At 54.6% G+C, this 115,707-nt stretch overlaps 5 protein-coding genes and 1 long non-coding RNA gene across 7 annotated transcripts; 3 read left to right on the top strand and 3 right to left on the bottom strand.

The window, feature by feature from the left end:
• Positions 1-623: 623 nt before the first annotated feature.
• On the bottom strand, positions 624-2,613 carry LOC308664749. Its single transcript, XR_014025733.1, has 3 exons — positions 2,582-2,613; positions 2,340-2,384; positions 624-1,879 (listed from the first exon to the last, which is right to left on the bottom strand). It is a non-coding gene; the product is annotated as an uncharacterized lncRNA (long non-coding RNA).
• Positions 2,614-7,679: 5,066 nt separating this feature from the next.
• On the bottom strand, positions 7,680-11,071 carry LOC308666986 (riboflavin transporter 2-like; the record flags this gene model as incomplete). Its single annotated transcript, XM_081326023.1, has 3 exons — positions 7,680-7,892; positions 8,717-8,840; positions 10,128-11,071. The coding sequence occupies 3 exons, from the start codon at positions 11,069-11,071 to the stop codon at positions 7,680-7,682; spliced, it is 1,281 nt and encodes a 426-aa protein (XP_081182149.1).
• A 13,733-nt stretch (positions 11,072-24,804) lies between these two features.
• SLC52A2 (solute carrier family 52 member 2) lies at positions 24,805-42,469 on the bottom strand. Of its 2 annotated transcripts, none has more exons than XM_081323336.1 (6): positions 42,416-42,469; positions 30,402-30,502; positions 28,879-29,020; positions 26,976-27,840; positions 25,855-25,978; positions 24,805-25,038 (listed from the first exon to the last, which is right to left on the bottom strand). In XM_081323336.1, exons 3-6 carry the CDS (start codon positions 29,009-29,011, stop codon positions 24,826-24,828), a joined length of 1,335 nt encoding a protein of 444 aa, XP_081179462.1. In that variant the 5' UTR covers positions 29,012-29,020; positions 30,402-30,502; positions 42,416-42,469; the 3' UTR covers positions 24,805-24,825. The 2 variants fall into 2 exon arrangements, with proteins under 2 accessions (XP_081179462.1, XP_081179463.1); XM_081323337.1 differs by lacking the exon at positions 42,416-42,469 and adding an exon at positions 42,137-42,299.
• FBXL6 (F-box and leucine rich repeat protein 6) lies at positions 41,975-48,706 on the top strand (the record flags this gene model as incomplete). The annotated part of the gene is made up of 9 exons (XM_081325642.1): positions 41,975-42,900; positions 42,987-43,145; positions 43,233-43,296; positions 43,395-43,526; positions 43,619-43,726; positions 45,486-45,599; positions 45,791-46,022; positions 47,165-47,414; positions 48,300-48,706. 9 exons carry the CDS (start codon positions 41,975-41,977, stop codon positions 48,463-48,465), a joined length of 2,151 nt encoding a protein of 716 aa, XP_081181768.1. The 3' UTR covers positions 48,466-48,706.
• A 6,189-nt stretch (positions 48,707-54,895) lies between these two features.
• Positions 54,896-62,589, top strand: TMEM249 (transmembrane protein 249). The gene is made up of 5 exons (XM_081323545.1): positions 54,896-55,245; positions 55,903-56,000; positions 57,205-57,397; positions 58,946-59,031; positions 62,156-62,589. Exons 1-5 carry the CDS (start codon positions 55,116-55,118, stop codon positions 62,297-62,299), a joined length of 651 nt encoding a protein of 216 aa, XP_081179671.1. The 5' UTR covers positions 54,896-55,115; the 3' UTR covers positions 62,300-62,589.
• Positions 62,590-107,556: 44,967 nt separating this feature from the next.
• SCRT1 (scratch family transcriptional repressor 1) lies at positions 107,557-109,737 on the top strand (the record flags this gene model as incomplete). Its single annotated transcript, XM_081326022.1, has 2 exons — positions 107,557-107,671; positions 108,941-109,737. 2 exons carry the CDS (start codon positions 107,557-107,559, stop codon positions 109,735-109,737), a joined length of 912 nt encoding a protein of 303 aa, XP_081182148.1.
• Between the last annotated feature and the right edge of the window lie 5,970 nt (positions 109,738-115,707).

The following is a 115,707-nucleotide window of genomic DNA, read 5'->3' as shown; positions in this document are numbered from 1 at the left end:
CTTCTCGGGCCTGGACCGCCTCGGGGCCCCTGGGGGAGCTGGGCTTGTGGGAGCAGCGGGAGGGCCCAGGGCACCTTCGGGGCCGGTCTGAAGGGGGAGGCAGGAGGGTCCGGCTGCCCAATGGAGCCACAGCAGTTGGGAAGGGATGTTGGTGAGCCTCCTCACTCGAGGCCCACCACGGAACCTCTTGGGATGAGGAGATCCGTGTGGCTATTCCTCAGCCGCCACCCCCCACTCAACCCCCCTCCCCCTCTTGCAGTTGGAGCTTGGCCTGGCCTGCCCTGCCCCACATGTTGCAGGTCCCGCCTGGCTTGGCCGGGATTCCCGGCCCTTTTTGAACTCGCGGGGCAGGTTTGTGGCCGCCACGTGGGCGAACCTGGAGAGCGTGTGATGCAAGAGGACGGCAGAACGCGGAGGGCCCCCTTCCCTGCATGGCGGGCCACGGGGCGGGCATGAGTTCCACATGCTTGGGATCTGAGGGCAAGTTCTCGGATCAGGACGTGCCCCTATCCCCCTCCCAAGCTCTGTTAGGTGGGTCTTGCCGAGCTGTGGGGAGGGCGGCATGCAAGATAGCACCTTCCTGGCTGGGGAGGGGCCACACTGAGACTGACCGTGGTTTGTACATCTTTATTGGTTACAAAGGCTGTTCGTCTTACAGAAAGGGAGGGGCTGAACAAGCAGCCAGCAAGAGCAAAGGCAGAGCCCACCACCACCACCGCTACAGGGGTCAAGGGAAAACCTAGAGCACATGCACACACACGCACAACCGGGTCAGCTTCCATAGTCCACAAACCATACATAGTTCACAAATTCAAAGCCCCAAAGCTTGCCACTGAACTGCAGGTTTCCCAGCCTGGGTGGCTCTAGACGGATGGGGGGGGAGAATGGGGGGGCAATAAAGCGAGTTCTGCTTGGCATCCATTCCGTAGAATCCTAAGGGAGTCACTTGTCAATTCTGGGGGGAAGACCCCTCTGTAGCCAAGGGGGGGGGCGGTCTCATCTGCATCCTGGAAGTTGAGCCGTTAAGCCTCTGTGCCAGATTGCCTCGGGCCCCTCCTCCCCTCTGCAGGCCTGGGCCCCCCATTTCCTGGCCCGTTTCCTTCCGTCCCACCCCCAGGTGGTCCAGCCAGGGACGTGGGCAGCAGAGAAATCAAGTGGGGAGAGTGGATTAGTTGCTCTCTGGGCACTGATTTCCTCCCAAAGGCCCATTGTGGTACCGCTGCCCCCAAGTGTTGATGGGGATGGGACTGGGGCACATAGATGTTTATGCTTTAGAGCGGGGGTGGGGGATGGGGATGATGCCCCTCTTATGATTTGTGGACTTCAGCTCCCAGAATTCCTGAGCCAGCCATGCTCAGAATTTCATACTGGCTCAGGGATTCTGGGAGTCGAAGTCCACAAGTCATAAAAGGGGCATCGTTCCCCCACCTCTGCTTTAGAGCGAGGGCTGGCCAAGCCCCCTTCAATTCCTTCCCCTGAAAAGCAGCTGCAGCCTGGCTCCTCTGGCCAGGGGGCCTTTTAGAGCAGGGGTCCCCAACCGTGGCCACTTTATGACTTGCTGGCTGAGGAATTCTGGGAGTTGAAGTGCACACGTAAAGCAGTTGGGAACCCCTGTGTTAGAAGACACGAGGATGCCAAGGTGTCAGATGAAAGCCTGGTGCCGTTGTCTTCTCTCCCATATTGTATGCACGCGCGCGCACACACACACACACACACACACACAAACATCCCTCTTCTGTGCCTAGCTGGGGCAGGAACCCGGGAGAGGCCGAGTGGCGGATCAGATAGCGCAAGAGCAGGCAAGTCCTTGCGGTCAGCTGGGGCATCGCAGGATCCTCAGGAAGGGCGGGAAGAGGTGGCAGCAGCCCTCCTCACATGCCTGTGGAGGAGAGGAGACCCTCGTTACCTCTCAGAGGAAGGGCTCCGGGGGGATCCCCCTCCTGGAGGGTTCAGGACAGAGCTGGCTTTCGCCCCCAGAGCCCCCCCCCCGCAACCGCAGCTCTGCTTGGCGGACCTGCCAAACCAAGCCCTGACGAGCTTTCCTGTCGGTGGAAGCAGGGCCCCGTGCTCTGCCTCCAAAGCAAAGGCACTAATGCTGTGCCACCGACTGGGGCGTGCCCGGGTGCCAGGGCCCCTGGTGGAAAGTCCCTCAGCAGCCGCAGAGACAACGGAAGGGATGCGATGCGAGGCCCGGCCTTCGCACGCCTCGCGAACCCAAAGCCTCTTTCCCCCACCTGGTGGGAAGGTGACGACCCTGGGAGGGTTTGGTCAACCCCCGATTGGCAGCCTGCTCTTTCAAGGGGGCAAGAGGCGGGCAGAGCGCTGCCAGGGACACTTACCTGGGGATGTCAGGGACTCTTCCGAATCGCCTTCATGGTCCAAGCCTGGAAAGGGAAGAGGGCATGATGCAAACACAGGACCCCTGGCTCTACACCCCTCCCCTACCCCCGGCCAGCCCTAACCCATAGCTAGGTGTGCCCCCCCCTCCCTTGAGAGCCTGGACCCAGAACCGGTGCCGGAGTGTAAGAAGAAGGACGCTGCCCCATCAAGGGCTGTGATTCCCAACCCAGGAAGGACTTACTTTCCTGGGACTCCTGCGAGTGGGCCGGCTCCATAGCTGGGCCTGTGGAAACAAAGACCCCGTCTCTTCTCTGCCCGAGCATCAAAGCGTGGCCGAGGCAGGTGGCAGGGGAGGATGGAGCCCGGTTTGTGGCCTCGCAGGCCGGACAGCCCCAGGAAGCCCTGGGCAGCTTGGTCTGGCCCAACTGGGGCTTCCCTCCTAGCTGTGGGACACGGGGCCGGTCCCCCTCCCCCACCTCCCCTGCAGCAGCTCCATAGGGGGAGCCCTTTCCGCCCACCCACCGCTCTGTGTGTCTCCGGGGAGAAGGTCCAGGCTGAGGGAGCCAAAGTTGGAGGCGTCGCTGTGCAGCAGGTCCCCATTGATCTCCTCGGTGTGGGATCGATCCGCCTGCGCAAAGCTCACGGGGGCCACACCTGCCCAGAAAGGGGGGAGGAAGGCCAGGCTGGGGGGCGGTTTCCAGGGCAGGCACCGGCAGAAAGAGGCCGAGCTGCGAAGAGCCCGAATGGGGGCGGAGAGGGAGGGAGGCGCCCAGACTGCCCTCCAACTTACCTGTCGCTGCCTGCTCCCCAGGACTGGCGCTCTCACCTGTGCAGAGAAAGACAGAGGTGTCAAAGGACGTCTGGCAGGAGGAGGAGAGGAAGCTTGGAGAAGGGAGCAGACGCGCATCTGCCCCCCAAGCACCCCCTCCCCAAATTCCCCACCCAAAGCACCCCCTCCAGGAGAGATCGAAAAAGGGGACACACACACACACACCAGTCAGGTCCTGCCTTTCAAGACTGATGGAAACAGCTTCTGCGCTGCTGCTGGGGGCTGAAGACCCCTTCATGGAGATCAACTGAGATCCACCATGGGCAGCTTCCCCCCCCCCCCGATCTCGATAGCTTTGGCCCCAAGGGAACTGCCCTTCCTGCGGAGTCTCTTACTTTCTCCAGAGGCCTCCGATTTGCCCGCGATGGGGGGCTCAGAATTTGCCACAGGCTCTGAAGAAGGGGAGAGAAAAAGGCTGGGGTCCCCCGCTGGACATTTCCCCCTTAACTGTTGCAGTGGGTCAGGAGGTCCGGAGCTGCTTTTTGCTTCTTGCCTCCCCCCCCCACGACTCCCCCCGCCCCAGCGACTGGCAGGTTTCAGCAACCATCAGCTGCCCACGGGGGGGGGACCCTCCAGATTCCACGAAGAGCGGGATCCCCACAATATACCTGGGGTCTGACTGCCGGCTGGGGAGGTGGGCTCTGGCGAGCTCAGGGGCTCTGCAAACAGAGGGATAAGGGAGACAGGTGGACCAAACGCCTAGGACAGGGAGGAAGAAGTAGTGGGGCTTGGGAATCCCCTGTGGGGTGAGAATGGGGGGGAACCTCTCTGCTTCCCTTAAGGGGGGCTGCACAGCTAAGCTGGGACCCAGCGAAGCGACTGCCCCGGGGGGGGCTCAGGGGCCCCTGGAGACGGAGCTGCCCTCTAGGCGACGGCAGCCTTTCCAGCGCGGTCTCCCACGCAGGACACAGTCTCCCCGCGCCCGTGGGACGCTGCCAGGGGGAGCAGCGCCTGCCCCGCGGGAGTCTCGGGGAGGCCGCCGGAGCCGCTTCCAGGCGGGACTGGCGCATCTCACCATCCGCGGCCACCACGGCCAGGAGCAGAAGCGCGGCTGCCGCCAGGGCCCGGAACCTGCAGCGGAGGGAGGGAGGGAAGGAGAAGCGGCCGCGCGTCAGGGCAGCCGGGCGGAGCGCAGCACAGCCGCCCGGCCCGGCCTCCGGGCTCCCTCCCGGGCGGAGGAGCCACACCGGCGGCTCGGGGGCCTCCCGAAGGCGCCGGTCGAAGCTTCCCCGAGGATCCCGCGGGGAGCCCCGCAGCCCTCTCTCGCTCTCCGGACTAGCCCGAGGCGGCTTTGCGAGCGCTGCCCCTGTCGGTCTCTTCGCTGCCCCCCCCCCCAAAACGCCCACCTGTGCTGCGCCCGCATGATGCCGGTGGGCGGAAAGGCCGGCGGAGATCCCTATATGGATCTCGGGGCCAGGGAGGAGCCAGGCCGGGGGAGGGGGGCAGCCAATCCCTGGCTGGCAGGGGGGGGGGGCCTCCCCAAAGCGTGGGGCGGTCGGGCGCCGAGCCGGCTTTCCCCCAGCGCCGGTCCCCCGGGTGGCCTTCTCGGACGGCGAGTCCGGGCGAGGATCGCAAAGAGGAACCGTCGCTACGAAATCTGGTGGTCCCCAGTTAGCCGGAGGGTCCTTTGCGGGACTCGGGGAAGCCCCATACTCCCCAGCCAGCGCGAGCGACGCCTGGCTGATAGGGCGAATGTCCTCCGCCTCCTTCGGAGCAGCTGGGCCCGTGGAAGGGTCGCCGGGGGGGGGAGAGGGGTCCCCAGGGTTTGCCTACCAAGACCGGGCCTCTGGACCTCGGCTCGCCCCCCCCACCCCCTGCAGCCGAAGCATCCCCCAGTTGTTTGGTGTCTTGTATTTGTAAACCATGGTTTACACTTCGGACGCCTCCTCAAACCATAGTCAAGCAATCGGGGCCGTGCTGGGTGGTGCCCCCCCCCGAAAGTCGGCCGGGAGGAGGAAGCGGGAGAACAAAGCGCCCTCTGTGTCGGTCCGGCTCTCAAGCGGCTTCAGTCCAGGCGGGGGTCACGGGCGGGGCGGCCTCTCCTACCCCGCCGGCCCACCTGCGCGCGGGTCCCAGGCCAGGGGGCAGCAGCAGCGAGGAAGGAGCGGGGCGCGCGGGGGGGCGGCGGTGGGGGTGGCTGGGCATCCGTTCTGGCCCCGCTGGACGGGCGTGTCGCCTCGTTCTCTCTTCCGTGCCCAGGTCTTCCTCCGGGGCCGCTCACCAGCCCAGCCAAGCCCCTAACCCCGACCCGGTTTTTGGCCTGGCCTCTTAGCCCGCCCGGCCCCGGCTAGGCTCCTGCTCTGGCCCGGGCGGGTCGGCCGGTCTCAGGGGATCTTTGGACACCTCAAGGAGGCACCGAGGAGGCTGATCGGCGCCCCCGCCGGGGCACCCGCCCCGGACCGGGCGGCTCTGGAAGGAGCCGTGTCTCCCCGGGACCCTTGGGGGGTGGGCTTCTGGGGTCCCGGGGCCAGGCCAAAGGGCGGCCCACTTCGTGCCAGCTCTGTCCCGAGCGGCGCCGGGGCGGCGGCCGACGTGCCAGCGGCCCCAGGGCGCGGCAGGCGGGGGCGGGGCGGGGGTCAGCCAAGCGGCAGGGGGGGCGAGGCGGGAAGCCTCCCCCGCTCCGCCCCACCGGCCCTGCAGAACAAGGAGGCCTTTGCCGAGCTCAATGCGCCTTTGTCTGACTTGAAAGGCTCCCTCGGGGCGGAGGGGGACTCACCTGCCCGAGTCGGCCGCCGTAATGAGGGAGGGGCCAGGCAGGCACCTGCCGCCTCCCCGAGCCCAGGCGCCGCGGGCCGCTTCTCTCCGCTGGCCTGGATGCGAGGGCGGCGCCCGGAAAGGGGAGGGGGACCACGCGAGGGCAGCCCTCCCCCCGCTCTGCTCTCTTCGCCTGAGCTCTGCCCGGCAGGTGAAGGGGGAAGCCGGGCCTGGCTGGGGGCTGATTGGAGGGCAGTACGCGGGGGATCCGGCGAGTCCCCCCGCAGACTGCGACGAAGCTGCCTGGGACCTTCCCTCCGAACTGCCCGCTGGGGTCCCGGGGCAGCCAGCTGGCGAGTTGGCCCTGGAGTGATGTCCGGCCGGCGAGGGTCAGCTGGAGGGGAAGAGTCCGGGGACGCCGAGAAGGAGACGGGGCTCCCGGCTCCCTTTTTCCTTCCGTGGTTTTCGGCTGCCTGATCAGCCGGGCTGATGAGCCCCTTGCCTTAGATGGGCCCGTTGCGCCCCCCCCCCCGGAAGCTGAACCGGCTCCCGGTTCTCTGGCGGGCCCTGCTGCCCTCTGGAGGCCCTGGGCAGCACTGCGGCGCAAGGTCCTGGGCCGATGACGCCTCAACCCCCAAATCCTTGCTAGAGTCGACCCTCCAGACTGCCCCCCCCCTTTGGAAAGCAAATGGGGCTGGGGTGGGATGGGAGGGGGCACTTTTTATTCCTGGAACCCCAAATCTGCCCTGCAAATTTGGACATCTGCTTGAGCTGAATCAGGGTGAAAGTTGTGCTGGCTACCGTTGGACAGAGAACAGATTACCTTTGACGGGGGGGGGGCATCCTTGGCAGCAACGGCAGAGAAATGGGGGTCCCAGCTGTCTTTTGGGAAGGTTTTTGACTTCCCAGCCTGGCCTGTAGCCCCCTGACTCATCAATGAAGGTTTTGCTCATTCTGACTGCTGCACAGAAGTGGGCCCCCCACCCACAAAGGTGTAATTGTAAAACTGATGCAATTCTGTTGCTCTGGGAAAGGGCAAACCCCGCCCCCCCTTGCTCTCCTGAAAGAAGGCAGAGAACACCTGGACATCTTTGGAAAGACCTGCCAAGCTTATATAATTTGCTGCAAAATAAAATCCAGTTTCAGTGCCTCACAGCTGGATATGGAAAAGAAATGGCAATAAAGGGGGTGTGTGTGTGATTGTGTTTGTGTGGCATAGAATCAAAATCACACTAAATATTAGTACCGCTTTATAAAGTCTTAGTAAGGAATGCTGCATCCAGTTTGGTCACCACATTATAGACTTTGGAAAAAATGCAGAGAAGAGCAACTGGGACGATTAAAGGCCTGGGGGCCAAAACATAGGAAGAACGATTGTGGGATTTGGGTTTGGCTAGTCTAGAGAAAAGAAGGACTGGGGGGTGGGGGACGTGATAGCAGTGTGCCAGTATTTGAGGGGCTGCCCCAAAGAAGATGGGGTGAACTTATTTCCCACAGTGGCAGAAGGCAGGATAAGAAGCAACAGATGGAAACTCACCAACAAGAGAAGCAACTTGGAATTAAGGAGAAACTTCCTAACAGTGAGGACAATTAACCAGTGGAACTGCTTGCCACCCAAAGTTGTGGATGCTGGGGGTTTTCAAGAAGAGACTGGACAGCTTCCTATCTGAAAGGGTATAGGATCTCCTGCTTGAGCAAGGGATGGACTGGATGATCTCCAAAGTCCCTTCTAGGATTGGCGGGGGGCCTCTTGGCAGCTTTCATGGCAAGGCCGGGAACAACAGCCCCCATGGTGCTGGGCCCATCCAGGGTGCCCTTAGCTGGGGCAGCTGGAGTTGCAGGTGTCTCCCGAGTGGAAGAAGCCGTAGACGCTGACCAGAGGGAAAATGATGAGAGCCCCCACCATGGAGCCCAGCTGGACCACTGCCCCACACCAGACCAGGGCGCTGCGTCCCTCATCGCGCAGAATCTTCCCAACCATCAGCTTCACGTAAGAGAAGACGCCGATGAAGAGGACCCAGCAGAGGACCTGAACAAAAAGGCAGCGAAGCAGCCAAGTCTTTGGTGTCTACCTGGTACCACAGCCTCCCCCACCGCAGAGGGGCACAAGGGGCCACATTCTGCACCTCCCATGCTAGGAGGGCTGCTGGGACAGTGCTAGGGAGGATGCCAGCTTGGCTCTGCTGGGGGGGGCAGGTTCAGGCACTCCCCCTCTATGCAGCCATGACTCCATGTGCAGAGCTGCAGGCATTCCTGCCTCCTTGGGCTGCCGTCTGAAGGCGGGGACGGCCCCCGGCCTGGCTCCCCCCCAGCCCTTCAGACCCAGCCTGCTCTCCTCAGTCGTCGGGGGTCTCCTCCTGCCCCTTGAATGGCTCTGTGCCGGGTAGAATCCTGGCTCCTGGGGGGGCTGGTCCCAAAATAGACTAAACTCAATTAGAGGTGCCAAGGTCCTCCTCTGTTTCGGACTTGTCGTTGTGAGATGCGGCCTTGTGTGTCGAGCTGGAAGCTGCCTAACAGCATGCCGAAGGAGGTGGGCCCGCCTCTCACTGACTCTTCACTTGACCAAAAAGGTTTTCTGAATAAGCCTCAACTAGCTGAGCTCAACCCACCCACTGTCACACGCCACAGTGGCTGCGTTCACACAACACACCAAAGCAAAAAAGCCGCACTGTAGTTTCAACGGGCCCGGTCACTTTGTCCAGGGCAGGGACAGTGCCCGGTTGGGCAGGCTTGGCTCAGGCAGCGCCACTGAATGGATGCTCCCCGAGACCCTCCCCCTGCTGACACCCCCCCGGCAGCCTTGGGGAATGTTGGACATCCCCTGGGTGGGGTGGGGGCTCCGTTCCTACTTACGATGAGGAAAACACCAAGGGGCGAATGCAGCAGGGGGGGGCAGGGGCTGAAGGAAGCCATGCTGATGATGTAACAGGCCAGGAGGGATCCAGCCAAGGAGAGGAGAGCCAGGAGCATCAGAGACCTGAAAGGGGGAGCAGAGGTGGGAAACGGCGGGACAGGGATGATGCCCACAACTGCACAGCCACCTGCCTGCCTGCCAGCCAGGTGCAGCCCAGGAAAGCCAACTCCTGCCCCCAGCTCAGTAAGGCCAGGACCCCCTGCGCTCCGAGAGCTATTGGGACACATCTGTCCAGGGCAGAAAGGCCTGGCATCTGGGGGGGGGGAGGTTTCCATCCTCCAGGGCTGCCACCTCTCCCCAGTGCAAAACGGAACAAGGCCATCATCATCCAGACCTACATTTCCCTCTAGGTGCATAAGCCAGGCCCTCCATCAGCTTCACCCTCCCCCCTGCATAGCTACCCACCTCGGCCTGCTCTGCTGAGACCCACATTCCTCTTCCAGGCGAGAACCCAGAGGGAGGGAGAGAAGAGAGAGAGAGGCGAGATGAAGGGAGGGAGGGAGAGAAAAGAGGGAGGGAGAGAGAGTGGGGGAGAGGGAGGGAAGGAGAGAAAGGGGGAGAGGGAGGAAGAGAAAGAGGGAGGGAGAGAGAGAAGAAGGAGAGGAGAGGGAGAAAAGAGAGAGAGAGGGGGCAGACAGAGAGGGGGGAGGGAGGGGGAGAGAAGGAGGGGGAGAGAGCGCCAGAGAACATTAAAGGATCTGAGAAGCTCCAGAGAGACTCTCGCTGCTGAGATTGGAGGGGTGAGGGCGGCTCTTGGCTGGGGAGGCTCCCATTGAGCTGGGGGCAGGGAGGGCACTGCCCGAGGGAGGGGGGCTCCTCCTTCAGGGTCTGGGAGGAGGCTGGGCAGAATGCCACTGAAAACGGGAAGCTGCTTGATTAGGAGCTCCTTCCCTCAAACCGGGACACCCCCCCCAGGAGATTCTCTGGCCACGCAGGGGGGTTGCCCACCCTGAGTTGCACAGCTGTCCTGAGGGTGCAGCCTCGGCCTTTGGGCATCCAGGTGTCTGGGCTGGATCTAGCTCAACAAGGGTCTCTGGAGCCGGGCCAGGCTCGGTCAGGGAGGACGTCCTTCTAAGCCATCTCCCGGCTGTCACTCCTGCCTTCCAGCGGGCTGGTTGGAGACGAGGGCTTTGGGTAAGGGGTGCCCAGCGCAGCTATGCAGGAGGGCAGTGCCAGCTGTGCCAGCGGAAGGGGGGCTTTGGATGCACCTCCCTCTTCACTGCTGCAGGGCCCCCGAGTGAACCGTCCCCCATCAATTCTCAGGGGCCTGATGGGTTGCCTGTGTGGGGCCAGTTCCCACCCTGGGGCTGGGGTCTCTCTAACATGGCTCCCCCCTCCCCCCCGGCTCACCTGCTGACCAGGAACATCCCGAGGAGGCAGGCGAGTGGGTTGGCCAGGCTGCTCAAGGTGGCCGAGAGGTGGTAGGTGGGGCGGCCGTGGGGCAGGCAAGAGTAGGACTGCAGTGGGGGGAGGAGGCCGTTGGTCAGCGCATTGGCCCAGGCCATCAGCCCAAAGATGCAGGCCTTCTGGGCACGGGAGTAGCCGGTGCCACAACTGGAGTCGATGGCCTTGAGCATAGGTTGTCCCGTCCCCGTGGCCGGGGCGCCATCCGGGCTCTCCCGCCAGGCACGGTTCCCCTTTGCCCGCTCGGGCAGGTGGTTGAGGGCGAGGAAGGCTGCCAGGCTCAAGGCCATCATGCCGCTCAGCAGGAGGAAGAAGGTCCGGACGGAGAAGCGGGCTTCCTGGTACTCCACCAGCAGCTCCGAGGTGCCGTTGCCCACCAGGCTGCTGTTGATGCAGCGAGCCGCGCCGGCCCCCTGCCCCAGCGCCAGCAGCCCCGGGAGGAGCCCGCTCAGCCCCTCACCCACAAAGTAGCTGGTGAGGTGCCAAGGCTGCAGCCGGCGCATGTAGGGCAGGAAGGTGACGGAGGAGGTGCAGTCCACCAGGGCCAGGAAGAAGAGCAGCACCATCAGCGCCACGCTGTAGCGGGCGGCACCCAGCGGCCGGCTCTCCTGCCAGAAGAAGGCCAGCAGCAGGCAGGCCAGGCAGCCCAAGACCAGCAGCCCGTAGATGACGCCCACCTCGTCCGCTCGGCCCCGGAGGATGCGGTGCGCCAGGGTGAAGGCCAGAGGGCCCAGGTTGGCCACCTGGACAATGATGGTCAGGTAGGTGGGCAGGAGCCAGCCCTCGGGCACCTGGGACACGATCAGTGGCAGCTCCACCCACACGCCGTTGATGGCCACCCAGGAGCCCGTCCCCAGCAGGCAGACCAGCAGGTGGACTAAGAGGCCCATGCTCCTGAGCGGGCTGTGCTCAGATTGCTGCAGCTTCTGGAACAATAATATGCGATGCGCGAATCCAGTTGTGCGAAGGCTGCGGGGTGCCAAGGGGTCCCCTCCTCCTTCAGAGGCTCTGCTGCTCCCAGGGCTCTCTCTCACTGCAGAACAGAAAGGAAGGGAGAAGGGGGGGCCGCAAAGGCACCTCGGAGGAAAGGAGGACGCAAATCAGAGAAAGGTGGGGTGTCTTTTTGGAAAACGTGCAGGTAGTTCCCTACTTACCACCCACGACGGAGCCCAAAATTTCTAGTTCTTAAGTGAGTTTTGCCCCATTTCACGACCTTCCTTGCCACAGCTGTTAAGTGAATCACTGCAGTTCACACGGTCGTTAAGTGACTCTGGAGTCCCTCATTGACTTTGCTTATTAAAGAGTTGCAAAAGGGGATTCTGCGACCGTCATAAATACAAGCCGGTTGCCAAACTTTGATCATGTGACCGTGGGGATGCTGCAATGGTCATAAGTGTGAAAAATGGTCATAAGTTACTTCTCAGCATGCTGTAACTTTGAACGGTCACTAAACGAATGGCTGTAGCTTGAGGACCTCCCATACTGGAGCTGCATCTCTGCAGCTCGAAATGGCTGCGCTGATCAAAGGCAGGAAACGTTCCCACCGGAGGAGAAGGCCGTCTTCTTGGCCACGACAGGCTCCCTCCCCAGTTGGCTCTCCGGGAAAGCTCGGCTGTGCCCGTTTGCCTCCTCCTGTCCATGTGGCTTTCAGCCGGTGCCATCTCCAGAATGCCAGACTTCTGGCTTCCCCAGCCAGAGAGGACAATGGAGGTGTTGTTAGCTGCGTGACATATCCAAGGTAGAGTTGTCCAACCTTGGCCACTTCAAGACCAGTGGATTCAACTCCCAGGATTCCCCAACCAGCTGGCTAAGGAATTCTGGGGGCTGAAGTCCATAAGTCTTGAAGTGGCCAAGGTTGGACATCGCTGGTCTAAGGCAACGTTTTGCATGCTGGCTGCAGAATTCTGGGAGTTGAAGTCCACCAGTCTTTTGCATGTAAAGCTCTCCTGTGCTCTTTGGGTGCCATCCAGCGGTTCTCTGACTGCAGGTTTAGCTCTTTTCCGAACTAGCATCCAAGGCACCTTCCATCTGCTGGCCCTTGTAGCTCTTCCTGTTGAATAGCAGGCTGATCAGGAAGAGCTCCTGCCTTGGCTCACCCCCCCCCCAGTCCCTCTGCTATTCAGCTGAGGACTATTTTTAATTTCCAGAAAGAGAAGACTATGCATTAAAAGGCATCCCAAATAGCAGCTGACCGGCACGGGGGAAGCAGTTATGCCCTGAAGCACCAAGAGACAAAAGCTCCATTCCCAGCCCCAGTGGAGTCTCTTTCCAGACAAAATCAATCGCAGAGAGAGAGGGGGGGGGGTACTTAGACAGCAGAATAACCTAGTTGGAAGGGACCTTGGAGGTCTTCTAGTCCAACCCCCTACTCAAGCGGGAGACCCTAGACCATTTCAGACAAATGGCTGTCCAGTCTCTTCTTAAAAACTTCCAGTGTTGGAGCACCCAAAACTTCTGGAGGGAAGCTGCTCCATTGGTTAATTGGTCTCATGTTAGGAAGTTTCTCCTTAGTTCTAGGCTGCTTCTCTCCTTTCTCATCTTCTCTTAAATTTGTCTTTTCCCCTCTACATGCTTCTAGGACAGATCAAAGGGATGCGGTGGCTCAGTGGGTTAGGATGCTGAGCTTGTCGATCAGAAGGTCGGCAGTTTGGCGTGTTGAATCCCGAGTGCCGCGTAGCAGAGTGAGCGCCTGTTACTCGTCCCAGCTTCAGCCAACCTAGCAGTTCGAAAGCACGTAAAAATGCAAGTAGAAAAATAGGGACCACTACGGTGGGAAGGTAACAGCGCTCCGTGTGCCTTTGGCGTCTAGTCATGCCGTCCACATGACCACGGAGACGTCCTCGGACAAGCGCTGGCTCTTCGGCTTTGAAACGGAGATGAGCACCGGCCCCTAGAGTCGGAAACGACTAGCACGCATGTGCAGGGGAACCTTTACCTTTACCTTTTACCTTTAGGACAGATCAGGGTGACTTCCACACCCCTGTGAGCAAATTCCATCCATCAGATGGATGGGCAGCATACACATTTAACAAATTAAATTGTGTTTAGCTCACAATCTTATTTTGCAGGGAGGGAAAAACCCTTGGAGGCGGCAGCCAATCGTCATGGCTCCCGCCCATCCTTCAGGGGTTTAAGATGGGGTGGGGGTATCCATTCCCTGAAGCCACAAGAAGGATTCTTCGGATTGCCTTGCTCTGCTTTGCTGGAAGCCATAAATCACCAAAAGTTAAGTGACCTCAGGAACTTTTCATGTTCTCTGGTTCCTGTCACCAGATTTGAATGGTCGCCTGGCTTTGAAAACATGGCTTATGTTACTGGGTTCCAATAGTGGCAGTTCCAATCCTCCCCCCTCCTTCCCCCCCCCCCAAGCACAGAAAGAAGGTTTGGACCAGAGAGCTTCTCCCTGTCTCCTTCAGGCCAGGCCAGGCAACCAATTCTTTGCCAGGATCCAGTGAACCATTCTCTGAACCGCAAAGGCAGGGGTCTTCAAACGTGGCCCTTTTATGACTCGTGGACTTCAACTCCCAGAATTCCTCAGCCAGGATGCTTTAAGACAGGGGTCTTCAAACTTGGCCCTTTTAGGACTCGTGGACTTCAACTCCCAGAATTCCTCAGCCAGGATGCTTTAAGACAGGGGTCTTCAAACCTGGCCCTTTTAGGACTCGTGGACTTCAACTCCCAGAATTCCTCAGCCAGGATGCTTTAAGACAGGGGTCTTCAAACTTGGCCCTTTTAGGACTCGTGGACTTCAACTCCCAGAATTCCTCAGCCAGGATGCTTTAAGACAGGGGTCTTCAAACTTGGCCCTTTTAGGACTTGTGGATTTCAACTCTTCTTCAGCCAGGCACGCGTACCTGGCTGAGGAATTCTGGGAGTTGAAATCCACAAGTCATAAGAGAGCCATAGTTCCCCCATGCTGGCTGAGGAATTCTGGGAGCTGAAGTGCACAAGTCATAAAGGGGCCAAGTTTGAAGCTACCAAAACATTGTAAAAGCCGAGGGCTGGTTGCCAACTTGACTCCTTGACAATTTGATCTCTTGTGGCTGTGCCATTGGTCTGCCCCCCCCCCCGGTACTTCATAGCCGGGGCACGAGGAGAGCCCACCTTTCAGCTTCCCTGTGCGAAGAAGGGCAAGAAGAGAGCCCACTTGCTGTGCCTATTCGGCATGGCCAGTGATCTACCCTGCTCCCCTTGGAGATCTCCCACGAGGTCCCTGGCTGCCACTGCACCCCCAGGGCGCTGATGTCTGGGCCAGGGCGGAGGGGAAGGCCGGCTACCTGGAAAAACCATCGGAGAAGAGAGGCAGGAGCAGTGGTGGGATTCAGACAGGTGAACAACCGGTTCTCTGTGTGGATGCGGCTTCCGGAAGTCCATTCTGGGCCCCGGCAACAAAAAATTAGCTACCGGTTCTGCCAAAGTGGTGCGAACCGGCTGAATCCCACCCCTGGGCAGGAGCCCCCAGTCACTTGAGGATTGGAGGAAGGAACTTAGGAAGGACCCCTCCCTGCAGAAAAAGCAGTTCAAACTGGCAGGAGGAAGATTTGTACTTCCAGACTTGCAGGATTCTGTTAACGGAGCCTCACAATGAAGTAGAATTAATTCCTCCGGTCCCGTTTCCTGCCTGCTTTACCTGGGAAGTCTGACAGGTGGGAAGTACCGGCCAAGACCAAAGCAGGGGATCCTATATGTGTGCTACATGGGAGGGGGGGCAGCACGGCTCGGCAGTTAAAGACGCTGAGATTGGAAAGCATGCAAATGCGAGTAAGTAAATAAGTACCATGTGGGTGGTAAGGTTACTGCATTCCTTGTGCCTCGGCATGTAGTCCCGCCGGCCACATAGCCACGGAAATGTCTTCAGACCACGCTGGTTCCCTTGGCTAAGAATCGGAGACGAGCGCCAGACTTCAGAGTCGGACAGGACTGGACAGGGGACGCCTTTATGTGCACTCCTGGAGCTCCCAGGGGTAAACTTGAGACAGGCAAACCCAGGAGAAGAAGTCCAGTGTCGCCTTCCCTGAACTCACCCCCCCCCCCGACCCCACAGGAAGGGCAGAAGCCCAGGCCCAGAACTCCCGCGGCAGCCAGGGATTCAGCCCCGCCAGAATCTTGGCAGAAGCCAGGCCAGTTCCCTTTGGGGCATGACCCATGGTGCCAGGGAAGCACCCTCCCTCTGCCACAGGGCTGGCACCCCCAGCTTCAGCAGCCCCCCACTCTCGCCCCTCCCCGGGCTGCCTCTTACCAGATGGAGGGAGCCCCGACTCGCCCCAGTGGCTGCCCTCAGCTGAGGCCGTGCAGGAGGAACCGCCAGGCTTCTCTCCCTATCCGGAGATCTGCTTCCCTGGCTCTGCGGATTCCACCTCGGCTTTGCCCAGAAGGCGTGGTGCTTGAGGGGCAGCGCCGGCCTTTGCCTCCGGGCAAGTCCTTGGAGTGGAACTTCAGCTGGCCGAGCACCACATTCCAGTCCCGGGAGGAGGGCGAGGGCTTTCACTTCTAGGCAGCAACCCAAGAGAGGGTTATCTGGGCTCTGCTTGGACCCCCAACTCTGCCCCCCCTTCCCTGTCCAATCCTTTTAAGCATGTAAGCGCTGACATTGTCAGAAGCCAGTTGTTGGGAGGGGGGGAGTTCTTTATTTTCTATTCCTGCAGGTTCTGCCATACTCCTGGGGGAGCGGGGGGGGGGGAAGCTATGGGCACTATAATGTATCCTCTCCGCTTTCCTCTGTCTGCTTGCTCTTTGATCTGTTTCTCTCGCTGCCAGCCCGGGGTGAGAAGGGAACGTGCCTCTGGCCATCTGCCTTTTGCTTGCTGCGGAAGAAGAGGCACGAAGACCCAGCAGCCTAACAACCTTGGGAATGGCGTCTTATCCACCCCATTCCCACAGCGGGTTCACACCTGGAGATTGGCTTGTTTGAACTGACCGGATGGACTATTGGAGTGGGGTTTGCTAGATGCTCTTTTAACCTATTGATTCGCGCGGGAACCCTCAGATCCTGCCTTCTATGCCTGCTGTCAACTTCTCCTAATAAAAGTTCCTTCTGGAATGAAGCCGTTCCAGGAGTTCTGCTTTCTTGGGAAGATGGAATGAGGCAGGTCCTTACAGATATCCTGCCCGCTTGCTCCCGTTTATAACCCGTATTATTTTGTGTTTCCTATCCTGAGCAAGGAAGTCAGCCTTTATTTCCCTCAACACAGCTAGTCCTCGACTTACAACCACAATTGAGCCCCAAATTTCTGTTGCCAAGTGAAATATTTGTTAAGTGAGTAACACGGTTGTTAAGTGAATCCGGCTGCCCCCACTGACTTTGCTTGTCCGAAGGTTGCAAAAGGGGATCACGTGACCCCCGGGATGTTGCAACGGTCATAAGTACGTTGCCAAGCGTCCGGATTTTGACCACAGGGCATGCTGCAAAGGTTTAACTGTGAAAAACGTTCATCGCTCTCATTTTTTCAGTGCCGTTGTAACTTTGAATGGTCAGTAAGTGAACTGCTGTAAGTTGAGGGCTCCCTGTAGCTTGGAGAGGGCTCTAAACTCCCGCTGGGTCCCTTGGGGGGCCGCTTGGAGCTGCCCTCTCTCAGAAGGGGAGGCTGCTTGCCAGGAGACTGGAGGAAGGAGCGGGGAGGCAGCTGGGGAGGGGATGCTGCTATAGGAGCTCCCTTTTCCCCCTCAACCCCCCCCCCCAAAATGAAGCCAGGATCCAGGCTGTGGAAGGAGCTGGCCAAAGCTGGGCTGCGTCTCTGAAACCCCCGGCGGGAGAAGCCCCGAGGGGCAGAGAAACGTCCCCCCCCATGGCTGGAAAAGGGAAGAGGCAGCCCAGGAATCCACGCATCAGAGAACGGGGGGGGGGGGAGGTCCGTCCTGGGAAGGCAGGCCGGGAAGGGGCGTCCAGCAGCAGAGGAGAGGCAGAGGCTCTCCCCAGGAGCCGGCAGGGCCCTGTCAAGGGCCCCCTCTCCTCTGAGGGCGGAAAGACGGAGGGGGGATGGGCTGGACTTGAGCTCGCTTGCCCCCCCTGCTGGATGAGGTGGGCAGAGGGGGGGAGGTACCTTGCGGGGGGTGGGGTGGGATTTGCAGTTGGTTGCTCAAACACCTGGGAAGTCTGCTTGGGAATGGTTCTGCCTCATCCTGAAGGGGAGACTGGGTGGGGTCCCGCAGGGCTCCCCGCTCTCAGCTCAGTTCTGCTCACCACCTTCCTAAGCCAACCCAAAGAGCGGCTCCAGATGCGAGAAGGCTTGGCGAGGACACCACGCTGAGAGGATCCGGTAATACCGTAGAAGAAGAAAAGCACAAGCCCAAATCAGCCGTCAACCTGAAGAGGGCCAGATCCCACAGGATGGTGCTCAGCTGTGACCAGGCTAGGTTCGTGCACCTGGCGGGGGGAGGGAACTGCACGTGTCAGCACAGGACTGGAGAGGTCAGATACAAGCGGAAGCAGGCAAGTGGACGTCAGCTGAACCTGAGCACGCAGCAGGATGCACCAGCTGAAAAGGTCAAAGCCATGGTGAATTGCACAAACAGGAGCCCTGTGGCCAGATTCACTGGAGGGGACGTGCCAGTTGCACTGCGTTTAGGGTGCTGTGTCTATTGCTTGCACTGCATTTTAAAAAGTGGTGGAGGACCAGGGCCAAAGTAGAGCTACTACGAGTTGGAAGGTCTGCAACCAAGCCCTGTAAGGATGTGAAGAGCTGGGCATATTTCAATTTGGATTTCTTGCCTAGAGCAAAGGGGTTGGACTAGATGACCTCCAGGTACTCTACGCTTCCGTGAGCTGTTTGAACCCTTCATAGAACGTCTATCCTAGAAGTGGACACAGATTTGAGGTGAGAGCAGAACTGTCATTTCCTGTGATTTGGAAATTGTTCTAAATCCGATCTCTTTTTTTAAAGAGAAGAACTTCGCCTTCCTCTCTAGGACTGGAAATGTTATTGTAGAGGTTACACTTCAGACCTCTTCCTTAATGTATCAAGATTGCAATTTTTTTCCCCTAGAGTCCCAGGGGTAGGGAGCCTCGGCTCTTTTATGACTCGTGGACTTGCTGGCTCAGGAATTCTGGGAGTTGAAGTCCGCAAGTCATAAAAGCGCCAAGGTTCCCTACCCCTGTTCTAGACCAGGCATGTCAAACTGCCGGCCTGCAGGCTGGATGCATCACGATGAAAGCGGGCCCTCTCCATTCCCAGCAATGGGGAAAAAGTCACGATATGTCGCACGACATTTATTTATTAAATTTTTATACCGCCCTTCTCCCGAAGGACTCAGGGCGGTGTACAGGGCAATAAATATAAAAACGATGTACAAAAGTTAAAAAACAATTAAATATTATGCCCGAATATAAACAATAATTAAAAACCATATTAAAACCCCAACCCATTAACCCATCAAACCAGGCCGGATTGCTCGAATAAATAAGTTTTTAGATCCCGCCGGAAGGAGCGAAGGTCGGGGGCCATCCGGAGCTCGACCGGCAAGCGGTTCCACAGGTCTGGCGCGCCCACAGAGAACGCCCTCCCCCTGGGGGCCACCAATCAACATTCTTTGATCGGAGGCACCCTGAGGAGGCCCACTCTGTGGGAGCGCACTGGACGGAGGGAAGTTGATGCCGGCCACAGGTGTTGCCGTAGGTAATCCGGACCCATGCCATGTAGGGCTTTGTAAGTCATTACCAACACCTTGAATCTCACCCGGAGGGCAACCGGCAGCCAATGCAGCTCGCGGAGCAGAGGTGTAACATGGGAGTATCGGGAGACTCCCAACACAACTCGCGCGGCTGCATTCTGCAACAGTTGGAGCCTCCGAGTGGTCTTCAAGGGCAGCCCCATGTAGAGAGCATTACAATAGCGTCACGTGGCGTCGCGAGTTTGACATGCCTGTTCTAGACTGTTCATTATCTTGCTCAAGTTTCTGTCATCTGCAGATCTGATCAATATTCGCCCCGCTTCTTCCACCAAACCCCTGATGAAGAATTGAGTATTGGGCGCAAGGCCTCACTTTCTGAAGCCCCCCTCCAGTTCCATAAGGACCCTGGATGCTCACCCTGCAGGAGGCTTCCTAGGTTGGCTGGGCCTCCACCTGTCGCCTAATTCACACTTGGACGCTGCCCCCAGAGCTTCCTTTTGGAGGTGGTGGGGAGAGCCGGCCAGCCGGCAGCAGGCTGTAGCTTAGAAACCAATGTATAGATCAGTTCCGATCAATAATAGACCAGGCGCCTGGAGGTGGTTGGTTCACCGGCTGGGGAGATGCTAGAGCTGATCAGCAAGGGAATTGTGACTGGGGAGTTAATGGTAGCTAGGGAACTTGAGTGTGCTCTCCCTCGGATTATGGGACATTTATATTGATTTAATGATTCTTTTGGTTATTTTGTGTTGTTTTGTGTTTGTAACTTTATATGCTGCTGCTCAGAACCAGAGACAAATTCCTTGTGTGTCCAACCACACTTGGCCAATAAAGAATTCTATTCTATTCTTTTCTGTTACATATTCTATTCTACTCAAATTCTTAATTCTTAATTCTTAATTCTATTCTATTCTATTCTATTCCATTCCATTCCATATTTTCTATTCTATTCTATTCTATTCTATTCTATTCTATTCTATTCTATTCTATTCTATTCTATTCTATTCTATTCTATTCCATTCCATTCCATTCCATTCCATTCCATTCCATTCCATTCCATTCTACTCCATTCTATTCGTGATAGGCAGCTATGTAGACATAATACATACCTAAGAACCCCATGGTGAACTCTATCAATGCTTCGCTGAAATCAAGATATGACTGCAGCCTTCCCGTAATCCCATTACAGAACAGTGGTGTTCAGTGTTTTTCCTTCCTTCCTTCCTTCCTTCCTTCCTTCCTTCCTTCCTTCCTTCCTTCCTTCCTTCCTTCCTTCCTTCCTTCCTTCCTTCCCTCCCTCCCTCCCTCCCTCCCTCCCTCCCTCCCTTATGTCAGCAGCTATGAGCCCAGTGGAGTTCTGTGAGGTAGGATGGGCTGAAAGAGTTGACTGTCCCAAACCTACATCCGTGGCTGAGGTGGACTAGAACCTCGGCTGGATTGACCGGGGTCCAGGACTGACTAGAACCCAGGACCGAGCGACAGAAGTTAAGCTAACAACATCCACACAGGCTTTTAGTAATGGCAACACTGAAGGTGCCAAAAGGTGAATGGCTTTAAGATCTCCTCCAGATCCTCGAATCATCATTTCTTTACATTAAAAAAGTTTTTTTAAAAAAAATAATCCAGTTTTTATTGTATTTTGATTGGCTTTTATGTTCTTCAGTTATGGAATTCTGATTTTTTTTCAGGTCGTGCCAAGCTATTTAATATCTAATTACACTGGACAAGAGATTTTGCTTCCTGAACACATTTGGGTGCACCTTGTAGATTATTGGCTGCTAATCACACAAAACAAAAAAAAAACCCTGTAATTTATCACGTACCGTTTTTAAAGAAATCATCTTTTTACCCAAGGGCCTTCAGTGCCTGCTGGCTCTTTGCCCATATGAAAGAAGCATACAAAAGGTGGAACCGTTGCTGAGGCACTTTCCATACAGCAAGCAAACTGGACTATCCGGGGAGATTTAACGGTGGCGGCTCTCCCGCTTGGCACGCAGCTCGGACACGCCAAGTCCTGTCGTTACGTGTGTGAACGGGAAAGCCGGGGCAGTTTTTTCAGGAAGCAGAATTGTAGAGAAGAACGGTTGCCCAGCGTTAGGTTTGATGGCAAGAGAGGGGAGCCGATTCTACCCAAACTATCTGGCCCTCGGTTTCCCACCTTCAAAGATAACGCTTTGCACTTTGCGTGTGAACTGCAGGCCTCCGCGCCTGCCTTGGCTCAGCTCCAATTGTCTCGAGAAAAGGGGGGAAAATGCAGATCACAGGACTAGATCCTTTTCTTGGCCCATCCTTGTGGGGCTCCAAGAGGCCCGGGGCTCCCCCTCTGCTGCGGGCCCAGCTGAGCTGGCAGCACAGCCCTGGAGCCTAAGACCGGATCGTCCAGGCAAGGGGCAGGCGCAGCGGGCACCGTCCGCCCAGCGCTTCGGCTGCCCTTTGCAGTCCGAGGGGCCGTGCAACGCCAGGGGGCAGTGCCCTCCTTCCTGGGGCAAAACCCACAGTGGGCCGGCGGCCGCTGAAGAGGCCGGCTGTTGGGCAAAGCCTTGGCAGGGCTGCCCAAGCGGCTGCGAAAGGCCAGGCCTCTGGCGGAAGAGGGCAGCAGAGGGCGAGGGATTACCCGTCTTGGCCTGAAGGAAATCTTTTAAAAGCGTTGCCAAAGGGAAGTAGATCTGGAGCCACTAAGTGGAGCAGAACCAAGCAAGAAGAGGAGGGAGGGAGGGAGGGAGGGGCCTGCCCCCTGCGCTCTCCCCCTCCCTTCCGGATTTCTATAGTGAAGCCAGAGTGCCGAAGCCAAAGGCTGCTGCCGAAGCCACGTGGGGCAGGCTCAGTGGGAGCTGAGGAAAGGCCAGCTGGACCCACAATTCCCCCCCTCCTCCCGGGAACGGTGACGAGGCGAAGGGGGGCAGGAGGCGAGCACGGGGTGGGGGGGCTGTTTGCCCCATCCGGCCTGCACAATAGAAGGCTGATCCCAGAGTCTGTGCAGATTCTCCAGGACTTCTGATCTGTGTGTGTGTGTGTTGGTGGGAGTGGGGGGGGGGCAGTGGACTTCCAGAAACCTGACAACTCAGGGAGCCGAGGAGGGCCAATTCCTCCCCCCCCCACAAGACAGGCAAAGGAGCCACTTTGTGGGTCCCAGCAGAGGAATGAGGGCACAATTACTCTCGAAAGTGTTAGAAATGCGTTTAAAACTCTAACAAAATTGGATTGGTAAGAAAAGAGTTTATTCTGCAGAAAATAGAAAAAGCAGTTTGCAAAGTGCGGTGAATCTCAGAGATACTTCAACAGGAAGCATCTAAAAACAGAGACCATCCCCCAATGTTCAAATCCATAGCATCGCGATGCCCCCCCCCTTTCCCCTCCCACTCAGTCCATTTGAAAGACGGAGGCGGTCCGGGTCTGGATGGGAACAGGCTTCGTCTCAACCCTGACAAGACTGAGTGGCTGTTCGTGCCGGCATCCCGGGAAATTCCGATTATCCCATCATTGGCCATGGGGGGTGAGCTATTACCCCCCGTAGATAGGGCCCGCAACTTGGGGGTCCTTCTAGATTCACAGCTCTCCTTGGAAGAGCATATTGGAGCTGTGACTAGGGGGGCCTTTGCCCAGGTTCGCCTGGTGCGCCAGTTGCGGCCCTATCTAGACCGGGATGCCTTGCGCACAGTCACTCATGCGCTCGTGACCTCTCGTCTAGACTACTGTAATGCTCTCTACATGGGGCTGCCCTTGAGGTCCACCCGGAGACTCCAGCTGGTGCAGAATGCAGCCGCGCGAGTCGTCTTGGGAGTTTCCCGATACTCCCATGTTACACCTCTGCTCCGCGAGCTGCATTGGCTACCGGTTGCTCTCCGGGTGAGGTTCAAGGTGTTAGTTATGACGTACAAAGCCCTTCATGGCATGGGTCCGGATTACCTACGGCAACACCTGCGACCGGCGTCAACGTCCCTCCGTCCAGTGCGCTCCCACAGAGAGGGCCTCCTCAGGGTGCCGCCGATCAAAGAATGCCGATTGGTGACCCCCAGGGGGAGAGCGTTCTCTGTGGGCGTGCCAGACCTCTGGAACAGCTTACCGGTTGAGCTCCGGACGGCCCCCGACCTTCGCTCCTTCCGGCGTGATCTTAAAACATTCTTTTTCGAACAAGCTGGCCTGGTCTGACGGGATGGGGTTGGGTTTTTAAAATTAGTTTTTAACTTAATTATGTATTGATTTTATGGGCATGATGTTTAATTGGTTTTTAATGGTTTTTTAATTTTTGTATCTGGTTTTTTATTATGTATTGCCCTGTTCACCGCCCTGAGTCCTTCGGGAGAAGGGCGGTATAGAAATCAAATTATTAAATTAAATTAAATTAAATTCAAAGGTTACATTCTTGTCCGGCTAGGAATAGGAATGGGTTTAAAGAACTATTTTATTTTTAAACTAATGTATTTTTATCAAATGCAATCTTTGGTTTTAATTTAAAAGTTTAATTCTGTTCCCAAAATATACAAAGAAAAGGTACAAAAATATATGTGTGAGAAAAAAATGCTTAAGAAAAACCATTTTTGAAAGGAAAAGGCGCCAGAGGGGGCAGCCCTGACCTCTCTCTGGATCCAGGAGTTCTTGAGACCTCCTGACCTGGCCTGCCGATGCACATGGAGTATAGTGTGGAGTTTGTGAGGCTGCTGTGTCAGCCTCTGTGGGGAGCCCCCAGAACCAGCTCACAAGCACCACATAGTCCTCAACTTACAATTGGTCGCCTAGTGAAGTTCCAACAAACCTACTTATAATAACAATACAAAAGCCAGAAGGTCATCTAGTCCAACCCCCTGCGCAGGCAGGAGACTCTATAGTATACACCTATGGCAGGGGTAGGCAACCTTGGCTCTTTTATGACTTGTGGACTTCAACTCCCAGAATTCCTGAGCCAGCCATGCTGAGGGGGAGAGGTTTCCAAGCTGAGCCATGCCGGCTCAGGGATTCTGGGAGTTGAAGTCCACGAGTGATGAGGGGGCCATAGTTCTCTTGTGCTGGCTCAGGGATTCTGGGAGTTGAAGTCTACGAGTCATAAAAGAGCCAAGGTTGCCTACCCCTGACTATGGCAATGTCATTTTTTTCCTCCTTTTATGTTGACCCAAATGCATTCAAGACGATTTTCTTCATCGTTGTGCTCTATTTCTGTAGAGATGTAGTTATTTCTTATATAGAGAGCAACTCTCCTCTTTCGTTTGGTCTGTTTCTTTTAAATAATTTAAATCCCTCTGGCTGAGTGTTCCGTTTGCGGGTTTCGTCCCACCAGGTTTCCGTAGCGGCAACCATATCCTATCTGCCCTCATTAGCCTGAATTTCTAGTTCACCCTGTTTACTGTTCCTGCTCGCGGGGGCTTGTAACCCGGATCCAAGATCCCGACGGACAGGATCTTGGCAGCTGGTGGCCACACTCCGGGTGCCTGGCAGTGAGGCAGATTCAGAGACCGTCTTGGGCTTGCAAAGATTTGCTTAGTGAGCTCTTGAAGTCACAATGGCACTAGAAAAAGTGGCTGTTTTTCACACTTAGCGACCGTTGCAGTCTCCCCTTTTGGTCACGTGATCAAAATTCAGAGGCTCAGCGACCGGCTCGCATTTATGACGGTCGTGGCATTCCAGAGGGATCACGGCCTCCCCATTGCGACCTTCTGACGAGCAAAGTCAAAGGGGAAGCTGGATTCACTTAACAACTGTGGCAAGGAAGGTCGTAAAATGGCGCAAAACACTTCACAACTGTCTCGCTTAGTAACAGAAATCTGGAGCTCAGTTGGAGTTGTAAGTCAAGGATGACCTGTACAACCATTTGCAGAATCCCACAACATTCGGTTTTGCCAGAAATCAGCATTTAGGCCTATAGTTTTCAGCAAAACCATGCCCACAGCAAACCCTTGCTTCGCATAATCCCCCCAGCTGCACAGAGGGCAGAGGATCCGCTTCCCCAGGAGCGCCACCCTGGGACGGATGCCGAGCGGGCCCCTCTGCCCAGGCGCCGGAGCAAACGGTCCTGGGAGGCAGAGCTCTGCCCGGCCCCAGCCGCCACTCAAGCCCTGCAGTTGTCCACGCAGTCTTCTCCGCGCTGGAAGAGGCGGTAGACGCTGGTCGGGGGGAACATGGCCAAGGCCCCCAGCAGCGAGCCCGCCTGGATGACGGCCCCGCACCAGAGCAGAGCCGCGTGGCCGGCCTCGTGCAGCAGGCTGCCGATGACCACCTTCAGGTAGGAGAAGAGGCCGGAGAAGAAGATCCAGGCCAGCACCTGGAGGGGGGGGGGGGAAAGAGGGCAGACCTTTTTAATAGTCACCATTGACTGAGTTTACACATGCTCGGGAAAAGCACACGCCTGTCATCTGACACACATGCACAAATTCACAGAAAGAGTCGCGGAAGCTGGGAGGTAGTGAAGGTCGGCCAACAGGAACTGAGTTCAAACACATTTGGGATAAACGCAGGTCCAACATACATGCATAAATCATTATTATTTAATTATTATTTTGTCGCCCATCTCACCGCAAGAAATAAACAAGAATTAAAAAATAAAAATAAACTGATTATTGAAAATAATAGCTAAATTAAAAAGAAAACAAAAACAATCGGACCAGTAAACCCAACCCTGGTCTTTCTCTGCCAGGGTTTTCTATATTTCTTGTAAGGGGGGGGGAGCAGCTCTGATTCCTGGGGGGGGGATCCAGGTCTGAGCCTCCCTTCAGCCCCCCCAGAGACTCTTGGGGTGATTTGCACCAGTCAGCATTGTCCAGCCTTCCTTACAGGGTTGTTGTTGTTGGCATGACACAGAAAGGAAGATCCTGAGTGACGTAAACCCCGGGAGCTTCACGGCAGTCCTGCTGGGCTGCCTTCCGTCTTCACAGCAACCCTGCAAGGGAGGCCAGCTGGTTCTGCGGCAGCCCTGTCGGCTTCAGGGTGGAAGGGTACGGGTTAGGGTCCTGCTTTGCGTGGCGTTTTGCCCAAGTGGCTCCTCCTCGCTGGAAAAGGAGGACTCGGAGAGGAAGGGCCTGGGGGGGCAAGAGGAAGACTGTGGGGCTGTTCCCCCACATCCTTGGTGCGCCTCACTCACCACAAGAGCCACCCCCACGTGGCTGTCGTGCAGTGGGGGGCAGGGGCTGAGGGCTGCCAGCACCATCAGGTAGCCCCCAAAGACGCAGCCGGCAGCCGAGATGGCGCTCAGGGCCAGGGATGACCTAGAAGAAAGAGAGAGAAGGGGGGCTGGGGAAGGTCTGTGGCTTGGCCAGCCATGCCCCCCCCAAAAGCGGTGTGCTGACCCCCCCCCGGGCAGAAGGGAGAAGCAGTGGCCAAGCAGGGTTGACCAGAGAAGATCCACCTCCCGCTGCATTGTCCTCACCTGCAAAGCCATCTGCCCCCCCAAGAGCCCCCACATGTGCTGGACGCCTTGGCTAAGGGACCCCCAAACACCCCCCATCCCTGCTTGCGTCTAGTGCAGGGGTAGGCAACCGTGGCTCTTTCATGACTCGGGGACTTCAACTCCCAGAATTCTTGAGCCGACATGGCTCAGCTTGGAAATGTAAAATGTAAATGTAAAAAATGTAAAAATAAATAAACCTCCCCCTTTCCCCAGGGCTGGCTCAGGAATTCTGGGAGTTGAAGTCCACGACTCATAAAAGAGCCAAGGTGGCCTACCCCTGTAATTCTCCCACCAACCCAGTGACAGAGTTGAGTAGGACAGTTGGGGACATTGCCACAGCTAGTCCTCGCCTTACAACAGTTTGTTTAGTGATCGAAGTTACCACGGCACTGGAAAAAAGTGACGACCTTTTCTCACACTTATGGACCGTCGCAGCAGCCTCCCCAGGGTCACGTGATCAAAATCCAGATGCTCGGCAACTGACAGGTACTTACGACGGTCGCAGCATCCCCCTGGGGTCACGTGATCCCCTTTGACGACCTTCCGACAACCAAAGTCAAGGGGGAAGCCGGATTCACTTAGCAACCGTGTTATGGTGTTTATGACTGCAGTGATTCACTTAACGACTGTGGCAAGGAAGGGCATAAGTCGAGCGCTACCTGCGTCCCCCACTGCAGCTGCCTCTCGGATTCCCACCGGACCCCCGCAGCTGCCAGCGATGCCTCAGGGGCTCCTCTAATTCCAGAAGCCCCCGGAGCCAGGAGGGGAGAGACCAGGGAGCCCCTTCCCCACCCGGGACCCCGTCCGGCGCTTACCGACACAGGAGGAACATGGCGATGAAGCAGGCCACGGGGTTGGCAATGTTGCTGAAGACCACCGAGAGATGGAAGGCGGTGCTGCCGTAGGGCAGGCAGGAGTAGGTCTGCACCGAAGGCAGCACCCCGTTGGTCAGGGCATTGGAGACCCCCAGAAGCACCAACAGGTAGATGTTCCTCCTTGTCCAGAAGGTCTGGGGGGAGGCAGAGTCCTTGCCGGCGGAGGCCTCGGCGGCGCCATCGTGCAAGGCGGGGTCACTGTTTTCACGCAAGGGGTAGGCCTCCTCTGTGTCCGTCCGCTCCTCGGGAGGGGCCCTCTCTTCCGGGGTGCCCTGGCAGCTGTGCCAGAGGACCAGGGCCAGGAAGGCGAGGGCCGAGGCCGCCAGCAGGGCCACCAGCAGCCCGAAGTAGGTGCTGGCGGAGAAGTTTTCCTCCAGGTAGCGTGGCCGCGAGGCATTCCGCTGGGTGTCGTTGAGGCACTCCAACTGCCCCACGCCCTGCCCCAGAGCCAGCACGCAGGGCAGGAGGGCGCTCAGCCCCTGGCCGACGAAGAAGGTGCGGATGAAGAGCGGGGGGAACTGGTACATGAAGGGCAGGAAGGAGACGTTGGAGGTGCAGCAGGCCACGGCCAGCAGGAACGCCAGCGCCAAGAAGGCCACGCTGCGGGGCTCCCCGGCCACCACGGCGGTGCGATCCCAAAAGAGGGTGAGGAAGAGCGCAGTGGCCGTGGCCAAGGCCTGGATGGCGTGGATCAGCCACTGCTCCTTCAACCTCTTGGGGGCAAAGCGGTGGACCAGGGTCACGCTCACCGGGCCAATGTTCCCCAGGGCGATGAGGACAGAGAGGTAGGCGGGCAGGTTCCAGCCTGCAGGAAGAGAAGTGGGAACGGTGCCAACCCAGGTGCCCGACAGTTTCTCGCCAAGGGTGGCTCTGCCCATCTGGAAGCCAGGGGCACCAGCTCTGCTGACTGGGGGATTCTGGGAGTTGAAGTCCACAAGTCTTAAAGTTGCCAAGACTGACACTCCTTGTATAGAGGATCTCCTTCTTGAGCAGGGGGTGGACTAGAAGACCTCCAAGACCCCTTCCAACTGTTTGATTTGTTCTGTTCTACTCTACTCTATTTTCTATTCTTTCTCTATCCTCTATTCCAGGTCTCCAACCTTTTTGGTTTGGTGGCCCGGAAAGGGAGGCAGGCACCACCATGTACACGCATGCAAATCGGCTTCATATGTGTGCGTGCAAAAATGAGCCCGGTGTGCGCACGCACAAATGGGCCGCACGTGAGTGCATGTGCACACACAAATGGCTGCACACGAGTGCATGTGCACACACAAACAGCTACAAGCGGATGTGCACACGCACAAATGGCGGCATGTGAGTGCATGTGCACATGCAAACAGGGCTGTGCGGGCGCGAGTGCTGCAAATGGGATGGCGCTAGCGCCGGTGGGACACTCAGGGCGGGGTGGTGCTAGTGCCATCGGGACACTTGGGGTGGTGCTAGCGTGTGTGGGGGGGTAAGTGCACGCATGCATGCGCATGCACTCGCCATCCTTTCCCATGGCCCGGTGGCCAAGCGGCCATGGCCCGGTAGTGGGCCCACGGGTTGGGGACCCCCACTCTGTTCCATTCCCTTCTTCACTGTCCTGTCCTGTCCTAAACAGCCCAGCAGTTCTCCACTCTCTGAGGGGGGGCAGTTGAGAGCAACTGGCCGGGCATTTCCCTCCCAGTTCTCCCCAGCAAAGCCTCTTGCCTCTCGCCCCCCCTCCGGAAGCCATGCTGCTGCATCCCTTTCCCAGCAGACCCTCCCCCTCCTGCTTCCCTGGATGGCAGCCAGGCAGTTGCCCCCCCCATTTCCCCCTGCCAGGCAAACTGGCTCTCCGCCCTGGGAGACCCTCACCCACCTTCTGGCAGCTTCTTCACCACCACGGGAAGCTCCACCCAGAGGGAGTTCACGGAGACCCAGGAGCCCATCCCAAAGAGGGCCACCAGCACGTGGGGAAGGATGGCCGGGCTGCGGAGGGAGCTGGACGACATCTCGGCGGCCTGCAGAGAGAGGACGTCACCAGGGCCAGGCTCTGTCTCCGGCTGCCAAGCGTGCCGGGCCTGTGAATGCCCACCTGCCCGGCCCCACTGGACCCCACTCCGCCTACAGCTCTAACTCTGAAGGGCCAGGACCAGAAGTTGCGTTCCTTAGGCCAAGGGTCTTCTCCAAATGTGACAACTTAAAGACTCGTGGACTTCAACTCCCAGAATTCCCCAGCCAGCATGGAGTCCTGGGAGTCGAAGTCCACGGTGGTTGTGAAGCTTCCGTGGCTGGCTGAGGAATTCTGGGAGTTGAAGTCCACCAGTCTTCCAGCTGCCAAGTCTGGAGAGCCCTGCCTTAGGCAGCCACTTCAGAAAGCACACGCAAGGCTTCCTCAGAGAACAGCCCCACGTCGTGGGGGGGGGGGGAGATGTGGAGGGCGCTGTTGCTGGACCCCCTTCCCATAAGGCTCAGCTTGGAGGCCGAAAGCAGGACTCTGCCACGGGGCACCAGGAGAGGGGCAAATAACGGCTCTTTCCTTCATGCACAAATGAGCAGATAAAGGAGAATCTTTGCAGCTCAAGGTTGAATTGGGAGGTCCTGGGTGCTCTCTGAGCTGGGTGGTTTTCCTGCAGACGTTTCATTACCCAGCTAGGTAACACCATCAGTGCCAGAATAGAGTGAGGTTTCAGCAGAGGAGGAGGACTGTGGGGTCCTCGTTGCTTGTTCCAGCTAGGTGACGTCATCAGTGCTAGGAGGGAGTGGGGTTTGCAGAGAGGAGGAGGATTATGGGGTCCTGGGTGCTCTCTGAGCGTGCTTGTTTTCTTGCAGACGTTTCATTACCCAGCTAGGTAACATCATCAGTGCTAGAAGGTACAAACCCCGCCACCTCCTGGCACTGATGAAGTTACCCACGTGAGTCACAAAATGTCTGCAAGAAAACCACCCAGCTCAGGGAGCGCCAAGGACGCCACACAAATGAGCCGAGGACTCTTTCGTTGGGTCCAGGAGCCGTTTGCCTGCATCTGAGGCCGCAGCCATTTGCTGAACCTGCAGCCCCTTTTGGCAACTGCAAGCGAGGGAAGGCGGCTGGGCCTCTGGCGTCTGCCAGGAAGTTAAGCAATGTGGGGCAGGAGGGTGAGCAGCCCTCCAGCTCTCCTGACTCCGAGCAAGAGCTTGAGAGGAGGAGGAGGAGGAGGTGGAGGAAGGCTTGGCGTGACTCAGAGTGCCTGGGGGGTGAGAGGCGAGGAGGGCTTGGGAGGGGCCTCTATGTTGGGGGAGGGGGGAATAGAGGCTGAACAGAGCAAAGAAACTGCCAAAATGGAGACCAGATAGGAGCAGAGACATAAAGGGGGAGGAGGGGGGCAGGGGGAGGGACTCCCGGAATGACACCCCCCTTACCCAGCCTGAAGGCTGATCCTCTTTCTGGAGTCAATCAGTCGGCAGCTTCCTGAACGGTTGGCATTCCAGGGCAGGAACCGGGCATGGGCTTGCCCGGACAGCTTTGGATAAAAAAAAATGCCAGGTGCTATTTCCTGCGAAGAACCCCCCCACAGCCCCCCCGTCCTAAGCCTTGCGCTCTGCTTGTCTTCTGCTTAGCCCTCTAAGGAGATGAGAGGGGCCTTTAAACCTCGGCTGGCACAGAGGGAGGCCTTCCACGACTCCTGCTGCTTGGGCACCAAAGCTTAAAACCACAGTCTACCTACCTTCCACCGCAACCTCTACTGTTAGGAAGTTGGGAAAAACTCTTTCAGTTACGGAGAGCCCAACGAGCCACAGGGCAGCCGAAACAGGACCCCCGACCTTCTCATTGCTCGTTCTGGGTGTTCAAAAGTCAGCTGAGGAGGCTGATCTGGTGGTTTTTTTTTAAAGTTAACTCTCTTCATGGATTACTGCCTTGTCGTGGCGAAGGGGCTTGCGTAATTCAATGAAGCTATGAGCTATGCCGTGCAGGGCCACCCAAGACGGACAGGTCATAGCAGAGAGTTCTGACAAAACGTGATCCACTGGAGAAGGAAATGGCAACCCACTCCAGTATCTTTGCCATGAAAACCCCATGGACAGTACCAAAAGGCAAAACGATATGACGCTGGAAGATGAGCCCCTCAGGTCGGAAGGCGTCCAATATGCTACTGGGGAAGAGCAGAGGGCTAGTACTAGTAGCGCCAGAAAGAATGAAGCGACTGGGCCAAAGCCGAAAGGACGCTCAGCTGTGGATGTGTCTGGTGGTGAAAGGAAAGTCTGATGCTTAAAGATTTTTTCTCCATAGGAACCTGGAATGTAAGATCCATGAATCAAGGAAAGCTGGACGTGGTCAAACAAGAGATGACAAGACTGAACATCGACATCTTAGGTATCAGCGAACTAAAATGGACAGGAATGGGTGAATTTAATTCAGATGACCATCAGGTATACTACTGCGGGCAAGAATCCCTCAGAAGAAATGGAGTAGCCTTCATAGTCAATAAAAGAGTAGGAAAAGCAATACTGGGATACAATCCTCAAAATGACAGAATGATCTCAGTTCGAATCCAAGGCAAACCATTCAATATTACATTAATCCAAGTCTATGCCCCAACCACCGGTGCTGAAGAGGATGAAATTGACCGGTTCTATGAAGCCCTACAGCACCTTATAGAACTAACACCAAAAAATGATGTCCTTATCATCATGGGGGATTGGAATGCTAGAGTAGGAAGCCAAAAGATAACCGGAATAACAGGCAAGTTTGGCCTTGGAGTACAAAATGAAGCAGGGTACAGGCTGATAGAATTTTGTCAAGAGAATACGATGGTCACAGCAAACACTCTTTTCCAACAACCCAAGAGACGGCTTTACACATGGACATCACCAGACGGTCAACACAGAAATCAGATTGACTATATGCTCTGCAGCCAAAGATGGAGAAGCTCTATACAGTCAGTAAAAACAAGACCAGGAGCTGACTGTGGCTCAGACCATGAGCTTCTCGTTGCAAAGTTTAGGCTTAAACTGAAGAAAGTAGGGAAAAGCACTAGGCCACTCAGGTATGAATTAAATCATATCCCTGTTGAATATACAGTAGAGGTGACAAATAGATTTAAGGAATTAGATCTGATAGACAGAGTGCCTGAAGAACTATGGACAGAGGTTCGTGACATTGTACAACAGGTAGCAACCAAAACCATCCCAAAGAAAAAGAAATGCAAGAAAGCAAAATGGCTGTCTGAGGAAGCTTTGCAAATAGCTGAGGAAAGGAGGGAAGTGAAAGGCAAGGGAGAAAAAGAAAGATACGCCCAATTGAATGCAGAATTCCAGAGAATAGCTAGAAGAGATAAGAATGCCTTCTTAAATGAACAGTGCAAAGAAATAGAAGAAAACAATAGAATAGGGAGGACTAGAGATCTCTTCAAGAAAATTGGAGAGATGAACGTTTCATGCAAAGATGGGCATGATAAAGGACCAAAATGGCAGGGAACTAACAGAGGCAGAAGAGATTAAGAAGAGGTGGCAAAATTACACAGAAGAACTATACAGGAATGAGCTTAACATCCCTGACAATCACAATGAGTTGGTCACTGACCTCAAGCCAGACATCCTAGAATGTGAAGTGAAGTGGGCCTTAGGAAAGCTGAGCAACAACAAAGCTAGTGGAGGTGACAGTATTCCAGCTGAGCCATTCAAATTCTTAAAAGACAATGCAGTAAAAGTGCTACGCTCAATTTGCCAGCAAATTTGGAAAACTCAACAGTGGCCACAGGATTGGAAAAGATCAGTTTACATTCCAATTCCAAAGAAAGGCAGTGCCAAAGAATGTTCAAACTATCGCACCATTGCACTCATTTCACATGCTAGTAAAGTTATGCTTAAAATCCTACAAGCTAGACTCCAGCAGTATGTGGATCGAGAACTACCAGAAGTACAGGCAGGATTTCTAAGAGGCAGAAGAACTAGAGATCAAATTGCCAACATATGCTGGATCATGGAGAAAGCTAGGGAGTTCCAGAAAAACATCTACTTCTGCTTCATTGACTATGCTAAAGCCTTTGATTGTGTGAATCACAACAAACTTTGGCAAGTTCTTAAAGAGATGGGAGTACTGTAGGAAACCTGTGATATTTCCACCTTAGGCTCACATAAAATGGCGCAGGTCTGGCTCAGGGCAGAGACAAGTTTTCAGATGACCTTGCTACGTGCAGACGGACACCCGTTGGAACACGTACAAGAAAGTAACACATACAAGATAGTTACAGGAACAAAGACATTCCATGCAGAAACGTAGCTAATTTATAACCTTAAGATACCTGCTTGATGTATAGTTGAAATGCAACCATTTGTAAACATAAGATAATTCCTTCCTGCATAACTAAAATGTAACCATTTAACTGCTTGTTGCTTGTGCTGACTTTGTAACCTATGTTAACTTGCTGACTTTGTAACCTATGTTTCCAATAAAAGAGAGCTTAGGACTTCGGTCTGGGCCCTCATCCCGAGAACACTCAGAGAGACGTGTCCTCATTCATTGGCAAGTCCATGAGGAGCCCGCCGGGTGTGAAGAACCCGCAACTGGTGACCCCGACGTGATCTGCTGCGAGCGGATACGTCTCTGACGGTCTCCATACTCATCGCCTGGAATAGGCTGTGCACCCGATCTCGCCTCGTGAAGACGACGATCCATTCGTGAGTATGGGGAACAAATTTTCTAGGCAACAGGCAGCGCATCTGAAAGAGCTTGAGGAAATAGTCAGAACTTCTAATATTTTACTTAAAAGTAGTGGCACACAATTGCCAGCAGTTTCAAAAAAGGAGCTGAAAGCTTTACTGAAATATGTTTGGGAAAATACTCCGGCTTATCCGGAAAAGGGCTCGTTGAAAACAGGGACATGGAGAAAAATTGGAGAATGGCTCCATGAACCTCCTCGAGCACCTCCAAAAATGTTAACAACCTGGCGAGTCTTAATGGAATGTTTGTTGATTCACGAAAAGGGACTTAAAGAAGCCTTTTCCGTTTCTCCGGCTCCCCCTCCTTATGAGGAACCTATTCAGCCGGGAGAAACTCAGCAGGGCACCTCAGCTGCGGCTCCCAGTGCCCCTCAGGCTCAGCCAGAAGTAATTAACAATTATCCTAGAGAAGGAATGGTGGCAAATGCTGTTAGACAGGCCGCCCGATCAGGACAGCTAACATTGGAAGATTTGTCTTGCTATCCAGTAAACATCCAGCCAGCTCCGGCAGCTGGAGGAAATGCTGTTCACACATATGAAGGACTGCAATGGAATGTAGTGAAAGATCTTAAAAAAGCCGTTGCTTCATATGGCATTCAATCGCCTTTTGCACAAGGACTCTTCGTTTCCATGGCCTCTACTTATGTGATGGCATTGGTAGACTGGAAGTCCATTGCACATATGATACTGACACCTTCACAATATGTAGTTTGGGAATCTGAGTATAAAAAAGAAATAGAGAAAAAAATTCTTGCTGGATTACCTCAAGGAGTAAATAGGGCTCAATTATTTGGCACAGGACAATTCGTTACAAATGACCAACAGGCTCAAAGCCCAAGGGAGGCTTTTAATTTGATACAGGAAGGGGCTTTAGCAGCTTTCCGCAAGATAGATGATCCTCACGGAAAAGCTAAAATGTCTTTTGCAAAGGTTTATCAAGGTCCCAATCAGGCTTATTCAGACTTTGTGGATAAACTGCAGGAGGAAATAACAAGGCAAATAGACAATGAATATGCCCGAAATGAACTCCTGTTAAAATTGGCTTATGAAAATGCTAATGAAGACTGTAAGAAATTGTTAAAATCAATTATTGCCATGCCAAATGCCACTCTTGCTGATTATTTAAACGCATGTCGCATAGTAGGCACAACGGCATATTCCATGGATGCCCTGGCTATGGCACTAAATAATGGAGGACAAAGAAAACCAATGGGAAATTGCTTTCACTGTGGCAAGCCTGGACATTTCAAATCTCAATGTAGAGCCCCCGGTGGAGGTGCCTCCAAATTTGGCAATCAATTGGCTAAACCAAAAAGGATGTGCCCCCGCTGCAAAAAGGGGTTCCATTGGGCCAATCAATGCCACGCCTCTTCTGGCTCCCAGCAGGGAAACTAGAGGAGGGGCAGTCAGCCAGCCCGACACCAAAGGCTGACATTTCTTTTCCTCTTAACACTTCTAACCCCTCTGAACTTTTCCCTGATTCTCTTTTTCATTCTCCCCCTATTCGCATAGTCGCCTCAGAAGAGGTTGAAATTAATGTTCCTGGCTTAGTCTATTTTCTGCCTACTGAACCCGATCCTAAATGCCCTTTACCTCCTAAAGGCCCACTCCTGGTTTTTCCTGTGCGCGATCTTATTGCTAGGGGAATTCTAGCTTCCCCATTCTTGCGAGACTCTCGTGACTTTTCCTCTGTTGCTATGGCGGTTACCGGAAACTCACCCACAATTTTTCACAAAGGGGACCTTGTGGCATCAGCCATTTTATTGGTCCCAGCCACAGCTCCGCCCTCCTCTGAGGTCACAGATGCGCTTGCAGTTGAGCAGCCAGTCCAAGATGGTCGCCCCATGATGACGTTTACTATCAATGACCAGAGTTTTTCTGGTTTATTGGATACAGGGGCGGACGTAAGTGTCATCCGATCTTCGGAATGGCCACAGGGCTGGGAGACTGAGAGCGCCCCTGCTGTCAGAGGAGTAGGGGGAATTCAACACGCCGTGCGCAGCAAGAGGTGGCTCCCGGTAACTTCTTCCTTTGTTTCTTCAGTCGCTTACTTTCAACCTATCATATTGCCTATTCACACAAATCTGTGGGGTCGTGATTTGATGCAACAGTTCCAAGCTAAATTGACACTTGAATAGATTCACTATGTCTATTTCACCCTTAAAGCTCCAATTGACAACTGATACTCCTGTTTGGATAAACCAATGGCCCCTCACCTTAGAAAAATTACACGCCTTAAAGCAATTAGTTAAGGAGCAATTGGAAAGTGCTCATATCGAGCCATCCAACAGTCCTTACAATACGCCTGTCTTTGTCATTAAAAAGAAATCTGGTAAATGGAGATTCTTACACGACCTCCGAGCGGTAAATTCCATAATTAAACCGATGGGGGCGCTACAACTTGGCCTGCCAAATCCAAATTTGATTCCTCAAAATTACGACCTCATGATCATTGACTTGAAAGATGCTTTCTTTTCTATTCCTTTATGTGAGGAAGATAGACAACTGTTTGCTTTTACTTTGCCTGTTCTCAATAACTCTGAACCTGCCCAAAGATACCAATGGAAGGTTTTACCTCAAGGCATGCTTAATAGCCCCACCATGTGTCAATGGTACGTGGCAAAAGTGTTGAAGCCATATCGTGATAAACATCCACATTTTTTGGTTTATCACTATATGGACGATATTTTAATTGCAGCACCAGGCCCCAAAGGAACTGTTATGGCAACTTTTGAATTTTTAACAAAAATTTTAAATCAGTTTGGATTTTTTGTCAGTCCACAAAAAGTTCAACACATGTCGCCTTATTCCTATTTAGGCCATAAGCTTTTATCTACAGCAGCTTTTCCTCATATTCCAAAATTATTTTTGCCATCAGAACCAACATTGGTACAATTGCAGCAATATCTAGGAACCATTAATTGGGCAAGACCATATCTATCCTTAACAACATCAGATTTGTCTCCTTTGTTTCATGCTTTAACGTTAGGAAAGCATCCAGCAGACAAAATCTGTTTGTCAGAACAACATATTAAAACTTTGCAGTTGGTAAATGTTGCATTAAAAAAGATCTGGGTAGACCGTATGGTTATCAATGTTCCTTTTGCTGCTATTATTTTAAACACACCTGGACTGTTTACTGCTGCTATTGTTCAATGTGCTAACCAATTGAAAATTTTGGAGTGGATTCATTTATCCCATACGCCCAAAGTTTCTGTTTTAACCAGAGAAGCACAATTGGCTCAACTGATTTTTAAAATTCGTCACCGAACGAAAGCCTTGATTGGGCTGGAGATAGATACTCTTTTTGTGCCTATGTCTTTGCGGATTTGGGAATCATTTTTTCAAACCTCCAGTGAATTGCAATTTTCCTTAGCTGATTGGCATGGCAAGGTTTCTTGCCACCCACCACCCGATTATCGTTTGCAAATTGTTCGCACTGTAACCATTGACTGGTTGTCACCCTTGTCTCCTCACCCCCTACATTCGGCTGTTACAGTTTTTGCAGATGGGAGCAAGGAGTGTGGCGCCTGTGCCTGGTTGGAAAATGGTCAATGGATAACCAAGCAAACAACACCCCAGCGGTCAGCTCAAAAAGCTGAATTGGCTGCTTCAATTTTGGCCTGTCAAATTTTTTCATTTCAACCTTTGAATCTTATTGTGGATAGCTTTTATGTTTATCACACAATTCAAGTGATTTATGGATCTTATTTATCCCCATCCATTCAACCAGATTTGTTACACCTTTTTTTAACCTTGCAAAATTTGCTTTTTGAACGCCAACATCCTGTTTTTGTTGCTCACATTCGTAGTCATCAGCCTTTTCCAGGTTTTTTGCAAGAGGGAAACACTGTTGCAGATCAGGCTGCCTTCGGACCTTCGGCCTGTTCCTTGCAACCCCTCACCCCCTGGGAAAGTCATTCATATTTTCATCAAAATTCCAAAGCTTTGCAGAAGCAATTTGGCATTACAGCTGCAGAAGCTATTGCAATTCGCCAACAATGTCCAACCTGCAGCAAACAAGCCACTGCAATCCCTATGGGTGTCAATCCAAGGGGATTGGAGCCTTGCCAAATTTGGCAAATGGATGTCACACAATATGCACCATTTGCCCCATGGAAGTATTTGCATGTTTCAATTGATACTTTTTCAGGATTCATCATGGCTACCCCCCAAAGGGGAGAAGCCACCAAACATGTCATTAATCATTGTATTCGGACCTTTGCAGTGCTGGGATGTCCAAAAGAACTCAAAACAGATAATGGCCCTGCCTATAGCAGTCAAGCCATGGCAGAATTTTGTCATTATTGGCAAATAACACACAAATTTGGAATTCCATATAATAGCCAAGGCCAAGCCTTGGGGGAAAGGGCTAACCAAACCTTGAAACATGCTTTAGATCGCTATAAAAATCAGAACGGGGGAAAACGAAGCCCCAACCTCCCAGCAGTGCAAGAAACTCTTAACCTTTGCCTCTACACTCTAAACTTTTCAAACTTGACTGGCCATCCCTTAACCACAGCTGCAGAGCGGCATTTTTCTTCTTCTTCTTCTTCTTCAGATCTCCCTAAGCCACAGGTTTGGTACCGACAACTTCCAGACCTAACTTGGCAAGGCCCTGCAGACCTTATCACCTGGGGCAGAGGCTACGCTGCAGTTGCTCAACTGCCAGACAAAGTACTGTGGATCCCTGGTCGCTACGTTCATCCGTATCATGCCTCCACAAACACAACAGCAGGACCCATTAACGAAGACAGCATGGTTTGTGACTTTTTTCAGCTTTAACAGCACTGACTGATGCCACTAAAACACAATTCCATCTGAAAGCTTACCCCAGACGTCAAAGTTTTGCCGCCTACTCAGCCTGCAGTATTTCATTGTGCTATCCCATCCCATTCTTTACAATGGCTCACACCTTTGACATTGGTTCCAGTCAAAAATGACTCTTTTCACACTGTTTTTGCCCCATCGCATGGACCCAGAAGGAACAACCTGTTGTCAACAACGAGTCTATGGTCATTTATCATCATCATCCATGTCGAGTTTTGCTTCAACTTATTGTTAGCCCCAGGACCACTGGCTTCTATTATTTATTGTCAAGGTTTCAGTAGAGGACGCCAATTTAAAGACTGGGTAGAACTTGCTTCCATTGATAACTTTGCTAAACCTCCCCTCTCCCAGGACTTGTTTGTTTACACGCATCGTTATAAGACCAAGGCAAGACAGATGAACATGTATAAAGTTTTGTCCCGGCGTCAACGTTCCACTGATACTCAGACTGAGAGACAATGTGAACTCTGTATGGTTACCACCAAGCTAGGTACAACAATAACCAAAACATTTATATTATGCACAATCGCTTGGCCCTGGACTATCTCTTAGCTAAAGAAGGAGGGGTATGTGGAAAATTTAATCTTACGAATTGTTGTATTGAAATTGATGACAGTGGGAAAGTGATTCAGGAGATCACAGACAAAATGATTAAAGTAGCTCATGTTCCTGTTCAAACATGGAATGGTTTTAACTTTCAGGAATTATTTGGCTCCTGGTTTCCCAAATTACCTGGTTTGCAAGCTATTGTAGCTTTAATTAGTATGATTGCTTTAGGATGTATTATATTGCCTTGTGTTTTACCTATTTTTGTTAGAACTATCTCTAATAGCATTTCATTTATAGCAGAGCAACGTGCCATCAAGCATGTAAATGCCTTGTGGGAAAGAAAATATCAGTTATTGCCTCAAGAAGACCTTGAGTCAGATACTACGGACCGCGCCATTGAAAAGGCCTCCTTCGTATTAGACACAGATGGCGAGGAGGGCCAAAAGAAAGCCTTATGCTTAGCAACGGAATGCACCACATCTCTGTCCTCCTGAGCCCTTTGGGTCAAAAAACAAAAAAGGAGGAGATGTAGGAAACCTGTGATATTTCCACCTTAGGCTCACATAAAATGGCGCAGGTCTGGCTCAGGGCAGAGACAAGTTTTCAGATGACCTTGCTACGTGCAGACGGACACCCGTTGGAACACGTACAAGAAAGTAACACATACAAGATAGTTACAGGAACAAAGACATTCCATGCAGAAACGTAGCTAATTTATAACCTTAAGATACCTGCTTGATGTATAGTTGAAATGCAACCATTTGTAAACATAAGATAATTCCTTCCTGCATAACTAAAATGTAACCATTTAACTGCTTGTTGCTTGTGCTGACTTTGTAACCTATGTTAACTTGCTGACTTTGTAACCTATGTTTCCAATAAAAGAGAGCTTAGGACTTCGGTCTGGGCCCTCATCCCGAGAACACTCAGAGAGACGTGTCCTCATTCATTGGCAAGTCCATGAGGAGCCCGCCGGGTGTGAAGAACCCGCAGAGTACCAGACCATCTTGTCTCTTGAGAAACCTATATGCGGGTCAAGAAGCAACAGTGAGAACTGGACACGGAACCACTGATTGGTTCAAAATTGGGAAAGGAGTCCGGCAAGGCTGTATACTGTCGCCCTGCCTATTTAACTTATATGCAGAGCACATCATGAGAAAGGCAGGGCTAGATGAATCAAAAGTTGGAATTAAGATTGCCGGGAGAAATATCAACAACCCAAGATATGCAGATGATACCACTCTAATGGCAGAAAGTGAAGAAGAACTAAAGAGCCTCTTGTTGCAGGTGAAGAAGGAGAGTGCAAAACTTGGGTTGAAACTCAACATTAAGAAAACCAAGATCATGGCATCCGGCCCTCTCAATTCCTGGCAAATAGATGGGGAAGAAATGGAGGTAGTGACAGATTTTATTTTCCTGGGCTCCAAGATCACCGCAGGCAGGGACTGTAGCCAAGAAATTAAAAGACGCTTGCTCCTCGGGAGGAAAGCCACGACAAATCTAGACAGCACACTAAAAAGCAGAGACATCACCCTGCCAACAAAAGTGTGTATAGTCAGGGCTATGGTCTTCCCAGTTGCAATGTATGGCTGTGAAAGTTGGACCATAAGAAAGGCTGAGCGCCAAAGAATTGAGGCCTTTGAACTGTGGTGCTGGAGAAGACTCCTGCGAGTCCGTTGGACTGCAAGGCGATCAAACCGGTCAGTCCTAGAGGAGATCAACCCTGACTGCTCTTTAGAAGGCCAGATCCTGAAGCTAAAACTCAAATCCTTTGGCCACTTAATGAGAAGGAAGGACTCACTGGAGAAGAGCCTCATGCTGGGAAAGATGGAGGGCAATAGAAGAAGGGGCTGACAGAGAATGAGGTGGCTGGATGGAGTCACTGAAGCAGGAGGCGTGAGCTTAAATGGACTCCAGAAGATGGTAGAGGACAGGAAGGCCTGGAGGAACGTGGTCCATGGGGTCACAATGGGTTGGACACGACTTCGCAACTAACAACAACAACAACTCTCTCCTTTATGCCACGTGGGTTGAGTTCAGCAATATCAGGGATAGCTCCGTGAAATTTTCTCGGCAGCCATTCAGAAGCAATTTCCATGCCTGTCTCTAGCTTTGGAACTGGTGATTGCTCTTCCAAGCACAAACAAGCCAGGCTGGGCCCTGCTTAGCTTCTGAGTCTGAAGGAACACACAGACACAGACACAGACACACACACGCCCTGCTTGTGGAGACCATTGCTTGGGTGGCACTGGGAGGAAAAAGAGGAACGTGTTCCCTCCAATGATAATGAGCGGATTCAGGAATTAGGGCCTCAGGGTCACAACAGTGAAGCTTGTGGAGGCATCTGGATGTTAAGCAAATCCTGTCTGTGGTTGCACGATTCTGTTTTTTGAGCAAAGGGGAGAGTGACTTTTTGACACTCAGCAGATATGTTGTAGGATGGCTTGTGACCTTCATTATATTGACTAGGCCTTGTTCTAAACTTCTTTACACGGCCTGTTTCATTTTTACCAGCATTTCATCTTTATGAAATGGGAGCTGTACACATTAAATAAATGAATCAATCTGCTCGCTCTGACGTAGGGCTGTATTTTTCCGACCCCATCCTTATCTCCTCCGCTTAAGGCCGCTGCCTGTCTCCAGTCCAAATTCCACGGAAAGTGCACAGACCGGACTGGATCGACCTCAACCCGCTCTTTCGCATCCAAGGAATCCAGCGCAGCCCCGCCCTACTCCTTGCTCTTTCCCGGGGAGGGGGAGCCATTCAAGGCGCATTTCCCACCCCCACCTTGACCAGCCATTGTCAGGAGAGACACCCCCCCCCCACCGGGGCCACTTGGGAGGCCTCCAGGAATCCCCTCCGACCCCCCCCCCCCTTTCCTCCCTGCCGGCAAATGAAAGGGGCGCGCAGCCCACCTGCTCTGATCCGGCCGCATAGCGGGGTGGGTGGGGGGCAGCCTTTTCCCCATAGCCGGACCCGCCCGCCCGCTTCCCTTTCCTCGGGGAGGGGAGCAGAGGGAGGGGGGGTCTGGGATGCCCTCCTCCTCCCCGCTCACCTGCCGCGCCCGGGAGGGCAAAGCGGGAGCCGGAGAGCCCCGTGCAGCGCCGGCGGCTCCTTCGCGGAGAGCCGGGAGGGCAGCGCTCGGCGCCCCTCCTCGGCTCCCGGGCAGCCCTTCCCAGCGCCCCGCCTTGGGCTGAGCGCGACGCCCGGGCTCAGCATCGCCTCTTCTCCGGCCCCCGGGCGGGCTCCACCCGGCGCCGCAGCCCCGCGCCCCGCCCAGGCCGCCGTCCTCGCCCGCCCTCCCGCCGCGGCTGCTGCCCCGCGCCCCGCTCACCTGGAGGAGCCTGCAGCGGCCGGGGCAGTCTACCGGGGGACCGGCCGGCCCGCCGCGTGCGGGAGGAGGGGCGCCGCCGGGCCCCGCCCCTCGCCGGCCCCTTCCCGGCCTCCTCCGCGCGCCCGCCCCCCCTCCCGGCAGCCCCCGCGCCGCGCCCCTCCCCGGGGATTCTGGGAGGCGGGGCCAGCGGTCATGCGGCGCGGGGTCTGCCCGGCGCGGCCCCGGAGGAGGCGGGGGCGGCGGGGGTCGCGGGCGGGGGGCGCCCCGCGCTTCGTGGTGCGGGAGACGGAGGAGGCGGCGCTGCTGCTGCCGGGGCCGGCGCGGGCGGGGGCGCGGGCGGGGGCGCGGGGGCGGCGGGCGGGCGGGGCGGGGGTCGCCGGGGGGGGCGGGGGCGAGTGGGGCGCGGGGCTGCCGGCCGAGCTGCTGGTGCGCGTCTTCGGGCTGGCGGCGGCGTCGGAGGGCGGCGCGGTGCCCTTCCTCTGCCGGTGAGCCCGGGCGGGGGCGGCGGGGGGGCGGGGGGGCGGCCTGGCGGACCCCGCGCCCGCCTGACCCGCCGCGCGTCTCTCCGCAGGGCTGCCCGCGTGTGCCGCCTCTGGTCTCGAGCCGCCGCCGCGCCGCTCCTCTGGCAGACGGTGGCGCTGGGGCACTGCTGGGCGGCGCCGGGGCAGAAATGGGCGCCGGCGCAGCAGAAGAGGGCGCTGGGCACCCTGGAGTGGCTGGCGACCCACAGGTAAGGACGGGGACCCCCCACCCACGCACGGCGCCCACCCCCCGGTCCGCCCTGGACCCGAACCGAGGACCTTCTGTGCCCCCGCAGGTTCTCCCTCCTGCGCGACTTCTCGCTCGACCACTGGAAGAGCCTCGTCCCGCCGGTGCTACAGGTGAGTCGGGCCGGCGGGTCCGCGGCCGCCCCCTTCCCCCCCTCCGCCTGCCAGGGGGTCGAGGGAGCTAACCCCCCCCGTCCCCCCCCTCTCTGCAGGCTCTGGCCGCCTCCTGCCCGCTCCTGGCTGCGCTGCGCCTCGGCCACTGCAGCGGGGTGACTGCCGAGCCCCTCTGCCTGCTGGCCGCCTCCTGCCCGCGGCTGGTGAGTCTGAACCTGCAGGGGTCCCAGGTGAGCCTTGGCCCGAGGGGAGGGAGGTCCCTGGGCCTCTGGAGGATGGCGGGGCCCACCAGCGGCTCCTCGGCCCTTTCCCGCCTCTCTAGGTTGACCCCTGGGCTGTCACCGGCTTTCTGGAGACGGCCGGTGCTCGGATGCAGCAGCTCTTCCTCACCTACAGCAGCCGCATGAGCGCCATTATTGCTCTCCTGGTGGTAAGCAGACCGCCCCCCCCAAGGCCGGCCCCGATGCCCTGGCTGGAGGAGCCCCTCCCTCCGGGGGGGGGGCTGGCCTGGCGATGGTGGCCTGCCAAGCCGGCCAAGAATGCAACCTCCCCCAGCCACGGGTTGGATCTGAACACAGATACCTGTGTGTGAGATGCCCTACGCACAGTCACTCATGCGCTCGTGACCTCCCGTTTAGACTACTGCAACACTCTCTACATGGGGCTGCCCTTGAGGACCGCTCGGAGGCTTCAGCTGGTGCAGAATGCAGCCGCACGAGTTGTGATGGGGGTTTCCCAATACTCCCATGTAACACCTCTGCTCCGTGAGCTGCATTGGCTTCCGGTTGCCCTCCGGGTGAGATTCAAGGTGCTGGTGATGACCTATAAAGCCCTAAATGGCTTGGGTCCGGGATATCTGAGGGAACACCTGCTGCCGGCATCAAGCTCCCTTCGCCAGTGCGCTCACACAGGGAGGGTCTTCTCAGGGTGCCGCCGGTAAAAGACTGCCGGCGGGTAACACCCAGGGGAGGGCCTTCTCTGTGGGCGCACCTGCCCTTTGGAACCAGCTGCCCGTGGAGCTTAGGACTGCCCCCGACCTTCGTCCATTCCGCCGGGATCTGAAGACCTGGCTCTTTGAGCTCTCCGGCCCAGGCTGAGAATTTTTAACTGGGGTTTTTATTTTTAGGGATAATTTAATCTTTTTAAATTGTTTTAACTTTTGTATTGGTTTGGTTTTAAATACCCTGCAAACCGCCCTGAGTCCTTTGGGAAAGGGCGGTATATAAATCTAATAAAATAAAATAAAATAAATAAATATTGGCAGTTGTTATTAGAGCCATTTTAGCCAGAGTCAAGCGGCCCCCATCTGCGCTGTGGGCAGGTGACCCCTTGGGTGACCCCTTGGCAGCCCGGCTCTTGGGGGTCCCAGGAGGGAACTGCCGCTGCTCAAGTCAGCTGGCTGGTCGTGAGCGGCATCAGCCCCTGCCCGGGTTTAGGTTGCCATCTGGGGCTTCACACGTAGCCCTCAACTTACAACGGTTTGCTTACTGGTCGTTCAAAGTTACAACGGCACTGGAAAAAGCGACTTGTGAACGTTTTTCACACTTGCGACCATTGCACCATTCCCGTGATCAGAATTCAGACGCTTGGAGACTGACTCATATTTATGACGGTCGCAGCGTCCCGGGGTCCCCTTCTGCAACCTTCTAAGCAGCAAAGTCAGTGGGGGAAGCCAGATTCATTTAACAACCGTGTAACTAATTTAACAACTGCAGTGATTCACTTAACAACTGTGGCAAGAAAGGTCGTAAAGTGGGACAAAATTCACTTAACTGTTTCAGCACTAGAAACTTTGGGCTCTGTTGCGGGCGTTTGTGGAGGACTGCCTGTCGTAGGGTGGAACCGCCGGTCGAAGGGGAGGAGGGGCTGATGGGGGCAGGAGACATTCCGGCTTAGGGCCCCCTGCGTGGGAGGAAGCGTTTGGGGTCCAGCCGTTGAGGGGACACCTGTCCATTCCAAGGGGAGGCACGGTAGATTCCGGCACTAGGGTGTTCATCAAGAGATAAACCTCTTGGCGGAAGTTCTAGTTGCTTGCGCCTGGCAGCACACACAGAGGCCAGGCCAGGAGCAGCCAGGGATTGCTGGCCTGTGTTGGGCACAGCCCTCCAGGGAGGTTCTCCTGGCTGGGGGGGGCTTTCTGGGGCTGACCCCACCTGCTCACCTGTCTTTGGTGTCCCCCCACCCTCCAGGGGGGCTGCTGCCCGGACCTGCGGCTGCTGGAGGTGAATGCCGAAATCAAGCAAAGCACCCAGCACTTCCAGCTGCCCATTGAACAGCTCCAGGCGGCCTGTCCACAGCTGCAGGTGCGTGGGGGTCCCTCTTGCCCCCTCCCCAAGTCAGAACTTGACTTCCCGGCTGCTGGTGGGAGGAGTTGGGGGGGCAGGGAGGGGGCTGGCTTAGGAGAGGCAGTGCTGGCTGGCGTCTCGTAGGGGCCTCTGTCCTGTGGCCTCTCGGTAGCCGCTCTATCCTGGCGCCTGTCCACTCCTGCCCACAGGTGCTGCGACTGCTGAACGTCACCTACTACCCCAAGCCCCTCCCCACCTCGTCCCCCCCGTCCCCGGGCTTCCCGCAGCTGGAGGAGCTGTGCCTGGCCACCACGGCCTTCTCCTTCGTGGACAACCACATGCTGTGGCGGATTCTGAGTGCCTCCAGCGGGCTCCGGGTCCTCGACCTGCGTGGCTGCGTCCGAGTGACACCCAAGGGGCTGGAGCAGCTGACCTGCCCAGGTGGGTGCAGAAAAGTGATCCCCTCTCCCCTGTTCCTAGGCAACCAGTTAGCCCTGCCCCTTAGCCTCAAGCCCCACACTTTGGTGGAAGTGGGTGCGAGAAAGCCGCCTCCGTCGGTTACCGTTTTCTGCAAATGCAGGCAGGACAAGAGACGACAGACGGAAACTCGGTTTTCCAGGGATGGTTTGGCCCAGCAAAGGTGGCCCAGCTGGCATGGGGCCTGGCAGGACTGGAGCTCCTGGGTTCTAGCCTGACGCTCTGCCCCTGCCCCAAATGGGTGGCAGTGATTGGCATCCCTGAAGCCCCTCTTTCTCTCCCCTCTTCTGCACTGCGTGGCTGGGTGGGGCTTTAACATCACTGGGGTGGAAGAAGAACCGGGGTATCAGCCCAAAACTTTTAACTGGGGCTTTTTGGAGGGTGGGGGGCTTGAGATTGAGGGACCCCTCCCTGGGATCAGGGAGACTTTCACCCCCCTGCAGGGGAGACGAAAGAGGAGTAGGGGGCTGGAGGCTAAAACATACGAAGAATGGTTGCAGGATTTGGGTACGGCTAGTCTAGGGAAAGGAAGGGCTGGGGGGGGCATGATAGCAGGCTTCCAATACTGGAGGGGCTGCCCCAAAGAAGGGGGGAGTTACCCTCTTCTCCAAAGCACCAGAAGGCAGGACGAGAAGCGATGAGTGGCAACTGACCAGAGAGAGAAGCAACCTGGAATTAAGGAGAAATGTCCCGACAGAACAATTAACCGGTGGAACAGCTTGCCACCAGAAATTGTGGGTGCTTCATCATTGGAGGCTTTTAAGAAGAGACCTGTCTGAAATGGTATAGTGTTCCTTGCTTGAGCAGGGGGTTGGACTAGAAGACCTCCAAAGCCCCTTCAACTCTATCCTGATTGATTGATTGAAAAGCGCCCAGGCGGCATCTTCCGTGCAGGAGGCTGAATTGCAGTTTTCAGGTCTTGAGCAGATGTTTCTGGGCTCTTGTGTGAATCGGCTGGCGCTCCTTGTCCTTCAAGAGGACGGTGTTTGGGTGGGGCGACCAGCTATGGGTCTGAGACCCGCTCCCTGGAGACCCCTGCCTGTCTCCCAAGGGAAGGGGCTCCGGCTGTCCTGCTCCCTACTGACCCCCCGAAGCCTTTGCTGCAGATCTGGAGCAGCTCTACCTGGGCCTGCACTACAGCGCCAGCCACCTGTCCCGGCCCCTGGAAGGCAGCCCCCTCCTCACCTGGAAGTGGCGACACAGCCTGCGGGAGCTGGACCTGACCGCCCAGAGCTTCAGCGAGCAGGACCTGGAGCTGGCCATGGCCGCCTTCACTCAGGGCGGGGGCGAGGGCGGGGCGCCGGTGCTGCGCTCCCTCAGCCTCACGGGGACCAAGATTGCCCTCGGGACCGTCAGGTGAGCCGGGCAGTGCCCGCCGTGTCTTTCCTTCCCGCCTCAGCCCGCAGTCCCAAGAAAGAAGGGAGGAGAGGGTCCCGCTGGGGCACCCGGAGATCCTTTCACCCAGGAAGGCGCTTGGTCCTGGGAAAAGGACCCTCTGCTCGGGTTCTTGCCTCTGGGTTTAATGCCCGTGTGCTCGGCCTTGGCATCACACAGTCGTGCCCTCCAGAAACCGGCATGAATCCCAGCTGCCCTGGGCCTCAGGGCCTGGCAGGCTGGTGGTGGGTGGAGGCTTGGGGGGCCTTGGCCCTCGCAGTCTTGGGAGGCCAGCGGAGGAGGGGGCTCCACAATTGCTAGAGAGCAGGGGCGGGCAACGGTGGCAACTTTACGACCGGTGGGCTTCAACTCTCAGAATTCCCAAGCCGGCTATGCTGTAACGTGGCCACCGTTGCCCGCCCCTGCCACGGGGGCACTTTGCAAGGTGGGAGAGAGCCCTGATAAGTCCTTGACTTGCAAGCATTTGTTTAGTGACCCTTTGAAGTTAGACCGGCACTGGGAAAAATGTTTTTCACCCTGATAACCGCTGCAGCAGCCTCGTGGTCACGTGATCAAAATTCAAACGCTTGGCAGCCGACTCACGTTTATGACGGTTGCAGCGTTTCCCCTTTTTGCGACCTGACAGGCAAAGTCAATGGGGGAAGCCAGATTCACTTAATGACCGTGTTACTAAATAACTGCAGTGATTCACTTAACAACATTGGCAAGAAAGGTCACGAAATGGGGCAAAACTCACTTAACAGCTGTCTCGCTTAGCATCAGAATTTTGGGCCCCGTTGTGGTTGTAATTCGAGGACTGTAACCCTGTGATGGCCCTAACAGAAGTTCCTTCTTCCTTCACGCAAGCACCCTGATTGCCAGCTGTCCTGCCCTCAGCTACCTCAACCTCTCGTCCTGCCGCCATTTGCCCCGGGGCACCAAGAAGGCCTATCGTGGTCCGGATGAAATTCGCCAGTGTTTGCACCAGCTCCTGAGCAGCTCGGAGGCGCCGGGGGGGCAACTTAAGGGCTGAGATTCCTGGCCTCTGGGGCAGCCCAGGCCGAGAGCCTCTTTCCCAAAGTTGCCACGTTGGGCACTGCCCGTTCTCCCCCCCCCCAGGATGGCTGATCCTCTACTCCCAAGTGGGGCCTCCCCACAGCCTCAGGAAGAGAAATATTGGAGCACCTTGACTCTTGACTTTTTGTACGTATTTCTCTTTTCTAACGTTTGTAGATTCGAGTTCTGCCAGATTAAAAGGGTTTTTCTTTCTGTAATTGGTGCAGCGTTTCTTCTTTGGCTGGGTCTGGTGCAGAAATTCTAACTCTTACTCCAGTCGTGGGCCTGGAGGTTTCTTCACTCTTCCTGCCCCTCCCCACACCTCCTGCTTCTTCACTGGGGGGCCAGAGACAGAGAGAGGCTGCCCGGGACCCTGTGCCAAAGGTGCTTTTTCAAAAGGCAACTGGGCTTTATTTTTTCTCACCCGAGAAGCTTCTTCACTTCTGACCGAATGGTGGGGAATGGAAGGATTTATATTCCTTGTAGTTGTCTGGTCGTTAGTACTCTCTCTGAGAATACTTTTTCCAATCCCTCCCCATTCGAGTCAGAACTCAAGAAGCTTCTTGGAGGAGCAGCAAAATGTCTTCAAAGTCCAATCACCCTTTGAAAAAGCACCTTTGGGACAACCTCACCTGGATGCTTGAGAACCTCCCTAGGCATCCAGGACCCGGGTGTCGTTGGATCTTCCAGTGGGCCCAGTTCAACACTCGGGAGGGCCCTGACGCTCTGGGGGCGGGAATTGTCAAAGGACCATTGCAAGCTGCTAAGTTTATAACGTCTGAGGAAAGCCTCCCCCCCCCCCCGCTGTCCTTTGGTAATATTCTGGATAAAAGACATGGCAACTGGATCACGGGCTATGTGACCGTGGTTTACATCTCTGGATGATTCGGCTGGGCTGTCCCTGGCCTTGTCTGATGGCTGCTGGGATACCCTGATTGTGTTTATGCCCTGAAACCTGCTTCTCAACCTGCATTCTGCTCCCTTAAACCAGGCGTCTCCAAACCTGGCCACTTCAAGACTTCTGGACTTCAACTCCCAGCCATAGTGGCTGGGGAATTCTGGGAGTTGAAGTCCACAACTCGTAAAGTTGCCAAGTTTGGAGATCCCTGCCTTAAAGTACTGTCTGCTCCGAGCTGGGTCATCGAATTTGCTAACAGGCAGAGAGCAATTTTCAGACTTGCCCAGAATGGAGAAACTGGAAGTGGGGGACCTTTTTTTCTCCTAGTTTGTATACTGAGTTTTTAATTTTTTAAAATTTCCAGAGTCACTGAAAGCGAACGGGTGGCCATATAAAGTTTCTTAAATAAATAAATCACAAATTTGAAGAACAGCAAAATTTTGTGGTGGTGCATATAAAGGTGAGTTGCATTCAGTATCAAATCTACGAGATTCCCCCCCCCCCGCGCTTTTAAATGTGAACAGCTTAAAGTGCCCCTGTGAGGAAAATATTCACAGCAAGCTGAATTGGAGTTGAATCCAATTTTGTTCACCAGCTTTTCTCAGAGATAGTGTGGCTAGCAAGCTGATCTGGGTGGTTAGGGGTCAAAGGTGGCTTTATCAAAATTCAAAGTCACACATAATTTACACTGTTTGCTTTTTTGGGTGTGTGTGTGTGTGTGGGGGGGGTGTCTGCAATGCAGCAGGCCAAAGTCCGGCGTTCTGCTTTTTGCTCAGGACTGATCAGCAAGCTGCAAATGTTTGGCTGGTGCCTGCCTTGCAGTAAGATTTGATTGTTTGCATGCAAATAATAATAATAATAATAATAATAATAATAATAATAATAATAATAATAATAATAATAATAATAATAATAATAATAATAATAATAATAATAATAATAATAATAATAATAATAATAATAATAATAATAATAATAATAATAATAATAATAATAATAATGAAGAAGTTGGAAGGGACCTTGGAGGTCATCTAGTCCAAGCCCCTGCTAAGGCAGGAAACCCTATACCATTTCAGGCAAATGGCTGTCCAGTCTCTTCTTAAAAACCTCCAGTGTTGGAGCATTCACCACCTCTGGAGGTAGGTTGTTCCACTGGTTAATTGTTCTGACTGGAAGGAAGTTTCTCCTCAGTTCTAGGTTGCTTCTCTCCTTGACTACTTTCCATCCATTGCTTCTTCTCATGCCTTCAGGCACTTTGGAGAATAGCTTGGCTCCCTCTTCTTTGGGGCAGCCCCTGAAATACTGGAACACTGCTATCATGTCACCCCTCACCCTTCTCTTCGTTAAACTAGAGACATACCCAATTCCAGCAACCATACCCTATATGTTTTAGCCTCCAGTCCCCTAATCATCTTTGTTGCTCTTCTCTGTACTCTTTCTAGAGTCTCGACATCTTTTTTTACATAAAGTTATATCTTCAAAGCAATTTGGTTGCTTTAGGCAAGCCAGGTTTTGGCTAGAACAATTTTAAAATACGTGTAAATTGGAAACTAGGTTCCTACTTGCAAAAGTTTGAGGTATTTATTGTAAATAAATATCAGAATAACAGAGTTGTAAGGGGCCTTGAAGGTCTGCTAGTCTAACCCCTGCTCAGGCAAGAAACCCTAGGCCAGGGGTATCAAACTGCCGGCCCGCAGCCCAGAACCATCATAGTGAAACCGCACCCACCCCATTGCCGCCAATTGCCAAAAAGTCGTGACACGTCACGTGATGTTGCGAGTTTGACACCCCTGACCTAGGCTATACCTGCGTATTTGGTTTTTCTGCTCACCCAGAAGTCCTGGAAACCCAGTTGCCATTTGCAAAGATGAACTCACTTTGGTTTGGTGAAAGCCCTTTGGTTAGTGTGGTTAGGCCTATGCAAGTTGTGTTTGAAGACCAAGGCTGTCCTCAATTCTGCCAACTTCAGAGGATCCTGTGTGGGTCGTTGGGGTGCTACTGCTGCAAGGGGTCTTTAGAAGATGGGGGGGGGGGCTGACTGGCTTGTGGGTAAAGGGAGCTTATTGTTTTTACACAACTGTGAGAGGACATGCTGGCCTGTAGAGCAAATACATTGCGTACATTTTACTCTCATGAGCCTAGCTGGAAGCTTGAGAATTGCATCTAGGAAGGTCTCTGCTACGCTGAAAACCCATCCTAACCAGAATCTCCTGATTGGATAGCAACCTTAGAGACAGCCCTAGGAACTAACAAGCATAGAAGGAAATTCGTAAATAAGAGAAGGGGGTGATAAAATTAAGAGGAGTGGGAGATGTAATTGGGGTGGTGGTGGTTGTGACGACAGGATCACAGCATGATTACTAACCCAGTGAAGAAGAGGTGGGAGGTAAATTTGTAATGGCAATGGAGAACATACAGAATGAATATTGTAATTTGGGGGGTGTCCACTGTGTGCTTGCATGCACAAGGAGCACCCCCTTTGCAAAGGGGTACAAATAAATTACCATTGATTTCTCTTGGAAGTTTTGGCTTGTGATTTCATTTTAACTAGACAACGCATCCCACAGGCTTACTGTGACATAAGTGAGCTCAATTAGCAATAATAATAATAATGATGATGATGATGATGATGATGATGATGATGATGATGATGTTGGAAGGGTCCTTGGAGGTCATCTAGTCCAACCCCCTGCTCAGGCAGGAAACCCTATATCACTTCGGACAAATGGCTCTGGCAATCAGTGTATAAGCAAAAACCACGTTTAAGCGCCTGTGTGAATCCAGGCATAGGTTTTAAACATGCATAAGCCACGGTGGCTGGATTCCTGCTTCATGCAGAGCAAGAAGCTGTTGATAAAGGGGAATATTTGTAGCTCAGGGCTGAAATGAGGGGTCCTTGGTGGTCTCTGAGCTGGGTGGTTTTCTTGCAGGCGTTTCATGACCAGCATCGGTGCCAGAAGGAAGTGGGGTCTGAGGAGAGGAGGAGGAGGACTGAGGGTCCTTGGTGTTCTCTCAGCTTGGTGGTTTCCTTGCAGACGTTTCATTACCCAGCTAGGTAACACCATCAGTGCACTGGGGAAGTTATGATGAAACAGCTGCAAGAAAGCAACCAAGCTCAGAGACCACCAGGGACCCCCTCAAGAAATCATTGCTGAGAAGCTACATTAACTAGACTGGGAACTGGGACAATAAACGTGAATGTAGCTAAATGTTTATTCAATAAGCCCTATTGTAACTATGGTTTAGTGCATAACGTGACTATCTGAAGGTGCTGTCAGAGGCAGTGAGGGGTAGTAGTTCCTTTTTCCATCCTAAGCTTCCCTGGGTTTGGAAAAATAAGGGAGAGGATTGTAAATGTGAACTTTGAAACCTGTCCCGAGACTCGGTGGAGCCTCGTTGGCGTCAAGAGGGACGCACACCTGGTCCTGCCACTGCTCTGCTGTGCTTGTAGGCCCGTTCGGCCCCCTCTGGGTCCTTCCTGGCCCTCACAGCAGCGCCTTCTCCCGCTTTGGAGGCAGACCCCATTTCCACCACCGCAGCTCGCCGTAAGGGGGAAGGGCAGTGAGCAGCAGGTGGGGTGGGTGGGGGAGGGTCCTTCTCGTGTGGTCCCGTTCCTTTTTTTTACTTGTTCAGTTTTATTTTATTCAAAGCTTAAAATACAAAAAACAAAAGTAAAAAAAAATTAAATAGAGGCAAAGCTAGATGAAAATCTAAAAATAACAGAAATGGATGTTTTTATTTATTTATTTATTTTAATCCCATTTATATCCCGCCCTTCTCCGAAGACTCAGGGCGGCTTACAATCTAAGCACAAATTAAATGTGCTTAGCAATAGCCTTCATTCTATGTATATGCCTGCTTATTAGGGCTTTCACCCCCCCCAAGAGGCATTATTACAAAGTCAGCTTAATTGCCCCCAACAATCTGGGTCCTCATTTTACCTACCTGGGAAGGATGGAAGGCTGAGTCAACCTTGAGCCTGGTGGGACTCGAACCTGCAATAATTGCAGGCAGCTGGTGTTACTTAGGGAGGCCTTAGCCCACTGCTCCACCAAGGCTCTATTGCAGAGATATTTATAACAGAGACCTTTGAACTTTGGAAACGAGATGCAATTATTGGGAAAGTTCCCAACCTAAGGAAATATTTCATTATTAAAAACCAGACAAGGATACTGGACCCTGGACTCAGAGTTAAGGAGGATTGGGGTGATCTGTGATAAATACAGTAAGAAACCGTGTAGACCACGGCTAGGCGACCTTGCTTCTTTTACGACTCGTGGACTTCAACTTTCAGAATTCCTGAGCCAGCCATTTTTTCAGAGAATTGTCACATCCAAGATTTGATCTCTAATCCGGGGGTCCTCAACCTTAAGACTTGTGGACTCCAACTCCCAAAATTCCTGAGCCAGCTATGCTGACTCAGGAATTCTGGGAGTTGAAGTCCACGAATCATAAAAGAGCCACGGTTGCCTAGCCCTGGACTGTAGACTTTCTAGGAATCAACTACAGTAACAGACTGTTAACAGTGCTTTGAACTTTGACTTTGCTGCTGTTTAACCTGTTAACCATTTTTTCTTTCATACTGTATATGTAATATATGACAGGTAGTCCTTAACTTATAACCGTTCATTTAGTGACCAAGGCTACAACACTACTAAAAAAAGTGACGTGACCAGTTTTCATACTGAGCGACCGTTGCAGCCTCCCCAGGGTCACGGAACCAAAATTCAGACGCTTGGCAACTGACTCGTACTTATGACGGTCCCAGTGTCCCAAGGGGGGGGTCACGTGACCCCCTTTCACAACTTCCAACAAGCCAAGTCAATGGAGGAAGCCAGACTCGTTTGACAACCGGGTTATTAACTCAACAACTGCAGTGATTCACTTTTTACCACGGTGGCAAGAAAGGTTGTAAAATGGGGCAAAATCCAATTAATTGTCTCGCTTAGTGACAGACATTTGGGCTCAATTGCAGTCATAAGTTGAGGACTACTTGTAAATGTACAAATGTATAAATTTCGGACCTGCTTGCAAGGGGGCCAAGCTGTGATTGCTGCAATAGACTTGTCAGGGTTCAACCGGGGGGGGGGGAGGGGATAATGGGTGTATCTGTCCCTGGCGGCCCCTCTTCCTGAAGGCCGGGGACTGCGGGCCTGGTTGCCGTGGAGATGGCATTCTGTTGCTCACCGTTGCCAGGGCGGGGGCTGGTGCATCCCCATGAGAGAGACGGGCAGTGGGCGACCCTTGGTGCCCGTGCAAGCGCCTGAGGGCCACTCACTGTTGAGCCTCTGTTGGCCCAAGGGCTGCCCTCGCCCTCTTTCTGCAGATCACCCAGCGTCCATTTGCAGGTAGGCGGCTGCCAGCCCCCCCACCCATGTTGCTGAGCCTTTGCCGGGTCCTCTGGATCAGAGAGAAAGGCTGCCTACTATTTTCCCTTGCTTTGGGGGGGGGAGAAGGGGGGAAGGGTTCCCTGGACAGCTTCAGGGCCGTGTCGACCTGCAGGGTGGGCTTTCCTGGGGTGTGCCAAGGGGCTCAGGGTCCACGACAGGCCCTCCTGCCCAGGGGCTACTCCCTATCCTGCTGATCTGAGGGCGTTGGGTGGTCCTATCCCTGCCCTGGCAGTGTTGCCCCTCCCTCTGGGCATCTCCTTCCCCGAAGCAGCTCCGCTCAGCTCTTCCTGCCTTCCTTCCGCCCAGGACCCCGCAGCCCTAACCCGGGGGGCTGGCAGGATGATCCTCAGGTCCATTTTGAGGGGCCCCTTGGCCCTCTGGTACTGCTGCTTGGTCAACTCGGAGGAATACCTGCACCAGCAGCTCAAGGAGAACAAGTACTTCCCTTTCCAGCTGCAGCAGCCCAAAGGTAAGGCGTTTCCCGGGGGAGTGGGGGCTGGGCAAGGGCCCCGAGTCAGGCTTGGCTGGGGTTGATTGATACACCTGGAGAGACAGAGATGTGGCAGTTTTTACATCGAAGGAGGCCTGTCTTGCAAAGTTACCCACTGAGTAACTATGTAGTTCAATGTCTATGGAGCCCCTCCATCACTCAGGTCAGGGGTCCCCAATCTCTGGTCCAGTACTGGCTCTCCGTAGCTCCTCGAAGCAGCCGCCCATGGGTGGGCCATCTCCGAGGAAAGAAAGCACCCGACATCAAGAGAGCAGCCAGTTGCACAGAAGGGACGTGGGGGCTTTTTTCCTTTGTGGTCAGATAGGAGAGAGAATTTCAATTGCATCCAGGGGTGGGAAACCTCGGGTCTTTTATGACTGGTGGACTTCAACTCCCAGAATCCCTGAGCCAGCCTGGCTTAGCTGGGAAATCTCTCCCTTCCCCTCATCATGGCTGGCTGAGGAATTCTGGGAGTTGAAGTCCACGAGTCATAAAAGAGCCAAGGTTGCCTACCCCTGGCTGATTTTGTGAGTTTGCAGGTGCTGGCCTGGGGGTGGGAAGGGGGCAGCCCTGGGGCGATGACCACCCCCCCCCGGCAGGAGCCGAGTGCCGCCCTGACGCTGTCTCTTCCCACAGTGTTTGTGATGGAGTATTACAAGGACACGATCGGGAAAGGGCTGCTCTGCTTCGTCATTTCTGTCGTCGCCAGCATCTTCTACTTCAAAACGTCTGCGGTGGGTCATCCTCGTTGCTTTGAGCCCCCCGGGACTCCCATCGGTTCACCTCCAATCCCATCCTTGGGGGGGGCGCCTTGCTCGCCGGGCACGCCAAGTCTTTGGGCCGTTTGGGGCCCAGCCAAGAGGGTCGGAAAGCCTGGGGGTTGCAGGCCCAAACCTCTGGAGGGACCCAGCTGTTGGGGAGCAGGCTGGCTCTGCCTTGGGCTGCAATTCTGCGGCAACCCCCCCTCCGCACGCCCCTCCCTTGAATGCTAACTCTGGGTGCCCCATTTGCGATGCATGCTCAGGGCACGGGGCAGGAGCTGGGAGAAAGAAGGAAAGGTTTGCCCAGGGTTCCAAGTGGTGAATCCCACTGGGTGGGTTTCTTCTGGGGGGGGGAAATTCTCCAACCATGGTGGTTCCCTTGCAGATGTTTCATGACCCAAACCTGGATAACATTGTCAGTGCTGGAAGGGAGGGGGGTTTGTGGAGTGGAGGAGGGGGGCGAGGAGGAGGAAGAGATCTCTGCTCTCTGAGCTTGGTTGTTTTCTAACAGATTTTATTACCCAACTAGGTCATATCAAGGTTTTCTCTCTCCTAGCACTGATGTTACCTAATTTGTGTAATGAAACATCTGCAAGCTGAGGAACCACCAAGAACCCCAGTCCTCCTCCTCCTCCTCCTCCTCCTCCTCCTCCTCTCCCCAAACACCCCTCCCTTCTAGCACTGATGGTGTTCTCTGGTTTGGGTCATGAAATGTGTGCAAGAAAGTGGCCAAGCTCAGAGAGCACCAGGGACCCCACAGTTCTCTTCCTCCTCCTCCTCCTCCTCCTCCTCCTCCTCCTCCTCCTCCTCCTCCTCTCCCCAAACACCCCTCCCTTCTAGCGCTGATGGTGTTCTCTGGTTTGGGTCATGAAATGTGTGCAAGAAAGTGGCCAAGCTCAGAGAGCACCAGGGACCCCACAGTTCTCTTCCTCCTCCTCCTCCTCCTCCTCCTCCTCCTCCTCCTCCTCCTCCTCCTCCTCCTCCTCACCCCCAAGCTCTTTCCCTTCTACCACTGATGGTGTTCTCTGGTTTGGGTCATGAAATGTCTGCAAGAAACCCACCCGGCTCAGAGAGCACCGAGGACCCACCCAGTGGGGAACCCTCCTCCCCCTCCCCCTGCTGGGGGCTCCCGGGGACCCAGAGGGCCAGGGGGCTGACCAGGGCGCTTCCCTTCCAGGCCTACCAGGACCTCTCCGCCTTCTTCATCTTCAGCCTGGTGTCCAGCCTCTGGCTGGTGATCAGCAACCTCTGCAAACGGCGCCTGATCATCAGCCACGCCCGGCAGGTCTACCAGTTCTACATCCGAGACATCCTGTGGCACGAGGGGCCCCTGCACCAGATCTACGTCCGGACGGTTGCCCAGCGAGACGGTACCCCTCCCCCCACGGGGCCCAGCTCCTTTCCCTGTCCCAAAGTGCAGACAGACCTCGACTTACGACCACAAGGGAGCCCAAAACCCCTGTTGCTAAGCGAAACGTTTGTTAAGTGAATTTTTTCTCCGTTTTGCGATGTTCCCGGGCACGGTTCTTTAGGGAATCCTGGCAGTTGTTAACTGAGTAACCCCGTTGTTAAGTGAATCCGGCTTCCCCATGGACTTTGTTGGTCAGAAGGTCGTGAAAGGGGATCACGTGACCTCTTGTGCCCGTCGTAAATAGGAGCCAGTTGCCAAGTGTCCAAAGTTTGATTATGTGACCAGGGGGAGGCTGTGATGGTCGTTAACTGTGAAACTATGGCCATAAGTCACTTTTTCAGGGCTGTTGTAACTTTGAGCGGTCACTAAACGAACTGACTAGCTGTACCTTGCTTGCCCACCAGGCTCAGACCTCAGAGGAGACCTAACACTCCCCCTTGGTCCTCCAAAAGACGGCCCCTCTGGCCATTTCCCCCCCACACCTTGCCTTGCACTCATTTGCACCCCCACTTTTTTCTGACACCCCCCCGGGATGTCGCCCCCCCCGCCCAACCCAGATGCTCCTTCCTCGTCCAACAAACCTTTGCTTTGGGGTGAAGAGTGGCGTGGCTCATGGCAGGAAGTGACCCCTGGCCTCCACGTCGTTTAGCAAACCTCTGGCCAATGCATGCAAGACCCCCTTCCCAAAAGGTCAACACTAGAAAGTAAGTTTTGGGGGGATCTAAGGCACCAAAACCAGGAGGTGAGGGGCCTGCAATACTCGGGACCCCCACATGAGTTTGCCCGTGGCCGGGCTTAACTGGGCAGTGAAAGACCAAGTGCAATGTGCTAAGCGTTGTCAGTTGTCGGTTTCTTGGTTTAGGGGTGGTTTAGCACAGGGGTCTCCAAGCTTGGCAACTTTAAGACTTGTGGACTTCAACTCCCAGAATTCCCCAGCCAGCATGCTGGCTGGGGAATTCTGGGAGTTGAAGTCCACAAGTCTTAAAGTTGCCAAGCTTGGGGACCCCCGGTTTAGCACATTGTGAGAATCCAGGAATTCTAGTTAGCCTATAATGCAATATATCCGCCTATATTAGCCTGTCATGCAGTATATTGTCTAAGCCTGGAAAATGAGTTAACTCGGAAACCAGGTTAAGTCACTAGCATGAATGAAGGAACGGAAGGAACCAAAGCAGTTTGTTGACCAAAGCGTAACAAACCAGGGCCACAAGCTACATTGGGTCATAAATCCCAACCACCCGTGGCTTTGGGGTGGTGTGAATGAGCCCAACCCAGAAGCGTGCAGAAACCATGGTCTACTTTTGGTCTCTTTGCTTGCAACCATGGTTGAAAGTTACTCCAAAGTTACTGCCACTGCTCCTGGTCAGCCTCAGGAAGGAACTTCAAAGCCTCTGGGGGGTCTTGGTGCTCTTGACCAAAGGGAAGCTGCCGAGGCCTTTGGCCGGGCATGAAAGCATCTGTTGAAGGCCCCGGGGCTCAACGTGGCCTTGTCCTCCTCCTCTTCCAGCCTATGGAAAGCTGTTCTACAGCCTCATCATCAACGGCTACCGGCTGGAGGTCCTCACCCTGCTCCGCTTGACCAAGAACTATGAGGTGAGAGCTGGGGAGAAGAGAGCAGGGCTGGGAGGCCGTTCCGTGGGGCAGCAAGAGGGTCAAGGCAGGTGGCTGGAAGTCCAGACCCTCCCCGATCCTCCCAGCAACTGGCGAGCTGGCCTCACCCGTCCTGAAGGCCGCTCCATTTTGAGTGTGGAAATGTAATGTGCCAAGACAATCTTCCTCCATCCGACCGTCCATCCATCCATTCATCATTATCTATCTATCTATCTATCTATCTATCTATCTATCTATCTATCCATCCATCTACCTACCTACCTATCCATTGCTCTCTCTATGTACCTATCATCAATCTATTTCTATCTATATCTATCTGTCATCTGTCTTGTCTCTCTCTCTTGATAAAATTTATTGCCCCCATCTCATACCCAAGGACTCTGGGGGCTTACAACATAAAAAAACGTTACAATCATCCATTGCCAAACACAGCAGATAAAAACATGAATGGATGTTCCTAGCAGGTTGGACCACACCTCCCATGCTCCCCAGCCAGTAGGACCTGGGCAGGCTCCTTGTGGGATGTGAGTGACAGGGAGTGTGTTTAGGAGGGGGCCAAGCAGATTGCCAAGCCTCTCCCCCCACCTTGCCACATCCCGCTGCTCCTCTATCCCGAGGTTTGCTCCCCTCGCCCATCCTTTGCTCCAGTTGGAAAGACCCCCCCCCACCCTGACCCCCGCAGCCCCCTGGGAGAAGCCGGCTTATCATCCCGGGGCCAGCCTGGCCGCGACCATCCCAAGGGCAGAGGAGGGGCGTTAATTTCGCATCCGGTTTTTTAGGGTCTGTCTGTGCAGCCGCTGAGAGAGAGAGACCCCTTCCCTGCCGAGCTGAGGGAGCCCCCCTCCTTCCGTGGGGCTGCGCTATTCAGGAGGGAGGACAGCTCTGTTTGCCCCCTCCCCATTGCCCCTGGCCGCCCCTTTCCCGGGAGACCTTAGCCTAGGGTGGCACAAAGAGGCAGCAGCCCTCAGAGCCTCTGGCCGTTCTGCCACCCTCCCTGAGCACCCCCAAACCTCAGCCCCCCCACCCTCCTGGAAGAGGCCCCTGGTGCTCAGGCACGGCGCCTTTTCTGGGGTTTCTATGCTTCGGAGAAAGATAAGCCAATTTATCCAAGAAACAGTCCTTACAATGTCTGAAGGCAGCTGAGCTTTGCAGCCTCTGCGGATTCGGCCTTGGTCTCCTGGCCTGTTTCGTTTGCCGCCTCTGGACCCCAACACACGCTAGTGACACAGGCTGACATGCTTCAGTTCAGAGGGGGTCTACTGGTCGTTGGAAGGGGAGCCAGAGGGACGGTTTTTGGGGGCCCCAAAAGAGCTGGGGTGGCCACAGCGATTCTTGTGCTCTTACTAGACTTTGGTCTTAAAACCCAAAGCCTGGGCTTAAATACTCCTCTCCAGCTGGCATTCTCCTCCTCATCCTCATCTTGAGGAAACTGGGAACCAGTTTTATCCCATTTTGGATTCTGCTTTTCCAAGAATCCCAGTAACGAAGGAAGCAACACCACCCTGTAAAATCCCCAAGGCCAAAAGGAAGGTGATGTTTCTTGTCACGCTTGCTGAAGGCATGGGGGGCCCCAGTCATGGCTCTAAAGGAATGGTGGGGTTATGCTGGCTGAGGACCATGGAAACTGTAGTCCAAGCATCCCAGAGAGCACAGGGAAAGGGACAACCCAACTCGTATGGGCCACCTACTGCAGGGACCAGGGTGCCTCCCTCTGGCCGGCAGGAAACGCCAGCCAGACCCTCCACTGAGCCCAGGGGGGGGATCTGGAGGGGTGCGAGTAGGACCCTTTTGTCTCTGGCCTGGCGTCTGCTAGAGAGCCCTGGGGGCCCAGTGGTTGGAATGGAGTATTGCAGCCTAATCCTGCCCACTGCCAGCAGTTCGATGCTGGCCAGCTCAAAGTTGACTCAGCCTTCCATCCTTCCGAGGTTGGTAAAACGAGGACCCAGATTGTTGGGGGAAAATATGCTGACCCTGTAAGCCGCTTAGAGAGCGTTTTAAAGCACTGTGGAGCGGTATATAAGTCTAAGTGCTATTGTTTGGGGAGGGAGGGAGTGATGGAGGAAGGAAGGAAGGAAGATGAGAAGGGAAACAAGGAGAAGAAAGGAAGGAAGCCATGGTGGTGCAGTGGTAAGAGTAGTGTATTGCAAGCTGACTCTGCCCACAGCCAGCAGTTCAAGTCTCACCGACTCAAGGTTGACTCAGCCTTTCCTCCTTCCAAGGTCTGTAAAATGAGGACCCAGATTGTTGGGGGCAAGAGGCTGACTCTGTAAACTGCTTAGAGTCGGCTGCAAAGCACTATGAAGTGATATATAAGTCTAAGTGTCAACGCTGTAAACATTGGATGTTCCCACTCTGACAACTGATGAAAATTGCAGCCATTTTTTCTTTGCTTTTAACGGGCTTTTTCTGGTATTTAGAAATCAGGTGCAGAAGCTTGAGCTGTTAGCCGTAACAATAACGCTGCTTGTGGGAGCCCAAGGACGAGCTGGTAACGTTTTGGCAGGCTGAGGAGTTGGGGAGAAAGCCCACGTTTTAGGCTAATTGGAGAATGTGATCTATGACAGCTTATTGGGGGTGGGAATTGCACTTTGTTACTTTGTATCTGGGGGAAGGGAATTTAGTTTTTGGGTCCAACTATGTAGTGCCGATACTTTGTTTCCTGAATTAATTGTTCTTTAAGGAAGAATTTTGCCTTGAAGTTCTTTTGATGGGTTTCATCTATTGAAACCATGACACTAAGTCCTATTGTTTCCTTCCTTCCTTCCTTCCTTCCTTCCTTCCTTCCTTCCTTCCTTCCTTCCTTCCTTCCTTCCTTCCTTCCTTCCTCCCTCCCTCCCTCCCTCCCTCCCTCCCTCCCTCCCTGTGGTCAGAATGCAGCATTGCAGGCTGACTCTGCCCACTACAAGCAGTTCAATCCAGATGGGGCTCCAGGTTGACTCGGCCTTCCATCCTTCTCAGGTCGATAAAACAAGGACCCAGATTGTTGGGGGGAAATACACTGACTCTGTAAACCACTTAGGGAGGGCTGTAAAGCGGTATATAAGTCTGAAGTGCTGTTGCTATGGCTGTTGCTCAGTCCTGACTTTTTTCTCTCCCCCACAACCAGCTGGTCGACACCCTTGGACGCCGCATTGCCCGCTACCTGAACCTCAACTATTTTGAGTGGGAGGACCTCTCCACGCTCCACGTCGTCCGCCATTCCCCCCCCGAGATCTATGAAGATGAAGATGAGGATATGTCCATTGTGTAACAATGTAAGATGGGCAGGCAATTAAAAATTGGCAAGGAGGGGTTCTGGCCTCCTGGCTGAGACAGGTGCCCGCTTGTTACCTGCATCACGACGGGCCCGGCCCCGAGATCTTGAGAGACTTGAACCCTGGGCCTGCCCAACAGCAGGAAATTTAATGTGGAGAAAATCAAGGTTTTACACCTGGGCAGGAAAAACCAAAGGTCCAAGTGCAGATTAGGCGAGACCTGGCTCAAAAACAGTAACTCTGAGGAGTCCTAGATCACCTAAAGACGAGCCAGCCGTGTGCGGCAGCAGCCAAAAAAGCTAATACAATCCTGGGTTGTATAAAGAGAGGCATAGAATCAAGATCACGTGAAGTATTAGTACCGCTTTATAAAGCCTTAGTAAGGCCAAACCCGGAATGCTGCATCCAGTTTTGGTCACCAAGATGTTGAGACTTTGGGAAAAGTGCGAAGAAGAGCAACTAAGATGATTAAAGGCCTGGAGACAAAAATGTGAAGAAGTGTTGCAGGATTTGAGTATGGCCAGTCTAGACAACAGAAGAACTACGGGGAACGTGAGGGGCTGCCACAAAGAAGAGGGGGGTCCACCTATTCTCCAAAGTATCTGAAGGCAGGACGAGAAACAACGGAAAGTAACCAAGGAGAGAAGCAACCTGGAACAATTAACCAGTGGAACCACCTGCCTCCAGAAGCTGTGAATGCTCCAACACTGGAAGTTTTTAAGAAGAGACTGGACAGCCATTTGCCTGAAATGGTGTAGGGTCCCCTGCCTGAGCAGCGGGCTGGACTAGATGACCTCCAAGGTCCCTTCCAACTCTGTTATTCTATAATCCCAGATCAATTAACCAGTAGAACAGCTTGACCTTCAGGAGTTGTGACTGCTCCAATACTGGATGTCTTTAGGAAGAGAGACTGGGCAACCATTTGTCTGAAACGGTATAGGGTCTCCGGCCTGAGCAAGGGGTTGGACTAGAAGACCTCTAAGGTCCCTCCCAGCTCTGTTCTGATTGATTGACTGACGGGAACCTAGAGGCTGGCTCTGGGGCCCCAGCCGCAGCCAGCACCTCTCTGGATCCTGACCCTGCAGGTGGTGCTCTCTGCTGGAAGGGACCCGGAGCAGGAAGAGTAATGGGGAAGGGAGGGTCTCCACAGTCCCGGGGGGGGGGGTTGTTGGGGGGGGGAACGCTGGGATCGATGCTCCGCCCATTTCCATTTCAGGGAGGCGTCCTGCACAGGCTGACCAGGCCTAGAAAATTGGGGGTGGGGTGGGGTGGGTGGGAAGTGCCAGCAAAGCCGTTCAGGCGTTGCCGTGGGAGATAGATGTCCTTGGAAGGTGGCGCAACCAGCTCAGGATCAGGCACAGGATGTGACCTTCCGGCACCCCCTGGCGCGATTCCTCCCGCTTCTTGTTGCTCCGCAGCCTGCAGGTTTGGCTAGGCGGGTTAGGGACCCCCCCTCCCCCGTGAAGCAGCCCAGGCGGCGACGGTTCCTCAGGCGGCCACTAGATGGCGCTGCTGGCTCGCCTTCGCTCTCAGCCCAGGCGCGCCGCTCCAGCGGCCGGGTGAAGTCCCGGGCGGGGGGCGCTTCCACGCAGCGCCTCGGCTTTCCCCACGCAGGAAGCGGAGCGGAGCAAGCCCCGAGCCCGCCCGCCGCTCCTTTGGGGGCCCCTGGCCCTAGCCTGGCTCCCAGCGACGTGCCGGCTCGGCTTCCTCTCCCCGAGATTTGCGTGGCTCGTGGGAGCCATTCCTGAAAGGGGCGCCTCTCGACGCCCCGACATCGCGTCGCTCTCTTGGGCGCTCCCGTGGGCGGTGAGGAGTGCAGGGCCAAGGGCGGGGGGGGGGCTTTCCAGCCTCCAAACGGGATGGGGAGGGGTCGGTGCCTCCTGCTTCGGGCGCCCCTTCCCGGATAAAGGAAGATTTCAAGTGGGCTTCGGCGCGCGGCTTCTCCCTCCACCCGCAAGCCGCGCGGGACTGCTACTCATTGGACAAGGTCTGCCTGGAGCCCCCCGCCCCCCGCCAGGGAAGCTCATGACACTTTCTGCCCCAGCCTACCTTACAGGATTGTTGTTGGAAGATCACTTTCTGCTGGAGGAGGAAGGGGAGAGAATGATGGGAACCGTTCCCCGCTGCGTCTGGAGCCCGGGAGGGGATAGTCGGGAGGAGGGCCTCCAACCGCAGCTCACCCGCCCCCCAGTCTGAGCTCGCCCGGGCGCTTCCAGAAGTGTCGGGGTGAGTAACCCCTTCCACACGCAGGCAGCCCTCCCCCCCTACATCTGCCGTTGCGCTGCGTGGCTGATGTTGCGGCTGCGGCTTCCAGGAATGGGGCGCGGGTGAGGCCTCCTGCCCCCCCCTCCCCCCGCCTCGCCTCGGCTTTGCTAGAGGGCGGCCAGGAAAGCGCCCCCCCCCCTCCCGAGGCTCTGCGCGTTAGCGGACCAGCACCGCGGCAGGGAGCCTCGCAAGGCGTCACGGATAGCGTCCTGGCAAAACTTTCCTCGGATTCTGGCGGCCCTTTGGATCGCAGCCAAACTGCGCCCTCCCGGCCCGAGGCCGTCTTAGTTCGGCTAGGACGGCGTGCAGAGCCGCGGGTCTTCCGCCGCGGTGGCCTGTTGCATTCTCACGACCGGCTGAGTCTTCGGCTGGTTACCGAGTTTGCATGCTGCTCGGAGGCCCCACGCGAATCGAACCGACTGCGTTCGTGGGACACGCAACAACGAACCTGGGAAACTGCCACGCGCAGGGTTAAAGCTCAGATTAGCATGTGCAAATGCAGCTCTAGCGGGTGACTCGCGTTGTGCAAAAGTCTGTCTTTGGGACTGCGGAGGGACTGTCACTTCGGGGAGCCTCGCTCCCCCCTTCGGACGCAGAAACACCCCGCCTCCTCTGCCAGGCTGGTCCCCAGCCAATGCAGCTTTTCCTCCGGGGCGGAGGACAACCCTCCCGACTGTCTCTCGGAGCGGACAGTGACAGCGCTGCTTTCCCGAGGGGGGGGGGCGAGTGCGGGGCACCCCTGGGGGGCGCTGATCTCTTTCTTTCTTTACCGCTTCATTTGCGGCCGGCTGGGGAGGGGCGCCGGTCTGAGGCCGTCTTCCCAGTCCTAGCCCCGGTGGCAACTCCCACGCCTCCCAGCCACTTGTCCTTTTGTGCAGCATGGGCATTGTAGTCCAGGAGCCCAGAAGCGGGAGATAAAGCCCGGATTAGGTTCTCCCAGCAACAAAGGCCAGCTCGGCCCAGAAGCCTTTCTGTCGGCGCCCCTTGTCCACTCCAGGCGGACCAGCCTGGCAGAGGAGGCGGGGTGTTTCTGCGTCTGAAGGGGGGAGCGAGGCTCCCTGAAGTGACAGTCCCTCCGCAGTCCCAAAGACAGACTTTTGCACAACGTGAGTCACAAGACTCGGGGTGCAGGGGTGGGTGGGCAGGACGGGACCCTGCAAAGCTCTTGAACCCGGGTGGCCCATGTCAGCGGTAGCCAGTAAGCGGGAGTGGGTGGGTCTGGCTCAGAAGAAGCATTTCACACACACACACACACACACAGTGCAGGCCAGTTGTACTGGAACTAGGCACCCCCGGGGGGGCAATTCAGGGTGTGGGGGGCAAACTGCCAGTTCAAGGACATCAGAGCGCCCCTTACACACTCACCCCCCTCCCCATTCTTGCCGGAAGATGCCGCCCTCCCTCTCTTCTGGGGGGAGGGGGCGCTGGCCTAGTAGGAGCAGCGGGAGCTTCTCTTTGGGCAATCTTGCGCGGGGCGCCCAGTTGCAGCTTCCTCAGCCCCGGGGCGCCTGTCCTTGAAGTTCAGGAATCGGGCTTTGGGGAGGGGCCGCTCCTGCTGCAGGGGACAGAGTGGAGCAAGTGCCCCCATTCAGCCCCCTCCCTCCCGTGGGGCTCCTCTGTCTTTTCTCAATCTGGAGCACAGAAGAGCTGAAATGCACCAATGCGCCTCGGCGGTTCCCTTCTTAATTGTGGCACAGTGCTGACTTCATCAGATGCAGGAGGAAAGCACTGCAGCGTTTCTGCCGTTCTCCCTTTCCTCTGCAGTTCCCTCTCTCGCCTATTTGTATTTATTTATGCATCCTATCGATATTTATCTAGTATAATGTTTCTAGACTGTCCCAATTAAAAAGGCGGGCATTGCGCAGAAGGAAGCCACCCGGTTAGGGCGCTCCGTAGAATGCAACAGAATCAACACTACTGCACTGTGGTGGTGGCTGCATGCAGTCAAATCGACATAAAACGGGTTTGGGGGCCGTCTGGAACTCAAGAAGGATGGAGCCAAGCCTATCTCGAGGAGGGGGCAGTGGGTTCATAGTGGGGTAGGGCTGTCCCCAAGAAGACCCCTTTCCTCCCTATATAATTAAGGCACCTTCTTTTTGGGAAAAATCTCACTTTACATCGGCGTTCCCAGACTTGAGTTTAGCGCATAACACCAGGCCTGTGGCTGGAAGGCAAAATCCTGAAACTGCGGCCTCTCCTCCTCCGGCCCCGTCGTGGGGATGGAATTCCCTGGAGAAAGCGACGATGCTTGGAAGAGCCAGAGACGAAAGGACACCAGGCGGCCAAAGAAGACGGGCGTGGCTGGACTCCATTAAAGCTGACCCCGGACAGAGCACCCAACTCAAAGAAGCCGTGCAAGATCGGAAGAGGGGGAGAGACCATCTTGCCCTTAGAATCACCCAGAGTCGGATCACACCGTCATCCTGGCAGGGCTAAGCCTTGGATGAAAATCCGAAGGTCCTCCGTTTCCTCTCTGGGATACCAACCCAGCTGCTGCTGCCACCGGCTGCCTTTTAGCGGTGGGCCCTGACCTTCCTGTCTAGCCCAGGTGGGTCAGGAGATGGGACCCTGGATATAACTGACAAGTAAAAGGGAAGAAAAAAATCCAACAAAGCTGAAATGTTATTACAGCTGCCTCCTTCTCCCAGGAAGCTTTGAAGTGCACAACCACAGATGTCAGTTCCCGGCCTCACCTCCTCCTCCGAGAAATACTGCAGATTAATCTCATCGGGTAGCAACAGAATAAAACTTTGCTTGAAAAAAACAAAGGCAACTTGCTGATTTATTTTTAAATAGTTGCTTGTAAAGTTTTCAGTAGAAAAGGAGAAGTAGAGCTGATGATATATATTATCAAAAAAAGGAGTCCCTGTGGATTTTACTCCGCTACTCGTTGCGGACTCTAGGGGGCGCTGCTCATCTCCATTTCAAGGCCACAGAGCCAGCGCTGTGTGGCCAGGATGACATCACAGAGCACTGTTAGCTTTCTGGCAAAATGGTACCTATTTATCTACTTGCATTTGCATGCTTTCAAACTTCTAGGTTGGCAGGAGCTGGGGCGAATAAAGGAGCTCACACCGTCAAGTGGTGCTCGGGTCTCAAACCTGGCCTGCCGGATTTCTCGCTGACAAATCCATCGTCTTAACCGCTGAGCCACCATGCTGCCCGATACGTATTATTATCATATACACAGTAATTTTTAATGATAAATAGTGTACAACAACATGAGATCAGAGCTGCCAATTCTTTAGCTGATGTTGGCTTACATTTGCACTGAGTTTTTCCCAAGAACCAAGGATGGCGTCGTGTATCGGCGTAATCCATGTGCGGATCCAGGCAGGTGTTGATCTTTTGCAACTGACAGATGGAAATGTTGTCAATGCCCAGATTTTCTAAGTGCTGTCCAAGATTTTCTGGTGTGGTACTCACCCCTGGGACCACCACAGATCTTTCAATTTCGATTTTCAGATCTGGATACTTTGCGATCTTCTCCAGTTCTTTGTTTTCTGCTATCCTCTGGTATTGCTACATCAGCTATCCACACTTTCTGCTTTTCAAATACTGTTAAATCTGGTGTGTTATGAGCCAGGACCTCACCAGTTTGTATCCAGAAATCCTACAATATTTTAACCTGCTCATTATTACTGTATTATTATAGTTTGTTGCATAGTCAGCCAGATGTCCAGACTGGATTTGGCAATGTTATCCACGTATTGAACTCTTTTCCAAGGACCTGCGATAGGCAGACATATCATTGTAGGATGTAAGCTTATTATTTATTAAATGCCGACTCTGGTGGAACTCTGGACAGTTTACAAACCAGAATTAATAATTAAGAGCATTAAAAATATAAACAAAGTGAAACAAAACAGTGCAGACTCCGAACCATGACGGAAATCAAACTCAGCAAGCTAATAAAAGGAAGACGCAGGAAAAGAGAGAATTACTCCGACCAGTGAGTCACATTGCATCTCTGCTAGTTTAGAACAGGCCAATTTAAGCCTCGTGTAAAGATGTGTCGATTTGTACGAAACACACTGATGCAGATTCTGTAGGGAGACAATTGTTGCCATGAAGGACCAACTGGTGGAAACAGAAAAAAGTAGTTTAGTTTGTAGCTAGCGTTGTCCTCTTTGTGATATTTATTTATATTAAATTTGTATGCCGACCATCTCACGGTTTGACTGGTGACCTTGGCACGTCCATGTCCGTCTGGTTGACCCACTTTTGGACCTGGGGGTGGGGAAAAGCGCCACATCCCGCTGTTTCTGCTTGATTGAAAGCCCTCCACCAACGTCCCTTCCCTCTGGCACTTCAGGCCACAACTCACGCTTCTGCATGCCACAGAGATGCACGTGGAGGGCCTGAGTGGGCAGCCTGCCATCTGGCAGGAGAGGGTGGCAGAGGGGCTGCGTGTTGGCTGGAGGTGGGCCTGCCCGTTCTCCCCCCTCCTGCCACAGACACCTCAGAGAGCCTCACGGTGCCCTCCTGAAGGCGATCGGGGGGGGGGGGAGGGAGGCAGGGGGGAGACTTCACCATTTGGTACATCTCCACAGTCATTCACCATCTCCATGGTCATGTGATCAAAATTTGGTCCCTTGGCCGCTTGACCCTGAAACCCATGGAAAACCAGCAAGGATCTCAGCCCAGGGTCTCAGATGGAAGACCCTCATGGTGGGAGCCACGCAGACGTTGGGGAAGGGTCCATGACAGAGAAAGTTCTTCCTGGATACCAAAAGAACCCCAGAGTGTGCCAACCCAGCCAGGCAGATACAAAATGAGAGAGTAATAAAGTTGGAAGGGACCTTGGAGGTCTTCTAGCCCACCCTCCGGAGACCCCCAGTTAAAAGCTTCTGTTAGCAAAGTTTTGGGCTGAGACCTCGGTTCTCCTTCCTCCCCAGGCACATTAAAGCCCCTCCCAGGGGAGAAGAGCGGAGAGAAAGACCCTAACCCTTGGAGGGGCTTCAGGGATTCCAGTCACTGCCACCCGTGTGGGGCGGGGCGAGAACCTCGGGCCAGAAACCAGGAGCTCCAGTCCTGCCAGGCCCCATGCCAGCTGGGCGACCTTGGGTGGCTCCCTCTCTCTCAGCCCTGCCAGGAGGCGGCTGGGCCAAACCACGCCGGGAAAACCTTGCCAAGGAAACTGCAGCGGCTTGTCCAGGCACTTGTCAGGAGTTGACACAACTAGCACGCACGCACACCTGCACACACACACACACACACACGCATGCACGCACACAATCACAAAGCAGAGCAGAGCGACTGCCAACTTAGTGGGTTGGCCAGGCAAGGGGTTCTGATGCCCTCCACCCCTCCTGGAGTTTGCACCAAGCCAGCCTGGCAGAAATCTCGCACTTCTGGCCTCCTTTGCTTTCCATTCAAGTGGTTTTGTCCTGGCTGGCGTGCCTGCATTCGGCCTTGCGCTCCTTGCCTCTTAGCAGAGGCAGGGGGACCACACACACACACACACACACACACACACACACACCCTCTTGCAGGCCTACAAGAGGAGCCAGGGGCAGAAGGCCAGGAAGAAGCAGGCCTGTCCGTGCAGGGGTGCTGCCTCAAGGGGTGCTGCCCCCTCCCCACTGAAACAGGGCCAGAATCCCATTGAAAGAGGGGAGGGCCAGCCAGCCCAGCCTCCTCCTGGGGCAGCCGTGGGCTTGGTGGGTGTTCCTCCTGGTGGTGGTGATGGTCTCTCTGTGTGTGTGTGTGTGTGAGAGAGAGAGAGAGAGAGGGAGAGAGAGAGACGCAGAAGAGGGAGGGCAGCCAAGCTGGAGACTCGGCTGGTCTTTTTGCTGATCAGATGCTGCACCTGCAGAATCGGGACCCCGCGAGTCAGAATGGCAGCGAGGGCGGGCGGAAGAGCAGTGCTGATTCATCAATTGGGGAGGGGGGAGGGGGCAGCGGGAAAAGGCCCTCAGGCAGTGTGGGGGCCCTTCACCTCAGGCTCCAGGTGGGAGGGGGTCAGCCTCAGCCGCCAGGACCGAAAGAGGCTCTTGCTGGCCTTTGGCAAACGGTGAGTGGCCAGCAAGGGCAGGGGTGGAGGGCCACCAGGCCCCTGGGAGGAGCTGGCCGGGAGGGCTTCGGTCAGCCCAGAGGCCAAATAGGGTGGTTGGGGGGTGGAAGAAGCGGCCTCCGGACATGCCTGCAGCGAGGTTAGTGGGGGATCCCTCTTTCTGGGGGAGCTCAATTGCCTTCAGGATCAAGAGGATGCCGGGTGGGGAGGGGGGGTCCTGGGTGCTCTCTGAGCCTGGTTGTCTTTTTGCAGACATTTCATTGCACAAACTAGGCAACTTCATCAGTGGTAGAAGATGCAACTCCCTTCCTTTCTGGCACTGATGGTGTTACCTAGCTGGGTCATGAAACGTCTGCAAGAAAACAACCAAACTCAGAGAGCACCAAGGACTCTACCATTCTCCTCCTCCTCCTCCTCCTCCTCCTCCTCCTCCTCCTCCTCCTCCTCCTCCTCCTCCTCCTCCTCCTCCTCCTCCTCCTCTCCACAATCCCCGCTCCCTTCTAGCACTAATATAGTGTTCCCGAGTTTGGTAACAAAACATCTGCAAGAAGACAAACAAGCTCAGAGAGCACCCAGTTTAACCCTGATCTTCAAAGATTCTCCTGTATTGGATGCCAGGGGGGTGGCGATAGGAGGAGGCGTGGCTGTGCCCAACGGTTCCTTCCTGAAAAGGGTTCCTTTGCCCATGCTGGCTGGGAACTATGGGGTTTGAGAAGTGAGGAGCTCCATTTCTGCTCTAAGTGCCAGCCAGCCCTTCTAGGCTCAGCCAGATGGTCTTCCAAGGGCTTCTTATGAAATCCAGGGAAGGGAAAGGGCGGGCGAGGGTCTGGATGGAGGGGTCCCACCTGCCATCGGCTGCTTCTCCTTGAGCTGAGGCTGGCCAGGGCTGGCTGACTCTCCTGCTGCCTTTGCGTTGCAGCGGTCGATTTGCTGCTCCCTTTTGCAGTGGAAATTTGAGATTGCCAGCATGCTGAATAATTCTGGGGCAGATCCCAGATCCTCCTGCATGAAGGTTGCAGGGACAAACCTGTGGGTGTCCACCGCCTCTGCCAGGGAGGGAGCCCACTGGTCGCTGGGCGGCCGCTGCCCCTTCGGGCCCAGGGCTGCTTTGGGCAGGTGTGAGAGAAAGTGAACAGACAGACCGTCGAGATCGGCACATCAGGGAAGCAATTAAACTGATTAACAACAGCAACATCTGATGGGTGTCATGTGCAGAATGCAGCAGGCCCTGGTTCCTCTGCCCCCCCCCAAACCCGTTCCCACCCAGAGGGTGAAGCTGGAAAGAGTTTAGAAAAAATATTTGGGGAAGAAGGTAGATTAGGATCTCACTTGTCAGGCTAACCTTGGAAACTGCAGCTGATGCAGCTGTCCATATTCTCTCTCTCTCTCTCTCTCTCTCTCTCTCTCTCTCTCTCTCTCTCTCTCTCTCTCTCTCTCTCTCTCTCTCTCTCTCTCTCTCTCTCTCTCTCTCTCTCTCTCTCTCTCTCTCCCTCTCTCTCTTTCTCTATTTCTTTCTCTCTCTCTCTCCCCCTCCCCCCCTCTCTGCTACAGAAGATGGAGAAGGTTACTTAATCCTCCAGCAGCTCCGCCTGCTGTTTCCAAAACCATCATTGGTGAAAAGTGAAAAAGGAGACAGGATTTCCAGCAAAGGTGGGAAAGGGGGGGGGCTAACTCCTGCAAGCCCACTGACAGCTCCCCCCCACAAGTCCAGGGCTATTCAGAACCCCTCTGTGGGCCACCCCAGGTCCTCCTGCAAATGGGCTCTGCTCACACTTTTGGGTTTCTGGACTCTGCCTGACCCCTCCCCCCATGCTCCCCAATTTTGTGTTCTACCGGTAAGCAACACTATAGGAATAGAATAGAATAGAATAGAATAGAATAGAATAGAATAGAATAGAATAGAATAGAATAGAATAGAATAGAATAGAATAGAATAGAAAATATGGAATGGAATGGAATGGAATGGAATAGAATAGAATAGAATAGAATAGAATAGAATAGAATAGAATAGAATAGAATAGAATAGAATAGAACAGAATAGAAAATATGGAATGGAATGGAATAGAATAGAATAGAATAGAATAGAATAGAATAGAATAGAATAGAATAGAATAGAATAGAATAGAATAGAATAGAAGATAGGATAGGATAGGATAGGATAGAATAGAATAGAATAGAATAGAAGAGAGGATAGGATAGGATAGGATAGGATAGGATAGAATAGAATAGAATAGAATAGAATAGAATAGAATAGAATAGAATAGAATAGAATAGAATAGAATAGAGGATAGGATAGGATAGAATAGAATAGAGAGGGACCTTGGAGGTCTTCTAGTCCAGCCCCCTGCTCAAGGAGGAGAACCTATACCATCTCAAACAAGTGACTGTCCAGTCTCTTCTTTAAAATCTCCAGTGATGGAGCACCCATGATTTCTGGTGGCAAGCTGTTCCACTGGTTAATTGTCCTCAGTGTCAGCAAGTTTCTCCTTAATTCCAGGTTGCTTCTCTCCTTGACTAGTTTCCAACCATTGTTTCTCGTCCTTTCCTCTGGTGCTTTGGAGAATAGTTTGACCCCCTCCCCTTCTTGGTGGCAGCCCCTCAAATACTGGAACACTGCTGTCATGTCCCCCCCCCCCCCAGTCCTTCTCTTCACTAGGCTGGCCGTACCCACTTCCTGCAACTGTTCTGCCAATCTCTCAATCCTTGAACACCCATCTCAGGGAAGGAGGTCTGGGCAGCTTCTGCATGTAGGACACAAGCCAACCGGTGGGAGCCTACGGGGGTGTGTGTTTCAAGGTGGACTTGGGGGATTTCCTGGCCTTTGGAGCCATTGAGCAGGGGAGCAACCAGCCTCCCGTGTGGAGCTTCTGTCAAGCGTCTGGGTGGTCTGAGACTTTCCGTCTTGGGCAGAGACCCTCCACGGTCCTTTCTGTGCCCCTGGTACGATGAAGTCACGGCCATCGTCCCGTCACCGCTCATCCTTGTACCCCTCAGAGGCTGCAGCTTCCTTTCCCCCCCTCTGGCACCGCACGTGGCTTGTTCTTTTTATGACTCATCTGGCTAGCTGGCTTCTCCAAGGTCTGTAATTAAATCTGCCTGTTTTGTCCAGAGAAGGTCAGCGGAAGAAACGGACCCACATCAAAGGCGAGGAGGTCTCAGGAGGAGAGGCAGCCAAGCCCATCTTCCCCCGCGGCAGAAGTCCAGCCTTGGCGTGAGGTGCCTGGACGAGGCACCCCAAAAGAGCAAGCCTGTGGGAAGGAGCACCTTTAGGGGGCACGATGGACTTCTGAATATCACTCCAGAAGCGTCAGTCCAACGTGACCTTGTCTCCACGCTTCCTCTCCAGAAGGCGAGGGGGAAGCGAGGCCTTTGCCCAAAGTCCAGCTGCCTTTCTGATCCTTTTTATCTATCAGGCCATATTTTACACGAAGCAGGTGATATGAGTTGTCTGAATCAATCCACAGGGGAGTCCGACCAGGCTTGAATATTCTCAAGATATTTTCTAACAGAAATTTATTTCTTTTCATTTATTTATTTGCCCAAGGTTGAGACGGGAACATACAGATAGCCAGAAAACTAGTTCATGGTGCTGAGCCTTGGAAGAGAGGCTTTAGTGAGCTCGTGCGTGTGTGTGTGTGTGTCTGTGTAAGAGAGAAAGAGTGAGGGGGGGTATAGGTAAATGCATGTAAGAAGAATGATCTAGTTCTGCAGATATTATATTAAACCTGATGGCCAAAAGGGTGACTGTTTGAAGTTACAGCAGCACTGGAAAAAGTGACCTATGACCCTTTTCTCACACTTATGACCATTGTAGCACCCCCGTGGTCACGTGATCAAAACTCGGATGCTTGGCACCTGGCTTATATTTATGACGGTTGCAGCATATCCAGTCTCTTCTTAAAAGCCTCCAGTGATGGATCACCCATGATTTCTGGAGGCAGGTTGTTCCACTGCTTAATCGTCCTCACTGTCAGGAAGTTTCTCCTTAGTTCCAGGTTGCTTCTCTCTTTGGTTAGTTTCCATCCGTTGTTTCTCGTCCTGCCCTCTGGTGCTTTGGGGAATAACGTGACCCCCCTCTTCTTCTTTGGGGCAGCCCCTCAGATACTGGAATGCTGCTATTGTGTCTCCCCTATTTCTCCTTTTCTTTAGACTATCCAAACCCAAGTCCTGCAGCCGCTCTTTGTGTGTTTTAGCCTCCAGGCGTTGGATCATCTTAGTTGCTCTTCTCTGATTTTTTTCCAAACTCTCAACGTCTTTTTTGTGATATGGTGACCAAGATTGGCTGTGGTATTCCAGGTGTGGTCTAACTAGGGTTTTATAAGGCGGTACAAATACTTCATGTGACCTTGATTCTGTGCCTCTGTTTATACAACCCAGGATTGTGTTAGCTTTTTTGGTTGCTGCTGCACACGGCCGGCTCATGGTCAAGCGATCGTCCACTGGGACTCCAAGGTCCCTCTCACAGTTACTGTTTTTTGAGCCAGGTCTCGCCCAGTCTGTACAAAACTGAATTTGGGCCCAGTTGTTCAGCTTTGGGCCCGTCCTCCACCCCAGCTTTGCCCTCCCGGAGATGCCAAGTTCTCCTTGTTCTGGCGATGCTCAATTTGCACCCCACAAGCACCCAGGCAGCGGGGCCAAACTCTCAGGGTGTGGAGGAGGCAACTTTGGCCCTGAAAGGCCTTTCTCTGCTTCTCCAGGGACTCACCTGATTTCATGAAAAAGGTTGTGCAAAATTGAACCCCCAAACATTGCGTAATAAATGCTTTTTCTGTGTTTTTGGTAAACCCTTCAGAAGTTGATTGGTTGGTTTATTTATATTATTTATTATTATTTATATTATCCCTTTATCAAATAGGTCAAGGCGGTGAACACACCAAGTACTCCTTCCTTCTATTTCCTACTCCCAACAACAACCTTGTGAGGCGGGTTAGGCTGAGAGAGAGTGATTGGCTCAAAGTCATCCAGCTGGCTTTCATGGTTAAGGCGGGACTAGAATTCACCATCTCCTGGTGATTGCCCTAAAGACACCCAGCCGGTTTTCATGTCTAAGAGAGGACTAGAACTCACACTCTCCTAGTTTCTAGTCTGGCCCTTCACCACTCGACCAAACTGGTGATAAGATCGCTTGTTTCATTTAGCCTTAACCCAATTGTATGTATGTATTGATAACTATTTATTATTCATGTATTAAAGTTATTTAAGAGTAGCAGGGTGGCCTAGTGGTGAGAGGTTGAGAGTTCAATCCTAACGGCAGATGTTTCTCTTTCCTAGGGCGCCAAGGAAAAATATCTGCTGTGAACCCCGCTTAGGCATCAGGAAGGGCATCCAGCCAGTAAACGCTCAGCTCCATCCAGCCGCTTCGACTCTACCCCAGATAGGAACTACTTAGGTCCTAAAAAGGAAGCCTTGTTTTTAATTAAGGTTTTGCTTATTATTTAGCACATTATTATTTGGCCTATAACGGGCTTTTGGGGATGATGCTTTGCATCTGCTGCTGTGGTTAGTTAGCCCTGGGTTGAACTGCTGGTTAAGCAGAAATGACACAGTTTCGGCAGACCATCTGCCTCGTGAAGGGCAGATCCCAGTATCAAGTATGCTTAGGAAGTATTTTTTTTTAGTAAGGAGGAAGGTTATTGATAAGATGAAGATCTTAGCCTACCTTATAACCTTCAGCTGCACTGTGTTACTACGAGCACTGAAGATGTACGCGGGACGAGCTGCTCTTGAAGTTCATTTATAATGTTGTCTTCTTCCGTGTTTGGTTTGTGGCAAGGTGCGCTTTACAGAATTGCATAAAAGGGGCCCCCTCAGAGCAGTGCCCCCTTGGAAGCGCTTCCAGGTCACCCTTTCATTTTCAGACGGAGGATCTCCTTCTCTCCCGGTGTGGGCCTGCACGCCAGGTCAAAGGACCGGAGCTGTCTGGGACATCTCGACTGCCGTGTATTTTGGGCATATTGAGGCAACTGGCAGAGAACGTCCTCCTCTGAGGATGGTGGGGCCTGGACCTAGCAGGAAATGTGAAATGCAGACATAAACCTCTCCTGGAGCCTGATCTGACCTTCGGAAGGCCAAGAATCTTTTTGTGCATTGGCAGAATTGATTTCCTTCCAGCACTTGGATTAAAAGAGGCCCGATTGATCTGCGGTGTTTCAGAAAAGCAGAGGCTGGACCAGGCTGGGGTGTCCGCTTACTGCAGCCCTGGTGGGCAACATTGGTGGCTGACCAGCAGGGCAGCAGGTGGGAGGGCCAGAGCTCTCCTGGGCTGGACCTCAGAAGGACCCCCCCTCTCGTGTCCGATTAGCCCCTCAAGTCTCCATCAGGAAATCCCCGCCTGATCACGCCAAGCCTCTGTGTCTGCAGGAGAAATGGCCGTGTGGATCGGCTGTGCCAAATGGAACCAAGATGACCAAACATGACTCTAAATCAAATCTTGGTATGTGTTTGTGTGTGTGTGTGTGTGTGTGTGTGTGTGTGCTACACAATCCCATATGGCACACACTGGAGGGGAAACCAATTTTACTAAAGAAAATTCAGTTTGCAACTACCGCTTGTCCTTGATGTGCAACCACAATTAAGCCCAAAACTTCTGTTGCTAAATGAGACAGTCGTTAAGTGAGTTTTGCCCCATTTTATGACCTTTCTTGCTGCAACGGTCATAAGTGTGGGAAACTGTCTTCAGTCACTTTTTTTCAGCACTGTTGTAACTTTGAACGATCACTAAATGAACGGTTGTAAGTCAAGGACTGCCTGTATGTTAAATGGTTGGAGAGAATGGCTGGGTTTACCCAAAACATTTAATCAAGTTTGACTCCCAGCAGCCACCTGGGCGCAACATACTACCTTTAAGGCAGGGGTCCACAACCTTGGCCACTTTAAGGCTTGTGGACTTTAATTCTCAGAATTCCTTAGCCAGTTTTGCTGGCTGAGGAATTCTGGGAGTTGAAGTCCACAAGTCTTAAAGTGGTCAAGTTTGAGGACCCCTGCCTTCAGGGGTGCTTTTGCAACTTCCCTGGCTGGGTCAAAGAGCTTTCGGTTCCACGTAGGGCACCCAAGCAGGCATTCGGGCAACTAATCATCATTCCCAAGAGCACCTGTGCCTAAAGAGAAACGTTTCCCATCAGGGTGTGCTACCTGATTCAACATATGCCGGTGAAACACGGACACCAACCCCACAACCGACACAAAAGGTATGAGTGGCATGGAAAGATACATGCTCGGCATTACAAGACAAGATTGAAAGACCTGGACATGGATCAGAGAAGAAACCACGGTATAAAATGCCATCAAGGATTGTCAATGGAAATGGGCTGATCACACAGCAAGAAGGAATGATGGCAGTTGGAGCAAGGCAGTCGTAGAACGGATCCCACTTGATCAAAAGCGTCCACGAAAGAGACCTAATAATGGAATGGAATGGAATAGAACAGGGCTTTTCAACCAGTGGTACGGGTACCACCTGTGGTTCATTGGCACATGGCAGGTGGTACGCGACCATCCTAGAAAAGTGGTAGTGGGGGAGGGGAATGAGCTGAACCGGTGGCAGCACCACACAAGCCTGAGCGAGAGGCGGCTGGAGCTGCAGGGCTGTCGGGGCTCAGCGGAAGCGCCAGGATCAGTGCCAGGCTCTAGCTAGAGCTCAGCATTGATCCCGGCACATATGCTGAGCCCAGAAGAAGCGCCGATCAGCTGGAATGTTGCAGCATCTCCATGCTCTTGTGATTTACATTCAGATGCTTGGCAACGGATTCATATTTAGGACAGTCACAGTGTCCCAGGGTCATGTGAAGGGACCAAAATCTGCTGTAACCACCCAGCAGATGGGGGGAATAAAAACCAAACACCCCACCCCCGCTGCCAATCCTCAACAGAAATGCTCACAACAATGAAAACCTCGGACAGGAGGAAGAGCGCCGCTGGGCAGGCAGGCAGATGTCTTGATCGGCTGTGGCTTGGGGGCACTTTTTTCAGTGCCATTGTAACTTCGAACAGTCACTAAGCGAACTGTTGTAAGTCGAGGACTACCTGTACTTCATCACTTTTTTCCTTTTTTGGGGGGGTCATTAAGTTTTTGTCACCTTGCTAGGTGACTGGTGGTACTGGGATGTTACCATATCCTAAAAATGGTACAATGGGTGAAAAGGTTGAAAAGCCCTGGAATAGAATGGAATGGAATGGAATGGAATGGAATGGAATAGAATAGAAAATATGGAATGGAATAGAGTGGAATGGAATGGAACAGAACGGAACGGAATAGGAATAAGAATAGAATAGAAGAATAGAATAGAATAGAATAGAATAGAATAGAATAGAATAGAATAGAATAGAATAGAATAGAATAGAATAGAATAGAATAGAATAGAATAGAATAGAATAGAATAGAATAGAATAGAATAGAATATGGAATAGAATAGAATAGAATAGAATAGAATAGAATAGAATAGAATAGAATAGAATAGAATAGAATAGAATAGAATAGAATAGAATAGAATAGAAAATATGGAATGGAATAGAGTGGAATGGAATGGAATGGAATGGGACAGAACGGAACGGAATAGGAATAAGAATAGAATAGAAGAATAGAATAGAATAGAATAGAATAGAATAGAATAGAATAGAATAGAATAGAATAGAATAGAATAGAATAGAAAATATGGAATAGAATAGAATAGAATAGAATAGAATAGAATAGAATAGAATAGAATAGAATAGAATAGAATAGAATAGAATAGAATAGAATAGAAATAAGAATTAGAATGGAAAGGAATGGAATAGAATAGAATAGAATAGAATAGAATAGAATAGAATAGAATAGAATAGAATAGAATAGAATAGAATAGAATAGGGAATGGAATAGAATAGAATAGAACAGAACAGAACAGAACAGAATAGAATAAGAGCTGGAAGGGACCGTGGAGGTCTTCTAGTCCAGCCCCCTGCTCAAGCAGGAGAACTTATACCGTCTCAGACAAGCGACTGTCCGGTCTCTTCTTAAAAACCTAAAACAACAACCACATCAAGTACCAACAACATCAGCAGGTATGGGGGGCTCAATTGGCAAAAGAAACGCCGGGACTGTATGGGTTGGAAACATGCGGAAGCGGCCTTCATCCTGCAGTGGATGGACGATGGCTAGAATGGTGAATGACCACGATGATACAGTGCCAGCCTAATGACAGAGGGTGGTCTTCCCTGCCCCTCTCTTGCTGCCTCTCATTGCATCTTTTGAGGTGCTTTTGAGTACGTGGAAGAAGGGCGCCCGGCCCAGGAGAGCCCAAGGACGCCCTCGGGGGTCCTGGAGAGGCAGGTGGGGGCAGGAGTGCCCAGGGCTGGTGGGGTGACGAAGATGGGAGCTGTCAGTTGCACTCAAGGAGGAAACTAATGAACAACCCAACAGCTGTTGGCCCTGCCGGAGATTCCTGCACCGCACACCCGCCTGCCGTCACCTGCTCCCTGGCCCCCTACTGTTCACCTGATGCCTCTTCCCAGGTGGGCACAGAGGACCCCAAATGTCATCACAGGGCTAAGGGTGTGTGTGTGTGTGTGGGTGGGTGGGTGTGCAAAGGAAGCGGGCAAGAGGCCCGGGGTTGGCTTTCCTGGCAGGATCCTCTGTGTTCAAATTAATGCTTGAAGGGACATCAGCCCCGCCTCCCAGGACTTTGCGTGGAGACCCAAGCAGGCCGTCCGTGTGCTTCCCCGTGGTCACCGTCTCTCAGCTTAGGGAGATGCCCAGAGGGCGAAAAGCCACAGGCTGCCCTTCCACTCTGCAATGGGCACCTAACAGGAGCCCACAAGAGTTGGCAAGAGAGGGTGCCCTTGGCCCAGTTCTCTCCATCACAACCAAGCAAACTCTGTTGATGCACACGCAACCTGTACGGTCAACCGATGGAGAAGCCAGCCATTCGTTCAGTTCAGTGCCCTGCTTTCTCGGGGGGGGGGGGGAGAGGAATGGAGCCCCTCAAAGAGAGCAGCCTGAGGTGCAATTTGGGGGTCTAGCCAGGCAGGGGCTCCCTTGTGCCCCCGCTTTGCTGGATGGACAAAGCTGCAGGTGCCCAAACTCCCCTTTGTGCTGCAGCTATTCAAGACACGGGCTGAATAATTGTAAGCCTCATTGCAAATGCATAAGGTTGATGGTTGTTGGGGGTGGGCGTGGGTGGGGGGGCCTGTCCTGAGTGGGTTTCACACTCTGTAAGGAAGACCGGGTGCAAGAGGCACCCTGGACTCTGCTCAGCTGTGCCCATGGTCAGACAGCCTGTTACAGGGAATCCTCAGCTTACGACCACAATTAAGCCTAAAAATTCTGTTGTCAGCAAGAGAGTGGCTGAGTAGGCTTTGCCCCATTTTGCATCTCTTGCCACCGTTATTGAGTGAATCGCTGCAGTTCTTCCGCTAGTCAAAAGCGAATCTGGCTTTTCCATTGACTTTGTTGGTCAGAAGGTTGCAAGAGGGGATCACGTGACCCCAGGATGCTGTGACCGTCATAAATATGAGTCAGTTGCCCAACGTCTGGATTTTGAGGAAGCTGCAACGGTCGTAAGTGTGAAAAACGGTCATAACTTACTTTTTTTCAGTGCCCTTGTAATTTCGAATGGCCACTAAAACGAATTCTTGCAAGTCAGAGGCTACCTGTAGTTTGGTCAAAGAGTCAAGGGGTTGCAGTGGAGGAGTGGCCCAAGGGTCAGCCTCCGCGATCTTTCACCCCACCCTGCCCAGGACCACTCGCCAGAGCCCAGTCGCCGAGCCTCCCTCGAGAGCCACACTAATGGCGAAGGAACGGTGGAGCAGAACCGTTGAAGAAAGGATGAACTGGGAACGGCAAAAAAGAAAATATTTATTTTAAATAAGTAAATGGAATTGTTAAATTGTCCCGCGGCGAGCTGGCTGTGGCGAGTTGTCCCGTTCCGTTTGCCGACACGCCAAGCTGGCTGGGCTCCCTCCGTGCGCCCTGCAGAGGCCGAGGCTTCCCACTCCGTCTCCGTGAGCAACTGGACACGCAGGAGCAGGAGGCTTCCTCCAGGACCCTCCGGCCGAGAGGAACTGCCCGGAGCCGGGCAGCCCTCATTACCGAGGAAACAGCTGCAATGGGGGAACTGGGGAGCCCCCGCACCCCACGCCTGCTCCAGGTGCTTTGCTCCCCTCGGACAGATGTGACGAGGGATGAGCTTCTCAGATGTAGCGCGTCTCCTCCTTCAGGAGGGGTCTTGGGGGCGGGGGGGGGCTTTCGGACGGGGCAAAGCCTCAGGGGAGTCCTTCCTGGACTCATCTCTGGTTTTGCCAGCATTTGGGGCTGCCGAGGAATCAGGGTTTTTGCTACGCATCAGTGCAAAAGCAATGGAAGTATTTTCTTAGCATCTGCGTGTCGGTAATTAAAATAGTCATGATTTATTTAGATTTATTAGCCTGCCTTTCTTACTTTATAAGTAATTCTAGGTGGCAAGCATACATAGCAGTCCTTCCTCCTCCTCTTTTCCCCACAACGACAACCCTGCCAGGTGGCTTGGGGACTGGCCCAAAGTCACCCAGCTGGCTTTCATGCCAAAGGCGGGACTAGAACTCGCCGTCTCCTGGTTTCTAGGCCAGTACCCTAAACTCTACATCAAACTGCCTGCCACTTTGAATAATTCAATTATCTAAGTAGAATTATTTTACAGAATTCAGCTGTCACTGCAATACTATATTATTTTCAGTGCAGGATTGCTTTCCCACCTCCCAGTCAGGCCCGAAAATGTGTGACTGGGCTGCTTCTATGCCTGAACAGGGACTAGAACCTTACCTCCTCAATCCTAGTCAGCACCTTTACCTGATTGCAATCCAGGATTGCAAGAGACCCAGGAGACCAGCCCGCCAATGGCCTCAGAGAGGTTGCACCATCAGGGGGAATAATTTGAAGCAAGTGGAGCCAACCCCCCTCCCTTGGCTGATGTCCTCTCTCCAAGCTCGCCGACTGTGGCAAAGGGAAGTTGGCACATGGTCAGAGGCACTCAGCCTCCTCCTCCCCCTCCTCCTGCCTCTCGGAGGGGTGGATGGAGCAGCCCCCAAACCAGCCCGGCCAGTCCCAGAGGCGGCTCGGCGCTCAGCTCTGGCCAGGACGGGCCTCTTTCGCTGGGAAGCCTCCCGAATCAGGGCCGGTCGTCCTACCGGCCGGGGCGGGGAGATCCCGGGACTGCCTCTCCCTGGGAATCCGCCGAGCGGGGCCGGCGGCAAGCCCTTTTCGTGCCGGCCGGGGCTGCTTCCGAAGCGGAGCTGATCAATGGAGCCGATCAACACGTAACTGCAATCGGGGCATTTGCACCCCAGGCTGAAGCCGACGGGTTTGAACGCGTGTTCTTGCAGGGGCCGAGCGTCTCGTGGGAACGCTTCCTCTTCCTTGGCTTATTGGCGGTTCCGGGTCGTGCGCGAATCCGTCGGGGGCCGTTGCGCGTCCTCCTTCGAGCGGGGCGGCACAGCCGGCTCTTCCCCTGCCCGGAGAGGGCCGGGGGCTTTAGGGGCGGCGCGGCGCAGGGGGCGAAACCGGGGGGCTGCACCCCGCGCAAGGGCTCGGGATGGGGCGCGGGGGCGCCTGCGCGGGGCAGCGGCGGGCACGGCGGGGTCAATCCGGGCGACTCCAGCGCCCCGACACGCCTCGGCCGGGCAGGCGCGGCAGCTGCAGCCCGCAATCCGAGGCGCCCAGCTCCGCGGCGAAGGAGCGCAGAGCAGCCCGCCCGCAGTCGCCGCGCTTGCGGAGCCCGGTCGGTGCGCGCTTCGCCCGCCCCGCCTCCTGGGCTCGTTCCCAGCCCCGGACCGGGAGGCAGGTGGGGCAGACTGGAGATGGGCGCCGCTCCCCCCCCTGGCCGGACTAGGGGAGGGCGGGGCGGCCGCAGCCCACCTCCCGGGCGACCGCTGACCCTTGGGCGGGGTGGCGCAGCTCTCTAGCATAGGATGAACAGGACCCGTGAAGGGGAACCTTTGTAGCTCTGGGTAGAAACAGGGGTCTTTGGTGGTCTCTCTGAGCTGGGTGGTTTTCTTGCAGACGTTTCATGACCCGACTAGGTAGCATCATCAATAATGTCTCTTTCCTTCCTTCCTTCCTTCCTTCCTTCCTTCCTTCCTTCCTTCCTCCCTCCCTCCCTCCCTCCCTCCCTCCCTCCCATTGTTGCTCTCTGAGTTTGGTGGTTTTCTTGCAGACGGTTCATGACCCAACTAGGTAACATCATCCGTGCTAGTCATGAACAGTATGAAGCGTGCAGGATATCATCGTTAGATACTAGAGAATCTCAGAGATTCCACGACTGCTAACTTTGAAGGCTTCCTTGGATGGGACCTGGGTGGTCCAGAGGCTGCTCCCCCCCCCAAGCAATGCCTCTGAGCTTTGAGGGGCATTTAATGAGCTGCGTGAGGTAGAGTGCGGGATCGGAGCACCTGATCCAGCAGTCAGACTGCACCTTCATTCTTTCCCCACATATAAGGCAGGGGTGACCAGCCTTGGCAACTTTAAGACCTCTGGACTTCAACACCCAGAATTCCCCAGGCAGTTATTTTTTACGGTCGTAAGTGTGGAAAATGGTCATAAGTCACTTTTTTGTTGTAACTTTGAACAGTCACTAAATGAACAGTTGTAGGCTGAGGACTGACTGTGCAGTCTTTTAGGGGCGTCTGCATAAGGCACATCAATTGAATTCAGCCTCCATAGCTGCAGGTGCAAAGCAGGTAACACAAATTTTAAGGTTTGCTTGGGGGAGGGGTTGATTTGATGCACACACACACACACACACACACACACACACACACACACACCCTTTTTCCTAGTTCAATATAGGCTACATATCTAGGATAACCAGTTCAATAAATAAGCATCTTCCTAGAATCGTAGAACGTGCAGGTTGAAATAAGGATCTTGGAGGTCATCTGGTCCACCCCCACCCCGCCAGTGCCCCACTTGTACGGTATCCCCAGCAGGCAGGCACCCAGCCTCAGTTTAGCCTCCTCCAGAGACGGAGAGACCCCCAGCTCCTTGGCAGGCTGCTTCCATTTTTAGCTGTTCCTCCTGTCCTTTCTATCGAACTGAAATCTATTCCTCTGTCATTTAAAGCTGCAGCTTCTATTTCAGTCCTCTGGAACAACTTCAAACCACTCTGCCTGGTCTTCCAGGTGAACGTTCATCAGAGATGGAGGGGAATCTTCACCTCTTCCCAACCTTTTCTCTTCTTCAGGATCAACCTGGGGTGGACACCTATGCGCCCTTTATGATCTGTGGACTTCAACTCCCAGAATTCATAAGTCAGCAGGGACCTGTGGACTTCAACTCCCAGAATTCCCAAGCCAGCACAGACCTGTGGACTTCAACTCCCCAAATCCTGAGCCAGCATGGATCTGTGGACTTCAACTCCCAGAATTCCCAAGCCAGCATGGGTCATAAAAGGGACATATTGCCTATACTCAACACCTCCAACTCTTCCTCATTTTATTTCTTCTCTGATCATCTTGGATGTCCCCTTCAGGAGGTGCTCTGGTTGGTCAAGGTCTTTCCTACGTACGCTGTGGTGCCCAGAGGTGGACATAATATTCCAGCCAAAGTGGGGGGTGGGGTCTAAAGAGGAACAACCTCTTCTCTTGGTCATGACCCTCTGCTTCTGCTGTGGCATCCCAGGATTGCCTTTGCTGTTGTTGCAGCTGTGTCACACTCTTGGCTCGTGTGTAGTTGATGATCCCCCAAGAAACTCTGGTCCTTTTCACAGCTACAGTTGCCGCACTGCTGGCCTGTTGGTTCCGGCCCTTGGGCCACGGAGTTTGCCCTGCCAGATAAAGGACTTCCCGTGTGAAACTCATCTTGCTGGTTTCTGCCCGTGGTTCCAGCTTGTCAAGAAAGGGTCTAGGGCCAAGTTTGAAGACCCCTGGTCTAGGGTCTCCTGCTTGAGCAGGGGATTGGATTAGAAGACCTCCACGGTCCCTTCCAGCCCTGATGATGTTCTATGTTCTATATTCCAAAGCAGCATTCCCCAATCTTTCCAGCTGGGCGAACTGGCGAAGGACTTGACTTATGCTCTCCTTCCTGTCCTTTGCCAAACCGCCGTCAGATCGTAGGGAATCTCTCCATCCCTGCTTGCTTTCTTCTCCCATTTCTGCAGACTCCATCTTGGGCAAATCTAACAGAATAACAGAGGACTTGGAGGTCTTCCTGCCCAGTCAGGAGACCCTAGGCCACATCAGACAGGGGGCTGTCCAGTCTCTTATGAAAAACCTCCAGTGTTGGAACACCCACAACTTCTGGAGGCAACTTCGGCTCCACTTGGTTGATCGTTCTCACTGTCAGGAAGTTTCTCCTCAGTTCTAGGCTGCTTCTCTCCTTGATGGGTTTCCATCCGTGGCTTCTTGTCCTGCTTTCAGGGGCTTTGGAGAATAGCTTGACTCCCTCTTCTTTGGGGCAGCCCCTGAGATACTGCAATAACTGCTGTCGTGTCACCCTTCTTTTCCCTGAACTAGACATACTCAATTCCTGCAACTGTTCTTGGTATGTTTTAGCCGTCAGTCCCCTGATCATCCTGGTTGCTCTTCTGTGGTTCTTCTGATGTGAGATTCACGTTCCATTATCCCCAGCCACCAGGGTGTATTCAAGGGAGATGGGTTTCTCCATCTCTTCAGCTGGGGAAGGCTGTGGACTCTGATTTTGGCAAGCTTGCCTTTCTAACCGGGGAACCGGGAGTCGCTTCTTGGCCCCTCAGAACGAGACCTCTCCTCCGAGGTCACACTCCCCCCTCCCCAAAGTCTGCAGGTTGTGCTGCCAAAGACCACAGGCCGCTGCCCCCTCCCCCAGTTCAGGAAATCCAGAGGAATTCCCCTTTTTGGCCTCACTCTCTCCTGCCCCACACTTGGGGCGCCCTTCCTCCCTGTTTGGATTTGAGCCAGGCGGAGTCTCCTTGTTGGGGGGGGCTGCTGCTGGGAGGGGGGGCTCCACCTGTCTCTGCCACACAGGCAATTACAGGAGGGGAAGGGAAGGTCTGGGGACCCAGCTGATGGTGGACAAGGGCGCCCGGGGGAAATGGGGTGATGGGTCCATCAGGGCTCTGGGCTAATTAACGCTTGGGAGCCCCATGTGGGGAAAGAGCCGGCCGGCGCTGAGGCCTGATAGGGAACCGGCACACACATCTGCTCCACGCCAGCTCAGCGCAGGGCGATAAATCACAGCAGCCCCTCCCCCCAGCCGGGCCAGGCTGCCTCCTCCCTGCCTCCATCCGGCCCTGCCTGGCTGCCAAAGGGGCACTTTGTGGGGCTGGATATCCATCGCTCTTCAGTGTGTGTGGGGGGGAATTGGCAGGGGAACGGGCTGGGAGAGCATTAACCAGGCTGCCACATGTGCCTTCCAGTTGATTATCCTCCAATTAGTGCTGTGTTCAGGGCTGCCCACTGCCAGTTCTGCGGCCGGCAACGGGGAAGGGTCCCGAGGCATAGGAGGCGAGTGGGACAGCCTGGATCCCTGGCCTTGGCCACGCAGAGGGCACAGAGGGTGCGGCCCTTGGAGGCCCTCGCTGCAGCTCTGCCCATGACAGCAGTCTTCCAATATCTGAGGGTCTGCTACAAAGAGGAGGGGGGTCCACCTGTTCACCAGAGCACCAGAGGGCAGGAGAAGAAGCAACGGAGGGAAACTCATCAAGGAGAGAAGCAACCTGGAATTAAGGAAGAATTTCCTAACAGTGAGGACAATCAACCAGTGGAACAACCTGCCTCCAGAAGTTGTGGGTGCTCCAAGACTGGAGGTTAAGTAGACACTGGACAGCCACTTGTCTGAAATGGTCTAGGCAAGGGTCTCCTGCTTGAGCAGGGGGTTGGACTAGAAGACCTCCAAGGCCCCTTCCTGCTCTGTTCTGATTGACGCTGAGGGTGTGTTTAGGGGGCAGCCTGACCAGGGCAGTGGCCTTTGTGGGGGAGAAGACAGAGTGGCTGTGGCAGTGGCTGTTGGGCCCCACTGAGCCTGGGCAGGGCCTGCTCCGTGGATGCTCAGAACCTGCTACTCTTCGACTCAACAACAATTTGCTCAGCGACCATTCAAACTCCCAAAGGCACTGAAAAAAAATGAATCATGACTATTTTTCACACTACCTTTGCAGCCATCCCATGGTCACGTGATCAAAATTCAGAGGCTTGGCAACTGGCTCATATTTATGACAGATGCGGTGTCCCCGAGGTCACACGATTCCCTTTGGTGACCTGCTAAGAAGCAAACTCAGTGAGGAAGCCAGATCCACTTAACAACCGTGTTACTAGACCCCTGGTGGTGCAGTGGCAGTACTGCGGGCTAATTCTGCCCACAGCTAGCAGTTCGATTGTGACTTAGCTTTCCGTCCTTCTGAGGTCGGTAAAATGAGGACCCAGATTGTTGAGGGCAACAGATGCCGGCTCTGCAAACGGCTTAGAGGGGGCTGTAAAGCGCTGTGGAGCAGTAGATAAGTCGGAGGGCTATTTGCTACTAACTTAAGAACTGCAGTGATTCACTTAACAACTGTGGTGAGATAGATCGTAAAATGGGGCAAAACTGAACAAATGTTTCGCTTAGCAACAGAAATTTGGGGCTCAATTGTGATCGTAAGTTGAGGACTATTTGTATTTGCAGGAATCCCCCCAATCAATCCTGTGGTTATTTTATTTAGATGTTGCCCATCTCGCCACCCAAAGTGAGCTTGTGGTGCAGATGTGAACTTCCCGGGGTGGGGAAGTCCCCCACTGGGCCTGCCTAGGTCAGGCTGTGGCCCCTGCCCAGGATTGGGTGGGGGAGGCTGCCTCTCGGGACCACGTCCTTCTCCTTGCCCCTCCGGAGGTGCTCAGCTTGAAGTGACCCCCCCCCCTTTCAGCAGGATGTTTGAGCCCCAACTGAGCCCTTCGCGGGTTCTGATCCAAGGCCTGGAGACTAAAACATAGGAAGAACGGCTGCGGGACTTGGCTAAAGAAAAGGAGAAACAAGGGGGGACAGGATAGCAGCATTCCAGTATCTGAGGGGCTGCCCCAAAGAAGAAGAGGGGGGTCACATTATTCTCCAAAGCACCAGAGGGCAGGACGAGAAACAATGTTTGGAAACTGACCAAAGGGAGAAGCAACCTGGAATTAAGGAGAAACTTCCTGATAGTGAGGACGATCAACCAGTGGAACAGCTTGCCACCAGAGGTGGTAGAGGCTCCATCACTGGAGGCTTTTAAGAAAAGACTAGACATTCACCTGTCTGAGACGGTGTATGTTCTCCTGCTTGAGCAGGGGGCTGGACTAGAAGACCTCCAAGGTCCCTTCCAGCTCTATTATTCTATTCTATTCTGTTCTGTTCTGTTCTGTTCTGTTCTGTTCTGTTCTGTTCTTCAAGAAGACATGATAGCCGAGTTCATGCAACATACGAGGTTTAAACGAAGTTCACAGTACTAAGACAAGGGTTGGGCTACTCTAACCTGCTGACCCCAACCAAACCATCCCATTGTACCCCAGGCTAGAGAGAGGGGCAAATCCAGCCATCTTCCTTGTATTTGTCTATGGAGATTCTCCATCATCCAGGCCGGGCTTGTCTCAAAGGGGCTTTTTCAAGAGAAGCGAAAAACGCTCAAAGAGAAACAAGAAAGGCCAGTTGCCTCCTGGAAAAGCACCTTTGGGGACCCCACTTGGAATATTGCATCCAGCTTTGGTCGCCACCATATAAAAAACATGTTGAGACTTTCAACAACTTTTTTTACCAACTACCAATCTCAGGGGCTCAAGCAGAAGACCCTCTGTCCAGTCTCTTCCTGACAACCTCCAGTGTCAGAGCACCCACAACTTCTGGAGGCAAGTCGTTCCACTGACTGATTGTTCTCACTGTTGGGAAATTTCTCCTTAGTTCCAGGTTGCTTCTCTCCTTGATGAGTTTCCATCCGTTGCTTCTCGTCCTGCCTTCAGGCGCTTTGGAGAACAGCTTGACTCCCTCTTCTTTGGGGCAGCCCCTGAGATACTGCTCCCCCCTCGCCCTTCTCTTCATTAAACTAGACATTCCCAATTCCAGCAACCGTTCCTAGTATGTTTTAGCCTCCACCCCGCCCCCCCCCCGATCATCTTTGTTGCTCTTCTCTGCACTCTTTCCAGAGTCTCAGCATCTTTTTGATGTTGTGGTGACCAAAACTGGACGCCGTATTCCAAGTGGGGTCTTACCAAGTGGTTATAAAGTGGCACTACCCTTTCCCATGCTATCTTCCTTCCGTCCCTCTGTCCTCGGGAAGAAGGCCAGGGCTCTGCGGTGGGTCCATGCAGGAGCGCCCAGTGTGTTCTCGATTCCTTGATGCACCAGACGGAGCTCCGATGTTCTTGAGGATGTTCTGACCTTTGTTTTTTCTGTGTCCACCACCCACCCTGGGAAACGTTTCAGCTCCCGGAGGAGAGTTGCCCGAGGGGCCTGGGTCTTCTGGAGGGACACCAAAGGGCCGGCTGGGGGAGCCCCCCACTGGCCATTTCCAGGCCCCCTTGTAATGATCCCAGCGGAGGCCAGATGGGGTCGTCTTTTTCCTGCGCAGCCTTCCGGAACAGGGTGACGGGTCTGGAGGCTGTCATCAAAATGCAAATGGGGGAGCGAGTCGCCCGTCCTGCTGCTGCAGCCCCTCCCTGCCACCATCTCCCCCCTCCCTTTGGCTGAACCTGCCCCCACCCCCACTCCTGTTATGCCCAACTTAATTTAGGAATCAGCCTGTGGGCGAAGGCGGACCCAGCACACACACACACACACACACACACACACACACACACACACACCACCCCAGAAGATTGTCAACGGGAGCTGGGCTGCAAAGTCAAGTCTTCTCTGCTTTTCTCCAGAGTTTAGGAGTCTTTCCTTCTGCGAGAGTGAAGGAGGGCTGGCAAATGCCTCGGAGTCAAAACATATTTTATTAGATTATCAAAATATAAAGTACAGAAATGCAAAGAAAAATGAAAAGAATGGGAGAATAGAGGAGAAAGGGGGTAAAGGAAACAGTGCAGGGTAAAGGGGAGGAAAAAAGTAGAATAAAAGCATCGACTTCCGATTCTTTTTTGGTGCAGTGAAGTAATAACGTGAAACCTCAGCTTTGGCAGCCGACCGTCCATTGTGGGAATCAAAGTGTCCTTCCGTTTTGGTGCGAAGGCTGGCAAATGCCTCTGGCTTTGTTTGCAGGGTTGCCCGTTTGGTAGGAAAAAACACAGATAAGCTTAGGGAATAGAGAGCATTGGGGGTGGGGGGCGGAGGGGGGGGCTTTGGTAATTGGGCGCCTCGTGACTGATGAGAGCTGCCAAGGGCGCCATTTGCTGAGCTGCTCCGGGTCGTTATCTCGACATCCCAAATGGGTCCACCTGCCCCAGAGAAGCTTGGAGGAAGCCTGTCCTTGGGTGTGGGGCGGCGTGGGCGTGTGTGTGTGTGTGTGTGTGTGTGTGTGTGTGTGTGTGTGTGTGTTTAGTCTTTAAAGCTGGTGCTTCTCTCCATTCGGATTCCCAAGAAAGCACCCCTGTTTGGATGCCATGGAGTCCGGGGGGCACAGCTTGGCACACATGCCAGTTGGTGGGCTGGTTGGGAGCAGCCTTTTGCAGACGGAGCAACTGGGAACTAGCTGCAACCGGAAGAAAGTGAGCCACTGCATGGTGCAGCAGGACTCAGAGGCTGTGTGTGTGTGTGTGTGTGTGTGTGTGTGTGTGTGTGTGTGTGAGAGAGAGAGAGAGAGAGAGAGAGAGCGAGCCAATTGCATTCTCCTCGCAAAGAGACAGGTAGCAGGGGGGAGGGGGATGAAGATGGTGACACCAAGGGAAACCTGCTCCACTATTGCCCCTCTTATTCTGAGCCACCCGAGGGGCATCAAAGGGGCTACACCCGATCACCTGTTTCCTTGGGGAGGGGGGGGGAGTCGGGACTGCAGAGATGGGTGCATCTCCAGAGGGAGCACATTTTACACTGATTAGTTTCCTGCCCACCTCTGGAAGGGCAGAAAGCACCAACTCAGCCATGGGGAAGAGCGGGGCGCCTTTATCCGGGGGTCTGCATGATGCAAGAGAGCCCAGGACCCCTGTCCTTGGAAGGAGAGCTGTGGGGAAGGTGCACCTGCTTCACTTGGAGAACCGAAGGGGGCTGGGGAGGTAATTATTTCCCCAGAAAGACTGCAATGGCCTGGCCTGGTAAATGACTGTGGCTCATTTCTCCTATCAGCCAGCCATGTGCTGCAGCTACCAAAAAAGCCAATGCAATCCTAGGTTGTATTAACAGAGGGATAGAATCAAGATCACGTGAAGTGTTGATGCTATATTCTATAAGGCCTTAGGGAGACCACCCTTGGAATCCCACATCCAGTTTTGGTCACCACGACACAAAAAAGATGTTGAGACTCTAGAAAGAGTGCAGAGAAGAGCAACAAAGACGATTAGAGGGCTGGAGGCTGAAACACACAAAGAAGGAATTGGGGAGGTCTAGTTTTAACGAAGAGAAGGACTAGCATCTTCCAATATCTCAGGGGCTTCCCCAAAGAAGAGGGGGTCCACTTATTTTCCAAAGCCCCGGAAGGCAAGATGAGAAACAACGGATGGAAACTAACCAAGCAGAGAAGCAACCTGGAATTAAGGAGAAATTTCCTGACAGTGAGAATAATTAATTAATTAGAGGAACAGCTTGCCTTCAGAAGTCGTGGGAGCTCCATCGCTGGAGGTTTTTAAGAAGAGACTGGACAGCCACTTGTCTGAAATGGTATATAGGGACCCCCGCTTGGGCAGGGGGTCTGACTAGAAGACCTCCAAGGTCCCTTCCAACTCTGCTCTTCCGCTTGTGTTTGTGGGGGGGTCTCAATTCTTCTGACACCGGAGAGGCAATTGAAGGTAGCAGCCACTGTAACCTCTCTCGACCTGCCCAGAGGCTTCCAGTTCCACAGGCATCCCTCTGCCCTACAGGAAGCAACTGGTTTGCAAGGGAGGCCGAGAAGTGGGGCAGCCCCGGTGGCTTGCCTCTTGATCTCAGCACGCCTGGCAATGAACTGTGCATCCTCCCCAAGTGTGTGCACGCATGGGGGTGGGGGTGAGGCGGGCCGCAGCTTTGTTCCCGTGCCTGGAAGAAAAGGGGCCCGTGGGGACCAGGGACAAGGATCAGACACTCCGATTTGCATAATGGAGGCGCTCCTGGAGTAACTTTCCCACCCTGCACAGCCGAGATAAAGGGGACGGGTCCCTCCTGGCCAATCAGGTGCCTCAGCCTCCCCCTCTGCCCCCCCTCCACCCCTCCCGGGAGTGGTTATGACAAATAAGATTAATGTTGCCTCCGCCACCTCGCCTGGCCTGCACAAAGGCCTCTGTACCAGGGACGGTGGGTTATGGCACCCACGGGCAGGGGAGCCAGCTGGGCTGTGTGGCAGCCCACAGGAGAAAGGAGTCTGCACACACACACACACACACACACACACACACACACAAATGCATGGCACCTTCTATGCACATCCCTGGGTGTGAAGGCTGGGCGAGACAAGACAGGCGTGGGCTGCATCGGCAAGGGCCCCTTGGCCGAAGGTGTCCGTCTCTCCCTCCTTTGGGCCAGGGGTCTCCAGCCTCGGCTGCTTTAAGCTGTGCGGGCTGGGGAATTCTGGTAGTTGAAGTCCACAGGTCTTCCAGTGGCCAAGGCTGGAGGCCCCTGCGCTGGGAAGGAGGAGGGAAGGATTGCAGCGGGTGTGAACTGGAGCCAGCAATCCTCCGTAGGAGCTCTCCATCTTTCCAGAGACTTCTGCCTGCTGCCTGGACAGCGATGGAAGGAAAGAGGCATGCAGTTGTGCAAGAAGGAAACATCGCACCCAGCTCTGTCATCACAATGTGAAAAAGATGTCGAGACTCTAGAAAGAGTACAGAGAAGAGCAGCAGAGATGATCAGGGGACGGGAGGCTAAACCATAAGAACGGTTGCTGGAATTGGGTATGTGAAATTTAATGAAGAGAAGGACTAAGGGGGGCAGGATAGCAGTCTTCCAGGATCTCAGGGGCTGCCCCATAGAAGAGGGAGTCAAGCTATTCTCCAAAGCCCCTGAAAGCAGGACAAGAAGCAACGGATGGAAACTAGTCAAGGAGAGAAGCAACCTGGAACTAAGGAGAAACTTCCTGACAGTGAGAACAATTAACCAGTGGAACAACCTGCCTCCAGAAGTGGTGAATGCTCCAACACTGGAAGTTTTCAAGAAAAGACTGGACAAACATTTGTCTGAAATGCTTATAGGGTCTCCAGCTTGGGCAGGGGGTTGGACTAGATGACCTCCAGGGTCACCTCCAACTCTGTTATTCTGCAACTTCCGGAAGCAAAAGCCTCTTCTGTGAGTTGTGCTCTTGGCAGAGAAGAAAATGGCAAAGACTCTGAAAGGCGGGGAAAAAGGCTTTCATTTTATTTATCCAATTTTAAAATCGCCCATCTCCCTCAGAAAGAGAGACTGATGGTGTAGAATATTAAAAACATGAAAGTGTATAAATTTTAGAAATAGGCAACTGATGTTAAAAATTAATAAACAGCCAGGGGGAGGGGTTTCAGGATGCCAACCAGCCCCGTGGCTGCGTGTTTCTCTGGGCACCCCAAGGAAGACAGTCAGAGCCTCAATGCCTTTTGGGAAGGCCAGGAGAATGGAGGCCTGGCTGGGGGGGGGGGGAGGAGAATGTTCCACAGGGTGGGGGCCATGGCAGAGGAGGCTTCTTCCTACACCCCCCATTCTTTTGTTGGCTGACGGGGTCTGCAACTTGCCTTCTCTGATTTGGGGAGGGGGGGCTGATGTTATGGGATAAAGATGTTTCCACAGATAGCCTGGCCCCATGCCAGGGGGGGGGCTGAGGTCATAAGCAACACCCTGGATTGGACCCAGAAGCCAAGTGGCACCCAAAGCAGCTTGTGCCACAAAGGTGTTCCATGTGGTGCTCTTTGGGTGCTGTATCTCCTGCTATGTTATAAACTGTGACCTGGTTGGGTCATGAAATGTCTGCAAAAACCAACCAAGCTCAGAGAGCACCGGGGACCCCTCATTTTACAAATTCCCAGGCCTGGATCACTCACAGCTCTCCCCTGGAACAGGCCTCTATCAGACTCCATGCCCGCCCCCTCCCACCCAAAGGGGCAGGAAAACAGTGCGGAAAGGCACAATAAACATCTCCACAGATTTATTTATGTAAAAGAAGAACGCATGGCTGCCCAACAGGATGAAGACGGAGACTTTGGGCGTCTCAGAGTAAAACAGGCAGACAATTCCATCCAAAGGGGGTCTCGAACCAGCCTCAGAGAACAAGGAAAGCAGAGGAAGGCCCTGGCTGGAGGGTGGGGTCCCTGCTGCTCTCTGAGCTGGCTGGTTTTCTTGCAGACGTTTCATTACCCAACTAGGTAACATCATCACTGCTGGAAGGGAGTGGAGCTTGGGAAGAGAAGAGGGAGGAAGAGGAGGAGGAGGACTGTGGGGTCCTGGCTGCTTTCCAGTTTTCCCCCTCCCGATCAGATAAATAAGACCCCACCCCCCCTGCCGCATCGGTCCTGCTCTCCTTGGTACACCTGGATTGATTAGGGGGAGGGGGATTTATTTATTTATTTATTTTTGGGACTTATATGCCGCCCTATCTCCCGAAGGACTCAGGGTGGCTAACAACAATAAAAAACAACAATACAAAATTTAAAAAAGAATTAAATAACAGCCCCAAAATAAATTAACTACACAGTTAAAAATTAAAACATATTTAAAAACCCATCATCAATCCAGGTCAGCCTGATGGAAGAAGAAAGTTTTGAGGTCCCGGCGACCGGAGGTCCGGGGCCATCCAAAGCTCAAGGGGGATGCTCTGGGACATCCTTCAGGCCAGGAAGGGGGAGGGTCCCTCTTGAGAGTGTTCAGCCCAGGGCTTCAAGCTGCCCTTGATGGACTTTCGATGGCCGCTTCGCAGGCCCTGGCAAGGCCATTGTCCAAAGGGTGCAGAGTGATGCCTTTTACCTGATGCCAGAACACACAAATCCCCATCACCCGGCCCCGGCTCTCCTCCTTCCCCAGGGGATGAAAGCTGGAGGGGCCTGGAAGCCTCTTCCTCTTTACACTTTGCCTGAGCCAGCCCACAGCTCCTGCCCCCCCCAGCTCGGCTGCCATTCACAAGTCCCAAGACTTTAATGGTGAAAATGTCAAAAGGGGGGGGGCGTCAGTAAGGCTCCCGGCATCTGCTTTGGGGGCCTCCTGGCAGCGCTCTCGGGTGGGGGAGGAGGAGGCGCTTTTCCAATGGAATGGGAGGTGATGACCAGGTGGTCTCCCATCCCAGCATTACACACACCTGACCCTACTTAACAGGTCAGCCCAAACAGCTCCTTCTGTTTGAAGCCCCCTCTGGATCTCTCCTCCCCCTGTCCTTTCGCCCATTTCAGCCTCTTATTGCAGACAAGTGTGTGTGTGTGTGAGGGGGGGTTCGCAACCTGATTTTGCGGGGGGGGGGAGTGTCAGCCCGGCCGGGCGAGCGGCGAGAGCCAGCGAGTCTCGGCGGGGGGGTGGTCTGCTCTTCACGGGACGAGAGCCGCCGAGGGAGGGAGGGGAGGAGGGAGAACTGCGGAGCCTGGGGAGGGGAAGGAGGGGGGTGGCGGAGAGCAGGCGGGGCTGCAGAATTGGTCCCAGCTGCACCTCTTCACAAAGCCCCGGAGCCCCGGGTGTTAATGCCGATCAACTTCAGTTGCACGAGCCGACAATAAAATTAATCAGCTATTCAGGCCAGGGATCCTCCCGCAACCGAGGGGCGAACATCAAGTGATCCGGTGTGTGTGTGTGTGGGTGTGTGCGCGTGTTTAACGGGGAGCTCGCTGGAGGGCCCAGCCGCCCTACTTCGGGGCCAAGCATCCCGGCCCGAGGCCTCGGGGCTCCGCAAGACCCGGGACGGGAGGGAGGCGGCTGCTTTCAAGGGCCCCGCCGCTCTCTGCGGAGGGGGCGGCGGGCAGCGACCTGGCCCACCTGCAGCGGCCGGTCCGCCGCCGCCGCCGCCGCCGTGGGTGGGTGGGTGGGTGGGCGGTGGGGCCCTCGCCCGGCGCCCCCGTTGTCTCGCTTGGGCTGCTGGCGGGGGGGGGGGGGAGGCGGGCTCGCCGCGGCTTCTTGGCGTCCCGGCTTCCCGTGCAAAGCGCGAGAGTGAAAATTAAATGCTAATGAAGTTCTTTGATTTAACAGCAGACAAGAGCGTGGTGTTGCTGCGCCTCCTAGACTATTATTATGCAAATGCGCGCGCGGGGCCCGCCCCCTCCCCCATTTAGCCGAAATGAGCTCTTCTTGGCAACATTCGGAGTCAATTACGGCACTTACCTGCTTAATGATCGCAGCCCGGGGAGGGGAGGGGAGGGGAGGGGAGGGGAGGGAGCCGCCAGAGCCTTGCCGGCAGCAGGGCCACCTCGGCTGGGGGTGGGGGTGGGGGTGGGATAAGAGCACTCCATGCTTGGCCCCTGGGGGGGAAGGGAGCCCCGAACTTGGGGTGAATTTGGGGGCTGTGCCTCTCTCCTTTGCCCTTTGTTGATCTTGGTCTACTCATTAATTTATCTGGCTTTTAATTAACCATCCTTCTCCCGAGAACCCCGGGAAGGGAATACCAATTGGGAAGATGAAATAAAATGACTGAAATATTTAAAGCCACCCCAAAGAACCCAGAAGCTGCCCAAGGCGCCTCCCTGTCCTCCCCCCCCCCCACACACACACCTGAGTGAGAGCAGGGCTGGGAGAGACTTGCCTCCCCATTAGTTGGTGAGGGCCTCCAACCCCTTCCCAGCTTCTTATGTGGGTGTCTGAATGACCCAGGCAGATTGCTGGGGGGGGGACCCCACGTGGGCCTTGGGTCTGGACAGGCCCTGGCCTTTCACTGGGGGAGGAAAGGGGTCCTCCAGAGGGGCTGGGGCTGCACAGCTGGCTGGGGGCCGGAATAGGAGGGAGTAGGTGGGCTCCAGGATCTGGAGGGCATTGAGTTGGGTCCCCATAAGGCAAATGCAGTGATGGAGAGAATGGTGACCATTGCACACCCCCCCTTTCCCTGCTGAGCAAAGGAAAGGAAGGGGCTCCTAGAGGTGATTTTTTCCCCAGCTGGTTAAATGTCCTCCACTTCCTGCCACGGGCCCAGGGCAGCTTCCTTCCCCCTTGAGGCCAGGCATTCTCCAGCCCCTCCACCCACCACCCCAAGGCCTTTGCAGAGGGGAAGTTGAGAGACCCAGGCATGGATTTTTCTCTTCCAAGCCAGGTGGCCAGGGAAGCCAGCATCCATGGGGATCCTGGCTTAGCAGAAGCCACCTTAGGGACCCTCTCTCGTTCTGGGGACGCTGGGCAGGGGCAGGGGCAGGGTGGCTGAACTCCCTTCGGAGACGAGGGGCTTCAACTGCACAGTGGCAAAGGCCAACTGGACTGCACCTGAATTGGCTGCATTCACACAACACGGCATAGCCAAATGTCTCTGGAGATTCTCCCTCATCCACATCCTGGTTGTCCCAAAGCTGAACCTGGACTTGCTTTTTCTTTGAAGGTGTTTCCCTTCTTCCTTCCACTCCCCACCACCCAGCAAGAGCTGAAGAAGCTTCTTGGGTGAGAAGGGAAATGTCTTCAGAGAGAGAAAAGAAAGTCTGGTTGTCTCCTGAAAAAAGCACCTCTGGGACATTCAGACGACACATTTAAACGGGGCTGTGAAAGGGCACGGCGGTTTCCCACTAAATGTTTATACTTCTGTCTACGGAGATTCTCCATCATCCGGGCCGGGCTTGTCCCAAGGGGGCTTTTTTCCAAAAGGCAACTGGACTTCATTGTGGTTTTTTCCCCCCCTTTTCTTGGGAAATGTTTCGCTTCTCATCCAAGAAGCTTCATCAGTTCGTGAAGAACTGAATGATGAACTGAAGAAGATTCCGGGATGAGAAGCGAAACAGTTTCAAAAGAAAAAACACAAAGTCCAGTTGCCTTTTGGGTTATACTTGATAGTTAGCTGGCTGGGCAGTCCTGGAGCATTTGCTGAGCTGCACCTCATAAAACCTTCTGCTTTCTTATAAGATTTGCCCTCCCAGGAAAGGGGGGACCCTTCAGGTGAGGAGTGCTGGAGACCGAGCCAGTCGCTTGCTCACAGGAGGCTCTTTCAATCACAACAGAGCCAGGAGGGGCCTTGGAGGTCTTCTAGTCCAACCCCTTGCTCAAGCAGCCAAACCTACACCATCTCAGACAAGTGACTGTCTAGAGCAGACATGTCAAACACAAGGCCCGGGGGCCGGATCCGGCCCGCGAAGTGGTTTCATGCGGCCCGCGAAGCCATCCTGGAAACAGTGAGGGAACGGCCCCCGCTGCCTTGGCCCTGGCCCAGAGACCCTCCTTCTGTCAGAGACCCTCAGATCTGTCCCACTCCTGCCCAGGCCCCCATAGGCACCCTTGATGCGAACCATGTAGAGCTGGCCACGCCCACCCAGTAGTCCATACGCACTCTAGCCATGCCCACCCAGTAGGCCACGCCCACCCAAGCCACACCCACCCGGCCCCCTGAGGGCAACCGCAATGCTGATGCGGCCCTCAGTGAAATTGAGTTTGACACCCCTGTTCTAGAGCCTCTTCTTAAAAACCTCCAGTGAGGGAGCACCCACGATTTCTGGAGGGAAGCTGTTCCACTGGCTAATTGTCCTCACTGTCAGGAAGTTTCTCCTCAATTCCAGGTTGCTTCTCTCTCTGGTCAGTTTCCAAGCATTGTTTCTCGTCCTTCCCTCTGGTGCTTTGGGGAATAACGTGACCCCCCTCCTCTTCTTTGTGGCAGCCCCTCAAATACTGGAACGCTGCTATCGTGTCTCCCCTATTTCTTCTTTTCTTTAGACCGGCCAAACCCAAGTCCCGCAGCCGTTCTTCGTATGTTTTAGTCTCCAGGCCTTGGATCATCTTAGTTGCTCTTCTCTGGACTTTTCCCAAAGTCTCAACTTTTTTGTAGTGTGGTGACCAAAACTGGATGCTGCGTTCCAGGTTGTAACGTTACACTGTGCTAAAAAGTCAGCACCTTTTTTTTTACTTCCTTTGTACCTCATATTTTCCTTTCTACCCCATAACCCCTTTCTTTTTTCTTCCCTTAATTTCCTATTTTTATTTTTATTTGTATTTTGTACATTAATAAAACAACAAAAGTTACATATGAAGTTCTTCGCAGAAAGCCCCTCCACATGCGTACCGCTCACTTAGCGACCGTTGAAAGTTACAACGGCACTGAAAAAAACGGACTAGGGACCAGTTTTCACACTTACGACCGTTGCAGCCGCCCTGTGGTCACGTGATCCCCATCCGGCCTCTTCCCAGTGGGATTCCGACCGGCCGAGTCGGGGGGGAGGGGGGGCTGGGTTTGCTGAACGTCCAGGCGATTCACTTAACAACGGTACTGGCAAAGAAAGTTGTACCACCGGCGCGACTCCCTTAACAATTGCCCTGCTTAGCAATGGAGAGTCTGTCCCCAGTGATGGTCGTAAGTTGAGGACTACCTGTATAAGATCTGTGCTAAACTGGGCAACTTTGAACCTGGGTTAGTTTTCATGTTGCTTTAGCTTGATGTGTGAATTCAGCCCCTTTGAGAATGAGAGGGGGAGACCCAGCAAAGGAAAGAGCACAGCTGAATCCCAACCCCTCCCTCCCTCCCTCCCTCCCTCCCTCCCACCAGTCCCTGCCTTCCTTTTTTACTTTTCTCTTCCTTCTTTCCTTCCTTCTTCCCTCCCTCCCTTCTCAATTCCTTCCCTTCCCTTTCCCTTCCCCTAGCTCTTTCTTCCTCCCTCCCTCCCTCCCCCACCCAATTCTTACTGTCCTTCCTATCTCCCTCCCTCCCTCCCACCCTCCCTCCCTCCTGTGTGCAGGGTCATCCACCAGGGGGCAGCAGGCAGAGTTTTCTCTGACCTTCCTTCACAAGGCCTCTGCAGGCCAGTTGGCTCAGCTCGTCCACTCTCCCAGGGAGGACTAGAATTCCCAGAACACCTGCAGAGTTTTCCATGGTGGCTGCTTTGAGAGGGCTGCATTGCTGATCTTGCAGGAGGAACCAGGAGCATGAAGGATCTCTTGGCACTGCGGTGCCCTCAAATCAGCGAAGCAGCTCCGCCGCCCAGCTTTTCAGGGCTGGTTGTTGAACCAGAGCCAGGCTGGCTGGGAATTATGGGGCTTCTGAGCCAAGAGACCTGGAAGGCATGGTGGGGGGAGGGAGGAAGGCTGCTGAACTGAATCCGTGTCTAGCGGAAGATTTCCAGCATAGCTTGCAAACCTTCAGGAGCTCAGACGCATCACCCATTAAAGAAATACTGCACCTCTGCCCCCCCACCCGATTTTCCCCCTGCATCTCCAAGTGCAGAGTGAGACTCGGTCCCCGCCTGAGCATCTGCTCTGCTCTGCTTGAGGGGACCCCCGGGGACTTCCGGGGACCCCATAAAGCATCTCTGAAAGCGACCCAATTAATGCCCTTATCTGCTGCTTCCCAGGAGCTGCGCAGTGGCCGTCTCCCGCCGAGGTGTTTAATTTCTGCTGCTCCCCAGAGGATTTTGCTCTGGGATGGCAGGATCCCCCAAGCTTTCTCAGCACTCCAGTTTGCAGCGTGCAGAGTTACCCCGGCATGCCAAAAGTGTGGGACTCCTTCTAAATATTGGCTTTGAGAGGAAGGAGGGTAAAGTCAGTCCTGAGTCAAGTTGAGCTGTGTTCACGCCTCCTTCAGCCCAGAACTCCTCGGGGAAGGGAGGCTGATGGCCACTGGCAAGAAGGGAATTCCTCGTGGGGCTCCTCGGCCGGCTGCCCCTCCTCGTACCTGCTCCTGTTTCTCCTCCTGGGCTTTTGGGCATGCAGAACATCTGAGGTAGCTAACTGGAAACGTTGGGTGCTTCTCCTGAAAGATCTTCTAAAGCGGGAGAGCCAGCTGGGTGTAATGCTTAAGGGATCAGCCGCTAGAACAGAGGAAGGCAACCTCGGCTCTTTTATGACTCGTGGACTTCAACTCCCAGAATTCCAGAGCCAACATGGCTGGCTCAGGAATTCTGGGAGTTGAAGTCCATGAGACATAAAAGAGCCAAGGTTGCCTACCCCTGGGCTAGAAGCTGGGTGACTGCGAGTTCTAGTTCTGCCTTAAGCCTGATGCCAGCTGAGTGACCTTCAGCCAGTTGCTCTCTTTTGGCCCTGGGAAGGAGGCAATGGCAAACCATTTCTGAAATCTTGCTAGAAAGTGGCAGAGGTCCACACAGATCGATGCAAGGGGTCAATGCCGACTTGAAGTAACTAGCACTGTGTTGGCTTTTTTGGCAGCTGCAGCACACTGCTGGCTCATATTGAAGTGATTGTCTACTAGGACTCCGAGATCCCTCTCACAGTTACTACTATTGAGCAAGGTACCACCTGTACTATACCTGTGCATTTTATTTTTCCTGCCTAAATGTAGAACCTTACTTTTTTCACCATTGAATTTCATTTTGTTAGATAGCGCCCAGTGTTCGAGTCTGTCCAGATCCTTCTGTATCTTAAGCCTGTCTTCTGGAGTATTGGCTATTCCTGCCAGCTTGGTGTCGTCTGCAAATTTGATGAGTTCCCCATCTATCCCCTCATCCAAATCGTTGATGAAGATGTTGAAGAGCACTTGGCCCAGAACAGAGCCCTGGGGCACCCCACTACACACTTCCTTCCATGTAGATGCGGTTCCATTGAGGACCACACGCTGAGTATGGCCGGTCAGCCAGCTACGAATCCATCTGGTGGTGATGCTGTCTAACCCACATTTTTCTATCTTATCAAGTAGTAGGTTGTGATCTACTTTATCAAATGTTTTACTGAAGTCCAAGTAAATTATATCCACAGCATTCCTCTGGTCCACTAATTTTGTCACCTGATCAAAGAATGCAATAAGGCTTGTCTGGCATGATCTGTTTTTGACAAACCCATGTTGGTTTTTGGTAATGACTTTGTTTGCCTCCAGGACTGTGTTCGCTGATTCATTGCTTGATTATCTTTTCCAGAATCTTCCCAGGTATTGAGGTCAGGCTGATAGGTCTGTAGTTTCCTGGATCCATTTTTCTCCCTTTTTTGAAGATGGGAACTACATCAGCTCTCTTCCAGTCCTCTGGTAGTTCCCCAGTGCTCCAGGATCTTTGAAAAAAATGTAGTTCAGTGGTTCTGAGATCACATCTGCCAGTTTCCTGAGAACTTTGGGGTGTAATCCATCTGGTCCTGGTGATTTGAACTTGTCTACGATGGACAGATGCTCACTTACCATTTTCTTGCCTATTTTAACTTGTGTTTCTAATCTGTTTTTATGGTACTTTTTTATAAATTGGACTGTTTTTTTCCCTTTGTGTAAAGACGGATGCAAAAAAAATATGTCTATCTGTCTATCTGTCTGTCTGTGCCTGTCCTGCCTGTCTATATCTATGTCTGTCTGTCTATCCATGCATCTTTGAATCCTTCCATCCAACCAATTTAGAAATCTTTGCTGCCATATGGCCATCATTCTCAGATGCCCTTCCTCACATGATGCAGAAACCCCTCTCTCAGATCCAGGACCCTTGCAGGCGTGAAGTCTTCTGCACCGCCCTTCCCTCTTCCAGGGGCCCCTCTTGAAAAACAAGGCAGAGCTGAAGCAGCTCCATAAGGTCACATCCTGCACTTGGGAATTCTCTCCCTGTTGCTGGGCCTAATTGTGTGGCTGCAGGCAAGGAGACACTTTGGCTGGATTCGCACCACAGACTCCACCTGTCTCCACAAAATAGACCTGCTGTGTTCCCGGTTAAGCTCAGAGAAGGATTTGGTTCACAGGGAATTTATGGGGAAAGTATGGTTTCCTCAACCATCCAAGCCTATTTAGAGCATTTTGTGAGCTCAGGAGGGGGGGGAGAAATCTACTTATATATGTGTATGTATGTATAAATATATAAACATACCCTCCCACATGCATACATACAAACATGCACTTTGCATATGTATAAATTCACATATATATCTACATGCCCACAAGCATATTTTGGACCAAAAAATCACATTCTACTAGCCATCATTGGTTTGGTTTTAGCTTTGAACAAAGTTATGGTTTATTCAGCAAGCCATGGTTAAGGTCTGGTTCAGAACTATTAAGACTGTCAATATGAAGGCAGACAGAACTGCCTTATCTGAGGCCCCAACCTCAGGCAAGACCCTCCATGGACCAAACCGGGGGTCTCCTGCCTGGCCACCTACTTTTCCTGGCCAATTGCAGACGAAGAGGCATTCCTGAGGGATGGGACACAAGGGGTCCCCCCCCCCCGCAGGAAAGTGGGAATGCTACAGGCATCTCCCACCTTCAACTCCAACAGCTCCTAGTGCCTTTGATGCCCGGAGCCCTCCCCGCCCCCAGTCCTCTGAGAGCTGCTCAGCCTGATGCCTGCCGGGGGCGGGGGGGGGGGGGTGGGGAAGGGAGGGAGGAGAAGACGGTTGGGGTCTCCCCGGCCTTTGTTGTCACTCGGGGTTCCTGCACGCTCCCTGCTCTGCAGAAGTAAACAAATCTGCCCGGGAAAGACAATCGCGAGCGGGCTTGTTCCGAGATATTTGTTAATTAGGGGCATATGTCTCCTAAAGGAATCGTTGTGCAAGGGAGCCGGGGGTGGGGTGGGGGGGACCTTCTGCTCGCCATCCCCCTTCATTAGCATGAAACGACGGCCATTGGCTGGGGAAGTGTGACGTCACAGAGTGACTTGTAAACTCGGAGCGGCCGCAGATTGTGAGCTTGGTTTGCGATCCGCTCCTTCTGCTGGAAGCGGCAGGGAGGGCAAAAGATTCGTTAGGGAAAGCGTGGAGCCGGCGCCCGCGCGCCCCCGGAGCACATCCTCGCTCTCGCTCGGGCCAAAGGAGCCGGGGACCACGGTATTAATTAAGGGGAACGGGGCCGACGGGAATCCAAAGGCAGGGTGACCCAGCCTTAGCGCCAAGGGATCCGGCGCAGGGATTTCCACTTGGGATTCCCGGTGGTTCCTGGGCGGCCGCATGTGTGCGTGAGGCGGGGGGAACGTGACCTTCAGAGGCGGAATTGCAACCCGGTTCCTCTTTCCCTTGAGCGCCCGGCTCCAAACTCCTCGCCCGCCCCCAAATCTCTGGGCCTGCTAAGACAGCAGAGACCCCCTTCCTAGCTAGAAAGGAGGGTGGGGTAGGAGCGGCTGAATGGAAGTCTTCGGGGGTCCCAGCTGGGAGGAGGCGCCTCGAACGGCCAGACTGAAGTACGGTCTCGCTGCTCTCCGCACCCCTTCTTTCTAGGGGGTTGTGCCCCACCATTGCCCAGCCTGCCTCCCCAACCCTTGCAACAGAAGGCAGCCCGCCCCCGCCAATTAAGAGGGGCTTTAATGGGGCAGTCGGTGGTTTCCTGAGGGATGTCTCGTCTTGGCCCCCTTTGAGTTGGGCACCCCAAGCAAGGCAACATCCTTCCATTCTCTTTCTGGTTGCCTGCAAGTTTCCTGGGCCGGATCCTTGCAGTTTTCACTTTCCCTGTCCACAGGCACAGAGCACCGGTGCAAGTCAGGAGTAAGCCCTAGTTCAGAGACAGGGTGCTGGGTACCTCAGTTGGGTCTGATGAAACAATGAATGTCTTTCCTTCTGTGTTCTTGCAACTCAGTTATGCTCTGAATTCAATGGTGGGGTGAAGAAAGGGGTTTTTCGTTCCTTTCCTCTCTTCCGCTCCCCCCCCCCCCCAATCATAGTAAAAAGTAAAATGTCAGATTTGGAATGAAAAGACGAAACAGTACTTATTACCAGAAATGAGTGTTTATGAGTGATTCTTTATTCAACCTTTAGATTTATTGCTGTGCTTCTAACATAATAACAATGTATAAAGTTAGGAAGTTATCAGTAATAAAACCTGAAATTCAACCAAAGTATAAAAACAGCAGCTTAAGGTTGGTATCTATAGGTTGTTTTTTTTTTAAAAAACTGAGGTGCTTAATATCAGCCAAAGAAGAGGGGTGAAAACAACCAGCGGAACTAGAGGGAGAAGTTATGATAATAGATATTAAAATATTGGCTTCAGCACCTGAAGGGGAGCTGGCAGATCCGAAGCCATGAAAACAGGGGACAGTGTCGGGGTTCAGATGCTTGCAGTGCCCCCAATCAATCAGAGGTTTGTTAGCAGACTGAGGGCCATTGAAGGCACTGACCTCTGGGCAAAGTGAAGGGGTCCTTGGTCTGAAAGGTTCGCTCAAGACAAAGCCCGCATTTTAGTTGGGGCTCACAAGTTACCGGTGCCAAGGCAGGATGGGAAGAAACGCGCTGACCAAGCAAAAGGTTTACTGAGACTTTTGCCCCGGCTGCTGCCTAGTCTGGAACCTCTTCAAAGAAGAGTCTTGCCGGAGAGACGTTGTGTGCCCCCTCACCCCCCCCCCCGAAGATGCCTGGGGTCGGCTGCAATCAAGGGCTCCAGCGTCGTGTTTGCCACTTTCCTGACTGCTCACTTGCCTCTGGCTCCCGCCTTTGCCCGATCCACAGGCGCTTCTGCCCCTCATCAGCTGCTCCGCGAATCTCCCCCCCCCTCGCCTACAATTCCTTTCCACAAAAGAATAAAGGCCCGCTGTACTCTCACCTTATTAAAAAGTGAGGCCTTCCCTCCTTTTATCGTATCCTGGAGCCCACAGGTCCTCCCGACGCTCAGGCCAATAAATCATGGCCCGGGAGTCGAATGGGGAGGGGTAGATGACAAAGATCGCTGCCCCCCTCCGTTGGTCGGGATTGGTAGACTGAGGCGGGACGGGTGGGCTGTGGAATCAGGCAAACTTGCTTCTCTTGAAAGCTGCAAACGCGGGAGAATCCAAGGATTTTTTCCCCAACAGGATGGGGGGGGACTTAATATTTTGCGCCTCCTCCGCCCCCTCCCACTCGCCTGTTGTCCTTTGCATTTCCCTTGCAAGTCGAAGAGCAAAAGGCGAGAGGAGGTTTCCAAAAAGATCGGGCAGGAGGGCGACTCACAACAGCATCACAAATCATTCCGTCTCAGCGCTGCTCCCGGGAGATTTTTTTCCTCTTTTTTTGATGGATTAAATTAAGCGCTTCCATTTCCGTCCACCACCTGATCGCCGCATTATAAATCCGAACAGCTGATCCGCGCATCTTCAGAAATCCAGGCGCCGGCAAAGCAGAGGCTGCAGCAAGGAAGGCCGCCGGGAGCTCTCCGGTGCTGAATGAGGAACCCCCAGCCGGCCAGCCATCACCGCCCCCCCCCAGCTCCCGTCGCCGCCGCCGCCCCGAATCGGAACGGCCGTGCCCGTCGCAGCGCACACACAGGCTGGGAGGCGCGCGCATTCCCGACCCGAGCAGGGGCTGACGCACTGGAGGAGAGGACCGACGGGAGCGGGGGGCGACCGGCAGAGGACATCGAGCCGAGCCGAGCCGCAGCCGCAGCCGCCGCGGGCCGGGCTGGAGGGGGACGCGGGCGCGGGCAGCGGCCGGCCGGGCGAGCCAGCGGGCCAGCGAGCGCGCCACCGGCCGGGCACAGAGCAAAGCGGGCGCCGGGCCGGCCGGGAGCTGTCCGGGGTGCTGACTCCGCCGGCCGCCTCTTATGAACCAGCGCGGCGTCGGCCGTGATCTCTCGAACTGCTGGGGGGCTCCAGAGGCGAGCTGGAGGGCAAGCGAGAGGCCTGCCGGAGAGGCGCAGCCTTGCCTCGCACAAAAGCCGCCGCCGCCGCCGCCGCAGCTGCGGAAAGGAGGACCGGCGCGGCGCAACCGCCCAGGCTGGAGACCTCCGCGGCCGGCGCCGCTCCTCCTTTCAGGCCTTCGGGAGCAGGAGGCGAAGCAGCCGCAGCGGCGGCAGCCCACAAAGCCATAGTCCCCGCGCTCGGCGACGGCCATCCCCGGCGGCCCCCCCACCTCCCTTCCCCGCGGCGGGCTCGCTCTTCCGCGCCTTCTGCCTTTCCTCCGGCCCCCCCTCGCCGCCTCTTCTTCCTTCCGAGCGCCAATTCTCCCTTTCTTTTCGCTGCTCTTTGATCGCCTTCCCGCTGCCCCCCCGCCCCCGCCCGCCCGGAACCCATCGGCGGAAGCTGCGGGAGCCTTCTCACATTCCGGGGGAGTCCAGAACCATGCCCAGATCCTTCCTGGTGAAAAAGGTCAAACTTGACGATTTCCCCTCGGCGGACCTCGAGAATTCCTACAGCAGATCGCGGACCGACTTCAACTCCCGGATCCATGACAAGGGTGAGGAGGGGGACGGCGCGGGTGGGCGAGGAGGAGGAGGAGGAGGGGGGTCACCCTTGAGATGGGCCGACGGGGGCGAGGGCGGCTGGTCGTGTTCCCTGCGCCCCGTCCGGAACTCCGAGCCAGCAGGCCGCGAGCATCCCGGCGCCAGCGAGGCAAGGCGCGCGGGGGGACCGGGCGGAGGAGCGCCGCCTTCCTATTCTGGAATGCGAGAGCCATATTGAGCAGCTCTGCGCCTGCCCGCCTGCCTGGCTCGCTGGCGGCGGCAGCAGCGTTGACTCGGCACCTTTGGATGGAAGGCGACCCGGCTAAAATTAGACCTTGCGGGGACGAGGCGCGGGGGCGGCAGGCGCGCGGAGGGCCTCTTCCCGGGGATCCGGCGGGGCGAGAGGTAGGAGCGCGGGAGGGGCGAGGAGGGGTGCGGGCGGTGAGAAGCATTTCGCCGCAGTGGCGCCTTGCCTTGCCAGCGGGGCCTTTTGTCTCTCGCACGGCGAGTCCAAGGGCAAGCGCGCGGCTGCCTCCAACGGGCCGCTCCCCTGGGGCGCGCTCTTGGGGAGGCCTGCCGAGGCCCCCCTGCCCGGAGGCCCCACCTCGCGGTCCGAGCGGACGATGCCCGCCCTCCGGCCCGGGGAAGCCCCCTTCCCGCTTTTGTCCGGGACAACGCGTCTGCAGCACGTTGCATAATCGTCAGCATTTGGCTGAAGTGTTTGTGTGGGGGGAGGGCGATTAGCTTCCGCAAGGCTGCACCCCCCCCCATGCCTTTGGTCTCCTGCAGAGAGTTGACCTTGAGGGAGGGGTGGGGGGGACAGATGCCTCGCTCCTCCTCTTTGGTCTCATCGCTCAAGGGACAGGGGCTTCCACCTTCCACCCCTCCCCGTCCCCCCCGCGCCTCTCTCCGGTCCTCCGGCTGGCTTCTGGGCCCAGCAGCCGCAGGTGAATCGGCTGGGAAACCGTTCTAAGGACGGAGAGGAGAGCCGCAGCTCGGGAACCACTGCGGATATTGGCAAGAGGCGCCGGCGGCCGTCCTGGAGAGAGGTGCGGGGCGGGGGCGGGTGTTCTCCGGACTCCGCTTGTTGCCCCTATTAAGTGGAGAGCTCCGAAGGCATCCGTTCTCTACCGCCCTTGCCAGGCGCCTCCGCTAACGGGCTCTCCTCCTGCTTTTCCTCCCTGCTCTCCACCCTCGCCCCCCCTCTCTGTCCGTTGCCCGTCCTCCCTCACCTTCCCCACCCCTCCTGGCTTTCGCTGTCCCCCGCCCCGCCCCGCCCGCAGGTGGCTACATCGGCGACTACATCGCGCCGTCCTCGGTGTACGAGGGGGAGGGCGAGAACGGCCTCAAGGTGCCCCCGCCGACGGGCGTCATCTACCCGGGCACTCACGGCGACTCGGACCAGGCCGACAGTCCGCACTCGGCCTTGGCCGGCGGCTACATCAACGGCGACGCGGCGGTGAGCGAGGGCTATGCGGCCGACGCCTTCTTCATCACCGACGGGCGCTCGCGCCGCAAGGCGGCGGTGGTGGGCGGCGGGGCCGGCGGCGCGGGCTCCCGCCTGGGCCAGACCCCGCCCGCGGGCGGCCAGCCCCCGCCCCCGCCGCCCGCGCCGCCGCAGCGGCACACCTGCAGCGAGTGCGGGAAGACCTACGCCACCTCGTCCAACCTGAGCCGCCACAAGCAGACGCACCGCAGCCTGGACAGCCAGATGGCCAAGAAGTGCCCGACGTGCGGCAAGGTGTACGTCTCCATGCCGGCCATGGCCATGCACCTGCTGACGCACGACCTGAAGCACAAGTGCGAGGTGTGCGGGAAGGCCTTCAGCCGGCCCTGGCTGCTGCAGGGCCACATGCGCTCCCACACCGGCGAGAAGCCCTTCGGCTGCGCGCACTGCGGCAAGGCCTTCGCCGACCGCTCCAACCTGCGCGCCCACATGCAGACTCACTCGGCCTTCAAGCACTTCCGCTGCAAGCGCTGCAGCAAGACCTTCGCCCTCAAGTCCTACCTGAACAAGCACTACGAGTCGGCCTGCTTCAAGGGCGCCGTCCCGCCGCCGCTCAGCCCGCTGGAGGCCTGACGGAGCGCGGCGCGGCGCCCCCCTCCTCAGGCTCCCCCCCACCCCCCCCGCCAGGCTCCAGGAAAGCGGGCGGAGGCCGGGGGCGTGGCCAAACGCCCAGCGCCTCACCTGGACAGGTAACCCCCCCTCCGCCGCAGCCTCTCGGCCGCGCTCGCCTCCCTCCCTTTGCGGCTCCCGCGGAATGACGGGACCGACGCCTCCGCCCCCCCCCCGGAGCCCCTCCCGCGAGCGACCCTCTTTCCGTTCGCTCTCCGCTCGGCGAGGCGTCGGCTGGTTTCCTTCCACGGAGCTGCCGAATTTCTATTTTCCTAAATGTTTACGTTCTCTTATTTTGATTTCGCTGTTTTAAGAGAAAAAAGAAGGACAAGAGAGGTATGTATTTGACTGGGAGGCGGTATTTATTTATTTATTTATTTATTTGCTTACTGACGAATGTATTTATTTTTCGACCTGTTTGTTTGTTGATTGCGCGGGGCAGTGCCCCCTCCCTTCACGTTGCACTTTTGTGTTGGTTTTTAATAATTTTGTTGCTTTTAAAGCCTCCTCTTTGAACCGCTGTTGACTTCCGATCCGTACGTTTGTTGCCAAGACTTCTTTACTATGCCAAAGTCTACGTCACTTTTTGAAGGGGGGGGGGAACGAGGAAACCAGGACTGGCCGTTGTTTTGTTTTTTTTTCTTCTTTTGGTTTTGCTTCCCCCCCCCCTTTCCGGGTTGGGGCGAGGGTGGTGGTGGGGAAAATGATCGCCATCCTTTCTAACGCAGGATTTTTTGCATGCGAAGAAGAAATGTATTTAAATCTATGCCAATTTGATGATGCTTTTTAAAGTTATTCTTATTATTATGGATTTTCATTTGTAACACTTTACATCCCTTTGTTTTTCTTTGCCAAACTTTTAGATAATAATAGTCTATTTGAGGGCAATATTCTCCTACTGAACTAATAGAAGCAATAATTAACGTAATGCATGTTATTTTTAAGACAATAGTAATAGTGAGGAATCAGGTAACTTTTAATCCAACTTCTTAATAGCAACGGATATCAGGGACTTTGCCAGTGTAGTGAACTTGCGTTAAGGAGGGCGAACCCGCCTTCTTCTTCTTCTTCTTCTTCTTCTCTCGTCTTCTAATGAATGCACACTGCCTGCCTTCTTCGGCTTACTTCCTAGTAGCTTAGTCAAGTCTCGGGGCTTGTAGCGCTTGCCTGGCCCGAGAAATACGAGCAACACCCCTCCCGAATCCCCCCTCCCCCTTGGCCCATTCCCCTCCCCCCCGTGGCTTTCAGGCTCCGCCAGCCCCCCTGCCTCTGAGGGGGGAGTGGGCGTGGGATGCAGCTCAGCAGGGGTGGAGACGCCTCTGTTCCCCGTCCCCCTCCCCCCCCTCTCCCCCAGCGCCAGAGCCTGCACCCAACAGGTGCTTTCCGCTCCATCGGAGGACAGACGCCGCCGCTGCGGGGACGACTTTCCGGGTCTCCCCCAAGGTCGGTCTGCCTGGCGGTCAGAGGCCCCGGTCCTGCCGGTCAGCTGGTGGCTCCGGCTGCCCTCCCCCCCCCCCCGCCACCTCCCTTCGTAAGTCTTGGCCCTCTGGCGCGGCCACCTCTCCCGGCCCTCCCGTCTCCCCGCGGGAACCTTCCGCCCACGTCACGGGCCTGCGGGGGAAGGAAGCCTCTTCCAGCTAAAGGCATTGCCTTCCGTTAAGACCACTAAGCCCCCTCCCCGAAAGCCACGAGGACCCCCCCCCTCACTTTTCTCTCCCACTCTAAGCACTTCTTCCCCCGTAGGTCTTTCCATTTTATGAATAATTTAAGAAAAATAAACAGCACAAAAGAATAAAAAAAACCTTAATAGAAATCAGGTAGAAGGAACTTGTGTTAGCACCTCCTGTTTTTGTACTTAAGATAATTAATGATGCTACTAGAACAATGACTTCTAATACTAATATTGCTATTAATACTCCCTCTCGCTGATCCTGACTTTAAAAGGGAAAAGACGGACTGCTTTGTAAATACCGTTTGGAAATTTACGTGAATTTTTACAAGCTGTTAAAGAATTCTGAGCCTGTTTGTGGGGGAAAAAAAAGCAAAAACGGAACTCTTTTCCTGGGGAGAAAAGACGGAATATCCGAACGGAGAGGAGCGGCGAGGATGCGAAGGAGCCAGACGCCGAGCGGTGGACCAGTAAAGCACAATTCGCACACCGTCTCCTGCAGCACTTCACAATAATAAGAATCATAATAAAAAAACAGAGGATACTCTTGTAGTAGACCGGCGTGGCGCCTTCTTCCTCCGCGCAAGCGAGGCTACTCTGCGGGTGGGGGGGGAGGGCTTGCTCTCTGCACATGCTCCGAGCACCGTCGACCTTGGGCCGGCCTGGAGGCCCAGCCAGGAGAAAAGGAGCCGCAACGAAGCTGGCTCTTTCCCCGGCTCGCCCTTCTTTCTCCTCCCGCAGCTTTCCCCACCGCGGCTGCGTCTTACGGGGGGGGGGGCTCTTCTGGTGTCCAGCCGTCCAAGCTCACGTCGAGGAGGCCCGTCCGGTGGCCTTTCGAGCCTCGACCGACGCCCTCCCGCCGGCTCTTCGCTCGCGCTCCCCTCCCCCATCCCCGCTCGCTGCTTCTGAGGAGAGCTCCGAGGGGCCCAGCGACGGACCCCCCCTTCCCGCCGCTCTTCCCAGACGCCCCCGCCGACCTTTGGGCCCCGCCCTCTTTCCCCCCACTGACCCTCCTGGGAAGGTCGAAGGCGCCGCACTCCCAGGGGTTCTGCCTGCGCCTGGACGGAGCCCGGCTCCAGGTGACCTTCCCTCCTCTCGCCTGGCAGCGGAAGCGGGCGCCCCCGGCTTTGGCCCCGCAGCTTCGGTAACCTGCCGTGCGCCAGACTCGGAACTGCGAGGGGATCTCGCTTCCCGTTGCCCCGGTGGCAGCCCCGAAGGGAACGGTGGCCCCTCCGGTCAGAGGTCAGGCCAGGGGTCGGCAAGGCGTCAGCGGCGCCCCCTCCCCAAATGCCAGAAGCGCCTCGCTGGGCAGCCCAGGAGGGCAACTTCCGGAGGTCTGTGAGGAGGCCAAGTTAGAATTAACTCTCATCCTGACCCTAACCCTCCCGGGCTGAAGTCAAGGTCCCCACGGCTGCAGACTCCAACGGGGCGTTTTGTAAGGATGTCTTGTTTCGGTCGCGTCCCGAGAGGCTGCTTCCGGCTTCCCCCGCCCAACTTTTCGCCAGTGGTCCAAGTTCGCTCTGAGCGGCCTGTCGAGGGGAAAAGGGCCTTTTCTCGGGGGGGGGGGGGCTGGAGGGCCGCCGGGCGAAAGCGAGGAGAAGCTTCCCTTCCTGAAGAGAATTGCGGCCTGGATTCAGAAGATCTGGGAGCCCAGGCTGGCCTTTTGGCTCCCCCAGCAAATGAACGTGACGGAAGGGAAGGAAGAGATCCGTGTGTCTGCTGTTAGACCGGGGCTGGAGGAAGGGAGGGAGGAAAAGGAAGGAAGGAAAAGGAAGGAGATGGGAATGGGAAGGAAGGAAGGAGATGGGAATGGGAAGGAAGAAAAAGGAAGGAAGGAGAAGGAAGGAAAAGGAAGGAAGGAGATGGGAAGGAAGGAAGGAAGTAAAAGGAAGGAAGGAAATGGGAATGGGAATGAAGGAAGGAGAAGGAAGGAAGGAGAAGGAAGGAAGGAAGGAGATGGGAAGGAAGGAGATAGGAAGGAAGGTAGGAAGGAAGGAAGGAGATGGGAAGGAAGGAAAAGGAAGGAAGGAAATGGGAATGGAAATGAAGGAAGGAAAAGGAAGGAAGGAAATGGGAAGAAAGGTAGGAAGGAAGGAAGGAAAAGGAAGGAAGGAGATGGGAATGGAAATGAAGGGAGGAAGGAGATGGAAATGGGAAGGAAGGAAAAGGAAGGAAGGAAGGAAAGAAGAAAGGAAGGAAAAGGAAGGAAGGAGAGGGGACGGAAGGGAAGGGAGCCTCCGGAGCCGCCAGCCGCTCCTGAGGCTGTGGCTGCCGTTGGCCGGCTGAAGAGGCCTCTTGCAGGGTCTCCACCAGCGACCTCCAAGTAACAAAGGGAAGCGCGGAGGAGCGACCCCCGCGGCCCAGCATCCTGCTGATTCTTGGAGGGAGAGAGGGGCCCTTTCCAAGGCGCCGGGCAGGGCGAAGAGCCGCCTGCAGGGGCCCAACCCTCGGCGAGGCGGGATTACAACTGGAGGGCGGACAGGCAGGGAAAGGTGGGGCTTGTACTTCAGCCCCCCCTTCTGTCCCCAGCCCCCCCCCGTGAGCTTGGAGCTCTTCTGCCAGAGAGGACAGTGTGGATCTGTTCCCCAATAGTTATTTATATTTATATTTATTAAATTTTTATACCGCCCTTCTCCCGAAGGACTCAGGGCGGTGTACAGGGCAATAAACATTAAAAAACAAAGTACAAAAGTTAAAAACAATTAAATGATTTATGCCCGATATATACAATAGTTAAAACCATATTAAAACCCAACCCCAAACCCATCAGACCAGGCCGGCTTGCTCAAATAAATAGGTTTTTAGATCCCGCCAGAAGGAGCGAAGGTCGGGGGGCCATCCGGAGCTCAACCGGTTCCATAGGTCTGGCGCGCCCACAGAGAACGCTCTCCCCCTGGGGCCACCAATCGACATTCTCTGATCGGAGGCACCCTGAGGAGGCCCTCTCTGTGGGAGCGCACTGGGCGGAGGGAAGTTGACGCCAGGTGTTGCCGTAGGTAATCCGGACCCTTGCCATGTAGGGCTTTGCAGGTCATTACCAGCACCTTGAATCTTAGAAGTAACACTTCCCCTCCCCCTGATCCTTTGCAACTTGGCGGTTGACTTGAACCCCCACTCCACTCTCCGTGGCCAGCAGTTCGCTTGACATGCCCCCAGGCGCGGCCAGAGGGGATTGAGCCGGGCGACCTCCGGCTCTTGATCCGGACAAAGCCGCACCGCCACCTGGGACCCAGCGGCTCCGCTCAGCTTCCCATTCTTCCCGGAACCGCGCAGCTGCTCTCCGCCCTGCGGGTGGCGGCTGCGAGAAGCGGAGGGGCGCTGAAGGCAGCCCCCACACCTGCCGGGGCCAGCCTGGGGTCTTCCTGAAGGCGCGCCTGGTGCCGGGCGGGAGGAGGTCAAGCTGCCGCCTCCGTCCCGCGGCCGCTGAGTCAGGCGGAGGTTGCGCGAGGGTCAGCTCAGGTCAGGCTGCCGCAGCGGGGGCGGGCCGGGCTCTTCCCGCCCCCGCCGCAGTCCGTCGGCCCTACAGGACAGCTGTGGCGCAGAGACGGAAAGGACAGCGCGGGGGGCGGGCGGAAAGGTGGGGACGGATTCCTTTGGCTGCGCGGGGTGTGTGTGTGTGCAGCGAGCACAAACGCGGGCGGGGACGTCACGTGCTCATTCTCCCCCCACCCCCCGACTACAAATCCCAGCATACTGAGCCCGCGCTTCCTCCCTGGAAAGGAAGGCGAGGCACCTTCCTCCCCTTGGAGGGACCGTAATTTGGACTGGTTCCGGCCCCGGAAGTGGCACGAGTAGATCCCCTCGGGAGGACCTTCTGCCGTTGCCTTCGACAGCGGTCAGGAAAGACGGATAGCCTTTACCTGCCAGGAAATAGCGAGAGAGACCCCCCAAAGGGCCCGAAGAGCGAGCGCGCCACAGCAGGGGGAAGGCAGGGCGGGTTCCGCCGGTCGCTTTCGCCCGCGTTTCCGAGCGGGGGTCTGCAAAGGGGCGCTCCTGTCCTCTCCCCCCCGCCCCGTCGGAGAGCAGGCGGGATTTCCCAACGCAGCTTTCCACATCGCCCCCCCCCCGGAAGTGCACAGCCAGGGTCGAGGCTGATGGGGAGGGTCTCTCTCTACCTCCACGGGGGTCTTCGAGGGCGATTTAGGTGCCTTGTGAGGAGGGGGCTGAGTCCCTCCTTCCTTCGGGGCTCCGCCTGCTTCTGCCCCGCTTCGCGGAGGGCCCCGGGGAGTCACCTTCACTCCCCAGATTGGTTCGCCGGTGAAGGT

This window comes from Vipera berus (assembly GCF_964194415.1).
Source record: "Vipera berus genome assembly, chromosome: 3".
Lineage (NCBI taxonomy): Eukaryota > Metazoa > Chordata > Lepidosauria > Squamata > Viperidae > Vipera > Vipera berus.
The sequence above is the reverse complement of the archived record's forward strand: the minus strand, read 5'-3'. Positions and strand labels throughout refer to the sequence as shown.

What these genes read in the sequence shown, in the direction of transcription:
- TMEM249 (XM_081323545.1), top strand. Translation starts at nt 55,116, where the DNA reads ATGATCCTCAGGTCCATTTTGAGGGGCCCCTTGGCCCTCTGGTACTGC. An exon ending in CCAGCTGCAGCAGCCCAAAG is followed by an intron (nt 55,246 to 55,902) that starts GTAAGGCGTTTC and finishes CTCTTCCCACAG; the next exon opens with TGTTTGTGATGGAGTATTAC. An exon ending in GCTTGACCAAGAACTATGAG is followed by an intron (nt 59,032 to 62,155) that starts GTGAGAGCTGGG and finishes CCCCACAACCAG; the next exon opens with CTGGTCGACACCCTTGGACG.
- SLC52A2 (XM_081323336.1), bottom strand. Translation starts at nt 29,011, where the DNA reads ATGTCGTCCAGCTCCCTCCGCAGCCCGGCCATCCTTCCCCACGTGCTG. An exon ending in GGTGAAGAAGCTGCCAGAAG is followed by an intron (nt 27,841 to 28,878) that starts GTGGGTGAGGGT and finishes CTCTTCCTGCAG; the next exon opens with GCTGGAACCTGCCCGCCTAC. An exon ending in GCCATGTTCCTCCTGTGTCG is followed by an intron (nt 25,979 to 26,975) that starts GTAAGCGCCGGA and finishes TCTTTCTTCTAG; the next exon opens with GTCATCCCTGGCCCTGAGCG.